Here is a 144179-nt window from a genome sequence, read left to right as displayed (position 1 = left end):
AAGTAGGTTAGGGGCACTTTTCCCTCATTTAGAGGTTTTTTCCCCTAACCACAGTTAGTTCACTAACTACGATTAGTGAAGGATAAGGTTTTGTCACTTAGACAAAACCCATCCCACTTCTTGTATTAGTCACTTCTTCTATTGTAAGTACTACGTTCAGCTCTCTTGCTTCCTGCTCTCTCACTCTCTCGTTTCTAACAAGATCTGTAGAAGTTTCTATAAGGAACACACTTGAGGATTCTAGATTAACCCCAAAACACTAGCAATCTTGCTGTTCGTGTACCCCACCAACTCCAAGACCAAAGTTGCCAATGATTTTCATAATCTGAGCAAAAGATGATGGATAATAGGCACAGTTATGTTGTGGAAGTATTTTTCTCATGGGTTTGGTGAAAATTTGAGGCTGTTTGATAGAAGAATCATCTACAAAGTGTATTGATATTATGGGTGGAATGGAAAGCAACAAGCGACTGTTTGCATATGTCAAATTTTATGGATAAGTCAAGACCCATCTCTTTGCATACAAGATTGTGACAGCAGCACCTAAAAGAGCAGGATGTAGATGCACTAACCATTGAGCCAATAGTAAATGTAGAAGAACCCTCAAGGGTGGACGGACACGTCCTGAGGCGTCTGAGGATGATGCTGATATGGCTCTACTGGGAGAGCGATTGCGGGGTGATCTTTTCTCCATAATCATAACTATGGCATTGGCTAAGTGGCAAACTAACCATTAACTACGGTATGACCTACTTCAAGTCGAATGGTCTAGACAATAGAATCCAGCCACAGAACTTGAGGATGAGAAAAATCGTACGCCAGTAGTAGCACAAGGATTGGAACCCATAGTTGAGGAACTAGCAGAGCATTTGACTAGGAAAAACAGTTCAGCAAGACCCATAGTATCCCATGATATCTGAATCTAGCAGCACCTCAAGGGGTAGCCGCTCCCATCACACTCCAGAAAATGCTAGAATGGGCTTACCAGAGGCGTAGGGAAGAGAACCACAATTTCAAACATATTCATTACCTAAGGATTTAACAGGACCAAGCACACAATTGAACCCATTTTGAGAATTCCGTTTTGCACAACCAAACACAGCAATTTCATTGAATCCAGAAAATCAAAGAGATTTAGTCAGACAATTAATCCAACAACATACTTAAATCTGATAAATCCAAAAAAATTGTAAATCAACTAAATTCGATGGCCCCCTAGAATACAGTAAGCCAATCGAATTCTAACACACAATTTAATTCAACAAGTCAGTCAAATTTGTTAATGCAATCAACTCCAAATGGAGTAGTGAATCCAGCAGGCCCAAAATGCCAAGTTCCACAAGTGACACCAATGTCGGAAGTGCCACCAATGCCACTAGTATCACATGTTCCATCTTCCAGAGACTAGGTCTTGGATTGTATCAAAGACTTTTTTGAAATCAATGAAGCAACAAAATAGGCCTTCACCTTGTAGTTGCATTTATGCCCACATGTTGATTCTTTCCTCCATAACAGTTCCAAATAGTTTAGCCATAGTGAAGCTCACCATTATCGTGCTGTAGTTACTAAGTGTCACGGGGATGTGGTAATGATGGTGAAGTGTCTAAACTAACTGTCACTGAATTTAGCATAGGGTACCAGGCTAGGGACCTTACTTAATGCCCAAAAGGTACCTATGATTTCATGTGCAATAAGTGCAACTCCTAGCGCCATTAGAGTGGTTTCAATTTCTATGGTCATTGGTATGGTTCAATGGGGTACTTTTTTAAAAACTGACCCCCTAGAGATCCTACAAACTAGGGTCATTGGTTCCCAAACATTAAGATCATGGTGTGCCATCTAACCCCCTACGGACATTAAAATCCCATGCCTCATTTTGTACATGTGTCTCCATGTGGGCTTCTCTGCTTGCCTTGTGGCACCTAGGTGTCAGCCCTGGAAGTCCCTGGAAGGCCCTGGAGCCCTTCCTTTCCCTTCCTTGCTGATTTGAGACTTCTCCCCTACTAGGGCAGCTTCATTCTCAACATGGCGGATTTCTGCAGCTCTCCTCTTGCTGGCTGAAGTGGATTTTCGAGCTTTCTTCGCGATAGTTCTCCTCCCCTTGGTGCTCTCTGCTGTTGGCGTGCTTCCTAGACCTAGACGCCTTCATTCTAGGCCACTTTTGGAGCTTTTCTTGACTTTCTTCGCGATAGAAGTTCTTCTTTCCTACATGTGAGGTCATATTCTTGGACATCTTACTCCTAGCCTTTGTCACTCAGTTCTGAGGTGTTTGTGGGCTGATAGGGGACGCATTTATGGCAGATTTGCTACAGCTTGTTGGACGCTCTCTTTTCTGATCTTTTCTGGTACTCGAAGACACTCATAGGCAGCTCCCTCCTACCAGAGTTTGTTGTCCGCTATTCAACCTACTTCTCGAGCTGTTTCAGGCTGAAACAAGCTCTTTCTGTTGGCTGAATTCTCATCTTCTCTTTCTACTCTATGCTACTGCCACTCCTACCGAGTTCCTGCTAGGTTGGATGCCCTGTCGTTGGCTCGAGAGAGGATTGGGGCACTGGTTGTGATACTCTCTTCCTGGGGGTGCAATGGCTAGCCTTGGGCTCGGTAATGGCTTGGTTATGGGTGAATGCATTGCTTGACATGCTGTCAGATTGGTCTACTTGTGATTATGCATGACTACTGAAAGGAACCAAAGGAATAGCACTGGAGTTGGACACTAGCACAGCCACGGGTTGGCGTTGTACTGGGTTGCACCTGCCGGTGAGCTCTTAAAGGGAGTCCCTTTGTATTTTTGAGCTAACCAGTAATTAAATAAATACCGCAAGGGGCGCCAAGTGTTGGGGCCAATAGGTGTCACTCTTCACGCTTCTGTGTAGGGACATTCTAGCCTCCCTTGTCTTAATTGGTTCAATGATGCTATATAGTGAAGTTTTATGCTCTGAGATTTGTTTGTGGACAATGGCAATGTTTTGAGTTGGCTGTATTTTCAGTTTTGTGAGATAGTAGAGACAGTTACACTGCCCTTTGTGATCAAAGGCCAATTACAGTGGTTCCGTAGCCGAGACCCTCATCAAATCATCCAGAGGAGTCCCTCGGCAGCTTGGGTAGAGAGAGCAGTTGCTGATTTTGGTACAGCTATCTATTGCTTTTGGATATGGAGCATATAAGGCTTGGTTATGATGCAGACTCAGAGTCTGAACCAGAGCCACAGATAAGGGGAGCACACCCCGGAATAAGAGTGCAAGATGCAACCCATGAAGGGTAGAATGTTCAGGTTGATGCATTGGGGAAGCCAGCTCCGCAAGCGCAAAATCCTGTGGGTACAGTTGCATTGGGTGTTGACCCAAGTGTACAAGCAATGCTATGGCAGTAATGCAAACATAGATGGCTTCTGTGTTGCAAGTTTTGACTCAGCTCACTCAGAGCTTTGCTGAGATTGTGCATAAACTAGCTTTGATGCCGAGGGCAGAGGCACAACCCATTCAGGGTCCACAGATGCATGTGGGACAGCCACTACCAGAGCCACCGACACCAATGGTACAGCCACTTGCAATGCCACAGAGGCAGGGACCAAATGGGAATGAGCATGGTAGCAATGCTCAGAATGTGCAGCAAGGGCAGCAAGCCCAACCACAGTATGTGGTTCAGCCTACACACTTTGGAGGAGGATCCATATTTCAAGCCATGACCTCACAGCCAGCCCCAAATTCTTTGTATGCTAATGTGGGGATACAGTCTAGACTGCAGGGAGGCAGTCCCATGATGTCACACAATCAGCCAGTACCACCTGTGCCTCCAAACCCAACTGTGGGGGGTGTTCTTCAAGATCCAGAAGGACCCCAAAGACAGCAGCCTCTTTATTTGCAGCCCCCTCGCTATGATCAGTTGGAGCCCAGGCTCAAGATGAAGGATTACAAGGAAGGGGGGGCAGCAGTGAAGTTTGAGACCTTCAATGGTCATACAAATAGGATGAAGGCTCTTACTTTCTTGCAGCAATTTGACTTGGCTTTTGCTGGTGGGTACTTCAGAGAGTCCTCGAAAATCAGGAAGGCAGCCACATTCCTTAAGGGTAATGCCATGCAATGGTGGTCTAACCTTCTCCTTCAAGGCCAAACACTTGCTACATGGGTTGAATTTAAAAAGGCATTCTTAGCCGCATGGCTTAGCACTACTTTTGAAGTGGATGTCATGACTCAATGGCATAACTTGAATGCTAGGGAATGCAAGAATCTAGAAGATTACAACAAGAAGTTTTGGGACACGCTTCTACCTATGAGCTCTTACAAAACAGTCCCCATTTCAGAGCAGGCTGAAAAGTATTGTTGTAGTCTTCCCAAAGAGTTGAGGGACTATAGCACCAAGACACACATTTCCAGCATGTCACAATTGATCGAGAATGCCAACACATCTTACTCACTCATGCAGGGCAAAGTCTCAGGTTTCAAAAGCAACTTCAAGGAGGAGCCAAAGAAACCACAGCAAGCTGGAAAAGTCCCTCTTAAATCGAAGTTTGTGGCACGACAAAGGAGAAAACAGCAGCCCTCTTCTCTCACTCCTAAAAAGAGGAACAAGTTGTTGGCTGAAGGGAGGTGTTTTCTTTGCAAAGAGACGGGTCATAGGGCAGCAGATTGTCCTAACAAGAAGAGGAAAGAACCTGCAGCAACTCGAGCTGATTCTATTCAAGGCACTAGAGAGGACCCCAGAGGCAAGAAACCCAGGCCAAGTGCTGGCCACATACCTGACATCATTGGGGGTGAGCATGATGAGAAGAAGACAGAGATGTGCAGAGCATGGGGCAAGCTACAGGATCAGCATTGTCTGTACTTCTTTGATTCAGGAGCTAAAGAAAATTTTTTTACTCTTGAACTTGCAGCTCAGTTGGGTCTTCAACCAGAGGAGATTGGTCCACTTTGTGAGGTCGACATGGCTGATCCGGAGCTTAGTACCCCTGTCACTCCTATCATACAGAAGCTACGAATTCACATTCAAGGATATGTGGACTATGAGGATTTCTATGTGATGCCTTTACCTGAGTGTGATGTTTTGCGGGGATGCCTTGGATGTACCGTGTGCATGCTATCATAGATACACATGATAAGAAGCTTACCTTGACTTATAGGGGTAAAACCCAAGTCATAGATGTAAACTCGAAGGGAGAATCGGTCCCAGTTGTATCCGCTTCGGCGATTTCTTCTGTAATGAAAAAGCACCTTTCAGCGTATTTGACTTTTTGTCAAAGAAAAAGATGGAAAAACGGCAAACTGAGTTTTTATTTCAGTTTCAAGATTGTTTTTCAAATGAACTCCCAGAGGAGTTACCTCCTGAAAGGCCAAAAGATCGTACCATTGACATCATTCCTGGCAGTTCTCCACCTAACCAAGCACCATACAGGGTGAGTGCGGCACAGCAGGAGGAGATCATGTGTCAGGTGAATGAATTGTTACAGAAGGGGCTGATTCAGCCAAGCTCTTTTCCATATTGTTCTCCCGTCCTACTTGTGCAGAAGAAGGATGGATCTTGGAGAATGTGTAGTGACTACAGGGCTTTGAATAAGATCTCAATCAAGAATCAATTTCCTATTCCACGCATCGATGGCATCTTGGATCGATTAGAGGGATCAGCCATTTCAGTCGCATTGACTTGAAGAGTGGTTACCATCAAATACGAATTAGGCCTGAAGATGTACATAAGACTGCCTTCAGGACCACTTTTGGGCTTTATGAGTTTCTTGTCATGCCATTTGGTTTGACTAATGCTCCTGCTACCTTCAATTGCATGATGGATCGCATTTTCAGAGAGCACAGGAAGTTTGTGGGTACACTCTTTGATGACATAATTGTGCACTCGAAAGATGAAGAGGAGCATAAGCAACACTTGGCAATTGTATTTGCAGAACTCAGGAAACACAAGTTGCTAGTCAACACAAAGAAGAGTGAGTTCCTCATGAGAGATACATTTATTGGGACACATCATCTCACGAGATGGAGTGAGGATGGACCCTGCCAAGATAGAGGCAATCAAGAATTGGCCTCCATTGAAGAACCTACATGAAATCCGTAGTTTTCTTGGCTTGTGTTCATACTACAGGCGCTTCATTCACTATTTTGCTGAGATAGCTTCACCCTTACATGCTTTGCAGAAGAAGGCAGTTCTTTTCCATTGGGGGAAGAAAGAAATTGCAGCATTTAATGAGCTGAAAGAAAAGCTATGCTCTAATCTTGTCATCATTTTGCCAGACTTGCGAAAGCCTTTTGTTCTTCAATGTGATAGCTTCACCCTTACATGCTTTGCAGAAGAAGGCAGTGCTTTTCAGTTGGGGGAAGAAAGAAATTGCAGCATTTAATGAGCCGAAAGAAAAGCTATGCTCTGATCCTGTCATCATTTTGCTAGACTTGCGAAAGCCTTTTGTTCTTCAATGTTATGCAAGCGGCAATAGTGTTGTTGGCAGATTCACCACAGGTTTTACAGCTCTACCTTGAAGCATTTGGCCTCGAGCCTACTACGGTAGCAACTCTTGCCGGTTCAACAGAGCACATGTCTGGGGCATTACCGGATGCTCATTGGGGGGGGGAAGCACCTCCACGCCCACAGTGCAGACAGGCTCACAGGATATATAGAGGCCACTTGGTGACACTGCGGTTTCACCCCAGGCACTAATGCTGACAGTGTTTCTACCGTGAGACTTCTATGATGAGTGATCATGACAATCCAATTGGTTGATACACTGCCATCCGGATGGATCTGCAATCCTGTTGTATGTACATTGTATTTTTGGTACTTATATGCGACGTTGTACTATTGATTATGGGCTGTTTATGCTTATTGTGACACCCTTTTCTATTTGTTGTAATTTTGGGACAGCAAACAAGATAGTTTGCTGTTTGAAGAGGGGGGGTATGTCACGGGGACATGGGTGATGGTGAAGTGTCTAAACTAACTATCACTGAATTTAGCCTAGGGTACCAAGCTAGGGACCTTAGTTAATGCCCAAAACGTACCTATGATTTCATGTGCAATAAGTGCAACTCTTAGTGCTATTAGAGTAGTTTCAATTTCTAAGGTCATTGGTTTGGTTCGATGGGGTCATTCTTTAAAAACTGACCCCCTAGAGATCCTACAAACTAGGGTCATTGGTTCCCAAACATTAGGGTCATGGTGTGCCATATGACCCCCTACAGGCATTAAAATCCAACGCCTCATTTTGTACATGTGTCTGCATGTGGCTTCTCTGCTTGCCTTGTGGCACCGAGGTGTCACCCCTGGAAGTCCCTGGAGCCCTTCCTTTCCCTTCCTTGCTGATTTGAGACTTCTCCCCTACCAGGGCAGCTTCATTCTCAACATGGCGGATTTCTGCAGCTCTCCTCTTGCTGGCTGAAGTGGATTTTCGAGCTTTCTTCGCGACAGTTCTCCTCCCCTTGGTGCTCTCTGCTGCTGGCATGCTTCTTGGACCTCGATGCCTTCATTCTGGGCCACTTTTGCAGCTTTTCTTAACTTTCTTCACGACAGAAGTTCTTCTTTCCTACATCTGAGGCCATATTCTTGGACGCCTTACACCTGGCCTCTGTCTGGTGCAAGGCACACTGAGTTATGAGGTGTTTGTGGGCTGAAAACTCCATTCTAGAGGACGCATTTATGGCGGATTTGCTACAGCTTGCTGGACACTCTCTTTTCTTATCTTTTCTGGTACTCGAAGACACTCATAGGCAGCTCCCTCCTACCAGAGTTTGTTGTCCGCTATTCAACCTACTTGTCGAGCTGTTTCAGGCTGAAACAAGCTCTTTCTGTTGGCTGAATTCTCATCTTCTCTTTCTACTCTATGCTACTGCCACTCCTACCGAGTTCCTGCTAGGTTGGATGCCCTGTCGTTGGCCTGGAATACCTAGAACGCAAGGGAATCAAAGCTTGCAAAGCGAAAATTTAGCAGCAAAAATACGGAACCCCCTCTTGCACATGTCGACCCTTCTCCCTCTCAAAAAATTTGGGAGAGGCGGCCTACGGGACCATGCACATCTTGGATATAATTAAAATTTGTTTTTTGGAATTGCCAAGGATACCCATGGCAGGAAGGAGCAGGCCTTGAACCAAGGGTTGGAGATTTAGAATTGCCAAGGATACCCATGGCAGGAAGGAGCCAAGGATACCCATGGCAGGAAGGAGCAGGCCTTGAACCAAGGGTTGGAATTGCCAAGGATACCCATGGCAGGAAGGAGCAGGCCTTGAACCAAGGGTTGGAGATTTAGACATTATTTAAGAGAGAGAGAGAGAGAGAGAGAGATGGCTGTGGACACTAGCTTTGTTGCTTTCTGTTGGGGCTTGGCAATGGCCAGTAATACACCCCTGTACATATGTTCTTCCTGATTGAAGAGGGCTTGTCTTGGTCCCACTGCAAGGCTAAGGTGAGGCTGTGAAGCTATCCATGGCCTAGGCTATGACAAGGCTATGCTGACGAAACTATGGCTGATCTGTCCACATTGGAGGATGGATCCTGTAGAGGCTACAAGGGCTGCTGCTGGAAAGGCTGCTACATCTGCTGTTGCTCGAAGACTGTTGGCTATTGCTATAGCTGAGATCTGCTGAAGTTGATGCTGTGTTGCTGCTCTTGAGAGTGGTACAGGTACTGCTGGGGCTGCTGATGGCCTGAGGCATGCTTCTGGAGGTAAAGCCAACACTGGAGGCTCTTGCTGAAGGAGGGAATCTTGGAGAGCTTCTGCTTCACTGGGAGGCTGCTGACAGGCCGATCTAGTCTGTGGCCTTCCAGATGCCAGACTGACCCAACCTGCTCTGAACAATGCCGACTTGCTGATGTGGACTGCCAACCTGCTGATTTGGCTGCTAAACTGCTTTTGTTGACTCGACCTTCCACCTGACAGCCTGTGATTAGTCCTGGTGTCTGCGCCTGTCTGCAGACAGCTGCCTGCTGTCCTGTACTGTTGTACTGCTGCAGCTTGGGCTGCAGATGCACATGAGACAAATAGACATATTTTTGCAAGATGCTGCCCCAAACAAGACCAAGCAAAGAGTGTCCAATGATGCAAACCATGTCCTCCCCATCAAAGTTTATAGCCTTCACATATCCTGAAAGAAAGGATGAGGTGTGGATGAAATAGGAAGGGTTGTATTGTATCCCTCAAACTATAGTTGTTTTCTATACAAACTGACCAGCAGTTTGACCTGGGGGACAGGGAAGATCTGGGACAGATCCCCTACTACATTGCAACCTGGCATGTGATTACTTCTCGTCCAACCAGGGCCAATCACCCTGGGCCGAGCACAGGTTGGGAAGGAGCCTACTTACAACCAGCTTTCAGATGACACTCACCTGACATCTGTTACCTGCATCAAATAAATGATGATGACATTTCATGCTCCTAGGACTGTCACAACAGAAGAGCCAATCACCCTGGGCCGAGCAGAGGTTGGGAAGGAGAGCTACAGATTACCTTGAAACAACAGCAGAGATATTGGACCTGTTTTGCCAGCAAATATCCTCTACAGAGCCTCTCATGGAGAGGTTGATGAGATTGATTTTGGAAAAAGGCAACCTTGTGACGCCTAAGGAGCAACACACGGAACTGGAGGCCTACTTCGACACACACATAAAGGAGTTGAACAGGTCCAACATGAAGCCAGGGAAGCAGGACCAAGATTGCAACTGATTGGAGAGCAGTTCTGGCCAGGGAAAAGGCCTGCGCTGGAATCAGGCCGGATGAGTCTGGGCCAGTGGCAGGCTGCCATGTGACCAGACTGGGCAGTAAACTGCAGCAGACCCAGTCAGATCTACAGACTGGTGGGTCAGCTTTTACAGTTGGCTGCTTTTAGGGCTGGGACTCCAGCCTATAAACGGGAGCTATTCCATGACTCAAACCATCCATTTGATGAGCAAATTTTGGGAGCATTCCAGCCTGCTTCAATGTGCCCTCCCGGAGGATACAGAGACCGCAAGGGAAGTGGCTGAGTGCAACATACAAGGAGCTCATAAGTCTTCACCATTGGCCCTCACAGCAGCAAGGAAGATGGGATCACAGAGGGAACTTGTGATTCTGCGAAGGCTGCATTCAGAGCAGCAGCGAGATCAAGGAAACATAACAAGCACTACCTTGGAATTGGCTGTTCATAAGAGCAGCAAGGAGGGGTGATTGCAGGGCACACATACGAGGCCCACTCAAGCTCTAGAAGAGCCCTAGTGTTTTAGAAGTGCCAAGGGTAGGAGAACAGCCTTGTATGAACAGGGCTACACGTCTAGTCAGCATCCACTAATACAAGGTGGTATACTGGGCATTGTGTCCACATTGGACAGGCATATACTTTGCTGGTTCTACATCTCTCTTTTGAGCGCTGTCTATTTACTGTCTGCATATCTATTGAAGTACACACTAAGGACAAGAAGTTTGGATTTGAATATACCACTGTGTCAGTTCCTCGGATCAAAAACTCTCTCTCTTGGGTTAGCTTCCACTGCACATACCCTCTCTTGTATTCTCTAACACCACTTAAGCCTTATATATCCAGTTCGTCGTTGTAACCGTATTTGCATATGGGACTAATCTTAAGTTCCCCAAGTTCATAGATCTAGTAACACTTTCATAAGATTGCCTCCTTTTGTCCCTGGAAGGGACTAAGCATTCATGCTGGCTTTTTTGCTGTCACATGCACCCCTGCACTTGGGTGCAAAGTGACACACTGGCTATATTGACAAGTGCGTAATAGTTCTCTAATAGGAGTTTTTGTCGTATGCTGTGATCCCTTGTCCACGGACAGTCAAGCACAAGCTACGTAAGTCAGTCTCTCAGCCTTAGGTCAAGTCAAAACATCAGTCCTTGTTCACTAGTACCCACTAGCGAACCGTAGGGTAGTGTTTCCATCTCAGGTTTAGGGATAGGATTAGGTCCAGCCTAGGATAGGACCCCTTCTAGGGCCCCTCAGGGCTGGAACAAGTGAAGAGAATGGCAAGGGAAGGGCTGCCTTAGTAGGCTACCCTGCACCCCTCCTTAGGCTGACATTTATGGGGCCTAGGGCTGCCTTTATGGGGCCTTGGGCTGGCATTTTTGGGGCCTAGGGCTGGCATTTATGGGACCTAGGGCTGCCTTTATGGGGCCAAGGGACCAGCCAACCAGCCCCAAAAGCCCTATAAATAGGGGGCCTCCAGGCCCTCTTTCCTCATTCAGTTCTCCCAGCACTTCAGCCTCCTACAGCTCCTCCTCAGCCCCTCTGAAAAGCTTGACACTCACCCCCAGTGGCCTTCTGACCAGCCTCAGCCTTTGGCATCAGTTCAGCCCTCTGGGAAGGTGCTCACGCAGCACATCAAACGGGGAGTCGGGACAGCGAACAGAGTAAGGTTTGGGGTCTGTTTCAGCAGCTCTTTTAAGTTATCTTTTACAGTTTTGCACAGCTCATTATCAGCTCTTTATTTCAGTCATCTCTCAACTCTCTTATAGGATCTATCACTCCTAGCTTTCACTCTCTCACTCACGCAGTAACCCTGCATTCCAATGGACAGCACAAGCCTCTCCATTGCCTTGTAGAAGCATCCTACAACGTTAGTGTGGACAGCATCAAGGTCTCGGTATTGGTCGGCATTGCCTCTCACGTCTTTGGGTGTGCACAATGAGCTCTTCAGAAGTGTGTTTCCGTGCTCTCTCGAAGAGTGTTCTTTGTATTTCTCAATTCTCCAAGTATAAAGCAAATTCTTCCCTGGTTGGGGGAGGGGACCCTCAGTGGTTACAGGGACCCAATCGGTTGTCGACTCTACTCTCTCTCTAACCTCATCTCCTTTCTCTTTGTATGGTAAACAATGCTAATTCCTCGCTAACGGTTTAAAGAAGGTCTTGTTGTGAATTACACGATCAGATTACAGTTGAATGTTACATTGGTATCAGAGCTTCGGTCTGTATCCAGCTTGACTACCGCAAGTGTATGGTTGTGTTGAGATCCGGAAAGGACACACAATCAAGCGCCATGGAAGGGTCAGAAAAAGGACTTAACCTTGAAGACTTTGAAGAGGAGAAAGACTACCAACAAGATACACTTCTGCCGAGTGCTCAAGAAGTGATGGCGAACCTTCTAGAGCAGAATCCAATCCTCCTACAGCAACTCGAAGAACATTCATCCCAACTAGAAGAAAGCAGAAGACAGCTGGACCCGACAAAACAACGTCTGGAGGAAAAAGAAGTAGAAAAGCCGCTAGAAGAAAGCGGAACCACAAATTTCAAAAAAATGCTCTTGTTGATGCGTGAGGAACGCAAAAGTGAGGAGACACTGCAACGCACAGAGCTCGCTCAAGCAGAGAGGCAACAAAAGCTAGACCAAGAGACGATGCTTCTCCAACACAAACAGATGTTAGCCACTATGCAAGCAAGTTTGAGCGCAGCAGCCATCACCGTCCCAGCTTTGTCATCGACAAAGGTAACGCCACTCACTCGGTCACTCCCAATTTTATTAAGTATGATGGTAAGTGTGACCATTCTTCAATTTTGCAATTTATTCATCAGTTTGGAGCTCATTTTCCGTTAGCGCGGATTCAAGATGAGCAAGATAAAGTCCACCTCGCAACCCCCTCATCTTATAGGTGAGGCGATGACCTGGTGGCGACATTGGGCTAATAAGCATACTGACCCAACAACGTTTAAACATTTGTGACCAACCTCAAAGCCCGTTTTCTCCCATCCCAATATATGCTTAGCTTGGAGGATGAGTTCTCTCGTCTCTCCCAGTATGGTTTTTTTGTGTTGACATACAATAACAAGGTCATCATGCTGACGCAGCAGTTGGGTGTGACGGAGAGCACCAAGATTAAGCAATTCATTCGAGGATTGGACACGAGCATCCGTTATACCATTCGGAACTTCGACCGACCAGATTACGAGCAAGCGCTGACTCTCACGCAGAATCAAGAGATGATGCTGAACAGGGGAAAGCCCAAGCAGATCCAGAAAGATTCCAAAGCCCCGCAGCGGACTCCGGATGAGAAGGCTAAAGCGGGCATTACGGGAGGCTATCTACATCTCGACGAGCAGAAGCGGTACCACCAAGAACATCGCTGCTTTCATTGCCACCACATCGCTGAGCATGGCAAGAAGGATTGTCCGAAGTGGCTTGCCGAGAAGGCTGCGAAAGCGCCTACTTCATCAGTCGCCAAGATTCTATATAACACTGACCTTTTGCATGCATTCTTCGAATGTGATATGCATCCCCTGGTCGCCTTTGGAAGTGCTCTTAGATGCTCAAGGTATGGCACACGAGATCCGTGGTGAGTACGAAAGAGGGCCCTTTCTCCTTGTCTTCTTGCCTTTGCATCCTGATATCTTGTCACCCATCTTTTCATCACATCACTATTAAGCATGCAATAGAGGTTTAGATTATTAAGCCACTCCATGTCCATTACTTTGCTCCGTCCTTTCCCTTGAGGCACAATAGAGGTCATAGATATGTCTTCATCATATCTCCATAGTCGTGGGAAAGAGCTATCCACATCAACAAGAAACTCAGAAATATATACAAGTGACTCTTGTACCAACCAACCCTCGTCCATGCTACCTTCCGGCCTAGCATTTTTTCTCACAAAATCCTTCAAGGTCTTCAAGAAATTAATTGGCACTTCTAGCCCCGCCTCCATCCTCATCTACAAATGCCGTCTTCCTTGCTTTGAACGTCGTTCCCACGGTGGTCTTTCAAGGTAAGAAGGAGGGCGATTTCTCAAATCAAAAGAAGGCGCTCATTCGAGCGTATGGCACAGCTAACGGGCATCAATTTATTGTCCTATTCGATATGGGGAGTTCAGAAGATGCAAGACTGTGGGGTGCACCTTAGTACCTCACGAGCTTGCAGTGGACAGGTTCACGCCCGACTTCCGCACACACATCACGCATAAGGCCATCCATTTCACTTTTTCAGTTTAGAAGGCTATGTTTACGCCGGACTTTATTTTGACTCCTTTGATGAGGTGCGACATGATCCTCAGGATTCAGTGGTTCCGTGAGCATGTACCGACACCTGGTTGGCGACAGGATGCCTTCACTATTGTGAATGGTTGACCTGAGCCCGCCGTAATACGCGAGGATCGAAGCATACAAGATCGTTGATCTCGCATATTCAAGCAAGTCGCGCCGCCCGCAAGGGTGCCGTGTGTGCACTTATCTACGTCCAGTGCCAAATCACTTCAGTTCAAGCCGCTCCTCCAATGGGGCGAGCAATGGTAGATCTACTCCAAGAGTTCCAAGACATCATGCTCCGGGATGATCTGCCACCCCAGCTTCCTCCCAACCGACCGGAAGACCATCGCATTGATCAACTTCCAAACTCGACACCTCCAAGTAAGTTATTGCATCGACTTTCCAAGTCTATGGAGAGGGAGTTAGCAGCAATTGTCTCAATTACTGCGCGCAAGGCTTATTAGACGTTCTTCTTCGCCTTTTGCTGCACCCATTCTATTTGTAAATCTGCACGACTATGTGTCGACTACAGAGCACTCAACAAGCTTACAGTAAGCAACAAGTTTCCTATGCGCCGCATCGAGTACATCTTCAACGACTCAATGGTGTAAAATTCTTCTCAAAGATTGACCTCAAGAGTGGCTACCATCAAGTCCAGATTTTTGAAGCTGACATCCCAAAGACGCTTTCCGAACAAAGCAAGCTCATTATGAGTTCGTCGTCATGCCCTTTGGTCTAAAGAATGCACCACCAACATTCAACAAGATAATGTCACAGGTATTTGCAGAGTATATTGGGAAGTGCCTGTTCATCTTTCTCGATAATATTCTTATCTTTTCCGCTACATCCGAGCAGCCTATTAAGGATGTGCGATGTGCCCTACAGTTATTACGTGATAACCAGCTATACCTCAACGCAAAGAAAAGTGAATTCGGCTTGCTAAAAATTCAGTATTTGGGCTACATCATTAGTACTCAAGGGATTCGATTGGACCCAGAGAAGATTCAGGCTGTCACAAGTTGGGCTGTTCCCAGACGCTTGCTTCAAGCCATTACTCATTAGAGGATCGTTGGCTTTTCTAAAGAAAAGATTATGTGTACTCAAAGACAAACGGCAGTTGCTTCTTCATGATGCCCATGATGCCCTTATCGATGGTCCCAGAAAGAAAGAAAGAAAGTTTATTAAAGTCTTCGGAAGACCGATGGGTCTATGAGACTGTGAAAAACCTAATACAATGAGCTGTGGTAGTGGAGCTACTAAACGAGCATCCACACCAATGCAAAATCCAAAAAAATGCAAAATGGTAGTATTAAGTCGTAAGTATAACATAGTCATATTTTGACTATATATATCAATCTCAGCATCACCGTCAACATCATCATAACCATCATCATCATCAGCAGTAGCAACAAGGACATCAGGATGGATGAGGCTGTGGAAGTGGAGGCATGAGGTCAACAATACAGCGATGTCGCCCCTTCAAGGGTGCAGTCCTGGTACGTCTCCTGGTTGTAGCTCTGCATCTAACCAGGGCCACTGTGACCCCCATCGGTCGCGCTTCCACCCTAAATAAGGAGGGTATGTCCCCAAGTATGATATGTGAGTCAACCCTCCGTATGAGCTGTCGAGTCACAGGCTCCGAGTCACGATCATGTCGAGGTCTCGCCTCGTGGGGGTCTATGTGATCTGGCTGAAAGAACTCCGTGATAGAGCTCTGAGAGGTATCAGTCGAGGGAGGAGTCCGCTCCTGTCTCCGTGCTCGGAGTATCCTATCGCGGTGTCTGAGCACCTCATGAATGAAACCACAGTTACGCTGAAACGCATTTCAGAGCCCAGCAAGCCTGAAACGCCGTTTCAGAGAAGCCCCGTTTCCTGAAACGCGTTTCCTGACGCGTTTCAGGGTCTGAAACGTTTCAGGACCCTGAAACGGCTGGCTGAAACATTTCAGCCAGTCTGAAACGCGTTTCAGAGCCTTGAAACGGGCCGTTTCAGACAACACAAGCTGCTAGGTCTCCAAAATGACGCAAAATCCGCCGCCAGCCCCATTTTTTGGTCTTTTTGCTTTCGATTTTGGCCTCCTTCCACTCCTTCAGCCTCATACTCTCTCCATCCTCAAGGTTTTCCAGCCCTCCTTGAGCCCCATTCACTCCTTTCCTCTCCTTTCTCTCCTGCAAGCTGCTTTAGCCCTCCATCATCATCTACTCCCCTCCAGGCCCCTCCTTCAACCCCCTCTTTCAGCCCTCTCTTTCAGCCTTCTGTTCCCTCCTCTTTCAGGCCCCACTTTCAAGTTTCAGCCCTCTCTTTCAACCCTTGGCTCTCTTTCAAGCTGTAGGCTATAGCATTCTAAATGTGTGTATTCTCATCTCAAAACCCCCTTTTCTAAACCCCCCCTTGCTGACATGGCATTTCCCCATTTCAGCCCTCCCAGGAATCCCGAAACGTTTCCGTTTCCGTTTCCGTTTCCGTTTCCATTTCCGTTCCCCATTTCCCCGTTTCTATTTCCCCTAACTGTGAATGAAACCAGCCAAACATCGCTGGTCTGGGTAGGAGAGGAAACAGGCCAAAACCCCATAACTATCTCTGAAGAGACAATAGAAACGCCCTCGGATCTCATAGTAAACAAGACACCTGAAGATGAGATGCTCCTTTGTCTCAACATCCTGCCAAAAGGTTATGCCAAAAGCCTATGTTCAGAATTATCAGATATGCCAAAAGGTCAAGGCTTCCCACAAGAAAGCGGTAGGCTTACTTATGCCATTGCCAATCCCCGACGGTCCTTTTTAGGAGATAGGTATGGATTTCAAGGGGCCACTTCTTGCATCCGCAAGCGTAATACTCAATGTCTTACTATTATTTGTCGCTTTAGTAAATATTGTATGCTTATTCCCTGCAAACAAACGGCCAACGCTAAAGATGTAGCTCGTTTGTTTATCAAGTATTGGTATCCCATTGGAGGGTTGCCAAAGACCATCACATCCGACAAGGACTCCAAGTTTACGTCTAACTTTTGGCGATCCTTGTTTAATAATTTTGGTACTAAGCTGCAAATGTCCAGCGCTGTCCATCCGCAATCGAATGGCGAAGACGAAAAAGTATAATGGTATGGCATTTGATATTTTGTCATGATGCTCAGGGAAAGTGGGAGCAGTTTCTTGGGACCGTTCATTGATTTCTTGGTGTAGAAGGGTAGCAAGAATCAGCTAAGATCTTCGAGAGAAGTAATCTTTGAAGGTTCTAAAGAGATTCAGGACAGACGTCTATACAGAAGCTGTGGCCCTGATAAAGGTTGAGCTGTGACCCAGAGGCATAGTTACTAGGGAACGGCAACTTTTTGGGATGGGCGAGCGTGGAAGGTGTCAGATGACATGCCATCAAATCACATGCGAATATACCAAGACATGAAAACAAAGCCCCTTTAACAGTAAACTTTCCATCTCAGCTTTAAACTTTTTAAAAAACACAAATCGCTGAGAGGAAGGGGCAGAGAATAGAGACTGAGAGAAGGGGGCTGAGAAGAGAAGGAGGCTGAGAGGAGTGGGCTGAGAGGAGTAAGGGGCCAGGGTGCTGAGATGATTGCAAGGTAGATAGCAGGTCAAGAGCGCAGGAGCGACAAGAAACAGTGCCAAACGGCACTACTTCGGCATGTTTGGCAGGTTCTGCAGGCACCAGGCAGGTACAGAGGCTGGGGCATTTCTTGAAGTTCCGGGACCAGTAAATGTTCCAGGCATTCCAGGTTGGCTTCCAGACTAGAAAAAGGTGTTCCACCCATTTCAGAAGGGGGAACAGCATTCCCTGGAAGCTATGGCCAGTAGGCCAAGCTGAGCAACAAGGATACATCTCGATCGGTTGACCAAAGGCACCTGCATTTAGTAGTACTTTGACCTACTTGACCAATACCCAACCTAAGATCAGTTTTGCAGTTGGATTGCTGTGACAAAGTGAGTCACTGAAATGCGGGCATGACGTACTCAGGTACATCCGGGTATGGGATTACTTATTAGACTAGTACCACCTTGGGTGGGTAAGCTGATTCAAACTTGACTAACGATTGTTGTTCTATACGGTCTACTACAAAACCTTGTTTCTTTTGGGGTCAAACACCATCTCGTGGCTGACCCAGAAGCCTCCAACAGTAGAGACATGCTCATCACCCAGTGAGTCTGTATTGCTCAGCTGATTCTGGAGGACACAGATGCCCTTCAAGAGGGTGTGAAGGTAAGATAGTAAATGACAACTAGAGTTCCAATGCAATTGCCAAGGACCTGGCGTTTCATTCCCAGGCGATTCTCATTGAGATACAGGTCATTTCATCAAGGAGCGCTAATCCAGAACGAAGCAGTTGGTCCACTTTTCTACTCACACCTCTTACATCTTGGCAAAGGCTCTACTAGAAAGCAGATTGGGCACTTCACCAAATGGATGGGCTAGAAAACTCAACATGTGACCCTCATATGCAGACTATGAGCTGTAGGACTAAGGCAGCAAGAGGGATCACATGCCCGCAAGGGGCTGTGAATATATGCCAAAGAGATGGATTGTCTTGTGGCTGGCATAGACCAGCTTATATAGCCCTGGAACGAGCTTGCAATGGTGCCGAATTTGAGCTACCTATGCAACAGATTCACAATACTGTATTGTTCATGCCCAAAAGAATAGGTCACTTCATGGACACGTTAAAAATATTTACTCACTAGAATATGGTAGCATCTATAGGAGCCTAGGACTTGCCCACAAGGAGGAAATCTGTAACGTTAGATCTGGAGTCATCAATGCGATTTCTTAGAACTGCTAACATGATTTTGGCTCAGAATCTAAACCTGCTTCTCTTACAGCGACACTGAGGATAACCTGCGTGTATTTATCAGCCTGGCAGCCTCTTTCCTCCATTTCTGACAGCACTCGATACATCTCAGCCTTCTTGTCAGCCCTTCTATATGCATCTAAAGCAGCATTGAAAATGGCAGTGTCCGGTTCTATGCCTGAATTCCGCATTTGCCGCAGGACCTTTTCTACTTTCCACAAAACTCCATTCTTTCCAAAGGCATCTATTAAAGAGCACAAGGTATGAGTGTCTTCCTTCACTCCCATAGATCGCATCTCACGATAAGCAGCTCTCATGCGGTCCAGTAGGCCTGCTTTACCATAAGCGTCGATGAGAATATTATACGTTATGGTATCTCCCCTATAGTAGTATTTACGCATGAAATCAAGTACAGTCTCCATCTTCTCATATTGACACTCCTTTGCGTATGCTTGTATAAGGGTATTGAATGTGATAACATCAGGTCGATATCCAAATCTTTGCAGCTTCATGTACCATTGCTCCATTGCTCTAATATTTCCTGCCCTTGAAAAATTTCGTAGGATAGCATTCTGGGTCCAACAATCGGGCTTAAATTCCTCAGCTTCCATCATGACCATGAGCACATCTTGCATCTTTCTGAACATGCCCGCCTTACCATATGCATCTATTAGGATATTGTACGTCACGATATTTGGTGTCAACCCGACCATTCTCATCTCTGACAGAAGTGTGTCAACACGATCAAAAAGCAAGGCCTCACTACAAGCTTTAATCATTTCACTGTAGGTGTAAACATCAGGTTCACAACCAGGTACCTGCTTCATTTGTTCCATAATGCGAAATGCGTCCTCTAGACAATTGCTTCTAGTGTACGCTGTTAGAAGAGCTGTAAAGGCTTCAACACAAGGCTTGCACTTTTCTTGCAGCATCATGCGAAATATGTGATATGCAGCGTCAGCCTGTTTGCACTTTCCCAGCATACTCAATAGCCTTACGTAGGTGGCAATGTCTGGTTCGTACCACTCTTGTTCTCTCAGCAACTCGAAAACCTGCCAGAGTCAAGGCGTTGTTGGGGCTCCAAAAAAATCCATGAAAATTCGGAAAAGGCCAAACGTGGATTGATGTTCTGCACACTAGGCTCTGCCTGGTGCAGTTGAAGTTACCTTCAAGGCCGCTTTCCATTTCCGACGGCGAATACGGTCATCTAAGGCCTCCAGGAGAGTGGTAGCGACGAGGCGCCGGGCCTTACGGAGGTCGGGAACTTCGTGGTCATCCTTGGAACGCTCTACTAAATGAACGACACCGAGAGTCTTCCTCCCGGCGCGACTGAGAGAAGGGTCATGAGGGATCTTAAAACAGAGGACACGAAAAAGCCGTCTAGGTGTGGAAGATGTGGTGATGGGAATGCTAGTTTTGAAACGAGGGCAATGGAAAGGGGTGGAGGGGGAGTAGAGTGCAGTCCAAGAGGGACAAGGAGGCATGGCACTCGTCGCTCACCGATCACCACCATGCCTCAAGAGCTCATCTCGAGAGACAAGTTTCTAATATTCAAGAAGGGATCAAGAATACAAAGCCAGACGTGAGAATGCACTGAAGATTAGAATATGAGGGCTCCCTCAAGACTAGTACAAATAAGAGGATTCTTAGACTCTAGACCATGTCAAAGTAGCCATGCGGGATATTGAATGGAAGGTTGACGACAATGAGGATGATATCAGACACTCTAAGGGACATGCTATAATTATTCTTAGCTCACTTGATTTGTGGATCAAAGTTCTCCAACATTCTGCTAAGCTGAAAGGGACCAAGGTATGGATAGCCGAGGAACATCCATGAGCCCAATTGAAGAATAAGGCAACAAAATCAGCCAGGGTCGAGGTTACAAGGAAAGAAGGACAATGGTAGTATACCGTGAAAGTATAGCACTTATCAAAGAGTTTATATCAAAACCAATAGACTCCCAGTCTCAAACTAATGTATGGCGATTATGTTTTCAAATATTATGCAGGTACTCTAAATAATTGAGTTTCGCACTCTTTGGGAGTTGCTATGGGCCCTCCCTAAGCAAACGTACTAGATGGTTTTTTGTTGTCCATAGACCTGTTGGTCTCCTGTGCATATTAATAGACTCTACGCACATGCATGCATGCTTGCGTGCGTGTGTGTGTCTGTGTGTGTGTGCATGCGCGCACGTGTGTGTTTTCTCTATCCCTCGACTATATACCACAACCCTACAATTCCCCACCACCCTCATCCACCCATGTCAACCACCATCCCCATGTATGTGTGTGTTGGTGTAGGCATTCATATGTGATGCAGGTATGCCTAAGCATGTGCACTAGAAAACAAAACGAAAACACTTAATATCCCTCTCTCACACCCTCTCTCACATACAATTATGTCTATTTTGCTATCTATTATTGAAAAACAAACAAAAAAAGAACTTAACTCTCTCTCTCTCTCTCTCTCTCTCTCTCTCTCTCTCTCTCTCTCTCTCTCACATGTTTTGACATATTATCTTATCCATCATTATGCATACAAACACGTAATATGCTTCCACATGAGAGCTCAATTTCTCCACAGAGAGGAGAACATTATCAATTCACGATGTTGTGCATAATTATAGACATTATAGTATAAGCTTGCTAAAATAACCCTTGTTGGTACGTTAATTCAAGGACTGTTGAGTAAATTCTAGAGTAGGATAGGAAAATTTCATGTGCCATACGCCTTATGATATAGCTTTGATTGTGCACCATGGCATTATACACAAGGTAGCTTGTACGTAACAGCCCAAAATTTATAGCCTAATTAATAATCCAACAGTTGCTAACCAGTCAATTTATAACTTGGTAGGTGTAATGTCAGGAACCTTGAGCTCCCTCCCTATTTCATGCCTAACTCCCTCATCACAAATCACTTTTCCATCCTCCTCCACCACGACGCTATCTCCCACTTCTTCACCAAGGAGAAACCCTCCTTCCTTCTAATTATGTCCTAGCTTCTCCCCTTAGTCTTGCTCACTATATAGTAGGGCATCCTGTATTCGAGCTCTCTGCAACCCGCGTAATAAGCAGCTTGAACTTGCAAACACCTTTCCCCCCGTCGGTGTCCTATGTTGATTAGTTGTTCTCTTCCCCTCATTTTCCTCCCAATCCCTAGCATCGAGACCCGCGACTTAACCTTCTAGAGAGGTCGCATTGCTGAAACATTTTTTGCTTGTTAGTAGCTACCAATAAAGATGTAGCGATACAAGCCCATCTGCAAGTATACATGGAAGCTACTCTGTACGCCCCTAATGAGGAGTCCTCACCTAATAAGTGTACTTTAGAGAAACCAAAATGCTTAAAAAATGTGCATTTAAATCATGAAATACTCTCCACTATAAGTAGTAAAAAAATAGCATCCATTCTCAACTCTTACATTGGATAACCCTCATGAGCTATAGGAGATCTACCTCCCGTATCCTTGCTCATGTATATAGGTCATAAGAATGAAAGAAGGATGGGGAAATTGCACGTCTGCTACAACAGAGGGGACGATTTCATGCTAGGCTAGCTTATCCATGTACCCATGTAAGCCTCAAGTAAACTTGCTATAGTAATGCTACTCTACATACCAAAAGGATGAGATCCAGGCAGAGCACATTTTGTCACTAGGGAAGACAAGGTTATGGGAAATAGATGCTACTGCACACTACTCCTTCATATATCTGGTTTAATGAGATTGCAAGCACCGAAAAAAACTTATACATTCACATTATTTACTTATTAGCATGAGCTAGCAAGTCCTCAGACTCAAGCGTCCTCGCTCATGGCGATACAGATACCATTAGCCAATTGAGTTCCTTGATCAAAGGACTCACTGAGAAAGGGAAATTATGAAGAACATCTTTTATTTGTAATGCCCCGTTCCTGTGCAATAGATGGGATAGTAAAAGACAATAGACTCATTCTAAGAAATAGTAAAACTACGCTGTTAACATCTAAAAAGTCTAGCGAGCTAACACTTTCAGACATCCTAGCTCAAGACTACTAGTCACTTGTCATAACCTATCTTAGTGTGTTCCACTGCCCCAGCTCATCAAAGGACAACAAGAGGACAATAGTAAGTAGAGGAAAAAACAAAATATCACAGGTGAATGTATTTATGAGTTATTGGGCGTATACAAAACAACATTGTTGCTATACATCCCTATTAATTTGCTCATGTAGCCCTCTGGTTATGATAATTGTGGTATGAGAAGGGTTTCAGGATTTCTCTCATGAAGTATGGCAATTCGTGTTGGTCCTTATCTAAGCTATGAACTACTAATAGGGATGCCTCACTCTCTAACCACCTTAACAGCTGATAGTTGCTTTAAATTAGTTATGGTTCAAAAGGATCTGGCTTACATTCTTGTTGTTGTTGATTGTAATCCTTCTTGCTTGAAGTCGGTAAAAAAACTCCTTTGTAGCCTAGTTTCATGTTTTACATACTGCACAATCGTATAAAGTTACTATCTTGTGCAAAGGGTCAAGCTCTCTTAACACAGTGCCTTGAAGGCAAGTGATAGCCTAGTGTTCATTTTCCTCCCAATCCTAGCATCGAGACCCGACTTAACCTTCTAGAGAGGTCGCAATGCTGAAACATTTTTTGCTTATTAGTAGCTGCCAATAAAGATGTAGCGATACAAGCCCATCTGCAAATATACATGGAAGCTACTCTGTACGCTCCTAGTGAGGAGTCCTCACCTAATAAGTGTACTTTAGAGAAACCAAAATGCTTTAAAAATGTGCATTTAAATCATGAAATACTCTCCCACTATAAGTAGTAAAAAAATAGCATCCATTCTCAACTCTTACATTGGATAACCCTCATGAGCTATAGGAGATCTACCTCCCGTATCCTTGCTCATGTATATAGGTCATAAGAATGAAAGAAGGATGGGGAAATTGCACGTCTGCTACAACAGAGGGGACGATTTCACGCTAGGCTAGCTTATCCACGTACCCATGTAAGCCTCAAGTAAACTTGCTATAGTAATGCTACTCTACATACCAAAAGGATGAGATCCAGGCAGAGCACATTTTGTCACTAGGGAAGACAAGGTTATGGGACATAGATGCTACTGCACACTACTTCATATATCTGGTTTAATGAGATTGCAAGCACCAAAAAAAACTTATACATTCATGTTATTTACTTATTAGCATGAGCTAGCAAGTCCTCAGACTCAAGCGTCCTCGCTCATGGTGATACAGATACCATTAGCCAATTGAGTCCCTTGATCAAAGGACTCACTGAGAAAGGGAAATTATGAAGCACATCTTTTATTTGTAATGCCCCGTTCCTGTGCAACAAATGGGATAGTAAAAGACAATAGACTTATTCTAAGAAATAGTAAAACTACGCTGTTAACATCTAAAAAGTCTAGCGAGCTAACACTTTCAGACATCCTAGCTCAAGACTACTAGTCACTTGCCATAACCTATCTTAGTGTGTTCCACTGCCCCAGTTCATCAAAGGACAACAAGAGGACAATAGTAAGTAGAGGAAAAAACAAAATATCATAGGTGAATGTATTTATGAGTTATTGGGCGTATACAAAACAACATTGTTGCTATACATCCCTATTAATTTGCTCATGTAGCCCTCTGGTTATGATAATTGTGGTATGAAAAGGGTTTCAGGATTTCTCTCATGAAGTATGGCAATTCGTGTTGGTCCTTATCTAAGCTATGAACTACTAATAGGGATGCCTCACTCTCTAACCACCTTAACAGCTGATAGTTGCTTTAAATTAGTTATGGTTCAAAAGGATCTGGCTTACATTCTCCTTACATTCTTGTTGTTGTTGATCATAATCCTTCTTGCTTGAAGTCGGTAAATAAACTCCTTTGTAGCCTAGTTTCATGTTTTACATACTGCACAATCGTATAAAGTTACTATCTCGTGCAAAGGGTCAAGCTCTCTTAACACAGTGCCTTGAAGGCAAGTGATAGCCTAGTGTTCATGCAACATACCAGTTGTCCTTCCCATCTCCTTTTTTCTTTAGAATATGAGTGGTTTGGATCTATTTTGGTATGCTTCTTGGTATAATATTGACTGCAATGACATGCTATCAGGATTTATGACACCTGTAGTCCTGCATTAGGAGATACGTATGTTCTAACATTGCCTCTTGTGTGGATGGATGCAGGTAACACATCCTAACATTGGATTGTACTTGGATGGATACCAATAAGATCTTCAAAACTTCTTACATTCATTTTTGTCTCATCCCTTGTTGATGTATCTATTTTCTTAATAGCAATTTCTTGGAAATGGAAAGTCTTTCTTCAAAGAAATTTATTGCAAAACCATTGTGTTGTCCTTCTGGAAACTAGGTGCAATGTCACTACCTGCGTGCAGGGCACATGTTCTAGGACTTGAAACACACACAGACACACACACACACACACACACACACACACACACACACACACACACACACACACACACACATAACCATTGTGTTGTACTTTTGGAAACTAGGTGCAATGGCACTACTTGTGTGCAGGGTGTATGTTCTAGGACTTGAAACACACACACACACACATACACACACACACACACACACACACATTTTAAAACCAATCAAAAGAGCACTCAATTTCTCACAACTAGTATTCTAGAAAACTCTCACACATGTTTTAAAACCAATCAAAGGAGCACTCCGTTTTTCTCAACCACAAGATGGGTTTAGGGCATTGCCCATTGACACAATCACATACACACACACACACCACACACACACACACACACACATACTAGTTTTTGAGGATGAGGTTGAAGGTTGCTATAGCTTGAGGAAGATGGGTTTAGGGCATTGTCCTCCATTATGTATACACACACACAACATGGTTGCTATCTCCTCTCATCATATTCATTGAAGGTTGCTCTCTCCTCTCATCATATTCATTGCTTACCCCCCACACCCCTTTTTGGCTTTTATGCCCCTAGATTCTCCTCATCATCATCTCCTTTCTCTACTACACCCCCACCCCACCCCCCACCCCCAAAAAATGTCTTATGACTTCTCCCAACCCATATCCATGCTTCCAAGGCCTTTCCATGCTACATGTTGCCCGCTGCTCGCATGCATGTGCACACACACACAAATGTGCGTGCGCACGTACATTTTAAAACCAATCAAAAGAGCATTCAATTTCTCACAACCATTATTCTAGAAAACTCTTACACATGTTTTAAAACCAATCAAAGGAGCATTCCATTTTTCTCAACCACAATTCTAGAAAAGTAAAATATTTTTAATAGAACTCTAAGAAAACTAAACCATGTTTAATGGATTGGTATATATATTCAATGCGTTTCCTCTATTCTAAGAATGAAGATCAAATGAACACTTAAGAAATTATGTTTGCTAAATACCAACAAGTAGCTTGAATGGGACGAGGCAACAGACATGCATGGCCAACATGGCATTTATTCAATGTAAATCTGATATTCTAAGGATAAGTCTCAAAACAAAACATGTACGAAAAAAAACCTTTAGCTAAAAATTGATAGCCTCAACCGAGACAATAGTAGTGGATGCGCAAGGCCGACATGGCATTTTATCTTCCGAGATGGTGCTTACTAGATCTCTTATCTAATCAGCAGTAGATGACAGTGTTATCGACAACAGGCGACATTAGAGCATAAGCCAAGTATGTGACAATACATCATTTATGAAAAACAACACACACTGTCCCAATTTTGCCTCTTAAAAAATGAGGTCATCATTCCAAGCACTCGAGAGTCAAGCCTTTTCACAACCCTAAAGCTCTTGAATGTGTGTGAGACATGTCACCAAAAAATCAAACTACAGAAAGTTGTCAATAGTGTATTAGGCCTAGTTACCACTACGGACTTTCAGTTGCCCATATGATCCTCCTTCCATTCCCAACCAAGTATTCACACTCGTCCCTAATTTTGGTTATTGCTATCACAAAAGGTCATAAGATGTGATAATAAGACAGGTAGAGCTGTATATATAGCCTTGAATCCACCAACTAGAAGCAATTAGTTTGGCATAGGAAAGCAATGTCATCCTAGGAATGATCTTTAGTATATATAGCTTTTATGACTTATGTCTGACTAGGTCGGTTAGTTGGCTACTGTTGTTGCCCGACCTTACAGATTCCCATGCATATTTCACACTATTAGGGTGTCGCATAAGTACCATTTGTTAAGCTAATTCATGCTCCTTTTAATTGTGATAATATGCATTCTTGAATTGGTTTTACACGGGCCTATTCAATGTCCATGGTTATGTACGTTTGAAAACAACAAGTAAAAATGGCCAAGCATGATTATCTACACCTCGTACAACCATGGATTTTGTAGATTTATAATTGTCTTCATGATTGTCAAGTGCTAGTTGAACCTAAGGATGTTTACATGTCTTCTCCTTTATCGAAAGAAACCACAAATTTACAATACCAGCACTCTGGTGGAACTACAAGGGTTTAGGCAAAATATATTATCATAAAAAACATATAGGCTCATGGCAATCCAATATTATCATTGGAGTTACCTCATGAGTCATGCTGGCATTGTCAAGGTACATTGGCCTTTGATTAACATTATTGTATGTACAAGGATACTATGATTGTACCCTTTGTCATTACTTAAGCAAGCCAAGTTTCTTACGATGTCATCTTATGGTGAGCATAAGGTCCACGGGAGCTAGAAGGGAGCGAAGAGGATCGTCAAAAGGCAGAACAAGAGGCACGTAAGTCACTGAGCAAGTTAAGAGGTCAAGAGACGAAGTCGAGAGAAAAGGAGGTGAGTTATAACAAAGACAAACCAAGAAAACAGTTCAATGTCACATGCATGGTAGTGCTCATGTAGGAGTTAAAAGCAAGTTTGTAGGGAGCAAGCTTGTAGACCACTACTTCCTGAGTTGCACATGGCATGATGTGCCACTCTTCCAGCACTATCAATACAAGACTTGTCCCAAATAGGTGAAAGATGTAGAGACAACTGTTCGAGACTATGAACACGAAGTTTGATGGTGAATGAAGTAATGTGAGGTAGTTTTAATTGAATATTCTTGAGATCTCACCACTAAATTTTAGAAAAGGAAGGATATCTAGTGAGCTACAGATGATCGTTGATTAGTCAACCCATGATCCTCACAACGCTAGCAAGATGGTGTGCTACCAATGCTACTACATTCAAGTCAAACTATACCTATTTGAAGAGCAATGTAGCTAGAATCTTTGGAGGTTATTTGAAATCCTCTTGGTGCTCTTGTAGACATTTGCTATTGTGCTCCATAAATTGCATTTGACATGAAAGCTTGTGAGATTTGAAAGAAAATGGCTAGTGCCTCCACTAATCATAAAACAAGACTATGTGAGAGAATGGAAAGCTAAGAAACACACATCTTGCACTTGTTTGCTCATCTTTGAGGGACATTACATTTGATGACACACAACGGTTTTTAGACTTTAGATTGCATTTGTGAGCACTGCCTCAGTATAGCAGCAATCAATTTTTATTAAAAATTGCTGAATCTGCATGACACTATTTAAAGATTGTTTTTACTTATTTTTCATATGATTCCTGGCAACTTACAAAGATAAAACTTATTATTGGATAAATAATAAATCCATGCAGATGAGCAATCATTCAATGAATACCAAAGGAAAATTTCTTGGCAACATACAAAAGAGAGGAAGAGCGAGAGAAATACTTGAAGAGGAAAGAGAAGAGAGGAAAGAGAGGAAAAAAGAAAGATAGCAAGAGAGGAAGGGAGGAAAGAGAAAAGAAAGAAAGAGAGGAAAAAGAGAAAAGAGTGAAAGAGAGGAAGGGAGGAAAGAGAGAAAAGACAGAAAGAGAGGAAGGAGAGAAAAGAGAGAAAGGGAGAAAGAGGAAGAGAGGAAGAGGAAAAGAGAGGAACAGCCAAAGAAAAAGAGGAAGAGAGGAAGAGTGAGAGAGAAAGAGAGGAAGAGGAAAGATAGGAAAACAGAAAACAGAGGAAGAGAGAAAGAGAGAGAGAGGAAGAAGCAAAGAGAGGAAGAGTGAGAGAGAAACAGAGGGAGAGAGGAAATAGAGGAAGAGAGGTAGAAAGAAAAGAGAGGAAGAGAGAAAGGAAGAAAGAGAAGAAAGAAGGAAGAGAGAAATAGAGGAAAGAGAGAAAGAGATGAAGTGAAGAGAGATAGAGAGAAAGAGAGGAAGAGAGAAATAGAGGAAAGAGAGAAAAGAGAGAAAGGGATGAAGAGAAGAGAGATAGAGAGAAAGAGAGGAAGAGAGAAAAGAGAGGAAGAGAGGTAGAGAGAAAAGAGAGGAAGAGAGAGAAAAAGAGAGAGAGAAAGAGAGGGAGGGAGAAAGAGAGGAAAGAGAGGAAGATGAAGAGAGAGAGAGAAACAGAGGAAAGAGAGAGGGAGAGAGAGAGAGAGAGAGAGAGAGAGAGAGAGAGAGAGAGAGGAAGAGGAAAGAGAGGAAGAGAGAAAAGAGAGGAAGAGAGAAAAGAGAGGAAGAGAGAGAAAGAGGAAGAGAGAAAAGAGAGGAAGAGAGAGAAAGGAAAAGAGACGAAGAGCAAGAGAAAGAGAGAAAGAGGAAGAGAGAAAAAGAGAAAACTTCTTAATCCATGCAAGCTAGCAATCATTCAATGGATACAAAAGGGGAATTGCTACAATGTCTATACCTGGGGGAGGTCACTCAAAATTATGTAAGGTAGCACATGAGTTGAAGGGGTTTTTTAAATTTGTGGAGTTAGATAAAAATAACAATAGTCCTAACCATGATATATAGGCCCCTCCTAGCAAAATGCATCACAAAAAACTATTTGTAGCTCATCGATTTTTATGCTACCCATATGAGTGAATCCATTTTGTACATGAAATGATCACATGAGTAAAATGTTTAAACTATAGAGCTAATAAATTATTGATCACCTTATGACCATGATGATAACTAATTATGGATCACCTTCATATGACTATACAATGCTGGGATGGAGGGAGGAAACCAAGGACCCACAAACTCTATATGAGAAAAATTCATGGTCATAAGAAAATATAGAGTGTGATAAGGTCTATAGCTCTAATGAAACAAACATAAGTACACAACTTTCTAAAATATGTATAATTTTGACACGGTAACATGACAAATGGCTCCATTCATATCATTCCAATCATTTTGACTACAACAATGACCATATTTGAAGTCTTATCGCTCAAGTTATGATTAAAATAAAATTGGCAGAAGGAACCTCCCAGGAGGCCACGATATCGTGGCCTCCTCGAGGGCTCTTCCTCCTAATATTTTTTGCCTTGAAAATGGCAATGGAAGAAGAAAATTTTCTCTTGCAATACCTTGAGTCCTTTGTTCCACCCCTCCTTAACTCTTGAAAAAGCATTGCCAAACTTACTTTTTGAAATTGTTGTTTGTATGTAAGACAACTGATTACTCACAATTTTTTGGATAGGACAACCACCATAAAAGTAAGTAGTGCATGCTACTTTTGACCATAAACCATTATACTAGAATGTAAAATTTTACCAAATTCCTCACTCGAACCATCGCCTTGCTCTAATGCAGTCACTCAAATTCTGGTAATCCTTCATAGCTTGTAGTGGTGCCGATGTGCTGCTACTTGACATGGTTGTCTTTAAGTTGTTTACTTGCTCCAATCTTGTGCAGCCAATGATGTGTTGTTGCCTTTGTGTGATGCAGTTAGATTGCTCGAGTGTATCAGTAGTTGGGTTTTCTAGCGTGTGAATCTTTATTGCCAAGTCTGCCCATGTAGAGTAGTCTATCGCTTTTAGTACGGCTTCTGAGTTGTGGAGTATCTTACAACGTGAAAAAAATTTGAAATCCTCTCTCTTAAAATAGGACAAGACTTCCTTTAGTCTCCTCAAATTATCAAAGATATCTATCTCATATCTCTCAATCTAAATGTAAAGTCTCTCTTAGAATTATAATATAGGAAAAGTGAAACCCCTCTCTCATAAACTCAATGAATCTTTCTCACGCTCTCAAGAGAAACTCAATGGATGTGAATGGACATCACTCACAATCACTGAAAAACTATCAATATCAATCTAAAACCAATCTAGGATTAGCTAAACCTACTTTGATACCATGTCAAGAATGTGAGATCCTGTTAAGCGTAGTACACACAAAAAGAATGTATGAATCTAAGGGGGATCAAGCCACATAAGAAACTACATGAGAGAGAAACATGGTAGAAAACAATCAATCTATATGTCCTTTGTTAGTCATACAATGGGAGGCTTCATATATAGATAGCCTTAAGATCCACTTTACATATGATCATGGCACTTGTCTTCCTAATCTCCCCTCATCCTTACCTATCAACAACTAATCCTTATCTTCTAGATTGTTCTCATCTCACTAGACTTTTGTTCACATGCTCTTGTAGGCACCACGAATCTCAACAACCACTAAGCTATAAAGTACCTTAATATGCCATACAGTGGGCTGTGTGTTGGTAGAAGTTGTAGGGGGGTCATGGGATCATCGCATCCCATCATGGTGTCCTGGCATAGTGCATGGTGGCTAACCATTGATCTGAACTTTTTAAACCACACATCATTATTTTCAAACAATCAAATTGAATAAGTAGAAGATGTTCTAACCTCTAACACATGTGCTTCTTGAAATAGCCTCAAGATGGAGATGAAGCCTTAGAAGATTCCCTGAAGCGACTAGAGGGGAAGATGGTGATGACAAGAAAGGGGGTTTTGACAATGATGATGAGGAAAATGAAGATGATATAGGCCATTGTATACACCATGAAGTAGTGATGAGTGTGCTAGTTTACTAGAGGCCTAAGGCCAATGATGTGAGTGGGAAATTATTTGACAAGGGCTTTAGGGGGATGCTTTGTGCAAAAAGTGCATTATGCAGCCAAGGGCTTCTTCGAAGTTATTATGACAAATGAGCAGTGGAAGAAAATCCTACTAGAGCTTTCTCCATTGTATTATGGGCAATATAAGCAAATGCTACTATAGGATGTCATCGAGGCTAAAAATACCTATCAATACTGATAGAATTATCTCATGTTGAGGCTACTTGTTGGGTCACACTACACATTTCATACGATGTAATGATCATAGGAAGCTTGAGAAGTAGGAAACTAGGGCTAAACAAAGGGCTTTCACTAATATGGCTACTCTAAGGAGTTTTTCAAAGGCTTGCATTATAAGAGGCAAAGTGAAAATGTTTGTGAGGTTAAAAATGTGGACGGTAACTCGACTATCCAAAGGCACATCTTTCTTGGTCATGTGTTAGTCACTTTGCTAACCAATTTGGGAACGTGGTTGCACCATCACATTCTATGATGTTTTCAAGAGAGGAACTTCTTAAATATGTCAATAGGTCATACAAATTGATGTTCCTTTTATTGATAGAGAATTGAAGGATGCCATCAGATCATGTGGCAAATCAAAATCTCCTAGTTGGGATGGCCTTACATTGGAATTCTTTCCACAACATTGGGATGTCCTTTCACATGCACTATTATCTATGGTTAGTCATGCTTGGGAAATCCAACAAAATTTGGATGAAAGGTTTGATTAAATTATTCCCCACTTTTTGCATGACGGTCTACACCCTGCCTAGTATGGGAAAGAAAGGCATGGTTTGACAAGAATCTTAAAGCCAAAGACATCAAGGAAGGTGACCTAGTCTTATTATACAATGCCAAAGTACACAAGGGAAAACTCAAGTATCTAGGTCAAGGACCCTATCGAGTAAGAAAAATGAATACCATTGGAGATATGCTACTAGAAACATTGGATGGAGTCCAATTCAACACAACCATAAATGGGAGCCGATTGAAGCGCTACTACTTCAACACACAAGCCATCCCCCAAAAATGAAGATTTGGGAAACCCAAGTCTTCCTTAGTTAGTATTAGATTGTATCATCACGAGGACTCACTTGCATATGTACATCTTCCCACATATAGGTAGCATCAACTGATTTCAACCTAGGGCTCAGAAGTAATGCGTGAGTCCTAGCTACCCTATGAAATCTCGGCAACAAAAAAAAAAATCATATTATTAGTCCCTACCTAGTTACTAGGTCACGTGCACTCACACCATTAGGAAAATTTTGGACTCAAAAAGGGCCTCTTGGATTAGTCACTTAAGATTTGTGATTAGTAAACCAACCAATGGGAAGGCTTGGGCATTAAAAGAATGGAGGATTCCATATTGGCCTCTCATTGGTGGAGAGACGTCCCTTGGTCTGCCCACTAGGCTCCCACTTGCCTCCTCTTTCCCCCACCACCTCCTAGGGCATTTACTCCCCCCCTTGACTTTTTCATAGTCCCCCTACCCTCCTCCCTCACTCTGTGGGCCCCCAAAATCATGAGTTTTTTCCCCTCCAAAAAGATCAAAAATTTCCAAAAGTGTCCCCAACCCCCCAAACACCTCCCAAGAGGCCCCCCAAACTATCCCCATTGACTCCCGACCTTCCTCCTAGTCTCTTTCTCCTCTTAGTCTCCTCCTTTTCCTCTCAACCTCCTCTTAGCCTCCTCCTCCTCCTCTCAACCTCTCCTTAATCTCCTCCTCTCAACCTCTTCCTCCTCCTCTCAGCTTCCTCCTCTCAACCTCCTCCCCCTCTCAGTATCCTTAGCCTCCTCTCAACAACCTCTTCTTGCTCTTAGCTCATCCTCTCAATCTATTCCTCTTTTCTTTCTCCCATTCTTTCCATATTTATGAAGTGCTTCACTTTCCCTAGATGAGATGTAAGACACATTTTGAAGGAGTACTTCATTTTGGGATTGCTCAAAAGGGGCTGCTATGGGAGCAAGGGTAAGAGGACTATGCTGTGAAGAGAGAGAGAGAGATATGGATTCCCATGCATTGTGTGTGTGTGTGTGTGTGTTTTCACTTAAAAACATGTGTGTGTGTGTGTGTGTGTGTGAGAGAGAGAGAGAGAGAGAGAGAGAGGGAGAGATGGATTCCCATGCTGTGTGTGTGTGCGTGAGTGAGTGAGTGAGAGAGAGAGAGAGAGAGAGCGAGAGAGAGAGAGAGAGAGAGAGAGAGAGAGAAGGAAATGGATTCCTATGGATCATGATGTAGTGGACATAATAAAGATTTGATTTGATTCCTAGGCTTTGTTTGATTTGAAGTTACTTTGTAGATATTCAGATTTCTATTACTAAGTTAATGATTTTAAAGAAATACTAATGATTTACTTCTTGCAATTGTCAAGATGCATCAAAATTGATCATTTAGGGACGTGCCAAGCATCACTACTACAATTTAGGGACGTGCCAAGCACCACTACTACAATATCTATGAGAAGTGAATTCACAACCACAATGGGACATGCCTTATAATGATTATTATTTTCTTTTATAGATAAAAAAGTTAAAGATCAAGAAGTTATTGGAACGGCAAATGGATGTAATACTATCTTTCATTGAATGGAAACATTCATGTACATTGGCTAAAAATGATTTGATTGAATATACCAAGAATTTTTTCATACCACATTGGATATCTATATTTTGTTCTGTAAATTATCATATTAATTCTTTAGAATGTATTACTTTAGGTTAATTGTTGTATTTAGTTAGCCAGGACAACTTTGAATTACTGCATGAATCAGTGATGAAGAACAATAGGTTGTGCATGGATGAGAGTAGCTAGGTTGTTTGTGGGATCTTGTTGATGATGTGTAGATGTAAGTCTTGAAAACAACTGATGGGGCATGGATTCCTTTAGAATGAATTCCTTTATTAGGTAGTAGGTTGTCTTTGGGATCTTGTGGATGAGGTGTAGATGTACGTGTTGTGTTTGGGATTTTAAATCAACGGGTATATGGTCTTTGAAAATGTACTACTTTTAAAGATTATGTAGGTTCAGTTAGATATGAGTCTTTATTTACTTTTAATGAATCTTAATGGTGCCAAAATACACCACCTCGTGCATGGATGAGACAAATTAATATGTATTATGTTGTGTATATGAAATATGTATGTAGCTATTTGAAAGTTATATTTACTTCTTGGACATTACATCACATTTGAAAACATTCAGACATAATTGCATGTGATCACTTGTATTTATTATTTACATAGAATGGGAGTTGGTAACTTGAACCCCCAAGTAATACATGCTTTGATGGAATACTCCAAGTAACATTTTGGGAAGGTTCTACTCCTAGGTATTGCTTATATTTAGAGCTAGATTGATTTTTAAATTCAATTAATAACTTTGACTCATGAATAATATAAGTTAGAGGGGATATTATAATTGAATATGTATTAAAAGACTTTGCTTTTATAAAATTTATCAATTATATAACATTTTTTAAAGATCTTCAAATGTACCAAAAAATTGAATGTAATAAACACAATGCATCATTTTTAAATTTAAATTATGTGGAAATCAAGCATGCAAAGATTCAGTAAGAAGACAGGACATGACAAGGGTGGGAAAAAAATGTTCAATTTTCTTTATTAAAAGAAGTCGAAAGCTTTTGACGGCTCAAAGTCAACATATCCATCAAGACTCGATGAATGATATCCATATCATATCCTAATGTTTGGCATCCAAAAGTAAAAGTATTTGAGCATCTAAAAGAAGCAACACCTGAAGATCAATTGTACCATCAACATAGAACATGTCCATGCATATCCATGCTATTGGATTAAGGTATAATGAGATTATTAGGGACATAAATATGTATAATATCGATGATTCTTGTATAAGGTAACAATTATCTATAATGACAAATTGTCTCTAAAAGTTTAAGAGTGACATTTGTTCTTATTAGCTTTAGTGTAAACACTAAAACAATAACTAGAGAAGGACATAATACATAAGAAATAAATATGATTGAATTTATGTAATAGATCAATCTTGGAGTATAATCTGCATATGCATGCAAAAGTGAAAGGGATGCGCATGGGACATATATAAACCATGAATAGAATTTGTAGATCAACCTTGTAGAGTATAATATGTGTACCTTTTGTGAGTACCCATTGTGAGGCCATAGGTCATTGCACTGTATTTTTGCTTCCATGATTTGTTTTCATAATTTCATCACATATTGAGTGGGCACTTTGGAAAGGCAAATATGTATGAGAAGATGATTGATTTTGGGAAAAGTCTATAAGAGAGAGTTGTAGATTTTACACCAAGCTACAACTTTGATACTTCGTGGTTTACATGGTTCAACATTCAGATGGGCAAATACTGGCCCGAAGATGTAAAAAAGGCACTCTAAAGCGTTTTCTTGGCTTAGATTTGCGTGCCCAATTCTAAATGCAAATTTGAAGCCTTGGATGGCGAGTTTGGGCAGAAAGAGATGATGATAAAACTTGTAGAGAATCAAAAGATTGTTAAAAGTTATACTATGAATTATTTTCATATTTTGCACCATTTAGAAGATATGGACCTCCAAACAAGGCTGTTTTTTCCCAGTGTTATAAAAAAAACAAAAAGAGAACTTGCTAGATCAAATCAATTGCACCTACATGTAGGCATAATATTTGGTTGCGGACTTGGCTGGAACTAGGGAGTCAAGATTGCCTAATATTTTTCCAAATAAAATTTTTTCTCTTTTATTTGTTGGGGATGAGTTTTTGAGCCATGGAGAGACATTCCCCCAAATTTTTTTTGAAAAAAAATGGCTAGATGGCCCCAGGTGTGAGCAGGCACAACTTTGGGCCAGACGGGGATCAAATACTATTGGGGACTAGTATTTGGGGCATGGAGAGACATTCCCCAAAAAAAAAAAGGTCAGATGGCCACGAGTTTGGGCCAGATGCCGTCTTGCCCAAAGTCGCGCCTGCTCACACCTGGGGCCATCTGACCATTTTTTTAAAAAAATTTTGGGAAGGGGATGTCACTTCATGCCCCAAATACTAGTTCCCAACAAATCAAGGATGCCTAATAGTTTTTTTTTTGGTGGTCAAGATTGCCTAATATTTTTCAAAATCATCTTTTTTCTCTTTTATTTGTTGGGAACCACTATTCGGGGCTCAATCTTGTTGAAGCCTAGTTCAAGTGGTTGCCTTTTTTTGTTTACACAATACTTGTTCTTCTTGGCTCAATTGATTTTTTGTATAGATGTGTGGCTAATGGGCTGTAGTGATGGGTATAGTGATAAATGCTAAAGAATGACCACTTCGATCACGTTGAAGAAGATTCTTCCCTCTACCTTTGATTGCCTCAATGTTTTATCCATCCATGCTTAAGTTCCTTGAAATCCAATCGAGATTACTTTCACATATTTGAAGAGATTTGAATAATGTTTATCCAATAGGCTATAGGGAGAAGGTAGTTCATAATCCCTAGATGTAGCCCTCATGCACCATGTAGCTTGCACCCTTTGATTGATTGCTTGCTCCATCGCAACCTGCCAAGAACACATTTTTTCACATGCGCTTGTAACTTAGGGAAAACTTCTACTTCTTGTTGGTAACATTGAAATGGAACAATGAGAGATGTGAGAAAATAGATTTGAGTTACCGAGTGAAAGTAATTTAAAAGATTAGATTACAAAATAGCTTTGCTGTTACACTATCAACTACCAAGTACCACATTGTAGGAGAATCTTGCAACAATGGAGCCATGAGAGGATTAGAAAAGCGACAAAAAATAATTATGGTAAGAAGAAAAAGGATTCAGGAGTTAGAAAGTGATTACGTGAGAAGAAGAAGGATTGAGACATTGGAAAGTGACTGTGGTGAGTGGAAGAAGGATTCAAGGGTTGGAAAGGGATTTGCATGGTTTGGGGGAAGGTTTGGAAGGGTTTCGGGTCATTTTTGGCACTTTTGAAAAATTTTAAATTTTTGGGGGGAGTAGTACCCGCGAGATACTTTTTAGGAGCAGGGACCCACTTTGGGATATAAAGAGGGTGGACTTCTTACACATGGTGGGGATCCTCCAAGTGGGAGAGGGAGGTGTACTTTTTGGGACCACCAGAGCCTAGAGAGGTGTACCTTTTTGGACTCATATGGGCCCTTTATAGACCTTATTAGTTCTTAATCCATTTTGCTAATCCACTCCTTATGAGGCCCTTTTTGAGTCCAAAATTCCCCTAATAGCTTTCTCTTAGACACATAGTTGATTGCATGAATAATTGTGCCACACACTTTCATTCCACACTCTCAAAGCATGTGTAAAAATAAGATCTCTCATAATACACACATAAATGTCATACCTGCATACCAACTAATCTAATGATCAATGGTACACCATATGAACATGGATGCAGGTTCAGAAACAATGCCGCCACTGAAGAGGATGTGAAGAGAGAACACACCGCCTCAGCCACGAGACCCTCTCCAGAGTTCACAACCATCTACCTCCTCTCAACCACAGTGACCACAAGCATTTGTGGTTCAGAGTGATAGCTCTAAGGAGGATTCTGTGCATGACATGGAAACCCAAGAAGAACGAATGCCACCCCAATCACCACTGGCATATACAACCATTGATGGGGCCCAATGCTTGGAACTTGTGTGGCCATCTACATTGACTTATGTTCTTTCCAATGCAACAACTTATGTTTGTATGAGAGCCTAAAATCCTTGGAGCAAAGTCCTATAATGACCACATACGTAAGGTACTTTCTCCATTCTTACCACTCCAGTGATGCACAGGTTGGCAAATACGGCACCATCACTATACATCAGAGCCCACTCAACATTATCCTCGACAGTACAGTCATTCAAAGGATCTTCTCACTCCCAACACAAGGTGTAAAATACCCTACAAGCCTACCGATGCTAAATTTCTTGAAGTAAGAAATCCTAGGTATCACGTGCATTCAAGGGGTATTAAAAAAACCCTCAACTAAATTTCCCCCTCCCAATAAAACTACACCTCTTTACTTATGAACTAACGGATTTTTTTCTAAAGTTGAATTAAAATCCCCCTCTTGTTATTATAAATCTGTTAAAAATTTCCCAAAAGTGGAATTAAAATACTCCTCTTTTTGAATGCACGTGGTACATTAAAAGTTTGGGAGGTGAACACCCCGAGAAGTATAGCCTCTCCTCACCAAGGGCACAAAGTTCCATAGGGATGGGATATTACTTCACACCATCATTAACCCTCGGCTCAAGGAAGCATCATAATTCCTATCCATAATCCTGGGGATTAAGTGCGGAAAGAATCGACCCTTCCACTTCGCACATTTGTTTTGCTGAGTAGGAAGCTAAAGCAAGACTGGATCTAGCACTCAGCCATCTTCTTCACAAAAAAACCAGATGGTTCATTAGGCCAAAAATGAAAAATTCCACACTTCTTGGCAGTAATCATCAATAAAGAGCTACAAGAATGAGAAATCACTCTACCCCAGTCACTGAAACCTATTGTGGAGTTGGACATTCCCTTCTCACCAAGCATGGGAGCCGTCACCAACTTCTCCTAGTATCACATTAGAAAATGCGGATACCTCCAAAGAAATACCTATAACCTCTCTTTGTACCTCTATTCTTCTAGTACCAAACAACCTGATAGGAACTTAACTTGACAAAACCCACACAAGGGCACTACTCTATCTTACATCCATGGAACTTGGGACATGAAGCACTAAAGTACATCGACTTTCATTCTATATAAGCACCCCCCCTAAGACCATCAAATCTTGAGTGGAGGCCAAAATTGAGGAATTGCCCCACGAGATGCTATAGCTCGGTGCACAACTACAACCAATATATATCCAACAGTAGCAGCAGCTAGAGTCATCGGCACCAGAGAGCCTAAGGCTACATCGACACCAACATTACCCATCAATGCCATGCCAGTCCATGAGTCACAAGGGGAGCTAGTGCCAGATCAACAATATGACTACTGTACCCAAGTGATTGAAATACCATTGGAACAACCCCCAACAAGTATTACAGAATCATCAGGATGGCTACATGAGTGTCAATTGTATCAGCAATATCACCAGTCCTCATCACTGTTTGTCATTCTCCATCATCAAGCTAGCCAAATGCTCCAAATGTCAGAACTATTCACTAGCTTGGCCAAGGAGGAACATGCATGAGAATTGGAAAGACAGATTGCAGCAGTAATCAAAGACCAATTATAAGGGATCGCTATACAGGTCAGGGCACTTCGGGTGCAAATAGATGAGAAAGAGGTTAAAGAAGTGCGCATGAACCAAGCTCTCAAAGCTCAAAAGAAGGCAGTGAGGGATGCCATTTGCCTCCACTCAGTTTCAATCCCAATAAACGGATCGATGCTTGGATTACAAGACGACTCTATCAAAGAGTCATCTTCATTTTTGTATGGTGCCAAGTCTTTACAACATGATCGACTGGCACGATGCAAGTTCCACAACCACTGGATTACACGCATGGCATCCGCACTCCGTGATCATAATAAGCCATAACCCGAGGACGGGTAATAAAATGGATCCGGGAGTATGCTGTCTCTGTGCCAACATAGACTTAGGTAGCACAAAATGTGTGTGTAGAGTAGCGACAAAGCTCCACTTCTTGTACTTGCATAAGACTAAGACTAATCTCTCTTAGGAATCCTCAACATGCAAGTTCTACTTGCAACTGCTATATGCATGTTCAACATGCAACTCCTACATGATGCAACATGCAACTACTACATGCAACTTCTATATGCAAGTTCTACATGTAGAGAGAGAATGTCTTACAATTCCTACATGCAGAGAGAGAAGCTCTCCAACTTGTATAAATACCCCATAATGGAATGAAGCCCACACTCTTTGGGGCATTGTATTGAGTTCTACTTTGGTATTCCAAGCAATTGTCTCCAAGTATCCATGTTTCCTTGCACTCCACATCCAAAAGCATGCGCTAATCTTGCAACTTCTCCTCCAACCTTGCAACCCATCCTCTCTCTCTCCTTCTCCCTCCTCCTCCCTCCTCTCCCTCTCCTCCTTATCTCCCCCCTTCTCCCTTCTTCTCCTCCCACCTCCTCCCTTCTTCTCCTTCCTCCTCCTTCCTTCTTCTCTCTCTCCTTCCCCCCATGCTATTGCACCTTCTTCCTCTCCCACTCTTATGCTCCCCCTAAACCCTTAGTCCCTCAACCCTTGACCTCCATGATCTATGAGGAAGATGAGTTCCCCACCATGTACTCTACCTTGAACCTTGGATCCTCCTTCTGAACCCTGAAACTCTTCTAAACTCTGGAACTCCTAAACCTTGGAACCTCCTTCTAAACCCTGAAATCCTTCACTACCCCAATCATGCTCATCCCTTTCACACATGCATGCACTATGTTTGCTTACCACACTTAAGCTTACGTCTCTCACCGGAATACGAGCCGAGATCCTAAGCTACACTTATACTACAAATGACCACACCGATATATCTGTAGATGACAAAAAGCCTTCGAACCCTGTATACTGAGAATACCTTGCTCTTCTACGGAAGCTGTGGGAAAGAGCCAATAACAACAGACCGTTAACTACTTGTATATCTATTATTTCCTACTTCCACAATTTCTGCCCCTGTACCATATGATTAAAATTAGCTCTTTCTATCTCTTTCTACTTCCATAGACCCTCAAAATTTATCTTCTCTTCTCTCTTTCTCTTTCTTTGCAAGTCTCCCTCTCTCTCTCTCTCTCTCTCTCTCTCTCTCTCTCCCTCCTCCTTCCCTCTCTCCTTTAATTAAAGCTCTCACAAAACAAACAAAAAATTATTTTGAAAAACACAGAATACTCCTCTCTCTCTCTGTCTGTCTTCCAAGGTATCCCTCACACAAAAAAAACATTAAATTATTTTAAAATACTTAGTTTAAGATATGCTTTTTTCTGCTTTATTTCTCCACAAACAAAGAAAACATTATCAATATCATATCACTCTCTCTCTCCCTCCCAAAACTCTTTGATTAGGATCTCTTTTTCTTCCTTCTTTCTCAAATACTTCTAAAACCTAGCAGCTTGAAATACAATCTCTGTCTCTCTCCCTCAATCATCCCCTCAATAGAATAAAACAAAGCAGTTTGAAATATAATCTCTCTCTCTTTTCCCTTTCTCTATCTATCCCTCCTATACTAGCAAAGAAACAAACGACTATTTTCTGTCTCTCTTCCTTACTCATCCCCTCAAACAAATAAAAAAACATAGCAGTTTCAACTCATCCCCTCAAATTGAAAAAAACATAGCAATTCGAAATAATCTATGTCTGTCTGTCTGTTTGTCTGTCTCTCTTTCCCTTCCTCTATCTATCCCTCCTAGACCAGTGAAGAAAAAAATGTCGAAAATCATCTTGTAGTTTTAAATATCATCTACCTAAATCTCTCCCTCTTCTCTATCTTTTGTAGCAAATACACAAACAAAGTGTAATACAAAAACGTATCTACTTAATCAGACAAAACTTTCAAGGCAAATCACTTCATTACCTAGAAAGTATGTGTTCCTTCTTCTGGAGTTGACTCTTTATACGCCAAAAAGGTAGAGAAAGAGCCGAAACTGATAGAACACCTATTTTTCTCACTCCTTCCAAGCAAATTTAGATTGCAACTTCAAGAGTTGACTCTCTATACTCCAAAAAGGTAGAGAAAGAACTGAAAATGAGAGCACACTTGTTTTTCTCACTCCTTCCAAGCAGATTTAGGCTGCAACTTTGGTTTCTAAGAGAGAGTGAAATAAGTAGAGAATAAATGGAAGAGAAGAGGGATGAACAGAGCTTGGGCAGAAGTTTCTCTGAGAGATTTTCGAATGTGGAAGAAAAATGTGAGCAAAGAGGAGAGAGAATGACTAATCAAGAGTGGAATGAAGATATTTTGAAACCAGCTGCTAGAAAGTGGTGGGAATGAATGTTTGAAATGTTTTGGAACAGAGAGAATAGGGAGAGAGCTGGTTAGGAAGTCAAAGTTTGGATCAAGTCATTCAGGGGTAAAGTGACTTTGTCCACTGTTGCTGCCGCAGTCCGCACATCCTTGGCCAATCCATTGATGAAATACTCATTCAACACCTCAACTGTTGATCACTGAATAACTAGAACCCGTTGCAAAAGTTGTTGGTACTGAGCTGCATAGTCCTCCACATCATCTTGATCACCCGGCTTCAAGATCCGCAATCCTTCCAACGTCTGCGGAATTGTCTTTTCCTTATGCAACCGCCTCATGCAGGCGACCTTGCTTTCATCGTAATTCTGGAAGTGGTCTAAGGCATACTCCGCCAACCATCGTGATGCTTTGGCCTCCAACGTGGACTCGAATAGTGCTTCCCTCTGTACCAGATCCACCACACCGGACACATTTAGTACATAAATTTTATCAAATTGGCAAACGTGTGCATCTGGGTCATCTCGAACCTTCCCCTGAAACTTGGTGTACTTCACATTTGCCGTTGCCATCGCAGCTAGATTGCCCGGAGCAACTGAATAATCGATACCTATGGCACTGGCATCAGAGATATTGTAGTGAAGAACATACCTCGTACCACCAATGAGACGTGTCTCGTTGTTGTTGAAGGTGGCTCACTCAACACGTGTCGACCCTGTGGAAAGGGATGCACCATAGCATCCGCACTCAAATGTCGGCTAGCACTAAATAGGGCACTCGCACATTCTCCTGTGGGGTGCTCTAGTTCAAACTAGGCCCACCATGTCTTATAATGCCCATGCCATCATCTTGCGAAGTCCGTTAAACATCACGCTCCATGCCCAATTCTCCATCGACGAAGAGAGACTGCCTAGGCTGATGGGGCAGCCTCGTTGTCAGAACTTACGACCTCGTTCACATTCATGCCGCTTATTAGTTCCGCAATTTGATGGGTCAGACTATCAACTCCGACATTAAGTAACCAAATCTAACAAACTAATTTACTCGCGAAATGGCGATCACCAAATCAGGCATGTTGTGGTCGTGTATTCACCGCAAAGAGTTCCTCGAGCACAGTGCTGAGCTGTTGTCACTTCCGGATTACGCGAACTTGTAAGTCAGCCACACTGAACCCTCAGGTCGTGGTCACATCACATGCCATCCCTCCCGACAATGCTGACACGAATGGTGCACCATAGAGCTCGAGTATGAAACTTTTTATTTAATTGTGGTCACCAATGTGTAACGCCGTAAGCTGTAGGTGCTACAAAAAGATGATCAACACGCATACTCACGCACACCCGACGCACAGTATGCAAGATAAAAATGAAAGACACTGTACCATTTGAATACGTGAATCTACATACTGATCAAGAGACACTTGGTCTCATGGATATACGTCGTGTGGTTGCAACCACTGATTGAAGGGTTGCGAGAACTTGCACCCCTAGGAATATATGCTAACCCCGCAATAACCTCGTAGACTGTTAATGCCTTAACATGACCAATAGTTCATCCCCAAAATTAAGCATTCGACTGCGGCTGGACTGGCGGAACCGGCACACAACCCTTTCCGCTTGCAGGTCCAACATGCCATGTCAGCCGCCCGCTATGGCAGCCACGTGTGCGCAAAATTGCGGCATCGGAAACGATCCGTGCTCCATTCGTTCTTAGCATCAAATTGTGCCCTCCCAATTATGCTTGTACTTGTAAGTGTGCCGGCTTCTACGGATCATCTACGTGCTGAACGATCATGAGTGCAGGAGTATCTATCACGATATGTATAATTCTGCTTTCACAGCAATCTCGATTCGGGGCTTAAGACTACCACTTATATAGATCGGTTCTTGGAAAAGAAAGCATCCAGTATGATTAGTGTGGACAGAATTTACAGTGGCAGTCATTCCTTAGGGGCAGACACAGCTGAATATGCCGTCCACACGAGGTTGCCTGAGGGTAAAGTAATTCGTGTTCCTACGGTGGATTATTTAAACGAGCTTCCACTGACAAAGGCAAACGATTTGATGCATATGTATGTCAAGCGGGGCAATATGGTGGATGCTCGCCATGTGTTTGATAACATGCCAAAGCGTGACGTCGTTTCATGGAACATTTTAATGCTAGGGTATGCCAAGAAGGAAGAGGGTGCGCTCGCTTTGGAGTTATATATACGGATGCACCAGGAATCTTTCCGACCAAGTGCTCGAACCTTTGTTTGCACATTGAAGGCTTGCAGTAGCCTGGCAGCACTGGAAGAGGGCAACCATGTAAATGGGAAATGTCTGAATTTAGGATGCTTAGAAAAAGGTAGAGGCATACACAACCAAGTAGTGAAGGCTGGCTTCGAGTTGGATGTATTTGTGGGAAACACCTTGGTGGATATGTATGCAAAGTATGGGAGAATGGAGGATGCGTGGTGTGTTTTTCATGAACTGCCGCATCGTGATGTGGTTTCCTGGAACGCCATGATTCTGGCTTATAGCAAGCAGGAAGAGGGTGCTTTGGCTTTGGATTTGTATGCACAGATGCAAGAGGAAGGTGTCCACCTGAGTTCTCGAACATACATAGGTGCATTGAAGGCTTGCACTAGCCTGGCGGCAATACAAGAGGGGAACCAGGATGAAGGGAAGTTTGCAATAATAGGATGCCTTGACGTAGGTAGAGCGATCCACATCCAGGTGGTAAACAGTGGTTTTGAGTCGGATGCATTCGTGGGAACCACCTTGGTAGATATGTACACAAAATGTGGGAGCATGGACGATGCTCAAGAGGTCTTTGAAAAATTACCCTACCATGACGTCACTTCCTGGAATGCTATGATCCTGGGTTATATTAACCAGGAAGAGGGCGCACTGGCTTTAAAATTTTATGCAAGGATGCAAGAGGGCGGTGTCCAACCAACTGCTGGAACATTTGTAGGTGCATTGAAAGCATGTGGTAACACATCAGCCTTAGTGCTTGGAAGGGAATTCCATTCTCGAATTAGCAGGCTTGGACTTGAGACCCTTCCAATTGTGGCAAACAGTGTTATCGACATGTATGCTAAATGTGGGAACATGTTTGATGCCCAACAGTTCTTTGATGCATTGCTCACAAGGGATGTTGGGTTATGGAGCACATTGATTGCAGGATATGCCCGCCATGGAGAGAGTGACCTTGTGTTCCATATGTTTCAAAGAATGAGGCGGGAAGGTTTACGGCCTGATGGGGTCACATTTCTGAGTGTCCTCACAGTATGCAGTCATGTAGGTCTAGTGGACAAGGGCCAGAATTACTTTGAATGTATGACCAAACAGTATTGCATTGTCCCAACTGTTGAGCACTATACTTGCATGGTTGATCTCCTCGCCCGTGCAGGCCAATTGGACAAGGCCTTGGCAATGGTGGAGAAGGTGCCTTTCCAACCTGATGTTGTTGTATGGTTGACCTTGCTGGGTGCTTGCCAAAAGTGGAAGAATGTGGATGTTGGAAGGCATGCATTTGAAAATGTGTTGCAATTAGACAATAAACATCCTGCAGCGTATGTTTTGATGGCAAACATATATAGTGATGCTCATATGTGGGAGGACAGGGATAGAATCCAGGTAATGGGAAAGAATGCTCAAGCATGGAAGAAGCAAGGACAGAGTTGGTAGACTTGGCTGATTGATGTATAGAGTTCTGGTGGGGAATAAGAAACATTCCTAAAGTGAAGAATATAAATGCAAAGCGGAGAGTTTGTTTCTTTCAAAGAGGGTGTGGAAAGTGCTTGTTCATTACAGGAAATATGTGGTAATGAAAGGACAGATGCAATGTGTGGGCAATGGGAGAAGGTGGCCACCATAAATGCACATGAAGTTTCACTTCCACGTCATAAATTATGTGCAGCTTTGTAATGACTGTCACAATGCCTCTGCTCCTATGTCGGCTCGCAGTGATGCAAGCTGCATACATATTTACAAGGATGGAAAGTGTTGGTGAGATCCCTGCATCAAGAGTGTTGATCCTCCTCTCTAGGATCTGTCCCGAAGTAAAGTCATTTGGAGAAGAGATCTGCACTCCGTGTTTTTTTCCAGATGATCTGCGCTCGGTGTTTTTTTCCAGATGAATGTTGCTTGCATGCGATGCTGGTGATTCAGTTGATTCTGGAAAGTTACCTCACAGTATCTGTAGAGATCTGAGGTCCCACATGCCAGAGGAGAGGATATTGACAAACCTCAGAACATGTCTAGTCTCCAAAATTTTTCCTCAGTGTGCTCGGTGACCTTGGTTAAGGGTTGGGTTTGAGGCTTCTGATGGAAGCAGCAGAACACCAAGTGGTATTGTACTTGCTTTCTCAAATGAGGCTGTTTAATCCCCTCGTTGAAGCATAGCATTGCACTGCATTTAAGATTTAACTTGTGCATGCATGCATATCGGGATAGCTATATGATGTGCTGTTATGCATGCATTAGTGTTATATCACTGTTTGATCATGAAGTAAAGTTTGGGCTTGATGAAGGAGGGTGTGACTGTGATTTTGAGGGTGCAAAAATCGACTTGTTCAAGGAAGGGCTGCAAGCATCTGGCAGGCAGTGGGTATATGGGGAAGAGTTGAGCTAACAGAATCTGCTGATTTTATTGTCAAGGAGGATAATAACCTTTCTTTGGTGAGTACGAACTGTTCAGTGTAGCTGATGAATGACAGAAGTACAAAGTTTCAAGGGGTCAGTTATGTTGGTAATTCAGATTCCGAATCAAAACATTAAACCGGTGGCAATCCCTTTTTCAAAAGAGATTTTTCATGTCGAAAGTGTTGAGATCAGACGAATAAACTGGCGGCGTGGAAGACCAGTAGTCTGGAGAACCGTCTGCTGAAGCAGATTGCTGTTGATGTCACAATGGATCGCAGTTGGTCTTACAAAGAATTTTGGACGTCATACATAATCCCTTGTTGATAGTGAAGAATGTTGCAATAGTGTGAGCTTCGGGTGGAACTGGCATGGCAGCTGGGAATTGGACTGAAAGTAATGTTGATGAAACAGTATTTATCCGAGTTTGTAGTTGGAATTGATGAAACAGTATTTATCTGAGTTGTATCGTAAAGGAACTGAGGTTCTGTATATGTACTTAACAAGTCTTAATAGCTTTATTATGTTGGTGTCTTGTTTTTATACTGATCTGTCAAGAGTCAATCCATATTTCAGCTGTGATTTAGTAAGGAACAGGTTATAGATTGTACTAAGTGGCTTCTCCCTGGCATTTTAGTGTTTGAACGGTTTCTGTTCCTAGAGATTAATGTGTTCTCTTTTCAAGACTTTTGGAGTGGCATATGGCTTTGCATATTGCATGTTATTTAATAGTGGCTGTCGCACCGCTTTTTGCTAAGCTCAAGTTTTTAAATCATTCCTGGCAAAATATGGCTTCTCTGACTAGTGAAGAATCGATTCATTTCTTTTGGATAACAATGTAAGAGCAAGCACTGGATTTGTTAGAAATTACCCAACAAAGGGTACGCACAGCGGAAGACTAATGCCCAGGAGCTCACACAGTGTGCGTGTGGGATGTGGAATCACAAACTTCTTAACTTATGTGCATAAAATAGATGTGCAGACTCATCAATAGACAGTGAACCAGCCAGATAGAGAAACCACCAAAATAATATATTTCCGTCCAAAACTATGGACACAATACAAAAGAGATAGATCTAGAGTTCCACCAATGGCGTGGTCCTCTGATCTTCCACAAGGTACTTCTCCTATCTACTGGCTATCTCTAGACTCGAGCCCGCGTGCTCCACCTCGAGCATCTGTAGACTTTCCGTCCAGAAAGATCCTCTCCACCTTGCTGTCTGGAAACCAGCCTAGGTGGGCTACCACTCAAGCTCAGTCTACAACTCCTTCAGGGTCACCTTCACCTCCTGTGGATAGGCCCAAGGCTTGCCTTCTTGTTGCTCCTGTCTGCTGTCAAAGGGCTGCTCCAGAGAATATGATGATCACAACACCTTGCTGCCCTAGAAGACAGCCAAGGTCCAGCCTCTAGGGAACTCAGTCTGCAGCTCACCTTCCACTCTCCTTACCCCCAGTGTGAGGCCCAAGGGAGTGGCTTCTGGCTGTTCCTGTCTGCTCCTGAACTTGCTGGATAGTTGGATGTAAAATGAGGCCCAGGGCCTCTCCTTTTATAGGGGTCAAGGCCCCCTTATCCAGCCCTATTTAGGGCCCTTTGCTGGCCCTTTGTTCCATGCAGGGCCCAGCCCCTTTGGACTGCCTACCCCACCACCTGCCAGCCCTGCTTGCAGGCCATAGACCTGCCCAATACCTGCTGCAACAGTGCGACTCCATGCTGCTACTGTTCCGCCTCTGTACAGCCCTTGTCCGGACCCTGGCGCACCCTGCACACCTTCCGTGCACTGCCCTGCAGCAGCCCGTACCGATCCGTACAGTGGCTGTCCCCTTTCTCTGGGTATACCTTGCCCTAATGCTCCCTCCCCCATGCTCTCCTCATTTGGGGGCTTACAGATGGGGAGGTGACCTTTCCAATAGGATCTTGGTTTTTTGGGGAACTTAATTTGGGACAGCGATGTCGGAGCAAGCAATGGATTTGGGGCTGTCTGGAAATTAGTGCCTCTCCAAGCAGAGTCGTAGCTGGACATCATCACGGGAACAAAATCAGGCAAATGCTACAAGCATGACATTGGCCATTTGACTCGCTAGAATATCCAGTAACCTTCCTTCCACGACCACCTCTGCCAGGCCCTATTTTGCTGTCGCACCTCTCTCTGATACTTCTCCAGATCCCGCATCGGAGGGTTCTTCCTTCCGTGGTTTGTTTTTGCAAACAGCCCTTCAAGGGCTCTCTACTTGTCACGTGGTTTGCTGCTGCTAGCTCATCTACACTGCTTTTCATTTCCTGTCGCCATATTTCCCTCCTAGCTGATGGCCTGTGTGTGTGTGGGGGAAAACCTCTGAATTCGATCTCTGTAATCAATGCTTTTCCTCAGCTTCTTCCTCTCTTCATATGCCCTTTCTTCCTGCTATAAAGCCCACTGTTATTTGTGTGTTTTTTGTACAAATTCTCTCTTACAGTTCGGTCTGACAGAGACCTCTTTTACAGTCCCTTTGGAGCCGGGTTTTCCTACTGTTATTTGTGTGTGGCTTACCTAGTTCTTCTGCTACTAGTCTCTGATGTTAACACTTCCTTCTAACTTTTTTTATTTAAAAAAACACTTCCTTCTACTTTGCAGTCCCTAGGCTGTCTGTACATTGCCTTTGCATAGATAGCACTTTTTCAGGGCCCCAAGGTTGGCTTTAAAACTGACCTTGGGTAGCACCTCTCTAGGGAGTGCCACAAGCATGCCTTGGTGGAGGATAGCCAAGTAATTCCAAGACTAACCTTGGAAGCACCTCTCCTTCTTGTGAAGCATCCCTTTTGTAAAGATGGACCTATAAACCTACTTATGGCATAAGACTAAAAGCAAAAAAATTGACCTATAAAGAATTAACATGCATATAGTGTAAAAAATTAACCTACGAAGATGCAATTACTAATCTACTAACATTCATATAATTTGAAAAAACTAATGCGTTAAAATGCAAAAATCAAACTACTAGTTTGCATATAATAAAAAAAACTCAACCTGCTTGCATGCATATAATTGCTCTTGAAGCTTTAGCGGAGAGTTCCAGCGTCATCACCTTTGAGAGCCCATAGTTCTGTGGGTTCCTTTGGAAAAAGAATCAGTCCTCTTTTTATCGGACTGAATACCGTTCATCAGCACCATTCATCGGAGCTTGGTTCCTTTGTTTGAGCTCTACAGTATTCATCAGCACCATTCATCGGTGCTTGGTTCCTTTGTTTGAGCTCTATCCTGAGCAGACCCAATTGGGTCGCTCTTCTGAGTAATCTGTCTGCTTCTGCGTTTCTGACTTGCATGGTTCTTGTAGGGAGGACTATGTAAATCGGCGTGATACTAGGGAGCACCCGCTCGAAAAAGCTTGTGGAAATTGGAATTCTCTCTCCTCAAAACTGGTGGGAGACAGGATTTGACGTAGTCGTTGCCATGAATTATGGAGCTCCTACTTATGCGAGTATCCATGCTCCTAGTACCAGAAACGGGATTACACGCCTTTCATTGTTACCGTACTAGCAACCAGGTTCAATGTGGTTGAACATTGAGAGAGCACTCTTTATATGATTGATTAGAGACCTTTGATTTTGCATGATTGAACATAGACTCTGCATGATTGAACATAGACTCTCGGTACAAGACACGGGCCTCTTTTAGAAGTTGTCTACTCATGCTTCGCGTGTGCAAGTACGATTGGTAGGCAAGAGAGGTTTCGGTGTAGACGTCAAAATAGTAGTCGGTATGGTAGTTGGTATATATGTCGGTATAGGGGTATATCGACATATATATCGATTGCTACCAACCCTTGCACCGACACTTTTTTCGATGCTTTCACCTACTTCTGGGTATAATTTTCCATACTGACGTTTTTACAGAACGTCATTTCCAAGGGTCCCAAAATAATTTTAGCCCACAAGTTTGATCATTTGAAAGATAAAAAATATAAGAGCATGTACACTAAAATTGAGATCAAAACACTCATGTATCGATATTGAACTTAACATACAAATTAATGTACAAAATGTCGCTATAAAAATATAGGGGACGAATTACACATAAAAAGTCTCGCCGATGTCAAAACTATGAATCAGTAGCATTTACATTGACGGCTTCATCTTGAGCTAAGTCTTGCATGCCAAATATGTCTATGTCAAGGTTTACATACAATTGGTCACCTACACCATCATGAGATCATCATCTTCTATTGTATGTCTACCTAAGACTTAATCTTCTAGTTCACCGACCTCTAGTTCTCCCTCTTCTTTTCCAAAGTCGTGATCTCCACCTTCCTCCGTTACAGTCACCTTCTTCATGGCCCATATCGTCATCTTCATCCTCTTCGTGGCCCATATCGTCATCATCATCCTCTTTCCTAAATCTATCGGCATCATTATTTGGATCTTTTGCCGGCATCTCCGTATCCACATTCCTATTTTCAAAAATATGTTTGCTTCGAGGAGCAACTTGGACCACGTACCACCATCTTGGATCCAAACGATTTGGATAAAAGACCCTCGAGGAAAGACCACCTACGTTGAAGATACAAATTAGGTGCTAATAATTATATTCATTTATGCTCAAGTATAAAAATATATACATATGAACATCTACCAACATTTGTTTGAAAACAAAGATATTAGCTTTTAATCAATTCATTAGTGTGTACCTGTTCACAATGCTATGGAAGAATAAAAGTATCACTTTCATTGGTTTAGGGTTTGGTGGAGTCAATGGAAAAGAAACCACAGCTATCTCTCCTAATTGTAGCATTGGGACCATTGTAGATAGTTCTAAACAAGGATTGCATATTCACGTAATCACGTGAATTTTCTTGTGATTACGTGTTGTGATGACGTATTTCACGCATTCACAATTACAATCACGGCTTTATGCTATCAAGTGGCCTTGACCTAGAAACTGGATACATACCGGCGGTAACAGGAACACTACCGGCAGTATCTTGGTACCGGCAGTAGTTCGTATACGACCGTCGGTAGTGTGACACATTATTACCGGCAGTAGTAGTAACCATACTGCAGGAAATTTTACTACCGCCGGTAGTTTAAGTATAACCACCGATAGTATTAACACAATCGACTGTATTGTGCTTCTTACCACCGGTGGTACGACTGCTATTGGTGGTAACCCTTAAACTATCGGTGGTAACCCTTAAACTATCGGTGGTAGTACTACCGCCCCAAAATATATGCCAACTGTCAGTTTCATTTTCCACTAACAGAGGATTGAGAAGAGGTAAAAATCCTCCTCTCTCCAAGCCTTGGCCGAGGGGCCTGCTCCAGGAAGCGGTTCCTGGTCCCGCGACTTGAATAGGATGGGGGGGCTAGTTGGAACCACGAGCTGGAGCTAGGTTTCCTTGGCCCTCCACATAAAGGGGGAGGGGGCTTTTAATCAAAAATTTTAAGAAATTATATTGCAATGCATTGAAAGAATCATTTGTTGCATGTGTGCATTGAAAGAATCATTTGTTGCGTGTGTGCAGTGACAGAATCATTTGTTGCATGCGTGCTGTGAAAGAATCATTTGTTGCATGCGTGCTGTGGAAGAATCATTTGCATTTCATGTAATTAAAAAAAATAAGAATGCATAGGGGGGGAGTTATTGTTAGATGCGTGCCTACTCACTATTGTGTGGCAACTACAGCTGTTTGCTAGTGTCAAGCGAGAAAGCTTTCCGCACACACATGAAAAGATCTAATCGCAAGCATGGCCTCAACCGTCGACACTAAGCAAAAAGTAGGGGAAGAGCTAAGTAAGGGCGAGCGCAAGAGAGTGCATTCGGGATGCCTTTTTATTAGGGTGTGCAACATGGAGGAGAGTGAAATGGAATCAACCCTATTTAGTTTAGAGAGAGTTAGCACTATGAAGAGGAGGATTCTTGATGATGCTAAGACCAGTTTGCAATGGGAGAGATGCCATGCTTTGGGTTGATAGTTTTATTGGGAATGTAGAGACCTACTTCAACAAAGCATGCAATGTAGACCCTATTCTTGTGCTTGTGCTTGGCCCATACACTTGTCGATTGTGTTAATTTGAAGACATCAAACTCTTGTGCAAGAGTAAGGTCATTGCATCAGATCGTCATTCATAGTGACTAAGAGTTGGGAAAAGAAGGCTGCAACAACTTATGGGCAAGCTATGTCCTTGGATGCAGGTGAAGAGCAGCCAGCCTCTATACCCTCTCAACCATTGAGAGGTGATGAGGTTCAAAGGGCACAACACGTGGCTATAGTAACATAGATAGAGTGTCAATCTTGGCCTATGTCACAAAGAGGGAGATCCAAGTTGGCGAGAAAATCAGCTTAGGATCCTATGGAATTGTTTTTAAAGTGCGGTTGGTAGGAGCTGTAGGGTTGCCATATCACGTGGAATATGCCAGAAAGAAGTATAAGGGCAATATTGGAACGCGTACATGAGAAGAAAGGAGAGAACAACTCATGCACATTTTACACCCAGTCCTTGTACGTGTGATCGCAGCAACCCGAGAAGAGCCATTGTGGACCATCACACCATACTTTAATGGTGGTAGCTTGTTGCAGTTCCTTCAAATTCTGCCAATGAACTAGGGCAGGTTCACACGCGACTTCCACTAGTTCTAAGAGGAGGAGCAGATCTGATGGTCACAAAAAGCGGGGAAGTCCAAGCTACATTGGAGAAGGAAGATATTGCTCGAATCAATGTCTTTTGTGAGAATCTCCTCCATATCATCCATGCACTTGTGGATGGTTTGGGAAGGCTACACGTAGGAAGGTGGATCCACACAGACCTGCACCCAGACAACATCTTATTGGATTTTGTTGGAATGTCTAGATGTCGAGTAGGCATCATAGATTGGGGGATGGCCATAGACTTCTCAGAGAGTCAAAAGGCATTCAAGCATCTGAAGAAGCAGTATTTGGAGACAGATGCTGACTTTGCTGGGAGAGTTTGCAGGAAAGAGGACATGCCATGTAGATACCTATGCACTGAGATGGATCGTTGTTGAGATGATTCAATTTTTTGAAGATGCCTGGGGTTATCTTGAGAATGATCGAAAAATGCCTCCCTCTCATGTTATTAATGCCATTAAGCATCATGTGCATGAACAAATGATGCATCGCATTGCCGATCAGAGAAAGCCACCCGTAGAGACCAGTGATATCTTGGAGAGAGTAGAATGTGAGGGAGAATTGGCTATGAGGCTTGTGGAAGAGATGACTCTTGCCCTTAGGCTTGCAACATAAGCCACATTTTTTGCCTTGTACTATTTTTGGGACACCATGTGTCTGTCAAACTTATCGTAATAAACTTCTTTTTCAAAAACAGAATTATTGGGCTTGAAAGCATTTATAATTTGAAAAGATGCCATTTACATTGTGGATGTACGGCCATTTATATTATGTAAAGATTGCAACATTTGAAAGCATTTCTCCAAGATTGCAACATGTACATTTTGCATAGCATATGTAACATCTTCATCTTTCATCGAGCATATTGCACGTGACATTTGCACCTTGTGTCCTATCTCGCACAAGATGAACTCACAAATGTTGAATTTGATGCATGTAGACTTTGCATACTGCACTCTGAGCATTTATCTATATTGTGCTATCCGAACTACACTATCCTCACTACACTATCTGAAAATGTCACAAGGAGAGGATACTCCTCCTCCGCACAAGCAAGCAAGCATCCATTGATGCAAGCGGAGGCTTAACGTGCCAAGCATCAATGGTTGTTTGAGTGGCTATGCAGGGTTGCCAGCGCAACGCCTGAGCATGTGCCAAAGACTATTGCACGTACGTCCGTGTACGCTCAACCTAGAGGTCTGTATGTTTAATAATTCAAATTTTGTTTGACGATATTGTCAATAAGTATCTAACTAGCAATCAACACCATGGCCATTGATTTTGCAGGCATGCAATGGAAAGAAGTAAACAAGCTGGTCTCCAAACAAGAGCTCCAAGCAATTTGGCCCTTAGAGGCAGATGAAGAGGTAGCCTCAGGCAGTCACGCGAGGAGACACAGAAGAACAGAGGGAGATGGAAGCACCCCAACCCAAGCTTTAGACTAGCACAAGATGTGGAAGATAGCCAATTGCTAAGACGAACGGATTCGGCAAAATGCTAGGCAAATCTACATCGAGGTATATGGAAAGCCCCCACACCATCATGAAGTGGTGATGTACTTCACTAAATTCTTGTATGCGCACTTCATTAAGGGTATATAGGTGGACTTCTCCTCTTACAAGGACAAGAGTATGCATGGTCATACAGAAGTGACGATCACCCAATCACAATTGTCCAGGGCATTGGAGGTTGCATGTGGCCCATTGGAGCAACAAGTGGCACAACTTCGCAAAGAGAACGTGGCTTGGTTTGAGCAAGACCAATGCCTAGAAACTAAAAGACTGTGAACCAAGCCAGAGTTGTAGAACAAGATTATTGCTCTATGTGCCCAATTGAAGAGTTTGGAGGACCTCAACATGCGGTTGCAGCAAGAGGCCCATGAAGCACGTGCAACACTAATCAAAGATGCAAGCGTGGAGGTGCGGCTAGCTATTTGTCGCCATCCATCCTCACAACCATATGCCATGGAACCCCTTCCCTCCGATAGCCCAGACAATTGCTTGTGCCCAATATGCCAGTGCTTGTTGATAATTGTACTGGCTATTACTCTTTGCCTTGCGGCCATAAATTTCATCTTTATTGTCTAGTAGATTACTTGCCAACTAGATCAATTTGTCCACTTTGTAATGCCCAACTATCAATGGCATTGTACATGGTGTTGGGATTAGGACAATTGTATCGAGGACCATGACATTGAATGAAGTTATACATTCTCTTTATGATGGAAATATATGTAAACATTCTCTTTATGATGGAAATATATGCATTTGTTTTAAGTTCATTGAAGTTCTATGATGGTGTACTATATGATCTAGTGGAGTTCATTTATTTAAATGCTTAGGGATTAATTTATATGCATCCAATGTTCATAGTCAATTTTCACTATGCAATCCCTAAATCCATCACATGCAATCCTAAAGTCACATGCCTCCATCACATGCAATCTTGAAGTCATCAATTAATAGATTATTTCATAATAAATAATTTAAGGAAGGCTATGGTCAATTGACACTTAACATAATTGCATCCATCCTAATACTTAAAACCTAAACCCATGCATCCATGATCCTTCCTATTACTTAAAACCTTAACCCATGTATCAATTGGAATTTGGAATTTAAAACACTATGCAATCCCTAAATCCATCACATTAAATTCTAAAGTCATTAAAAAAGAATGTTACCAAAGACAAACTATATAAAGTAAACTTTAATCATGATAAACGATATAAAGAAAACTTTAAAAACATTTTCTATTTGCCATTGAAATATTATTATATGCACTTTCATCACAAGCTCTCTCTCTCTCTCTCTCTCACACACACACACACACACACACACACACACACACACACACACACACACACACACACACACACACAAACACACACACACACACACACACACACACACACACATTAAAACTTATCTCTAAAGTCATTAAAGAAAAATGTTACCAAAGACAAGAACTTAAACTTTGCACATGCTTCTTCTGCACGTCGTCGCATAGGATTCTATTGCATATGAGACAGAGTGGTATGCTAGTTGCTATGCTCTTGATTAATTGAACTTGGTCAAGAGCACAACAATTGGCATTACCACCTAAAAGCCTCTGCGATGGCGACACGAAAGAAACAAAACCCAAACCCTAAACACAAGATATTTACAATGCACAACAAGACAATTCTTATCCAACCCTAAACTGCAATAAAAAAATAAGAACACATTTAGAATACAATGAGACATTCAAAACCCTCTTGCCATCATTGCCACAACTCACGAGTCACTATCCTCATCATGTTTGTCATCAATATCCTTATCTACAGACCCATGTGGCAGGCGAATATTATTTCCTTCATCTTCATCAGATTCATCCTCCTCATCGCTATCCTCCTCAGATGTTGCACCATCAGTTCCAGTTTCATCTCTTCTTGGGGTTTTGGAATCTGGAACGATGGGACTGCTGCTTCAGGTTGTATAGCATCAGGCAGGATATCGTAGGTCCATTTTGGAACTTTCTCCTCATATCCCACATCTCCTAATGTTTCCAAGATTTTGATGATTGGCATAGATGTACACTGACTTCTTAGCTTATCCTCTAGAAGTCTATTTCGTAAAGTACTATGAATGTACTTCCAATGACTCTAGTTTCTTTCTGAGCCTGAGTTTGAGCGTGTCTCAAAAAGAACCCTCATTGCAATTGGGCGTAGAAGCTCACACGTGCCACCATTCATCATCCACCATTTCCAAGCATATGTAGTTTTCGCCAATGCTTGAACATCGCTCAATGAAAACAACCCCTCCTTGCATCGATACTTGGCTAACTCGTTACAACACTTTGAAAACTCATGGTTGTGGGGATAATACTGTCGCACCACCTTATGAAAGTCATGCATAACAATTGGGATCTCTTCGGGCCTCATATTCCACCACTTGGGGTCTAAAAGGTACCCAACACTATGCAATGGATTATGAGCTTGCTCCCATCACGGCCTAAACAATTGCCGCAATTCCTTGCATTTTGTAGCATTAAATGGTCTTCTCTCATTCTCTTGGCCTGGGCGAGCAGGGGGATTCCTCAATAAGAGCTTGCTCAATACTCCAAAAGTGCATCCATGCTTTTCTGATTGTTGGAAACTTTGAGTCCAAAGCCCTAAGCGCATATAAAATAGGTTTCATAGCATTATCAACATCCTCAAACCGTTTCCCAATGTTTCTTTGAGGTCATGCATTTTCTCCTTTGTTGCCCTATCGGTCAACTCTAACATCCATCGTTCAAATGCATCACGATGAAATGTCTCTATAAGAACTCCTATTTTTCACTAGAGATTGCAAAGTGTAGAAGTACGTAGCAAATCTTGTGGTTGTTGGCAATTGCAACATGGTAGAACCATCATGACACATAAAGATTGCTTCGAGACATTGCTTCAATCATATTGACTTGATGATGTCTCGAGCCTCAGAAAAAAATTGTTTGAACCATGGCACTTGTTTATACAAATCTTTCAATGCAAGATTTAAAGTATGCGTACAACATGCAGATGCATATAAATTGGTATACTCCCTTTGCAATATTCTACCTGCCTTTTTACAGCTCTTTGCATTATCCATGACAACCTGAACAACCTTTTCAGGGCCTAACTCTCTTATAACCTTTTGAGAGTGCTCTCAACGGAAGCAAGAACAGAAGAAGGAGAGAGAGAGAGATAGAGAGCCACACAAGTTTTGGTGGGTGCAGAACCACCCTAATCTTCTTTTTTTCATTCATTTATATATGTGTTTGAGTATTGTACATAACCGGGGTTAAGGCACAGTGACCTTTAACCCCCACAACCTCCCACTTAAAGGACAATGTGCCTTTAAGGGAGAATAACTAGTGAGCATACTATCCAATGCCCATCAATACACGACAATACTCAAACCGCTGACTAGGTAGACTCTTCGTCAGCATATCTGCAGGGTTATCATCTGTATGAACCTTGACAAGCTCTATGCGCTTGTCCTCAAGTACCTCCCTGATGAAATGGTACCTGACCTCAATGTGTTTGGTCTTTGCATGAAAGACCGGATTCCGTGCTAGCTGAATAGCACTCATGGAATCACTATGCAATGTCGGTACACCTGTATGAATCCCCAAATCTCCCACTAGCCGATCAAGCCATATAGCCTCCTTGCAACCCTCTGTGGCTGCAACATACTCAGCCTCTGTGGTAGACAAAGCAACGCACTTCTGTACGCGAGACATCCACGACACTGCACCACCTGGAAAGGTGAACACATAACCAGAAGTGGATCTCCTACTATCCACATGCCCTGCATAGTCTGAGTCTGTGTACCCAAGTACACGCATGTCTCCTTTACCAAAGCAGATGCACATCTCCTTGGTACCCTTCATGTACCTCATGATGCACTTAACTGCCTCCCAATGCCTCTTTCCTGGATTAGCCATATACCGGCTAACAACTCCCACTGCAAATGCAATGTCTGGTCTAGTAGCTATCATAGCATACATAAGACTCCCAACTGCTGATGCATAAGGAACCTTGGCCATCATGGCCCTCTCCACTTCTGATTTGGGACTATCTGTATGACTCAGTTTCACATATGGATGCAATGGAGTACTCACTGCCTTCCCCCCCTCCATATTGAAACGCTGCAATACTTTTGTAACATACTCTTTTTGTGAAAGCCAAAGGAGTTTCCTACTCCGATCACGCGTGATGCGCATACCAAGAATATGACCTGCAAATCCCAAATCCTTCATATCAAAGGCCTCATGCAACTTGGCCTTTAAGGCATCTAGCTCATAAGTATTCTTGCTAGCCAATAGCATATCATCCACATATAGTGCCAGGATTATCAGGCTATTATCCTTAGCCCTTTTAGTGTAGAGGCAGTGATCAATTTCACTCCTTCTAAAACCCTGCGACCGAATGAAAGCATCAAACTTTTGATACCATTCTCTAGGTGCTTGCTTAAGACCATAGAGACTCTTCTTCAGCTTGCAAACTAAATGCTCTTTGCCCTTTTCTTCAAAGCCTTCCGGCTGCACCATGTAAATTTCCTCATGCAAATCCCCATGCAAGAAAGCTGTCTTGACATCCATCTGCATAAGCTCCATATCCTCTGATGCCACTAGTCCAAGCATGCATCTAAGTGTGGTCATCTTCACAACCGGAGAGAATATCTCATCAAAGTCCACACCCTTCTCTTGCTTGAACCCTTTAGCAACCAAACGGGCCTTGTACCTAGGCACATCATCACCTGTGACCTTCATTTTGTAGACCCATTTACATGGCAATGCTTTCTTTCCATGTGGCAAAGAAACCAAGTCCCAAGTCTTATTCTTCATAAGTGAACTCATCTCTGATTGCATAGCATACTCCCACTTGCATTGATCCTCATGCATCATAGCCTCTTTGTAGCAAGAAGGCTCCCCGCAATCACTAAGCATCACATAGTCTACCCCTGGAACAAACCTATCAGGCGGTCTAGACACTCTAGATGATCTTCTCAAGGGCATTTCAGCTTGCTGTCCCACTTGCATATCAGCCACATTTGGCTCATCATTTCCACCAATAGATGATCCATCATCTACCCTTGATTGTATATTTGTGGGAGTACTTGGTGGTACCATTTCTTGCACATTTGGTGCATGGACAGCTTGCTGTCTATCAACATATGCAGGTGGATTCACATCCTGGAAAGTGATTCTCCTCATTTCCACATCCCTCATGGGTGCCTTATGCATCTTCTTCTCATTGAAGATCACATCATGGCTGCGTATGATCTTCTTTGCTTTTGGATCCCAGAGACGATAGCCCATCTCTCCACTTTCACCATAACCCAGAAAGATGCATTTCCTAGACTTAGGATCTAGCTTCTTTCGAAGCTCTTTTGGCACATGTGCATATGCCTCACACCCAAATATACGCAAATGAGAGTAAGAGGGCTTCTTGCCACTCCGTGCCTCTTCAGGAATACCACCATCCAAACTCTTACTAGGTGATCTATTGATCACATGCACTGCAGTCTTCATTGCCTCAGCCCAAAAACCACCAGAAAGACTTGCGTTGGAAAGCATGCATTGCAACCTTTCTTGAATGGTACGGTTCATCTTTTCTGCAACTGGATTTTGCTCTGGAGTATGAGGGGATGTGAGCTCCCTCTTAATCCCACGTGTATCACAGAAATGCTGAAAGTCATGAGAGAAATATTCTCCACCATTGTCAATCCGTAGGCATTTAAGCGTTCTACCTGACTGATTCTCAACCAAGGCCAGCCATTTCTGAAACACCTGGAACACATCACTCTTCCGAGCTATAGCATAAGCCCACACTTTCCTAGTTGCATCATCAATGAATGTCACATAGTATTCAGCCCCGCCTAATGACCGTGTAGGCATGGGACCACATACGTCTGAATGCACCAAATCAAACATTTCAAACTCTTTCTTTCCTTTTCTTTTATGGGCTGATTTAGTCTGCTTCCCATAGAGACAATGCTCACAAAATTCAAAATCAGAGAAACTCAAATGCGGTACATAACCCAAACGACATAAGAGTTTCATTCCATTCTGGCTCATGTGCCCCAACCTGCAATGCCACAAAGAAGTGCTCGGCTGCTCAGTTATTGCAACAACATGATCAAATACCCCTGATACATGTAAGGGATACAAAGTTCCACACTTGGCACCCCTAGCCAAAAGCATAGAGCACTTCTGAATTTTCCAACTTTGAAAGCCAAAAGTGGTGTGAAAACCAGCATCATCTAGCTGACCCACTGAAATAAGACTCTTGGTCAACTTAGGCACATGTCTCACATGTTTTAAAACAAATGCAGGCCCATTTGCAAAAGAAAACTATATGTCACCTCCTCCCACTATACCACATGCATAGTTATTTCCAAGATGCACACAACCTGTCTTTCCACTATCATAAGTGGAGAACCATTCCCTATGGGGAGTAACATGGAATGAAGCACCAGAATCCAAAATCCAATCCTGGGAATATGCATCATCTGAAGTGGTAAGCAACTCTGCAGATAAACTAGACATGAAGAGAACATCATTGTCACTATCATGTGTGACTGCATTGATCTCCTCGATCTTCACTTTTCCTTTGTCCTCCCTTGGACTCTCTTCCTTTTGATTTGCACCCCAATTTGCATTCTTTTTCTTATCCTTTTGCTCTCTTTTCAGCTTGTAGCAATCCTTTTTCATATGGCCCTTCTTGCCACAATGGTAACACTCAATGTTTCGTGCCCTAGATTTGCTGCGAGACTTCCCTCTTTCTTGGGACTTCCCCCTGAACTGTGATCTGCCCCTTTGCACATTTAAGGCTGCATCCTGCTTGTTGCCATCCATAGACTTCCGTCTAATCTCCTCGGCCAACAAGCTACCCACAACATCATCAAATTTCAGTACTCCACCAGGTGTAGAGTTACTGACAGTTGTACGGAAGGTATCCCATGAGGATGGCAATGAACATAAGAGAAATATTGCCTTAGTCTCCGCATCAAAATTCATTTTCTGAGCCTGAAGCTGGCTGAAAATAATATTGAATTCATTCAAGTGAGAAGCAATGGAGACCCCTTCCTTCATCTGCAGCTCAAACAACCTCTTCATGAGGTAAACTTTATTAGAGGCAGTTTCCTTCTCATAAGTGGCACATAGTTTCTTCCACAAATCTTCCGTAGTCTGCTCATTTACTACTGTGAAATAAACTGACTCTGCAAGATGAAGTCTAATAGTAGACTTTGCTAATGCATCCAACTCATTCCAATCATCCTCAGACATATTTGCAGGCTTAGCTTCAATACCTGCCAAGGGTTTAATCTGCTTCTTTTGAATAAGCACATCCCTTATTTGTTCTTTCCACAAAGAAAAGTTTGTCCCATCAAACTTTTTAATGCTGAAAAACTCCTTTTCAGACATGGAAGAGGATGCCATGATGCGAATAAAGCAAAATCCCAAATGCTAGTCCCTGCAAGAGAGAATCACACCAAATACCAGGTGCACCCAAATGTGTATGCCACAATAGACTGAAATATCACCAAAAGCTCAAAGCTCAAAGCATCAAAAGATGCATCTGACTCATGTGCATATACTATGCATCCATATGAGCAAATCTGGCCCAAAGAAAATGCCAATAAGTGCCAAATGACTCAAGCATAAACACCGTCCACTGGCATATGCATCAATAATGTCTCATCCAAGAGAGCATAGCACTATCAGTGCATCACCTGCAATGTGTCAAAGCTGTCCCTCAGCTTAAAATAGCATCCATGTGCAAAGCGTCCATAAAAAATAGCATCCCACAAGGCAATTTGGGCCTATCAGCGCATCCAATAAGGACCGCAATGCATCCAAATGGCCTATAAATCATCCACTGCAACCCAATGCACACCACGAATGAGCGCACAACTGCAACCAGAGTGATTTACATAAGGTATGCTCAAGAAATCATAGTCCCACGGTAATGAGCGCTACTGAAATTAGAACCTGAGATGCCTCAAAACATGGGCGCCATTGCATAATCGGAATCAGCAAGAAAATCTGCAAATATCTCTCTTCTGCAAGAACTCCAAAATCCCAACCGATGAGTGAGGAATGGGAGTCAACACTTATCCACTGCCATGTGGCATAAATCTAAGGTTTCAAAACCTTAGAATGAAAAATGCTAACAGAGAGACGAAATCGAATACACAGAGATCTATAACTCTGAAAATCCTCCACCGAATCATGCAAGAACTGATAGGTAGGGGTTTTTGGGCGTCCGAAACGCAATGGGACAGACAGTTTTGGAAACCGTGGTCTCAATCACTGGGTCCAACACACGGGCTGAAAAACGTTTTTTGAAACAGAGCTGTTTGTAAACTCCACCGGAGTGCGAATGATGAGCAACATAGAAGTTTTAGGACCTCCTGAGTCCACCGGAACTGACAGATCTGCAAATGGTTGCTCCAAACTTGAGTTCCAACACCCGGGCAAAAAACGCAGAAACTGACACAGTGACTCAGAAATCCAATGAAATGATCCCAGATTCAGGAATGAAGGTGTTTCCAGGCTCCTGAAGTAATGTGGACACCAAAAGCAAGCAATAGTTGCTTCTACAAGTCAATACGGAGTCTCTGTCATCGAACGGAACAGGGAAAAGCTCAAAAAACGACTTTTTCTTTGAAAGCTCTTAACAGGCTCTCAAAACCACTTTGCAAAGCCAAAGTGACTTTTCAAAGGTTCCTCCAAGGTCTCTGCATACTCGGATGCAAGTAAAGTCACCCACAAAGCTTCCCACAGAGCTTCTCCTTCCTCCCACAGAGCTGCTGAGCTTCCAAGCATTCACGCACGCTCAGCTAGATCACCCGGGCTGTGATACCAGTTGAGAGTGCTCTCAACGGAAGCAAGAACAAAAGAAGGAGAGAGAGAGAGATAGAGAGCCACACAAGTTTTGGTGGGTGCAGAACCACCCTAATCTTCTTTTTTTCATTCATTTATATATGTGTTTGAGTATTGTACATAACCGGGGTTAAGGCACAGTGACCTTTAACCCCCACACCTTTGATAATATACTAGCCATATATGTCCCCGAATTCTTTACATGTGAGGCATCAATTGATGTGTGGAAGGCCTCCCCACATGGCGATATAACCACCACATTCAATAAAGCATGGAGTTTTATGCTTGTCCACCCATCTGAGATAATTGTGCATCCAGTGTTATGCAGTTGCTTGAAAATGCTACGATTTATGTGCTCTTTGTCTTTTGCATATGCCTTATCTAACAATGACATAGGCATTGTGTGGTAAGAAGGTGGCTTGAAGCCTAACCCGTAGTTAGCAATGTAATTCCATGCAGCTCTCATATCATCGTTATCAACCATACTCAGTGGGTGGATATGTTGATCGCAAGATTGATCTACCAAGTACATACGGTGCATTCTCTAAATTTGGAATCTAGATGCTCTCAACTATCATGGGTTGCCTTAAGTTAGGAGTAGCAGTTGCCAATCTAGCTTTATGAGCCATCGGTGGCGCTTGCATGCTAGTGTCCACGCAAGGAGTTCTGCCAACACTTGTACTTCTATCATCGTGTATGCTTACAGACTCTACTCCACTTATACCTTGACTTTCCCAAATTGATCTTCTTCATATTTTTCCAAAAGCTTGCAACTTCTCTATCAAGGTGCAAGTTGCTGCTGCAAAGCAGCTCCTGGGGCTGCACAACATTGAATGCTCTTTCTTGAGTCACCAAGCAAGCGGCCCCTTATGTGAGGTGCTCCCCTAGATTTTTGTATTCCACAATACTTGCATTTCCACTCAATGTAGTCATGAACATTAATAACAAAGTCTAGCTTTGGACCATGTGACTTATGTTTTCCCCCCTGTGCACGTGGAACAACTCTTTGAGAGGATTGTGACACCCACATAAATCCTCTCCCCGTATCTTGGTTAACAACCTCACAGAGTGGATCAAGCATTGGGGTAGTGCCTATTTCGGCAATGAGATCCTCTTTTGCAACTCTTTCAACCTCGGGAACATTTTTAGGCATATGAATACTTGCGTGGGCATGACTCAATGCATCCACAGTTTACCTAGTCATCACAAGTCATCTTGAACATTGTGGATGAGCATTTCTAATTTCAGGCATTTTTTATTGTGCATTCATAGTCGCAACACGTGCCCTATTTCTGCTCAAGTCATTGCACCTCGTCTTCCCCTTCTCTCCATATCTAAGGCCCTTAGCTTAAGAGTCAAGATTGCTCACTAACAATCGCATTCATCGGCACTCATGATCGTGGTCCGCAAGTTCCCCAAAATGCAAGTAGTCGGAGTATAGACCACCCTCAAGTAAACACAACAAACACCCGCATCCACTAGTCCTCGTGTTCGTGGTCTATAATTTCCCCAAGATGCAAGGAATCGGAGGAGAAAACCACACCCATAGGTATAATGAATGTTGACTCACTCTCCCCTACTTAGCGTTACAAATATTTATATCCAAATCGTGGTTCACTTTCTTTCCTGACTTACCAAAGGGTCTATTAGGATACGAACCACAACCGGATCGAATGATGAGCCTCTATCGCCATTTCCACCAATATATAGCCTTGGGCCCACAGCACCGCCGGCACACAAGACACAACTGGCGGTAGCACTCACATTACCGGTGGTAATATTAATTATATCGACGGTGTATATTACCGTCGGTATTTACATCGTCGAGATAATGAATATTACCATTGGTAATGTGAGTACTACCATCGGTAGTGTCTTGTGTACCGGTGGTACTTTTATCCGGTTTTCTAGTAAACTATGTGATCACATTGTTTTCACGCTACTTGGAAGAGTAATTAATGAATGCTAGTAACCCATTAAGGCAAACATGAAAACGTGAACGTAGTACTTGGTTCTAAACCATTTGACATCAAGAATGAAAATACTAAATCGTCTAAAATCAACTTCATGGTCCCACAATGACTAGTTGCAAGGAGAGAAGATGGGTATTAAAAGCACTTGCTCGGCTATCTTGTACAAAGTTAGCCATGACTCCACAGTCATATGTGAGTCTCCTTGAATCGATGCATTCCACACGAAAATGCTGTCAATGTGACCACAATGCACTATACTTTTTGTACTACAAAAGAACATAATTAAAACAATGAGGATGCATTTTGTGGTGATTGTGATCATAAATACCCAAATTAAGTAGAAAGGTTAAACCACTGACTTGCATTGTATCAAGCATGTGTATGATGTGCTTTTCAAACACCTTGCATCCCATCTACTTTTTACAGATGTCCTTTCTATTTGGAGAAACTCTCATATTTTTATGCCAAAACATTGTCACTCTAGTAATGACTTTTGCACTTAAGCTGTCCCTCCTTTTCTTGTGTTCTATTGAAGCCCACAGACTTCTCGGATCGGGATGATCATGTATTGCTTTTGCTCTGTGTTCTTCGCTTTGATGGTAATGGTTGAATGTGTGCATGTGCAGCTGCTTCCTGCTACTACTCTGCAAGGATTCTTCTTTCTTCTCATTGTTTCTCCCTTTGCAAACATTGCAAAAGTGTCTTTCATTGCCATTTCGATACCGTGCCATTGCTTTCCGAACTGACATGGCATACTTATCTGGTACTGTAGCTAGAATTTTGTATAAGCGTCCTTCCTTGACACCTTTTGCTACTAGTTGACATGTTCTGGATTTATATCTGATAGTGCATTCATCTCCATGGAAGATGACTCGGTAGTTGTGTTTCGTCATTTGACGTACTGACAAAAGGTTCTTGCTGAGTTTTGGAACATAGAGCACATCTTTCACCAATCCTTTTGTACCAATGAAATTGTTTATAGGGATAACACCTGTCCCTTGTACTAGATTCAGTGTATTGTCTGCTGTGTAGATGACATTTTTCTGACCTTCTAATGGTTTCATCTCTATGAACCATTCCTGATGATTTGTCATGTGAGATGATGCACCGCTATCGATATACGAAGGATCTTGTTCCACTTGGTCGACTTGATAGCTAAAATCCTCTTTGAGATTGTAATCAGTGTCTAGGTACACTGTCTAGGTACACTGTATCGGTCTGTTAATTTTCTCGTTTGCAAGAAACTATTCCCATGTCCATTTACAAAGTGATTGTGACTAGAATGTCCACCACAATGATTTCCTCTTCCACGGAAATTCCCTCGATTACTGCTGGATTGATTGCCTTGGTCGTACTACTTCTTGTGGCAATCTCTTTCATAGTGTTCAAACTTATGACAATAGTTGCACTGGATGTTTGACACATTGGTGGATGCATTCCCTCATCCTTGGAATCTTCCTCGATTGGAATGATTTCCTCTTTGCTGATAATGTTGCTGACTTTGCTAATTTTGTTGTTGATGATGACCACTTTTCTGGTATGATCTACCTCTGCCTCTGCCTCTGCCTCTGCTTCTGTCTAAAGCTGTGAATGCCTAATCATTAGAATGACCTTTTCGAACATGAATAGTATGAGTCCTAAGTTCTTCACCAAGTAGGAGATCGGAGTTCTTCTAGTGTCAGAATTTGCCATAGGATGGCAATACTTTGGACTAGATTCTCGTATCCCTCTCCTAGTCCATTCAAGATTACTTGAACCATTTTTGCGGGGTTCATGGTCTCTCCTGCTGCTGCAAGTTGATTGTTGTAGACTTTTATCCGGAGTACATAAGCATGACCGGTTTCACGACTGTTGCGAAAACTCTGATTGATCTGGTTTCTCAGTATGAGAATCCTAGATGTGTTCTTGGACTCGTAGAGAGATGCGAGCATATCCCATGCTTCTTTCGATGCCTTGACTATGTTGAGCTATCCTAGCATGACATCTTGCACATTCTGCTTGATCATATGATAGGCGTACTTATCTTTCTTATCCCATTCTGCCTAAGCGAGCAATCGCAGGATCTACTACAAGTGCAAAAACTATTTGTGTAGCTATAGATCTTGTTGTAGATCCCACTGTTAGTGTTGTGACAATAGGTGGAGTAGAGCTACTGGTGGCTGGATCGTCCAATGGTCTAGGTGTAGATCCATCGACATACTCCCATTTTTCCTGAAGTACTAGAATGGTCTCGATTCGATATTTCTATGTGCTGTAATTGGAGTTGTCTAACTTAGCAGATGCCTCCAGATTGAGGTTGCTAGTTGTAGACATGGTGCACGAAATGTACTCAAGGTCATGAAAATCAATGTATGAATCAACTACAAAACATTGCTTGTGCCAAGTGAAATCTGAACTGTCGGGTGAAGATAGAACTACAATATATAAAATCCGATCCGTGTTACAAGGCTTGTGGCAAATGATGACGAGAATAGCCAAGAGGCTTTACAAGGCTGAAATGATGTGCATAATGCCGTGAAATAGCCAAATAGGCTTTACAATGGTGGCATGTGTGTGTGAAATCAAATCATGTGCTATCTGCCCACTGCACAATCAGTAATGCCTCTGAACACTCTAAAGTCGGCTCATTGAACTGATGAATGTCAAGTTTCAGGTAATGTGATGATGTGAAACCGTATGTGAGTGTATGGACTCACTCTGAGTAGGTACTAGTTGAGAATTTCGGGCATGGCTTAGATTGGCAACTTGGGGAGATTCAAAGCGTCCCCTCTATGGCAATTCTACTCTGATCTAGATCTACACCAACCATCAATTGATGAAAGATCAGCAAATAATTCATTTTCTTTTGTTTTTTTTAAGTGCTGGGTCGGATGCATCGATGTAGAGATGGATGTGCATGTAGGAAGTGGATTTGTCGATGAAGCTCAAAAGTGAGTAATACTTGTGTCGTAATGTGTGCATGATGTGATGAGCATGTAGAGCACAAAAAATCAAGCGACTTTCCTTTTTAGAGCACCCTCAAATTCTTCCTGGATCAAGAGATATGACTTGATCTATGTGGAGGGGCAAAAGGAGTGCAATGGTGCTCAATGATGATGTGTCATGTAGTGATGATGTGGCACTATGCCTAGCAAGAGGCGTGCCTGTGGAGCAGTGTGCTGAGGTGGCACTTGGGTGCACATGTAAAATGCCAAGTGTGCCAAGCAGGAGGTCAGTGTGCTTGGCAGGGATAGCCATGTGTCAGTGATGATGTGGCAGTAGTTGACTGGATTAATGAGGTGGTAGATTAGTGATGTGGTAGATTAGTGATGTGGTAGTGATGATGTCAGTTGATGACATGGTAATTGAGGTGGACTGATGATGTGGCCTGTTGATGTGGACTACCATAGTGGTAGATGACATGGCACAAGTTACTGACTGGACCTACCTACGTGGTAGGTGATGATGTGGCACTTAGGCTAAAAGTGACTAGAGCTATAACCAAGGGTGAAGTGCACCCAACCTTGGTTAAAGCGTGCAACCTTACCACAAGGTGGACCAAACCCAAGGCCTGGCTTGACCATGGTTCAAGCCTATCTGCCACATGTTGTGACTGTGACCCAACCTGTCCTGATGTCGTTTGTGGATGGCCACGTGGCTTTATCTGCCACGTGGAGGTTTCTCTCTCAGAGAGAGAGGTCTGAGGAGCACTGTGCGGAGCAGCCCGTGGGCATAGAAGCCGTGGAGCAGCCCGTTCGATCGCAGGCATGGAAGGCCTTTGGCAATGGAGAGGTGTCGTGCAGGTGTTAGAGCTATGGAGCTCGTTGCTTTGCAAGGAAGAGCAAAGCTACTGTAGAGGCGGAGCCTCAATAAGGCTGTGTGGCATCGCGTGCAGGCATTAAGGAGCTTAGGTGCTCTAGAGAGGAGGCTTCCGTAGGGCGTTGAGCGTCGACTGTAGCTTTAGCCCTTGACATAGATGGAGCCTTTGTGCATGCACAGGCTGCTCTCAGTTGTAGCGTCTATGTTGGAGCCTTAGTATATCCATGGAGATGCATTGCCTCAAGCTTGGAAGCCTGGAGGTGCATTGCAGCCTTGAGGTCCGTCGATGGGACTAAGAGCCTTAGAGTTGTACAAATGGAGTCACCGAAAGAGCTTGCTGCAGTTGTAGCGTGGCGTAGAGCTATTGTAGCCGGTATGCTTGCACCTGGAGCTACTGCTTGTAGTCGAGGGAGCTTGGCAGTGGATGGAAACTTTCAAATGAATCGACAAAAATTCTCTCAACGGAAGTAAACGGAAGAAACTCACGATCACTCAAGAGAACTCTCAATCTCTCAATCTCTCTCACACTCTCAAGGATTGCAATGTCTTAGCAAAAAGCAAGGGAGCTTTGCTACCATGACAAAATATGAAAGGGGAGAGGAGAAGAGTGGAGAGAAGGCACAGCTAGAGAGCACACCACAAATGACTTACTGTACACGGGGAAAATATTTTGTGATTATGAAGAAACATTCAATCCGGTTGCAAGGATGGCAACTGTAAGAGCAGTCATTGCTATGGCTGCATCAAAGGGACGGTCTTTACATCAGATGGATGTAAAGAATGATTTCTTGCATGGTGATTTGCAAGAAGAGGTCTATATGGAGCAGCCACCAGGTTATGTTCATGCTGTTCATAAGCCTGGTATGGCTTGAAGTAAGCACCTAGAGCATGGTCTGATAGAGAAAGGCATTATGCTGCTTGTCATTTATGTTGATGATTTGATCATCACATGTGATAGTGATGAAGATATCCTTCATGTGAAAATGCTATAGAAGTTTGAGATGAAGGATTTGGGAGAGCTGCGTTACTTCTTGGGCATTGAGATGATTAGATCCACAAGTGGGATATGGCCCTTGCAGAGGCTGTATGGATTGAACATGCTATCCAAATATGGGATGACTGGCTATAAGCCTATTTCAATTCCTTTGGAGCAGAATGTGAAGTTGAGCACAGATGCAGGTGAGCTTCCGGAAGACCCTACTATGTACAGATGCATAGTAGGAAGTTTGATTTATATGACTATTTCCAGGCTGTATGCTATTGGGTTGGTAAGTCAGTTTATGCAGGCTCCAAGGAAACCGCATTTGGATGCGGCTAGATGCATACTAAGGTATGTGAAGTCCACATTTCAGTATGGACTATTTTATGAGACTGGGATTCAGATATAGTTGCATGGATACATTGATGCTGATTGGGTTGGTTGTATTTCTGATAGATGATCTACAAGTGGATATATGTTCTCTTTTGGGAGTGCTGCAGTCACTTGGAGTAGTAAGAAATAGCCTACAGTTGCCTTGTCGACCACAGAGGCTGAGTATAGGGGTGCAACAATGGTTGCATGTGAGGTAGCTTGGTTGCATAAGCTACTTAATGATATGCATCAGTCTATAGATGGGCCAGTTGTCATTTATTGTGACAACATGAGTAGTATACACTTGGCAAATAACCCAGTCTATCATGCTAGAACAAAGCACATTGAGGTGCATTATCACTATGTGCGAGAGACGGTTCTAGTAGGTTTTATTGATCTAGTTAATGTCAGCACAGAGGATCAGGTAGTTGACATATTCATGAAGGCATTGGGTGCAGAGAAACTGTGCAAGTTTAGAGACCTGCTTGGTGTGTACGAATTGGGATTGAGCTCGAGGGGGAGTGTTGAGATATCAAGCTCCACTTGTGATATGCCAGGGTGACCGTTGTGCATTTATGTCACCGACTTGTTAGCTACAGATGCAGTTGGTACACCACCCATGAATAATAGTTGGATGACAGCTATCTTTATGTACTCTAATTAGTGGCTCAGTTAGTATGCCACCTTAGTTAGCTGAGTTTGGTTTGAGACCCACATATAGGGTTCACCTATTCTTTTGTACTTAGAGTTCTTTTGGCTTTAACAACTAAGAAGAGGAAAACTGTTTTCAGCCTCCACTTTTGTGTATATTCCCCCATTGTGTATGTGAGAAAGCTGCAAGTGAGACTCCTTCCTTCTCTCCCACTCTCTTCACATGGCATCATAGAAGGTGCTCAATAGGGGCAGGGGAGCCCCTTGGCATATTTCATCAGATGCCCTTTTTGCCTCGCACCACGCAGTAGAGGCCTAATTGATAGACCTCATGGATGATGTCCAATTGGTTGCCATCCACAAGATCAGGTTCACTGTAACCATGAAGGATATACAATTCATCATATAATAGGGTCATTATAAATTGGCATTTGAGGAAAAAATAGAGGAACTCTCACCTAGTTTGTCAAAGGAGGAGCTAAAGGTAAAGACCCATCTAATTCCAAAAACGGTCAATAAAAGCCTTGCTAGCAAAATGTTGAAGGTATGGATGTTACAAACTTACATTAATTTGACCTTTATCTAGCTTCTTTTGCTGGTATTTCTTGATTATTTTTATAGAATAGAATTACTTTTATGTTTTCTTATATTGTCATGGTTCTTTCCATTATAAATCCTCAGCTAGGAAAGGATTGGTTCGATATATTATGGAGCCTTCCTTATGAGAGTTAGAATACAATTGTTTCTATGGAGAAGCTATAAGAGGTATCTGTTCAGCAAAGAGACAAGCTTCTATTTTATCATTGTTAGGAGTAGAATTTAATTTAAGGTCTTCATTTGGGTTGCCAAAGTAGATAAACCATTCATATCTTGGCTTGGTAAAGAAGTTTAGATGGATCAATTGCTAGTGGAGGGTGAGAAGCTTTTGCAGCAAGTGTGTGACCCCTTGCAGTAGCTAGGACAAAATCAGACACTCCTAAATATCCAACTCTTAGAGAGTACTTCACGGATACAATCTCTACACAAGGTTAATTTGTTTGAATCTATTTAGAAAGATATGATTGTGGATGCTAGTCCTTTAAAATAGATAGACATGAAGAATGCCACAAGGTGGCTTGTATTTAGGTTTTATACCTTACATCTTGGATGCATTGTTCTATGTTACACTACCATAATGTTATGATTTAGATACTTTCTTTGTTAAGGGATTTGTGCACATCTCCAATATGCAAGGCATGGACCATGCTTTTAACCTTGCTTATTTGTGAGTACTAATGTCAAGATTCTGTGATGCAGATACTTTCTTTTGCTCTCTTCTAAGAGGTCCATGAATATGCCTCCAATATGCAAGGCATGGACCGTGCCTACACCTATCCAATTCTGTATGTATGAGTTGCCATCTTTTAAGGATGCTGGAAAATTTAAAAAATTTAGAATGGGGGTGAAAAAAATGACCATGGCAGCTGGACATGAAAATAGGTTATTGTATAGAAGAGGTGAAAGATATGTATGCACGTCATTCAAAAGGGACATGGGAAGTCCATTATCTACTTCGCATAGGAATGATCATAGTATGTAGAGTAAAAGAAGATTGAAGAAGAGCAAAAATGAATACTTGAAGAGCAAGAAAAAGATAGGCAAAACATTATAGATGCAACAAGAGGAGGGTGGCCCAAAATACATCAAGATGTGGAGGTGAGTTGCAATATTTAGAAATAGTTATTGATTTAAACAATTCTTAAATTCTTCTTTGATATCATTCTGATTCCAATTTTTGCATGAAGAGGAAACAAGAGAATACTTCAAGAGGAGAAAGAGAGCTTGTATTCCAATATGAGCATACAACAGTACCAAAGTCAACTGTTTTGGCCTTTTATACAAGTGACCTTTTAAAGCAAGGGCCAACAATATGCTCTCTTCCTATACTTCTACACTTATACTGCTAGTTTTACAACCTTCTTGGGCCCATGTGCCTCGAAAATAGATGCCCCTTTCTCTCCACCATGAGCTCTCCACTCTTTCTCTTTCCTTCACCTCCCCCATGCCACCATGCTACTTCCCTCTTCTTTGTATAATACTCTCACTTTCCCCATGCCACGATGCTACTTCCATTTTCTATTGTATAATACTCTCACCTTCGCCACCCTCTTCTTCCCCTACATAATTGCTCTTTGGCTATGCATACTTCAGAATGTGGATAATGAGGCTCACTGTGTGCATGCATGTGCGTGTGTTTCAGAATGTGGGGACATGAGACTCACACTATGTGCGGTCCTACCACTTTTTCTAGGACTTGTTTAGTAAATATTAAGGGATGGTGGTAAGGTATTGTAGCAACATGAGTATCCTTGATTATGTCCTTAATGTTTGACACTACCACAATACCACAATAGAACATACCCATGTTTAGAGTTCAATCACTACCACAATAGTGTTCAATGCTTAAAATACGGCTAACTCTCGCTCCCTTATGCACGATTGTTTGATGCGACTAGGCTTTGTGTTGGAGTCCTCCTTTGAGGTGCTCCGTGAAACCAACAATCGCATTCACAGAGTGATGATTTATGTTCTTAATTTCTTATTTTTCTGACACTACCACAATACAACATACCCATGTATAGTGTTCAATCATGTATGTTGATCGACAAGCTATTTGCATCATTTTTTGTATGCCCTGTGTGGGTAGCCTAAACATCGTTTTGATGTGGGGAAATGGCAATTATTCGATGTTTCCTTGGGATTTTTGTGATTGGACCATGTGGTATCGTCTTATCCTTGGATAGCTCATTTGCATGGAGTTCAGCGGTGGAATTATCTTCTTCTTCTTTTGGATCGTTGCATTGCTGTATTGTGCGCTGGGGAGACCTCTATTGTATGGATTTTCTCGTGTGTTGAATGCAAGCATCATCTGCGGCGCGGTTTTATCTTCTTCCACTGCAGCATTTTGTTCGGCGCCGCTTCCTGCTGCCAGAGTGAAACATTCAAATTGTTTCCTCGGCGTCTCATCACAGATGCCTCACATCTTCTAAGTTTGTTATAAATTTCTAGGGCGGATACAATCGGTTGTATTGTTGTGCTCTGCTCTTTTGTGTTCTCATTTCATGCAACGGAAGGTTCCACTTAATACATGGGCACAGACAGCGGTGCTTTTGTCAAAGGCTTGCAGTTCTTCTGATTTCTCTATGTTTTCCTACGAAATCGTCTTTCATTACTTCTACTCCTTCATTAGTTCACTGTTTGTTTAGGTCAATGTGGGTTGTCCTGTGATTGTAGGACTTGCCAAGGTTTTCCCTGAGGCAATCGACTCTCTTGCCGCGAAACGTGCTGTTGAAGATTGCATGGAGAACGCTATCACTGCGAGCGCTGCAGCCAAAGGTATATGCATGCAATGCTTTTAAATAGTCTGTTGTCCCGTTTTTCGTAAAGCAATGAATTTGGCTATTTTGGTTGGGGGTGCTTACTAAGAGCTGAAGATTCATCCGGTATTTTCTTCCTGCTGCGCCCCTGCCTGTCTAAGGTCTTTTTGACAGCAACAGTTCGAGCTGCTTACCTTCTCGAGTCCAGTATTGCACACGTACTACCCTGATGCTTCCTTCTGTTCCTGCTCTGCCCCTGCCTTGCTTTCGTCTAAGTTCATTTTTGCGCAGCACTCGGAGCTGCTTACCTTCTCGACTCCTTTCTTCCACGCGTAGTACCTCTTAGGCTTCCTTTCCGTTGTCTTTTCCGTGCATTTCATTAGATATGACTGTCGTTGAAGACACTAAAACGTATCTGGTCGATTTTCATTAGAAACGCCCACTACATGCAAGACGTGCACTGTTCCGCTTCCCCCACTCACAACAGCTGAAAGTAATGAAAGTAGGAAAAAGCAGCATTTGCTGCCCAAGGCTAATAATTCAGGCTTCTTTTTCTCCACGTTTCAACTATCAAATTGCAACGTACAATGTGCATGCCTCATTCGTGATGACTGGTGCTGAATGGACATACTATTATTGAAACTTTGCATGTATTTCATTTTCCTTCCTTGGTTAGTTTTACTTCAGATAGATTTTATTTTTAAATTTTGTTTAGTTGTTCGGAGCCGAATAGAAGTTTTACTTCAGATAAATTTTATTTTTAAATTTTGTTTAGTTGTTTGGAGCAAAGTGGATATTCTTTGTGAAAAATAAGTAATGAAACTTTACAATTAGAATATATTGCAAGAAAACAATGTGTTGTAATGTCATGATAGTTTGAACAAACTTTACCTAAATAATTAATTTCATTGTTTTGGTATGACGTTTTCATTTGCAGCAAGCAAACAACTAATTTGCAAGGAAGAAAAAGATGAATGAAAATAACGTTCCATCCATAGCAATTACAACCCTTCCCATGACATTTGATATGCTCAACTTTTCAAAGTTTATGATCTCAGCGGCCTAATGCACATATGTGCAAAGAGAATGCTCGGGCAATAAATGAAGATTTTCTTTAAAAGGTTCTCCTCTAATGATACATGCACTCGCATCAACCAGTAGAGAAATCTTAAAGTTCCACCTTTGGTTGCCCCTCTCACTACAACACTAGCTCCTTCTATTCTATAGAACTCCCCAATTTGCAAGAAACTAACAAATTGGTGAATGTAAGTGGAAGAAATGAGCAATGTCACTGTGTGAGAGCAAAACCTATTAGTGAGGTATCCTTTCAAGAATGTAGGATACTTTGGATTTACTACTTTGTAAGTACCATGCTTGCAAAGTAATTTTCCCCCACAAACAAATCTTTGAGGGGTACAATTTGAAAGTGGAGTTATGGGAATGAATATCAAAGAATTTTCTCCCCCCACAAGTTTTCCTTCGACGAAATGATTGCTTTTGCTATGGATGGAACATTCGTAGGAAAATATTGTGGGGAAGAAATTCTTTAGTATCGATTCCCATAACTCAACTTTCAGATTGTACCCCTCAAAGATTTATTTTTTAGGAAAAATTACTTTGCAAGTATGGTACTTACAAAGTAGAAAAATCCAAAGTATCCTACATTCTTGAAGAAGATTGCATTGATAAGTTTTGCTCTCACACAATCACATTGCTCATTCATTTCACTTACATTCACCAATTTGTTAGTTTCTTGCAAATTGGGAAGTTCTATAGAATAGAAAAAGCTAGTGTTGTGGTGAGTAGGGCAACCGAAGGTGGAACTTTAATATTTTCTCTACTCGTTGATGGAAGTACATGTATCGTTAGAGGAGAACTTTTTAAAGGAAATCTTCATTTATTGCCCGAGCATTCTCTTTGCACATATGTGCATTAGGCCACTGAGAGAATGAGGAGGGAATCATGGACCAAATTATTATTCCAGATGAGGACTAGAGATGAAGATAGAGCTACAGTAAGATTAAGTCATGCTTACGTCCTTTAATTTGCCTAAAGAAACAGTAGTTATTTTGCTTATTCTCACATTGCGTTTGTTGTGTAGCTTTCATTTGTCAATGAAAGGAAACCGACATTGGTTGTTTGTCTCAGAATTTAACAAAGAAGATGTGGTTATGTACATCTCATTCTTAAAGACAAAGAATACAATTTGTATGTTAGACTTTACCAATTTGATGGAGGTTCCCGATGGTCCGATTCGAGATGACTAGAAATTATATTGCTCGAGCCAAGTTTCATGACTAAGCTATGGGAAAAAGGTACCTACTTTATTTGTAATTGTTCATGCTCTCTAGAAAAGGCATATGCTCACATAAAACCTCTATGAAATTGCAGGTATTCGGAATTTTGTACTTCACCAATGTGAACACTAACCTCATTGAGCACACTTGCAAGACCTGCGGAGGCTTTCGTGTGAGTAGAGACCTGCTTTGACAATTTTTCTACTCTTTCGAGACTCTTTCAAATGTTGTTCAGGTCACGAGTTTGACAGGAGACATAGTTCAATGCAATGGCGCGAGCAAGTTCCAATGCATATCAGGGATCCATATGTGGACATAGTACTATCTTTAGGTGTGGCTTTCCTTCAAATGTATGAAGATGACCTCATGATGGCTCATCGTAAGCTTAAAGATTGCAAGCCTTAAAGTGGAAGCTTCACCATTAATAGCTTCGGGTTTATCATTGCATTTGAACCAAATGTGTGAATATTTCTTTACTTTCGAAAGACAGTTTGTTGTTGCTACTACACATCTCCACTATGCAATTGCTTTTGAATGTACTTGTGAAATCATATATTTGTTGTTGTTAACTTTGTTGATAACAACTATGGACATAGAATAACTTCTGCAGAAAAAGTAGTTGGTGAGAAACTCAACTTTCATTGATTGTAATCCTATTAACACAAGTGGTTTCTTGTGCCTTCTACAATTCTTTTAATCACTAACTTATGAGCAATTATTAAGTACGTTATGTCAGAACATTGTTTCTGCTTGCAAGAGTTATCACACTCTATGGCACATCTTCACAACAATATCTAATGAATCAATGTTAACAACTAATACTGTACAAAACTTACTTGAAAATTCTTCAACATCGCCAACATTGATTGTCGACATTCTTGAGAGATTTAATTTGATCTTTGGGACACCATTCATTTTTTAAAGCTATGATGGAGTTAAACTTCAAAAGAAGGCAATAATAGGCTCAAGTAAACAAAGGACTATAAATGCTCTAGTGTTGGACCAATCAAATCCTATTTCTACAATCACTCCATTGGTTCAATTGCATGGCAAGCATGCCTACAAATTATGGAGTAAAGATCGCGAAACTCAACTATAACAACTAGTATTGCAAAACCCAAGTTTGCCAGCAAAAGAGATAGCTACTTTGTTTCTCAAGCATTCTTTCGACAATAATTATACAATGCAAGCCACTCTCAACAAAATATAAAAAATGAGAAGAGTTAGTCTTGCACCTGTTTGTATATTAGACATGGCAAACGCAGTAAAAAAAAAAAACAACTCTTACAACTTATTGTGCGCACAAGAGAAAAAGATATGATAATTTTTAACAACACCAATATATTAAAAAGATTTTGGACACTCCTGCTTTCCCATGCATTTGTTGTGGTTCACTAAAGTTCTTCTCGAAGTTGAAGAAGTTAAGAGAGCATATGGCAAACAATTTCTTATGTTCTCTTTGCTACAAAGACATAAAAAAAGGCAAAGTACCTTTGCTATTTAAGAAGAACCTAAAAATGGCCAAAAAGAAGATGTACACAAGCAAACTCAATGATACCAAGGCATGATTGGTCTCTATCACAATACCATTTGCACAAATTTGCAAACTTACGAAGGTCAATTTGGGCTACAATGGGAGTGTTGTGAATGTCTTCGTGGATGTTGACAGAGCTCAAAGTGTGTTGCCAAGGTTCATGGGACAAAATGACACGGTTGCCATTACAATTAAATGCAAGCTATCATATAAAACATAGCTACATGAGTGGTGTTGTACGGCCAACTTTGACTATGCTTGCTCTAAAAGAGTTGCTAGGAACTCCTATATACCAAAAAAACAGCTTCAAGATAAATCCACTTTGGGAAAATCATATAAGGAACATCTAACAAGAAGAGGAAGCACAACAAAACAATGTGTTCAACTACAATGAAACACAAGAAGAAGATTTTGTGATTGATACTTTGGTGCATGGAATATATGCAAGCCAAAAAGTTGTAGACTTTGAGGATCAAACAATTGTTGTTGCTCCCTCAGAAGAATTTTCTCCATTAAGCATTTTCAAAGACAAGATTTGTGAAGAATTAGCATACCCCAAACTATTATTTGGGTAGTAATGCAACTACGACATTCCTGAACGTAGACATTGCAACTTGGGAGCTCACAAATGTCAATTGTTGTTTTGTGCTATCAATAGATAACCTTTTCTTCAAAACAATGAAAATCGTGCGACAAGTCCTTTCATCCTCTTGGGTCCGCATGCGGAAAGCACAAACAAAGTTCAAAACTTTGCAAGTAAAGGATGCTCTCTTAGATACCAACATAGAAAAACTTCTGCAACCAAACATAGGATTTCGATACTTCACCCACCTAAGAACTTCCATTGACTATAAGTACCATCTAAATAAGAACCTATTTGCAATGTTGCGACAACTAGGGTCCCCATGCTTCTTCATAACATTATCTGCAGCAGAGAAACTTTGGCAACCACTCATGGATTGCCTCACAAAACTAAACCCAACTCAATCCTCTAATATTTTGAACCCAAATCTCGAAGCACGGAATTTGATTTGGTTAGACCCAGTGCCCACGGCACAATGTTATGTGAATAAATTCCAAGCATTAAAGACTTTGCTAAAGAAGGATCACACCATTCTTGGAAAAGTGCACGATTTTTTCTTTGTCACCGAATTTTAAAATCGAGGAAGCCAACATGACCACGGGTTGCTATGGGTTCAAAATGCTCCTACTTTTGGAATGTCATCAAACAATGAGATATAAGATTTTATTGATGCATACATCTCCACAGACATTTGCGAATTCCCTCTTGAAGGACAAGAAGTACAAACACACAAACGTCGAAAAACATGCTTCAAAGAAAAAAAAACTTGATTTGGTTTCCCACGTCTTCCTATGATAGCCACACGAATTTTGTTGCCATTGCCAAATGATTTCGAGAACAACATACCCAAGAAAAAAATGAAAGAAATTAACTCGCTCCTTTTGGAGGAGGAAATGCTCTCACTAGACTACATGCCATTTCTAAATGCATTGAGCACATCAAAAGAAGAATACATTCTTGCTGTACGATCCTCTATTTCACAACCCACATTACTTTTGAGGAGGCACCCAAAAGACATTTACACTAACAATTTTAATCCAACTATGTCCAAGTTATGGGGTGCAAATACAGATGTACAATTCAACCTAAATCCCCATGGAGCTGCAGCATATTGCACATCATACATAATGAAAATTGACAAAGAAACCATAGAGGCTGTAAAGGTTGCCCTCACACAAAGCATTGCTTCAAACACAACACCAAATGAACACATTCGCAGGGTCGGCAATGCTATTCTAAACACACAACATATTAGCTCCCAACAAGCAGTATACTTGGATTTATCCTTGCACCCTGAAAGTACGAACATCTTCTTTGACAACATTAGGGTTAAGCACTTAAAGTGTCCAAACCATCTCAACAAAATTTTCTTAGCCATATTCGCAAGTGAGTACACAACATCCCCATTAACCACCACAAAAAGGAAAAGAGCCAAAATAATCTGGTTCAATAACTATAGCGAGGCAAATGATCCTAAGAACTACTACAGAGAACTATGCATTCTATTTTTCCCATATCACATTGTTGAGCTTGCACTTGAACAAAGCACTTTCACGTGGCATGATATGCACAACAACAACCAAAATATCATAGAACCGAACAAAAGCAAATTTAACAAGCTCATTCCAAAATTCCCTACAACATCAAGTAATTCCTTTGTAACGTCGTCTTCATCTAATGGTTCCACATTTAAAAACATGGATAACTACGACATTGGGATTGACATGCGAAATCAACTAAAAACATCTCAAAATCCAAACAAGTCATTGTTGTTATACAAAATGATACCTAACAATGACTACTACATGACTTCAAGAAAGCTAAACAATGAGCAACGTTTCATCCTAGAAGACATCATGCTCAAAAAAAGAACCCAACCAACAATCTCAATTTACTTGTTCTTGACAAGAAATGCAGGTATAGGGAAAACATTCATACTACTACTCATGGTGCAAGCACTTTTGCGACATAATTCACACAAACAAACTGAGAGTGTGGAGTTGCTAAGAGTACTGCTCAAGTAGCATATAACATTGACGGCACAATGATACATTCTGCTCTATATTTTCCACTAATGGCGTCTCATTACACAAGTCTTTCTGCAGAGAAACTACAAGAGCTTTCACAATTGTACAAAGATCTTGAACTTGATGTATTTGACAAGATCTCTCTCATTGGACATAGTACACTCATCACAGCCGACATGCGGTCATGTGAAATCAAGCAAAACCATCTGAAACCATTCGGTGGACTTGATGTCATATTGTGTGGCGATCTATGTCAAGCTAGCCCTATGAAAGATTCATGGATATTCATGGAACATTCATCTAACTCAACAACAATCTCATCATTTTGGAAAGACAATGTTCTCTTATTTGAACTAACAACACCAACGCGTCAAACAAACAGTATATAGATAGACCTACTAAACTGAATAAGAACTAGGGAACACACTCAAGAAGACATCGCTTACCTTAATAGCAATTATCTTCGACAACTAACAACAAAAGAAAATGTTCCTCACTTATTCTACACAAACCCATCAAAAGAATCTCACAATGAAGAAGTTTTCAATTTGCTTCAACAAGATGCACACATCTTAAAACCAGTTGACAAAAGACACAAAACATGCAGCAAAACCATAACAATGCCAACAAATCCCAAAAACACCTCCGGCTTGCACCAAAACTATATTTGAAGCCTAGAATGATAGTTGAAATATGTTCATGCAATTTCAACATTCCAGACAGTTTGGTAAATGGTGCCAGCGGTATTTTTAAGGATTCTAACACAACCTTCGAGCCACACGTTGTTTGGGTTTTGTTTAACAATGAAGGCATTGGGAAAAGAGCATGCTACAATAACTCAAACCTCTACAAAACCCAATTGGATACCCATATTCCGAATCACAAGAGAATTCCAAATTGGAAAGAACTTCTTGAACACAGTCTGTGGACAACAATTCCCTATATAGCCAGTAGTGGCTAGAACAATCCATCGTTTGCAAGGCCTATCCATGGATTCACTCGCATTTGACCCCTCCTTCATCAAAGCACATGGTCTTACATACACAGCTCTTTCACATGTACACAACCCTGAGAGACTGTAATTTCTCAACCCCATCCAACCAAAACACATCAAAGTCGACACCAATGTTCTAGAAGAAATTCAACGTGTGAGAAGTCAATGACATTGGATTGTAGACCAAATGAACTTTTCTCTCCAAAAAAATAACCAACATTACAATCTCTTAACACAAGAACACTTGGTTCACATTATGAAGGCATACTTAATGACAAAAGTCTTCTTCATGCCCCAATAATATGCCTCCAAGAATTGCATTGCAAAACGACAATACGTTAGTAGGACAAAGTGTGAGTGCTTGCTCACAATATTCACAACCAATGTGCTTTCACAATTTTCAATCATTAATGTGTACAAGTTGCCCTCCTCACCACAATCAACACTTATCTCTCTATTGGATATACTACTCAACAAAATAGAACAAGAAATACCAACAACTATCATCGGGGACTTCAATATTCAATACAATAACTCAAACACCACTACAACACAACGTTGTACGTTCATGACACGAAAAAATTCCACCAACTAATCAATCAACCAACAACTACAGAAGGGTCCATAATTGATCACATATGGACAAACACAACAAATGAAAACACAATTTCCGGAACAAACTACATTTATTGGTCTGACCACTCCCTTACTTACACCACAATATGGCATCCATCCAGGGTAGGCCTTATGAATGTAATTCACCTTGTTTTAATGATGAATATAGAAATTTGTGTTATTGACTATGCAATCTCTCTCTCTCTCTCTCTCTCTCTCTCTCTCTCTTTGTGAATCCCACAATTTGTGGTGTTCTCTCTTTAATTTTTTATTGTTCTTATAAGATTCAAGAAGGCTCTAAGATCCCATGTTTGCACATTTATTCTTCGCACAGTCTAAAAATCCCATTTTTAGTACCATGTTTGCACATTCTTTACTCATTCTTCACATGTACAACAGCCCATCACCTCCCTTTTGCGCGTGCGCTACTAGGTCCCAAGACTCTCTATCTCTCTCTCTCTCATCATGAATTGTACAATCTGCTTTATTCTTGATTTGTTTCTTGATTGTTCATAGCCAAGGACTAGTTATGTTCTTTCTTCTTGTAAATCCCCCTACCTTCAAAATCAATTCAACTTTGTGTCCCAAATGAGATCATGTGTTTCATACCATTTTTGCACACTCTTTACCACTTGGTGATGGTTTAGGTGGCTTCTTTGCATGTAAGGCATTGGAAGCACTCCATCATTGTTGGAAATATGGGCCTATGGGGCCTTGGTGTGGCCCTAACCCCCCTCATGGTACCTTGGAATAGTGTGGAATTGAAGAGGCAAAAATGACCTTGGCGCGTTGATGACACCTTAAATGAGGGGAATAGAAATCCCATAGATAAAGGTGGAAAATATGGATCCTTGAATATATAGCAGTAGTGAAACCCTCTCCAAATGTCATGCTATTCTTTTGGACAATGGAGAGTCTCCTACATGGCTAGGAGGCGGGGGATTGGGACCCCTCGCCTTGAGTGCATTCCTTGGCTGCCAAATGGTAGCATCAGCAATTTTTGATGGCTTTTACCAACAATCATCATGGAATAGAAGTACTATTGTGAGAGGTCAATGCACATGTAATTGTTGGAAGCATCTTTGCACATGCTTGGTGACACTTTAAGTGGCTTCTTTGCATGTGAGGCAAAGGAAGCACTCAATCAACATTGATTTTCTAAGAATAGTAGTACCATTGTGAGAGGCCAATGCACATGCAATTGCTTGAGGCATCTTTCCAAATACCAACAGCAAGAGCAATTGAACATTATTGAAAAATGTTGAAGGGAACTTCATCATCCTGACCATTTATAGATTTAGTAAATGGTGATTTGTTTTGAACTTCCACATCAATTATGCAATAAAATTTTAAGTTCCTCATTTCCACATCTTACCTTTGTGGACTGTTAACAACAACACAACGTGTTTTGACTCTTTCAATCAAGAATCTTATTGCTTTCAAAAGAGCTTTGAGGTCATAATAAGAGTCCCATCACTAACTACATTTTGTGATGCATAGCTAGACCATGCTATACTTGTTGGCGTGTGGCCTCGTACGGGAAGGTCATAGTAACGAATCCACTCCTACGAATTGAAATTGCATAGTTGTTTTATTTAATTACCATTTTATTGCGTGCTATTGGGCCATTGGTTATTCGTGGAGATTTGGGCCAAGTGTGCATGTGAAGTGCTGTTGTGAATTGCAGTTTCTACTGCGTGGGGCAGTTAACTAACAGTCCATATTCATCAAGACCGAGTTAGAGTCCACGCACATCAATTTAATTCGAGAGAGATCCTTACATATCTTCAAAAGGGCAGGCCCATTGAAGAAATTCACCTTGTTTTTTATATTAAAAGAATCCATATTAGTTTCTAAAACAAGTTAATAAACAATAGTGGTAGTGGAAACAATAGCACTAGTGGAAACAACATTGTGGTGGTTGTGCCATACGCCACAATGGTGACATTGATGTGCAAAACAAGGTGCATGGCTGCATAAGCACACTACCCAAAGAGCATATCACTAATTGCAAATTTGAGAGAAAGTGGTGATGTAGCAAAAGCACATGCTAGGGGGATGAACATGCATGCGATGCTACCACCTTACATGCTCTTATAACTCCAATTAAGGCTTCCAGAGTGCTAGTTCTGGTAGCTTTCATGGTAGCAAGCCCGAATTCCAAGGGCTGGCATTCCTATGGTCTAGCGCACTTCTTACAAAGCTCCGAGATGACCGTAGTAGAGTCCGAATCTTTTACTAGGGTAAGCGTGGAGCCACGTGGAAGACACGCAAGCAGTGTCGTGGCGCAATGAAGAATTAGCACGTGGACTCCGATCCGATCAGGGCACCCAATCATTGAGGCGCTTCATAATTAGGGTTTAGGGAGTGCAGGATTGGCTGGCTGATGAATATTAGTATCAACAGAAACAGAAAGAGAATATTCGTGATCCGAGGTTCGCTTTCTCGGGAGCAGAGATCGAACGACTTTGCAATCTTCCATCAGTTTGCTCTGGAGATTCACGAGTCCAAAAGATTGGAATTGCCTCTCCGACTCCGACAATTTTCTGTCTGTAGGTTTTTTCCCCGGCATGTTTTTCCCGGCTCCTTGTTACCTGCTTGCGATTGCTCAAGTTCCTGCTTTTGTACTCAAAGGAATCCGCCAGACAGAAATTTCTTGTTTTGTTTGCAAATTTTCCGTTCTTTGAGGCCAGTTAGCTCATCGCATGTGCTCCGTGTTTTTTCTACATCCCGTTTTAGTTTTGCTGCTTGGAGATACATGTCAGCGGAGGTAATCCTTGCAGTCATATTCGCTACCGTGAAAGCTGTTTCTCGAGGGGACGTTCGGGGAGATAAGTTAGCCCTGTCTTCTTAACCAGAGGCAAGAGAGACGGGGGAATTGTCTTAAGGTTGAAGAATTTCTTGGCCGTAGCAGGCGGCGCAAGTTACAGACAAGAAGGTGTTTGGAAGCTTTATTCAGCACCGTCTTTCCCCGGCTAGTGATAAAACCCATGCCGTGGACGCCTGAAGCAAATTTCCACTCATATCTAGAATGAAGGACAGGAAAGCGCATCCTCTTACGCATTTCATCCTGAACACAGGAGCAAAAATTCCTGCGGTAGGCTTGGGAACATGGCAGACGGATGGGGATACCTGTAGAGCCGCAGTGCGAGCCGCATTAGAGGTTGGCTATCGTCACTTGGATTGCGCGCATCTCTATGGCAACGAGGTGGAGGTTGGCCAAGCCCTGGCAGAGGCACTAGGTGGAGGCTTGCCAGGTTTGCGACGGGAGGACTTGTTTGTGACTTCTAAGGTTCTGTGCACAACGAATGCGCCGAAGCGTGTGGAGGCTGCGGTCGAATTTTCTTTGAAAAATCTTGCACTCTCGTATCTGGATCTGTATCTGATACACTGGCCCGTCACGTCCTCTGTGGGTGACGCCACTGACCCGCCGCACAAGCAAGGGAAACCATCCCCTCGCATGAAGGAGACTTGGCGAGCTATGGAGCAATTGGTCGAGAAAGGTTTGGTGCGGGCTATAGGCGTCAGCAATTTCAGCGTGGCGCAGATCAAAGAGCTGCTTGGCTTTGCTAAAATTATACCCGCTGTTAATCAGGTGCGGAAATCCTTCAACCATCAAATGAAATGATCTTTACCTGGCACCTTTTGCGTGATCTTACATGCCCTGTTCCCCTTGTCTAGACCTTAAACGCATGGACACGCTTTCTAAACCATAGCAGTAGGTTTATTTGAAACAAATCTTGCACTCGAGTTTGGTTAGCTCTTGATACCTTGGTACCTCTGCTGGGAAGCCTATGCCTCCTACAGATGGCTTGCTCTTGAGAAAAGAAAATGACGCTGTCCAAAATGAAGCTATTTCAGATATTTTCCCCCACCCGCAAAGAAACGAACCTTCTACAGCCATTTTAGATACTTTTGCACGCTTCTTTCAGTCGGGGGGTTCGACATATAACGTCTCTTTGGATCTTATTCTGCAGGTGGAATTGCATCCTTTTTGGCGACAGGACGACTTGTTAAAGTTCTGCCATGATAAAGGTATCCATGTCTCAGCTCACACTCCCCTTGGAGTGCCCGGGAGCAGCCTCAGAAGTATGCATGATGATGACTTGAGCGGGGAGCATGAAAGTATCCCCATCGCGTTTATACGGTCACGTTCTGGACATTCACCTATGCTCAAGACATCTGTAATTAAAGCCATTGCGGAACGCCTTCACAAGACTTCTGCTCAGGTATGCTGTGCTAAAGCTGGAAAAAGGGAACTGCGTTGTTGCATCTGTGATTATCTAAGGCATGTATGCCAAACCTGCTGTAATTTTAACTCCTTTGAATTCCTTAGGGAGGAGGCTCTAGATGATTCTAGTTTGGAGGATGAGGTTGAGGAAGTTAGTACCAAATACCCAAATCTTTGAGGAACAGCTCTGTCAAGCTGACCGAACCAATGTAGGAAACGAGGGCCCCCTACTTCATGGTCGTCAAGAGCAAGAAATCAAGATGGAGAAAAAAGGTTAGCAGAGCAAGGAGGCAAGCTCTAGGCAGAGTCTAAGAGATTCCAATTTGGAAGCTAGGGAGAAAAGAAGGTTGTCAAGGGGTTTTGTCATCTTGCCTCCATAAACTGTGCAATTGAAGAAAAAGAGAAACAAAAGCACTCAGTGAAGATGTAGATTAACAGCAAGGATAATTTCTCCTTTTTAAGTGTTAATGAACAAGGACTGTCAAATGACCTTACACCAGCCAATTTAAAGAAATGGCTCAAGAAGTTGGACTTTTTAGCACTTGAAGATGTTCATGTCACCAGGCTGTAAATATTTTAAAGTCAAAGCATAAGTTGACCATTTATTGATCATAATTAATGAGTTCTTCTTTTATTTAATTATGTTCAAAGAGTTACCTTTATTTGGTCAAACTCTTGACTCCGGTCAAAGATTACTAACCCGGTTAAGTAAGCCTAACCTCGGTTAGGAAGATTTGGCTTCGGCCAAGATGGTTAACCATGGTTAACCAAGCAATCAAAGTGCTGACTTCGGTCAGAGAGTGTTGACTTCGGTCAACGAGACTTGGCTCACGCCAAGAGGGTTAACCTCGTTAACCAAGGTGCGCCAACTTCGGTTGGAGAGACTTGGCCATAATTAAGGCGCTCCGACTGATGGTCAAGCCCCTTAATTACGACCAAGAGGGTTGACTTCGGTCGACTAAGAATTGTGTTCTATGTTTTGTTCACATGTTTGCTTGGTGGGGATGCCCACACTGACTAGGATTAGTCCAGAGTTTATTATTTGCATGCGAAGCGCTAACAATTAATGGGTGCCATGGTTATGCGCTTTATTTAATTGTTGCAGGTATAAGGAAGGTTCGAGACTTGGACATTGCGGAGCCTCACAAGCGATTAGGAGCTATTTGCGTGACTAAGTGCAAAGAAGACCCCAAAAAGAAGACCTTACCCATGGACATGGGATTAGAACTAGGCTAGAAATTAGACAAGTGGCAACTTGCCAAATGAATGCGCTTTGTAAATTCATTCATGTTTTTGATTCTTTGTAACATAGCTCTACGATGAAGTAATAAAATACCTTCGGGTGGGTCTCGAACCCTTTTGACGACGTATTTCAAAATCAAAATCTTGCATTAACTCTACCCATCTAGCCTTTCTTCCTCTCAATTCAGAGCCGTGACACACATACTTGATTGACTGATGATCGGTCAATACAAGAAACTTCGAACCATACAAGTAGTGTCTCCAAACCTTTAGAGCATACACAACTGCATAGAGTTCTTTCTCTAGGTTGGGCCAACGATATTGCATGTCATCTAGCTTCTTACTCTGAAAAGCTACAGGTCTGCCCTCTTGGAATAAAGCTGCCCCAATCGCAAAATCACTCGCATCGGCCTCAAACATAAGGCCGGGTAGGATCGGGTAATGCAAGAACGGGTGCTTCCTTGATAGTTAACTTCAAGGTTTTTAAAGCCTTGTTCAATGCATCATTCCAAGAGATCGACTGAGTAGACCATGCGTCCACGACCTTTCAATATGTTGGTCAAAGGTGCCATGATATTAGAATAATCATGCATAGACTTCCGTAGAAAAACCGTGAATCCTAGGAAAGAACGAAGTTGTTTCACAGTTTGAGGGATAGGCCATTCCAAAACCTTGTAGATACGATTTAGATCAATGCTAATACCTTCAGAAGAAATCTTGTGTCCTAAGTAAATGATCTCCTTCTTGGCATGTCTTAGAATAACTAAGACAATCCGGAAGTGTCCAATGTGATACTCTAGCGTTCGGCTGTATACCAAAATGTCATCTAAGAACACGACAACAAATTTATCCAAAAAATCTCAGAATAAATCGTTCATTATTTGCTGGAAGGTAGCAGGAGCATTGGTTAAATCAAAAGGTAATACGAGAAACTCATAATGGCCATACCTAGTTTGGAATGCGGTTCTATCTATGTGTTTAGCATAGATACGGATTTGGTGATAACCCGTACGCAAATCAATCTTAGTGAAATACTTCGCTCCGGCCAAACGGTCTATCAAATCATCGGAACGAGGAAGGGGGTATCGATTCTTAATTGTCACTTTATTCAATCGTTTATAATCTATACACATTCTCCACGAACTATCTTTCTTCTTTCTTAAGAGGACAGGTGCTTCCCAAAGTGATTTACTTGGGCGAATATAGCCCATATTCAGGTAATCTTGTAGCTGTGAAGCTAACTCATCCTCCTCAAGCTGGCTCATCCTATAAAGTGGAACACTAATAGGTTGAGCCCTAGGTACTAAATCTATGCGATGGTCTACTGCCTGTTTTGGAGGTAAACCTTCCGGCAGTTGAGCAGGGAATACATCCATGAAATCATTTAACAACGTTCTCAATTCACGGTGTTCAAACACGCTTAAATCATTTTTGTTATTAACAGAGACAACAAATGAAGAAAGCGGAATCAAAACACATTGATACACATTATAATGAGAAGTGTTTATTATATTCCGAAGCTGCATCCCAGATACAATAGGTCCCTGAGAAGAGGGAATATTATCACAATGAATACAAAATTGGGTGTCCTTATCCAAAAAAGAGAGTGTATGCTCTTTCCATCCAATCCGAAATATCGTGGGTTTTAAACCACTGTATTCCGATTTACAAGTCCACATGTTCCAAGTGCATGACATAGCACGTAGGAGCAGCTGTGTAGTCTTGAATCCGGATAGAAAGTGCTTCATTTTTCGTACCCTTGCCACTCAACCCGAGAATCAAGCTTGCCTAGCCCTAAGCCTCCCTAGGCTACCTGAGCTAGTCTTGTGTACCCAGTACACGTCAGATACCAATCCGTGCACATGACAAGCAAACAACAGTAAATTTACTTTTTTCTTGTTCTTCATAAAATGCTGGCAGCTCGTATTACGACTTTGATGGTCTATTGTTGAATGTTTGGGCCTGAAACCCACTTGAGAAGGTGCTCTTTTTCTTTTTTTCTGCTCATTTGCTCATTTTTTATTCAAGTATAGTACCATATAGTTTTGCCATATGCCATTAAACTACTTACCATGATTGTCCTGTAAGTGCTTGCTGCCTATTGTCTCCTCTTTTGTGCAACAGTACAATTCTATTGAGCTGCCTCTCCGTGCTTCCAAAGCTTTATTTGTTATCATGTTAGCATCTCTTTGGTTTCATCTCCTCCCCCTATTAGCATCTTTGCTATTAAGCCTTGAGACTATTTCTTCAAACTCCTCCACGTCTTTTTCTGTGATGATACCATTTGTGGCTTTGAGTCGAGAGATTTTTTTCAACTATGTCTCTCTTGTGCAAGGCATCCCTTTGCTTCTTCCTTTGCTCTTTTTCCCTTTCCCCGATATAGTCAACATTTCTCTGGTTCAAGTATGACAATTAGTGCTGACCTTACTGAATCACACTAGGCTCTCCATCCTCAAATGGGGGGATGTTGTAGATTTCTGTTTTCTACAGCTAATTGAGTTCCTTGAAGCCATGGCATTGTGGTCAGACTCCAATGTCTCATAATCAATCCTGAGGTATTTCACGATGTGCCTTGTGGGTGGAGTTATAGTCATGTAGTCAACTGATGCTTGACTCTTGTGGGGTTTTGTACATGTGCAGCCTCCCGTATCCTTGAAAAAGTGGAAGCCATTTGCATATCTGAAGTTCGAAGCACCCACATAAGGTGAGCAATTGCTTTCCCATGACAGTGACTTCTATGCGTCTTTTGATATCCTCTTCCACCCTCCTCTTCCTTCACTATCCTCTTCCACTTCCCCCATCCAAAAGGGTCTTACTGAACCAAAAGGGTGAAGAGCTAGGTCAAACTAGACATGTGGTTTTTAGCAAAGACACATGAAATACATTGTGGATTTTAGAGGTGCTTGGTAGCTCCAATTGATTCGCTACTTCTCCAATCTTGCGGATGATTCTATAAGGGCATAGTACCGATAGCAAGCTTTGTGTTGGTACTACCTTTCAATGAAGAATATGATTTTGTGGAGACGTGAACGCACATAATCCCCTTCCTTGAAAACCAAGTATCTCCTATGTTCATCCGCATGTTTCTTCTGCTTTGCTTGGGCATCTTGCATATTTTTTTAAGCGAACTGTAGAAGAGCTTCCATCATGTGGAAGTCATTTCATGCTTGCTGATTTTTCACAGCTACGTCTGCAATTAAGGAAGGCATTTTCACTTTGATTGCCTCAAATGGGCTCATGCCAATAGAGAGATGCTTAGTGTTGTTGGCTCTGTAGCTCCGTGTTGCCTCTTCCCGCCGATTCACTATGTCCTCATGTTGGCTAGCTCCTCCTCCACCCCGCTTTGTCCTGGTGCAAACTCAAATGTGAAGAAGTCAGTGACATGTCTCAAATGCGTAGGACTGGATTTTGGTGGTAAACTCCTAGTCCCCCCCCCGGCTTGTCCGCAGTTTGTCCGCAGTGTATAGAGCTAAAATGATCGAATCGTATGATACAGTTGGTCTTGTCTTGTGGGATTAGGGGGTCCGATGCGTCCAAGCTTTACTGAAAGGGCGGGAGTTGTTCCATCTGAATACCTTGATTGGCGAACATATTGATACCTATGCATACCATGCCTTGCTAACCCTCCTATCTGCTAGTCTCTTGGATTACTCTAGTGCCAACCTTGGTAATCTCCAGCTAGACAAAATCTAGACCCTATGAAGGAATGTTACTCTTTGGAAGATTGCAATAAATTTGAAGTGGTGTCATGGCAAGGGCTTACTCCGAATCATCTAGGAACCCATAATCACGTGTAATCTCTCAAATCTCCTCTAGTCAATCGTTGAGAGGTCACTCTCCCAAAAGGGTGCTGCATACACATGGTTACCAGCCTCACTAGTGTGTAAAATAGCCGTCCTTTCTCGGAGTATGCCTGAAAGAACTGTTGCTCTAACATCAATCTGAAGTGGTGTCATGGCGAACTCTGCCTGTACTATCTAATGGGAGACTGAGGGCTTACTCTGAATCATCTAGGAACCCATAATCACCTGTAGTCTCTTAAATCTCCTCTAGTCAGTTGCTGAAGTGCAAAAGGGTGCTGCATACACATGGTTGTCGGCCTCACTAGTGTGTCAAATAGCCATCCTTTCATCGGAGAGTCCTGAAAGTATGCCTGAAAGAACTGTCGCTGTAGCTGAGCTAGAGGTTGTTAAGTCGAGCCTTGGTTGCATGAATCATCTCGTGAAAACCAGTCCCGTGAAGATTGCCCCTAAATAAGTGTAGGACTGCACGATCTCCACCAGCTCCTCTTGGTGAGTGAAACTGTGTTGATGAAGCACTGCCTGTGAGATGTTGAAATCATGACCTCAGTCTTGCCCAAGTTGAGTGTCAAATCCCTCTCCCTGCAGAACACCTCATCATCATACCATGGGTTCTGTAGCATCTTCTGCACTGGGGGGTGTGATGCAGGTCAGGTTATAGGGAATGACATGGCTGCGACCTCCCATTGAAACAAGCACGTCTGAGGCATGGTTGAGATCTGCCTTATCTCCAAGAGAGGTCAGTAGCTCATGAGACAAGTGACTTAGATATACGGCATCAAGGGCATGATCAAAGTGTATCTGGACACGGCTGGGGGCCAGAGGGTCTGTCTTGCAACTAATGTGGTAATTGAGGTGCTGAATGCCAAGTAGGAGTGGTCGGCACCAAGTGGGGGAGGAGCATCCCGGGAATTCATACAGGGGTGCTAGTTTACTTGTTACTTATTTGTGTACTTAACATACATGTGCAGTAAGTACAATGAGCAATGCACAAGAGAGATGTAGAACCAATATTTCTGTCCACAGCGGACACAATAAAAAGTGTACGCTCAATGTCTCACCACCTAGTAGCAGAGTGCTACCTATGACCCGCTGTGCACAACCAACGGCTGTTCTACCTCCGTGGTGCTCTCAAAGCACTCGGCCTATGTGCTCCCTATGAGCCTCGTTGCTCTGCCCTACAAACACAGCTCGAAGCTATCCCTGCTGGACAGACACAACACAAGGCAGTGAATGCTGTGAACTATTGACCTTCTTGCTGCCCTGATGTGCAGCCAATGGTGAGGCCCAAGGTTCTTCTGACTGCCACTCTCTTTGCTGTCCTGGATGACAGCAAAGAATGTAGTCCTCTGTGCTCTTTGATCCCTGCAGTAGCCACTTCCCTTGCTGCACCTTAGGGGCTAATAGCCCCCCAAAATGGCCAACTGGCGTTCTATTTGAACTGACCCAGACAACCACACTACCAGTCTGTAAAACTGACCGGAGGTCTGTGAAATCTGCCCCCTTTGCAGCTCTACCTGGCCACGTGCAGGCAGCCACTGGCCCAGGTGGATCTGCCCTGTCCCCGGGCTTCTCCAGGCCTTTTCCATGACCTAAACCTGCTCGAAAACAGGTGCAGTCCTGCTTCTGTTTCTCTGCCAACCTTCTGGACCTGTTCCAGCCTTTTACCTTTTACCATCAGTTCAAGCCCTGTTCTGACACCTGCAGCCACCCGTGCAATTCTGTACAGGTTGCCCCACATGGTTTTCTCTTGCTCCACCTGCTCCAAATACCTGTGCAGCTGTCAGGAACCTCTAGGGTCTGATCCTAACCTCGAACCAGGCTGTGTACATGCTGAATATGCTCCAGATTGTGCCACGTGTCATTTGGCAGGGTCCCATACTCTGGCTGCCCCGACTCTTCTCAAAATCCAGGTACCTCTGTTGATTGTGCTGCCTATGTTGAAGCCTATCATGCTTCTCTGAGTTTGTATGCTGCCCACACGGCAGCCTATGTGCTGTCCGTGTGGCAGCCACATAAACCCTCCCCCATGCTCTCCACGTATAGGGGCTCACATATGGGGAGGTGACTTTTCCAACATTAAGCCCTCAATTGCTTCAATATAATATTGCCCTTTCTAAAATTTTTTTCTTTCTCACACTCACTTGGCACAGGTATGCAATTTCATGATTGAAAGGATTATTTATTGCTCTGAAGTTGTCAGATTTTAAGTAGAGCCTAAATAGAGTAACTGGTGTGGTTTACTGACTCTTGTTCCTTTTCTTCACAGGTTGTGTTTTTGTGAAAGGGGGTGTGGGTATGTGTGTGCGTGCATGTGGGTGGGGGAACACTGGAAAATCCAAAAATTAGCTTTAGTGGCTGATTAAAAGAGAGTTTTTTTCCTCCAGGTTATCTTGAGGTGGGCAATACAGCGAGGCACCAGTGTACTGCCTAGAAGCCTCCATCCAGACCGCATTAGATCTAATTTTGATATCTTGGATTGGTCAATTTCAGATGATGAATGGAATGAAATAAATTCAATGGAACCACAGATCGCCCTTATTGACAGTCAAACTCCTTGTCTTTCCGAGAATGGACCATTGCAGGCAGTTGAAGAAATTGAGGATAACGAGGCCAATGATTGATGTACTACATGTCTCTGCCACTTCAGCATTCTTGTTGTAAATCAAGTGAGGAGTTTGATATCTCCCCATGATTGTATGACTACATAGAATACTGCTGAATTGATTGATTGTATTTGATATTATTCACACTTGAACAGTACCATATCTCAGTTCTTAAAATGATATTTCATTAAAGAAAATGAGAGCATGCTACGATTGTGACATTTAGTATGATCTATTTTGTCCCATGTGGACACATATATAGGAAAGGAGAGAGATGTATTTTAAACGCTGGTGCTAGGACTGCGTCTGATTTTGCTCCATAGATCAGTTGATTTTTTATGGGCTTTAAGAAAAAAAATTCTTCTTTGTAGGCATCAGAGTTACCCCTAGGACATGATCATGTAGGAGACGAGTCCTTGCATGTCAAAGGTTAGATAATCCCCCCCCCCCTCCCCAAAAAAAATAAAAAAAAAGAGAACCACCACAAGATGATATTGAGATGGCATCCTCAACACCCTTCCTCAGGAGGACAATGTTGGGGCTCAACGATAACTTACCATAACTGCTCCATGAAGTGTTTGGAAATTTAGTTTTGATTGGTTTTTTGCCAAATTAGGTGTATGATATGATTCCTCTACGTTTACATTTTCAGTTGGAGCGAGATAGTAGTTAGGCTTTACCACTTTTTGAAGTTGCATCCGCATTGACATGTGAAGCTTACGAAGATCTTTCATATATGTAAGCTTGTATGTAAAATTATCTAAAACTCTCATATTTTTACAACAGAAGAGCATTTAAGACCTTCAAAGCCTTGCTCGTAAATCTTTTCCATCTATTGAAGCCCATTTCTAATAATTTCCTTATGGACTAAATTGGCACTGATATAGAGAAACAAATAGGAAGCTACCTGGTTTATCGTTACTTGACATGATTGTAATTCATGTATTGATATATATATGCATAGTTGTGAGCCGAAATGGAAACGGAAGAAACGGAAATGGGAAAACCTGGTGAAAAGGCGCCAAAACAGAAATGGAAGAAACGGCAATATGGTACAATTTATGTATAATTTATATATATATATATATAATACAATCATCACTAGAGTGCAAATTATATATAATACAATTATCTATACTTGAAGCATCATGCATGCTTCTATGATTCTAAATTCCTATGATGACTGATTTATCTAGTATCATCTATTGTCCAAGAATGATGCTTTAACAATCAACATGTTTCTGAATTAAGTTCCAAGTTCAAACTTCTAACAAGTCTGAAGTTACAACAGTCTGAATTTTAGAAGTTTGAAGTATACAAGTTGAAACTTGAATAAAGCATCCATAGATGATCATGATCCACAAATTCCATGATCATGACTCATGAGTCATGCCAAAATGAAAGTACCCATGGATGATATAAAAAAAGCAGCCAATTGCCACCGTCGGTTGGTCCAAAGTATACTCAGTATGTATCATTAAAAAAGAAACAACATAGTGTAGGATGCATCATGCATGATGCATTTGAAGTGTCATGACTAGGAGTAGGCTAGCACTATACAGTTGTAGTCAAGGACCAAGGTACAATACTACTGATCATCTGCATCATCCATGGACTTATCATCGTCATCCTCTACCTCCTCAGATGAGCTTGAGGCATTGGTGTCACTGTCTACTGAAGAAGAATCATTAGCGTCAAGATCCGGTGCAATTGAAGTACTAGCACCATCTCCAGATGGCTGAGCCTACGATCATGTGCGCTGTGTTGGTACTGACAGCTCCTTATATAACATGGAGTATATGTCCAGCTCCTCCTGTGGGATGTTTGGTATGGCCTTCATCTTCTCCACGTCCACCTTGTCTACATTCACTTGGTGAGGTTTGGGGCAGCCGGTGGCAAACTCAAGGAGATGGAGGTTGTAATGACAAAACACCAACTGCTCCAATTGAGCCGTGCTTAATCTGTTCCTCTTCTTTGTGTGAAAGAGGGCCCAAGTGCTCTAGTTCTTCTCACAAGGACCCGAATTGCAGTCCTGTGAGAGAACACGTATAGCAAGGCATTTCTGCCATAAGCCATTTAAGTAGAGATAGGTCTTAGTAACTTATTATAATGTTAAACTTATTTGTAGTATATAAAGCTTCAAATTGCTTAACTACTAACTAGTGACGTAACTTGTCTCTTAACAAAGTACGAGTACGGTTGCCATATTTCTCCCACTAGGAGACAGGCGGCAACTGTGTGATACTTCCTTTCTAAGACATATGATTATGTCATCTATGTCTTTCTCCTCATCATCATGAGGAAGGCATCCCTCCCCTGATGCATAAGATTTTCTTATTGCATGCCTCAAATTCTTGCTCTCTGACTTCCGCATAGGGGTCCGCTCCATTGCGTTGTTGCTGGCAACCTTTTGTTGCTTCATTGAGCTCATTTGATTGTGATCATGTCCTTAAACATGGAAACAAGTACCGGTGCTAGTGGAGATTCATTACATTTGTGTATGACCTTTGCAATAATTTCTTATTTTCAATTACTCTCCATGTCTTGCACTTTCCTTGTAAGGTCTTTGATTTCTTGCTACAAAGTAATAGATTTTCTCTTGGGTCACCAGAGAATAAAACCACTTGGTCGGTCCCTCATGTGCTCTGTCTGTGATCGTATGAGTTGATCTTTGTGTCTTGGGACATCAAGAAGGAGTAGATAGATAGATAGATAGATAGAAAGAAAGAAAGAAAGAAAGAAAGAAAGAAAGATAGAGATAGAAAGAGAGAGAGAGAGAGAGAGAGAGAGAGAGAGAGAGAGAGAGAGAGAGAGAGAGAGAGAGAGAGAGAGAGAGAGATTTATTAACATCCATGCAAGGCCAAGGAGGCCTCTGAGACACAAATCAAACTATATCATGTGGAAAATGTTTGATGTAGTTGTTTGGTAGTCACATCCACACTAAAAGCTTTATCTAGAATCAAAATATATAATGTGGAAAATGTCTCAGGTAGTTCTTTGGTACACCCTTTAGAGTCACGTCGACACTAAAAGCTTAAACTAGAATCTTTGTTGACTGAAACTAGAATAAGCTAGGGGGGGGGGGGATTGAAACTAGAATACAAGACTACACAGCAATTGTTGATAGTTATTTGTGTTCTATGCATAATTTGAGCTTTTTGTAGAACCGATTGGGGTCTTGTTTGGGAATCCTAGTAGTATGATGCCTCGAAAACAGCCATGTTGACACCCCTTGGTATTGCCAGTGTGTAAACCCATATGCTGTCAATGGAGTCTTCAATAATCCTCTCCATCAAGAGCTGCCCATGTGGCATTTTCTTCTCGTGCCGCCCATATGACAGCTTCCTTGTCTCCCTATCCTATGTAGGTATCATTTCACAGTGCTCTCCTTGGGGGCTTAGAGGTGGGATAGAACCATTCACTCCAACGCTCCTTGTTTGGTGTGCACTATCGTAAGGTCTTGAAGGCCTTTCAATGTCCACAAAGTAGCATTATACTCTATCTTTAGCCTCGAATACCTTTCATTAAGTATTGAGATAATAGATCCCATGAGGCTCCTAAATAAGGCCAAACAAGGGAACATAAAGATTATGCCTGGCTAATCAGTACAACACGAAAATAATAAAGCTATTACCTATGGAAGAATGATGTAACCTGGAGTTGTAGAATTGAAATGCTTTGGAAAGCACCTTTTGTTAATGAACTAAGGTCAAGACCATGTGGGGGTTAAAGGTCACTGTGCCTTTACCCCAGTTATGTACAATACTCAAACACACATATAAATGAATGAAAAAGAAGATTAGGGTGGTTCTGCACCCACCAAAACTTGTGTGGCTCTGTGTCTCTCTCTCTCTCCTTCTTCCGTTCTTGCTTCTGTTGAGAGCACTCTCAACTGCTATCAGAGGTTTGATGCTTTCATTCGCTCCCAGGGTTTTAGAAGGAGTGAAATTGATCACTGCCTCTACACTAAAAGGGCTAAGGATAATAACCTGCAGTGCATGTGATCAATAGATCACCTAGTAAGAGTTTGGATGGTGGTATTCCTGAAGAGGCATGGAGTGGCAAGAAGCCCTCTTACTCTCATTTGCGTATATTTAGGTGTGAGGCATATGCATATGTGCCAAAAGAGCTCCGAAAGAAGCTAGATCCTAAGTCTAGGAAATGCATCTTTCTGGGTTATGGTGAAAGTGGAGAGATGGGCTATCGTCTCTGGGATCTAGAAGCAAAGAAGATCATACGCAGCCATGATGTAGTCTTTAATGAGAAGAAGATGCATAAGGCACCCATGAGGGATGTGGAAATGAGGAGAATCACTTTCCAGGATGTGAATCCACCTGCATATGTTGATAGACAGCAAGCTGTCCATGCACCAAATGTGCAAGAAATGGTACCACCAAGTACTCCCACAGGTATACAATCAAGGGTAGATGATGGATCATCTATTGGTGGAAATGATGAGCCAAATGTGGTTGATATGCAAGTGGGACAGCAAGCTGAAATGCCTTTGAGAAGATCATCTAGAGTGTCTAGACCGCCTGATAGGTTTGTTCCAGGGGTAGACTATGTGATGCTTACTGATTGCGGGGAGCCTTCTTGCTACAGAGAGGCTATGATGCACAAGGATCAACGCAAGTGGGAGTATGCTATGCAATCAAAGATGAGTTCACTTATGAAGAATAAGACTTGGGACTTGGTTTCTTTGCCACATGGAAAGAAAGCATTGCCATGTAAATGGGTCTTCAAAATGAAGGTCACAGGTGATGATGTGCCTAGGTATAAGGCCCGTTTGGTTGCTAAAGGGTTCAAGCAAGAGAAGGGTGTGGACTTTGATGAGATATTCTCTCCGGTTGTGAAGATGACCACACTTAGATGCATGCTTGGACTAGTGGCAGTAGAGGATATGGAGCTTATGCAGATGGATATCAAGACAGCTTTCTTGCATGGGGATTTGCATGAGGAAATTTACATGGTGCAGCCGGAAGGCTTTGAAGAAAAGGGCAAAGAGCATTTAGTTTGCAAGCTGAAGAAGAGTCGCTATGGTCTTAAGCAAGTGCCTAGAGAATGGTATCAGAAGTTTGATGCTTTCATTCGGTCCTAGGGTTTTAGAAGGAGTGAAATTGATCATTGCCTCTACACTAAAAGGGCTAAGGATAATAGCCTGATAATCTTGGCACTATATGTAGATGATATGCTATTGGCTAGCAAGAATACTTATGAGCTAGATGCATTAAAGGCCAAGTTGCATGAGGCCTTTGATATGAAGGATTTGGGACTTGCAGGTCATATTCTTGGTATGCGCATCACGCATGATCGAAGTAGGAAACTCCTTTGGCTTTCACAAAAAGAGTATGTTACAAAAGTATTACAGCATTTCAATATGGAGGGGGGGAAGGCAGTGAGTACTCCATTGCCTCCATATGTAAAACTGAGTCATATAGATAGTCCCAAATCAGATGAGGAAAGGGCCATGATGGCCAAGGTTCCTTATGCATCAGCAGTTGGGAGTCTTATGTATGCTATGATAGCTACTAGACCAGACATTGCATTTGCAATGGGAGTTGTTAGCCGGTATATGGCTAATCCAGGAAAGAGGCATTGGGAGGCAGTTAAGTGCATCATGAGGTATATGAAGGGTACCAAGGAGATGTGCATCTGCTTTGGTAAAGGAGACATGCGTGTATTTGGGTACACAGATTCAGACTATGCAGGGCATGTGGATAGTAGGAGATCACTTCTAGTTATGTGTTCACCTTTGCAGGTGGTGCAGTGTCGTGGATGTCTCACGCACAGAATTGCATTGCATTGTCTACCACAGAGGCTGAGTATGTTGCAGCCACAGAGGGTTGCAATGAGGCTATATGGCTTGATCGGCTAATGGGAGATTTGGGGATTCATACAGGTGTACCGACATTGCATAGTGATTCCATGAGTGCTATTCAGCTAGCACGGAATCCGGTCTTTCATGCAAAGACCAAACACATTGAGGTCAGGTACCATTTCATCAGGGAGGTACTTGAGGACAAGCGCATAGAGCTTGTCAAGGTTCATATAGATGATAACCCTACAGATATGCTGACGAAGAGTCTACCTAGTCAGCGGTTTGAGTACTGCCGTGTATTGATGGGCATTGGATAGTATGCTCACTGGTTGTTCTCCCTTAAAGGCACATTATCCTTTAAGTGGGACCTTTAAGTGGGAGGTTGTGGCAGTTAAAGGTCACTGTGCCTTTACCCCAATTATGTACAATACTCAAACACATATATAAATGAATGAAAAAGAAGATTAGGGTGGTTTTGCACCCACCAAAACTTGTGTGGCTCTCTGTCTCTCTCTCTCTCCTTCTTTCGTTCTTGCTTCCGTTGAGAGCACTCTCAGACCATGGAAAATATCATAAACTCACCTTGATGTATGCATGGTTAGCTAACCTAGAACATAGGGATGAGTTATACAAGTACATGTCATTTTAGATTCGTCATTTCTTGAATAGAAATAGAAAATAACATTTATTGTGTTTGGACCATGATGAGCCAATAAAACTTTAATATCTTCTTGTACCATTTCTTTGGAATCAATAGGAACTTCGATCAAGTTAAATCACATAAGAGTGCCTAGCAGTAGTCACAGTGGTGCATGCAAATATATACCAAGGGTGTAAAGACTTCATTGGACATGCTATGCATAGAGGAATGATACTTGCAAGGTTAACTTCATCTCGTGGCGAATATAGTTTGATGAGTTCCTTGAGGGTGAAGCAACCATATCCAATGTAAAGCAACCTCATCTAAAACTTGCCTAGCCCATTGCCCTCATGCTTGTATTTAACCGATTCATTGATGTGTAACTATAGTGTTCGACCAACACCACCCCTTCCCATGAGGTTGAGCGAACTTAACCATTGATTTCCACGATCTGGTCTAGCCATCCAAACACCAAATCCTTAAGGTGATGGATGTCCTTTAGTCTATCTACTTTATGAAAACATCTCTTACCAAGGCGAGGATTCAAACAAATTAACTCATTCAGTCTAGATGTGTGGATTTATTTCCAACACGCACTAGTCTAGTGCTATTGTAGTAGCATAGAGCCTTGTATTTCATGCCTACATGAAACACATTGAGATACATTATCACTATGTCAAAGAGAGATTGCATGAAGGAGAGATCAAATTGATCTACTATCCTAGACATTAGAATTTGTGGATCTTTTCATGAAGGCTTTACCTAGATAAAATTTGTTTAGGCTTACTTCCACTTGGTGACTGATCTATCAGCTTATACATGCTCACACTTTATTATGTGTGAGGGAACATAACCAAGTGTGTGTACTTACACTTTTTGCAATGTGAATTTGACATTTTGGTTCACTCTAGTTCACTCCACTCTCTATTCTCTATTCTTTTTGCAAGTGCCTTATGCTCACCAATAACAATTAATGCATTCCATATGTGTTAACACTAATGCAAATCAAATGGATGACACAAATTTTTGAGGTGGAACCGGGACCATAATTGTTGAAGATGGTAGAATGAGGGATAGGGAGATGAAGAGAGTAGAGTGGGGGGGAGGACTTTGTAACACTTTTTGAATACTCTATGCACATAGTGCAATTCACATAGTCTCAACAAAACCTTTCTAATTTGAAACTGAACTTACATAATTTTTGTTTTGATTCTTTGTATACAACATAAAAATTTGGTCAAATAAGAAAATGGAAAATTTGCTTCTATAAGACACATGTCTTTAAAAAATAGCCAATTTACTATTAAGGAGAAATGAAAAAGTGCTATCAGTGGAGCACTTTTAGCACTATGGCTTTGAACGATTGTTGATGGTGGAGACTCGAGCATCTAAGAAACATTTGTTGCATTGAGCATGACTAGCTCAAGTTTACTAATGAAATCATCAAGTTGAAAGTTTTTGATAGAATTTTTGTATAATAACACATGAGACATGATGTCATTAATGTGTCCAACTTCAATCCTCAATGCTTTGCCTTTGTTGTCTAAGTTGCTATGAGATATAGTGAAAAACATTGACCAAATCTCATTTTGATAGTCCACTATTATGTTCTTAGAAAAATGCCTAATTGCAGACACATAGGTCTTTATGGACTCTACCAAGGAAGGGATCAATGTAGATTTTGCCACAATAGTGAGAGTCACTATGGGTGTAATGCCATGGAACACATAGGATTATCTAAAATTTATGGTTTTTGGGCTAAACTACACAGTAAAGAATTGTTAAAGTCCAAATTAGAATTGATTGGAAGATATAATTAACATCTATGCCATGTTTCAATTTCATATCCAACTACTCAACAAATCCTGTCACAAGAATTTCATATATGAGAGTAATTGATTTTAAATCTTGCTGATGAATATTAGATCATGATAATTTGTTAAAGCAAGGTTCTATGCCCTATGTGTTGGAGTAGTATGAAGGTACTAGGACCTATGTTAGGATTCATGTAGCATATCCATATGTTTTTATGCTGGAGAAATTGTTGGAGCTATATGCACAAGTGTGAACACTACATGGTTCTATCATGAGATGAAGAATCTTTGATTGATGCTAACTATAATTGATGTCAAAGATTGATGTATTACATCATAGATGTTCAGTGCATTGGATGCACTATGCATGTTGTAACTTTTTTAAAATTGTTGAATCCTTGTAGATTATTTGCTTGGAATGCCTCATGTTGAGGAATTAATTGCATAGTAAAATCTAAAACAAGTTAAATATCATTTGTCTACTTTGTTTGTGAAAAATAGTTGAAAGTGTCGAAAAATAGGACCTAAGATTGTGCTGGACTAAAATCTTCTCTCCCTTCTATTATCACATGCAGCTTACATGAACTTATTTCACACACAAAGTTCAAGGAGGAATCAATACGGTAGACCAAAAATGCTATTGTATTAAAGAAAAATAGAGAGACAAAGTTGACTGTAATATCATGGACATGCCACACTACTACTTGGATTGTTTGTTGCCAATTACAAAAAAACTCTAATTCTATGAACTACTCAGCTAAGCTAGTATGACATGACCTCCTACATCAAACTACTAGTAGACCAATTGAGCAAGCCTAGCTCACAAGGAAGAGCCATAGTGGACTCGAATGTGCGATCGAAGGTTGTGTAGCTGCTCTCACTCTATAAGCTGATCAAAAACTAGCTTGGCTCTTGAAATAAACAAACCTTTGAGAAGCATCATCGTGCACATGCAATGCAACCAATGCATATAGTGATACCATGTCAATGTTTCCATTGTGGCTCCATGAGCCTTTTAGAACTCCCACATGCACTTGCCATGATGATGGCATTCGGCAGCCATATGCTTAGGCAGCCGTATAGATTCTCCAATCAAAATGTCTTTTTGTGAACTATTAATTACTACTAGGTTCTTCATGTCAACTAGACAAATTGAATTAGAATATAGGATTCAAGCACCACTCACAAACCTTAATGAAGGGAAGCCCCCCCCATTCCCCCTAGAAGTTGAATGGGGGAGAAAAAATGAAGTGTAAAGTTCAACACGAAAACTTTGCCTACTAAAATGAAAATTGTTGAACCACCAGAACACAAAACAAGTGCTAGGAAGGAGAATACCCTATGGAGCCAGATCTTTAAAAATGGAAACCATAAGCCCACTCTTCACAGGTGCTAGTAAAGAGAATACTCTATAGAGCCAAATCTTAAAAAATGAAAACCATAAGCCAATATAGTTGCAAACTCACTATGTTCCTTCACAGGTTGAATCTTCCACAATGCAAGCCTTTTTTATTTCTCATCTCTTTGTCTTTTCCAATAGTGTTTCTCTACATGGCCTGATACTCACAAGCTTGCTTATCCTTCTTTGAGATTTTCTACTCTTCTATTGCATAAGCTGGCTCACCATTTGTCTCTAAGGATTCTTCTCCGCTTTTTTCACTCCGTAACAATGACACATCATCCCAAAAATCCAAGTCATCATCCATCCTTAAAATTCTAATAGTCTTAAAATATCAAGAAGGCAAACTTGCAAGAAGTATTGCTCTAGAATAATCTAGATCTATTCTTGTACCTATTACACTTAATTTTTTCAGTATTGCTTTTATTGAATTCAAGAAAGTACCTAGACTCTCATTTTCTTTCATTTGTAGACTGAAAAGTTCTTATTTTAGGTAGCATTTGAATGTTTCATTCTAACACCAAATACAGCTTCAAGCATTACCCAGTTATTTACCATTGACTTTGAAATGTGGAGGTGATGGAAATAGTGTCGTCCAAGCATGCATCTCAACATGCCTATCACTTTCTCATCTTGTCACCAAAACTTGTCAGCTTCGTTATCCTTACATTTCTTGTCTACTCAATGCATCTAGTGATACCACATTGGTGTTCCACCATGTCTCCAAGAGCCTTTGAAAATTCCCATGTGCTCTTGCCATGCAAATGATGTTTGGTAGTCATGTTTAGTCAGCCGTATAGATCCTCCAATCAAAATGCCTTCATATGAGCCACCAATCACTGTCAAGTTCTTCATAGCTAATAAAAGTATAGGATTCAAGCACTACTCATGAAGATTAATCAAAAGAAGAGCCTTCCATGAAGGGTTTTGTCCAACAATAATTTTTGCTACCTTTATCAGTGTAGATGTCAGGCATATGGATGCACTTTTGTGTGACAATGTGCTTTAATATGACCTTTGAAGTAGGATTAGTATTGTAATAATTCCTACCACATTGTTGACAAGTATCGGTTGCTAGGGCCTCTTAGTCAACATTTGATTTTGAAGTGGTTGTGTTTACTTAAACATGCATAGCATGTTTAACTCCTTGTGAAGGAAGCTTGCATTAGTCTTTAGAGCGTACATCCTTATATAACTTCGTGTGAAGTTTCATTGACAAGGACTAAATTCTCCATGGCTTCAATTATGTAGAAGCTATTTTTGTCTTTAAGAGTTAACACATTATCCCTTAATTCATCAATGTGGACAACCTTGCATCCTCTGGCTAGGATTTCCTACATATGACCGGGTTTGGTTGTCTGATTGAATTGGATTTTAGTCAAGGTGTTAATTTTTTGAATAAGGTGATTACCAAATTGACAACATTGCATATGATTGTTCACAAGAATTTAAGGACTTATTATCTACCAACTAATGGACAAGTATAAAGTTATAGCAAAATTTTACTCTAAACTTTGAAGAAGACAATTTTAGAGAATAAAACAAATTGGGATCAAGAGTTTTGTTCAGCATTAGGGCATTTGAAATAGCATTCAAGGTGACCTTAGGCATGACAAAATATGAAGAGGGGAGAGGAGAAGAGTGGAGATGAGGAGCGAGGGCATAGCTAGAGAGCACACCACAAATGACTAACTGTACACTAGATTTAGTTGAAAATGTAGAACATATACAAACCCATTTAGGATTAGGGTTAGGGCATCTAACCCTTTCCTTCATAGCAGTCTATTGGGTTAGTGCTATGCACATATGATCCAATGATGGTGCTATGCACACATGATCACACGATGTTGAGCGTGAAATCTCAACACCTTCTCTCAAGATCAACATCATGAAGTAGGCGTTCCCTCAAGATGGTGATTCTAGGGAATCGAAGAAGGACTGAGCATTACATTCCATCACACCCCTTTAATGGGAATGTCCTTCCTCTTATCAAACCAAGAGCTAGTCGATGTTTCTCGAAAAGCTCTTTACCGAGTGGTTTGGTAAAGATGTCTGCAACATTCTCTTTGCTATCACAATGCTATAGTGTGATGTCACCACGTAACACTCTTTCTCTGATGAAGTGCTCTCTGACATCAATGTGCTTTGTCCTAGAGTGATATACTGGATTCTTTTTGAGCCGATTGGTTATCATAGTATATTGTTGTTGGCTTTGACTCATCAAAGTAATCTGTTTTTGACAATAGTCTTTTGAGCCATATAGCCTCACATGCACCTATAGTGAGTGCCCTATATTTTGCTTTAGTCGAAGACAAAGAGAAAGTTGGATGTTTGTTTTGACAACCATGATATAGCACCTTGACCAAGGAAAAATGCATATCCCCGTGTCGATCTCCTAGTCTCATGATCTCCAGCATAGTCACTATCATAGTATCCATGCAACCGTGGATGACTTCGCCTGTATTCTATTCAAAACTTTCGTGTACCTCTGATGTATCTCAAGACTCTTTTGACTACATTCCAGTGAGACTGTTTTGGATTTGCCATAAACTGTGCTAGTGAGCTTACTGTGTAACAAATATCTGGCCGTGTGATAGTTAGATATATAAGAGATCCAATGAGCTGCTTGTAGTACCTGTCATTGACTGTAGGCTTTTTTAAATCTTTAGTAAGTTTCAAACTCCGTTCCATGGGAGTGGCTGCAATCTTGCAATCTGCGTTATGAAACTTCTTCAGGAGACTATTAACATACTTGAGTTGACTCATGAATGTGTTATCTGAATCTCTCCAGATCTCAATTCCAAGACAATAGTGCATAAGTCCAAGATCTTTCATGTCGAACTCTGTAGATAAGTCTTGTTTTAGCTTTCTGATGAAGCTATCCTTGCTTCTGGTCACAATCAGATCATCTACGTACAAAAGTGCAATAGTAATGTCTTCCCCTTGAACTTTGTAGTAGAGAGTATGATCTGCATTGGACTTCATATATCCCAGATCAGCAAAATACTTGTTGATTCTGCTGTACCAACTTCTAGGTGCTTGCTTTAAGCCATAGAGACTTTTTTGAGATGACAAACCTTATTCTCCTTTCCTCGTTCAACATAACCTACTGGTTGTTACATGTAGACTTTCTCGTCTAGGTAACCATTGAGAAATGCATTCTTGACATCGAGATGATACACATTCCATCTACTGAGTGTCGCTAGTGATATCAAGATTTGTATGGAATCCATCTTTGCTACTGGAGCATAAGTCTCATCATAATCTTGACCATATTGCTATGCAAATCCCTTTGCAACTAGTTTGCTTTGTATCTTTGAATACTTCCATCTGGATTGTACTTCACTTTGAATACCCATTTGTTTGCTATGGCCTTCTTTCCTAGTGGAAGGTTGCATGATTCCCAAGTATTATTCTTATACAAAGCATCCATTTCTTCATTCATAGTAGCAGTTTGCCATTCTGGCTTTTCTATTGCATCTTCAAAGTACACTGGCTCTTCTGTAGCCATGATGGTAGTTATAAGAGCATAGTTGGTGGTTTCAACCTAAATTGCTTTGCCTTTCTGCGCATATGTCAATTTGGTTGGTGGTCTGCTTTCCCTAGTAGACCGTCTAAGCTACTGTGGCTCTGCTTGTAGTGTTTCTGGCAATTCTTGCTCTTCTTCATCAACCTGTTCTATAGATGACTATGAAGTCGGTGCTTCTATCTCCTGTGTATTTGAGGTTTTCCATTCTAATTCCTCATCAAAGATTACATCTCTGGAGATAATGACCTTGCGGGAGCCTTGTGGTTGATGGGATCATACAACTTGTATGCTTTTCTTTCTTCGATTCATTTGCACGACTTCACATCTAATTTCTTGCGATGATCATCATGTATGTGGGCATATGCTATGCAACCAAATATGCAGAGATGCCGAATGTGTGGTTTATGTCCAGTGAATTCTTCATAAGGTGTCATACCTTGCTTTAGCATTGTCTTGCTAAAGTCCCATTCTTCCTTTTAGCTCTTGCATTCTGCTAAGGAGTATCTGCACATGTGAACTATCTTCGAATGCTGTGATTGTTGCAAAAGTTCATGAATGCTGAAGACATGTATTCACCTCCTCTATCTGATCTCATGACTTTGATCTTTCTGCCTGTCTAGTTTTCTACCATGGCTTTGAATTCTTGAAATTTGGAAAACACTTCAAATTTCTCTTTCAAAAAGTAGGCCCAACAATATCTGCTGTAGTCGTGCTGTAGTCGTCGATGAAAGTCAAGTAGTAAAGTGAAGCATTGATGTTGTGGGTCTGGGCATAACCCTATACATTTGTATGTATCAAATCAAGAATACGTCGTGCATGAGACGTACTTCTATCGAAATTGGTTTGCTTTTGTTTGTCGAAGCAGCATGCTTCACAAAATTTTCCAAGAAACTGTAGCTTTGGAATCTTGATTGCCATATTTTGATTCCTGAGATCTAACAAGTACTTGAAATTGACATGACCATATCTCTTGTGCCATTTTGCAGATAGTGGCATCTGTTGCAGTTGAGCTCACAAGGCATGCTTTTTTGGTACTGTAGCTAGCATTCTGTACAAGTGTCCCTCCTTGACACCTTTTGCTACTAGCTGACATCTTCTAGATTTATCTCTGATAGTGCATTCATCTCCATCGAAGATGACTCGGTAGTTGTGTTCCGTCATTGGACCTATTGATGACAAAAGGTTCTTGCTGAGTTTCGGAACATAGATCACATCTTTCACCAATCCTTTCGTACCAGTGAAATTGTTCATAGGGATAACATATGTCCCTTGAACTGGATTCGGTGTATTGTCTGCTGTGTAGATGACAGTTTTCTAACCTTCTAATGGTTTCATCTCTGTAAACCATTCCCGAAGTACTAGAATGGTCTCCATTCGATATTTCCATGTGCCGTAATTGGAGTTGTCTAGCTTAGCAAATGCCTCTAGATTGAGGTTGCTAGTCGTAGACATGGTGCAAGAAATGTACTCAAAGTGTCGTGAAAATCTCTGTATGAATCAACTGCAAAAAACATTGACTATGCCAAGTGAAATATGAACTATCGGTTAGATAGAACTATAATATATAAAATCCGATCTATTACAAGGCTTGTGGCAAATGATGTTAGGAATAGCCAAGAGGCTTTACATGGCTGAAATGATGTGCATGATGCCGTGAAATAGCCGAATAGGCTTTACAATGATGGCATGTGTGTGTGAAATTAAATCATGTGCCATCTGCCCACTGAACAATTAGTAATGCCACTGAACACTCCGAAGTCTGCTCACTGAACTAATGAACACTAGGTTTCAGGTAATGTGATGATGTGAAACTGTCTGTGACCATATGGACTGTAGGTACTAGTTGGGAATTTTGGACATGGCTTAGATTGGTAACTTGGGGAGATTCAAAGCGTCCCCTCTATGGCGATCTAGTCTACTTTAATCTAGATCTATACCAACCGTCAATCGAGGAAAGAAAATTCAAATAATTTCTTTTCTTTTGTTCTTTTTAATTGCTGGGTCAGATGCATCGATGTAGAGGCTGATGTGCATGTAGGAAGTGGTTTTGTGTTGGTGAGGCTCAAAACTAAGTAATACTTGCACCAAAATGTGTGCATGATGTGATGAGCATGTAGAGCATGAAAAATTGATCGTTTTTTCTTTTTGGAGCGCCCTCAAATTCTTCTTAAATCAAGAGATCCGACTTGATCTAGGTGGAGGGGCAAAAAAGGGTGCAAAGTGCTCAATGATTATGTGGCACTCAGGGGGTCACGTGCAGTGACTGTGCCTATGGAGCAGTGATGAGGTGGTAGCTATGTGTCACATGAATTGCCTATGGAGAGGTAAGTGTGCTTGGCTGGCACTGTGTGCGCCATGTGGCTGTTGACTAGTCAAAGGTGACATGGCACTTTGACTTTGACTATTGAGGTGTCAGAGGTGACATGACAGTGAAGATAAGGGTGCCACATGTTAGCTGAGGTGGTAGGTGAGATGATGTGGCACTTGACCAACTGGATGATGATGTGGCCGTTTGCTGACATGGCAAGTGCATAGTAGTTGATGGTGACATGGCTTATGGCTAAGGTATGCCACCTGAGCAATGATGTGGCATTGTGTGCGATCCTGTTGATGTGGCAGCTAGAGCCTACGTGGCAAATAAGGTACCACATGGCCAAACCCTGACCAGGTTGTGGTGACGTGACCTAGAGTGGTGAACAATGCGCCACATGTCAGGTCTTGGGCTACCGAAATCTTTTTAAAGATTCGCCAAAATCTTTATAGATTCCATTGGCACTGAGACGTCATTGTTGATAGAGAGGTTGCGAGCCATCAGAGATGGAGTCCTTGTGAGCTCCATAGGCGGTGCTATGGATGGCTCATCATGTACATTGTAGGTGCGTCATTACAGACGAGCTGGTGCCGTGGGAGTCCATGGGAACCGCTGTTGCCTGGAGCTGGCTATGGCTCTCTAGAGCAAAAGTGGAGAAAACTAATGCTGCATGCACTGACGGGTGCGTGGGTCATTTAGAGCACTAGCATTGAGCAGCCTCTGGTGCTCTAAGGCGGCTGTTGATGCTGGCCGGTCGAGACTATGCAGAGTGTGGGCATCGTTTATGCTAGGCAGGTCAATGGAGAGCTCTGCTACAAGCCGACGCTTGCTTTGCGATGCTGGAGTTTGCTCGTATGGAGCCACACCTCAGCCCATTAGCTTGTTGAGAGTGTTTTATGGAGGGGTGACTATTGGGTTGTAGTTGTAAGAGGCAGATGTTGTGAGCCAGAAGCCGTCTTGGAGGAGCGACTTGTGGATAGAATGGCTCAGGAAAGGGTCATCGGGAGTGTCTCCTCTATGGATAACACAGCTACAGTCGAGGTTGCTCGTGGAGGCATTGCATTTGGAGACGTAGTGAGACTTGGAGCGTGGCTTGAAACTTGTGGCTATAGGCGCTACAGTTGAAGCCTTTGTTACAGTGACGTCCGTGGTCATTGCAGAGTGGCAGAGTAGCAGTCCACCGTTGTTGAAAGTCGTTGTAGAGGATAGAGCAGTCTGTTGTTGTTGAAAGTTTGCCATTGTAGAGGATAGTTGCGCCTTAGGAGATAGGTTGCTACTATTGGAGCTGTTTAGATAGGCTACTGCAGCCTTGGTCATTGAGTTGAGATTGTTTAGTTGCAGGCATGGAGGAGCCAAAAGCTTTTGTTGATGAAGCTTGCTATGCCTTTCTTCGACAACTTTAGAATGAGAGGCTCCTTCACTCTCTATCTCAAGAACTCTCACTCTTTCTTTTCTAAAAAATACTCATATAGAGTCTCTCAATGAACTGAATCGGTTCTTCCACGGAAATAAAGAACTCTCGCTCTCTCTCGTGGAATAAGCTGAAAAAAATCTCTCTCTTTCTCTCCCTAAGAAGAAGAGATGAACGAAAATCTCTCATGAATAGAAATTTCTTTCAAAGAAAACAAAAGTTCTGTCAACAGAAGAGAACACTCAAGAACTCTCAATCACTCTCTCACACTCTCGCATATGGATCACAATGCCTCAACGAAAGGCAAGGGAGCTCTGGTACCATGACAAAATATGAAGGGGGGAGAGAAGAGTGGAGATGAGGAGAGAGGGCACAGCTAGAGAGCACACCACAAATGACTAACTGTACACTAGATTTAGTTGAAAATGTAGAATATATACAAACCCATTTAGGGTTAGGGTTAGGGCTAGGGCATCTAACCCTTTCCTTTATAGCACTCTATTGGGTTAACTAGTGCTATATGCACATATGATCACATTATGGTGCTATGCACACATGATCACATGATGTTGAGCATGAACTCTCAACAAGGCATGCCACCATTCATGTTGGTATATGGGCTTGAAGCTCTAGTACCTATGGCCAAATAGCAAGACTAAGACTCCTTGTTTCTACACAATATAAATTATCCCCTATAAAGTCCTTGAATGATAGATTGGGGAAAATTCTACAACTGAGTAGGATAGAGTCCATATTTATTTGATTTTTGATAGATGCCGATAGGCATGGGTAGAAACAAGCACCATGTTGAAGTTATTCAAAAAAGGTGATTTTGTAATGATGTACAATTTAAAGTTGGGTCTCCGTCTAGGTAAAATGAAACATAGGTATGATTTCCATTTCAAATCATTAATGCTTTGGGGGGGAGGAGCATTCATAGTTTTTGCTTTGCATGACAATGTATTCGATAAGCCTATGGATGGTTTTCGTCTTAAATCATATGTGAGACCTAAGCCAACTGACAATTTTAGTAATTTGGGTTGGGAAGTTCCATCCAATTTCTTATTTCTTTTGAGATAATGGCCAAGGTTGACAAAGTCTTGTTACTTTGGAATCTTGGTTAACGCTCATTTTCTTTGACCTTGTCAGCTCTGCATCAGGCCATTGTGATTAACTTCCCCCTAAAGTTGAAATAAAATGAATGAAACATGGATGGTTTTCTTGTTGCTCACCCTTCCTCAAATTATATTTGCACATTAGGGCATTTGAAATAGCATTCAAGGTGACATGCCGCCATTCATGTGAGTATATGGGCTTGAAGCTCTAGTACCTATGGAGATAGTAAGACTAAGACTTCCTATGGCTATGCAATACAAATTAACCCCTATAAAGTCCTTGAATGATAGATAGGAGAAAATTCTACAACTTGAGAAGGATAGAGTCCATATTTCTTTGATTTTCGATATAATCTAGAGGTGCGAACAGGCATGGGTAAACAAAAACACCATGTTGAAGTTATTCAAAAAAGGTGATTTTGTAATGATGTACAATTCAAAGTTGGGTCTCCGTCTAGGTAAAATGAAACTGAGGTATGACGTTCCATTTCAAATCACTGATGCTTTGGGGGGGAGGAACATTCATAGTTTTTGCTTTGCATGACAATGTATTTAATAAGCCTATGGATGGTTTTTGTCTTAAACCATATGTGGGACCTAAGCCAGCTGAAAATTTTAGTCATTTGGGTTGGAAGTTCCATCCAATTGCTTATTTCATTTGAGATGATGGACAAGGTTGGCAAATTCTTATTGCTTTGAAATCTTAGTTAATGCTTATTTTCTTTAACCTTGTCATCAGCTTTGCATCATGCCATCGTGATTGACTTCTCCCTAAAGTTGAAATAAAATGAATGAAACATGGATAGTTTTGTTGTTGCTCACCCTTCCTCAAATTATATTTGCACTAATCTAATTAAACATAGTGTTGAATACATGGAAACATCTTATAGAGTGATTTCTTGTTGCTAGTTCTTGTTGTGCACTCCTCTCCAAACTATATTCATAAAAAAGTAAAGATAATATGAAGTACATAGTTTATAGAATTAAGTTAGTCCACTAATTATTTTTGGCATTAAACACAAAGGTTTCTCAATAGGAAGGCCCAAAATGTTGGACATAGTGTCTATCGTGCAAAAAAGAAGCAATATTGCTTACATCATCCTTACTACATTTTCTCATGTCTTTAATGGATCATGTGTTGATCTTTGTAGGGTCCCTTCATTTGTCGTAGTGATGGTATCCTAGAGCTTATGTTGTGTAACCTTACTCTTGAGGTCTTTTTTTGAAGAGGACATAATGTAAAGCCCAATGGGTTGAGTTTGTCTTTCAAATTTGCTTTTATAGAGTTTGCTTGTCCTATGGTCAACCATGGACATTTTTCTCTTTACACCAATGGCTTACCTCTTCCCATGCATGCACATTGTTTGAGTGAAGACAAAGCAATTTGACTTGTGAGCATGACACCAATATTCCCTTTTTGGCAGAGTCGTAAGTGACTAGTATAAGTGGCTTGATGCTGGAATTGCAAGGGCGCTTGGCATGAAAATTTGAGCCAAACCCCACACCTATCCTAACCTTCCCCCTTTGCCCCTCCCTTGAGTGCTTGACCCTCAATGCTAGGGAGCAAGATTAGGACCCTCAAAAACTTAACGTTTGGCCATTTCCCTTGCCTATGGATAGACTAGATAGCAGGCCCTTTCAAGAGGGTTTAATAATCTAATGTACTTATTTTTTACCCTTATGGATGTGCTTGGATTATGCAAAGATACCACCTACATGTAAGGAAAGGGGGTCATTTTAATAAGGATGTACGGTATTCAAGGGGGCCATGCTTTATTTTCAAGCAAATGTTTGTATAATGTACACTATACTAAAAGGGTATACTTTTGAAATGGGCACCCCAATACAAGGGAGAGGGATGAGGCTATTGATGTTGCTTCACTCATATGATGCGAATAAGGTGCACATGTCATCACAAGGTCATGCTTGAACCATGCTCCGATGATTGGGAGGTCAAAGGATCTGGCAATGTGAGTATAGTTTCTCATAGCATAGTTGCCTAAGTTAATGTGAAAAAGTGTAAAATGGGATAAGGGGTGAGGGGAGAAGATGAGGTGTGAGATGAAATTCGATACTGAGCTGGATGCATATGGAGTTGTGGTGGAGAGACAGAAAGGCGAGGGAGTGAGTTGGAGGTGTGTTGGAACTTGGGGGGTGAAAGCCTCATTTGTAGGAGAAGGTGTCGAGGGGAGGGGGGGGGGGGGGGGAGGGGGGAGTATAATAGTGATTATGTATTGGGAACAAGGATAATTAAGGGTGATTAAAGTTAATGAATCAAAGGTTGACGATTGATTAACCTGCTAGACGGCTTTCCCCCTCCCTTCTCTTCTTCTTCTTCTTCTTCTTCTTCTTCTTCCTCATCCTTGCTTTGCTTCTTTTCACACAGCTTCTTCTTCATCATCTTCTCTCCCATCGACCTCCTTCAGCCTCTCATGCCTCACTTCCGGAGCGATTTCGCATCGTTTCCTGCTTCCCTTCGATCATTCCAGTCGCAATTTATGTCCTCATTGGGACGAACCAGCGCACATGATGCTTTCTGCAGGCAAGCTCCCCGCCTGACGCAGTATACACACAGTTCATATATTGCTCCGATTTATGCATGCCTTATGCTCCCCCTTAATTTGTGATTCGTCTCCCTTAGCATCTCCTGATTGGATGCTGCCTGCATTTGTTACGATTTCTGGCTGGCTCCAATTATGCGTCTTTCTTTCCCTTAGCATTTCCTGATCGGAAGGAAACTCGATGCAGGCTGCAATTGTTACCATTCCCTTCTCGGAAACAAAATTCACGTACAAGCTTGCCGGAGGTGAAGCTGCGTCAAAATAGACACTGAGATCGACAACGGTCCTCCCGAAGTTGCTACAATCTTGGTTGCTTGCTGGACCGGAAATTTGATCATACGGTAGCAATCAGGCATGCATTCTGCAATTCAGTTCGACAAGGCAACAGTAATGTCCATCGTAGGATTCGCAGTCAGCGCTGCCGTCCTAGCCGTCGTGAACAATCTCGCACTAGCCGTTTTCCCTTTCCTTGGCATCGTCACTGGTCTGCAATGTATCTCCTCTTCTCTGCTTGCATTCAAATTAGGCCGATTGAAGATCAGTCGTCGCGATCCTGCAAATTTCAAGGCTGCGAAGAAGCTCCTTCCTGCTGTGGCTTTGGGAAGCCTTTCCGTCTTCGCCAACAAGGAGCTGCAAAAGAACGCAAATTCAGAGGTTGGCATCATGAACGGGTTATCACACATAATTTTTCTTACAATTTCAGGGGCGTCCTTTTGCAGTCGCACTCATCATAGTGAGCTTGGAAACCGTTTTCACAGACCATGTTTGTTCTCCACTCCTGTACGACTATGGTGGTGGCAATAGGAGAGGCGGTATGTACGAAAGGACCGAGGCCTTCCAAAGAAGCGTTTGCTTCATTGCTCATCCTTATTGGGGGTGCCGTTTCTTACGTTCTGAACGACGCGCGTTTCCTCCTTAACAGTTGTTCCTGGGCTCTAACTTTTTTGCTTTCCAAAGCCGTGGAGGTTTATCTTATTCTCAACGTCTTCTTTGAGTTTGCCTTCATCAGTTTCTCTGGACTTCCACTCCTTTTACACTGTTGCGGACCTATAATTTATCCCTGCGTGCAGATGATGTATATGAAGCATTTGATTATGACATTGGACCTGAAGACCTGGAATATTGTTCTTTATCGCAACCTTCTCTCTCTGGTAAAATCCTATATCCCTTTCATCAAGATCTGTTGTCCCAATTCCCTGTTCCTCAAGTAATCCTCTGTAGCCAGATCCGGGTGTTCAAATTATAGATAGAAGCGACGATGATTCTTGAAGCTTTAATACCAAGAGTCGTACTCGATGCACCGGCATTTCAGAAGCGCTGAAGCCATTCGACACTGATCAGTTGCGTTAGTTTGCAGAATGATGGTGATGCATTTGTTGATTGGCAAAGGTGGATACTTCTTTGCAGGGATGTGCTCCAGCATTTGTAGTCTTTAACGGAGAAATAATTGCAGCCAATGTGCTGCTCTCTCATCTTCCAAAAGTGGCGATAATATTGACAGCCTCGTGCCTTTTCAATGCGGCAGACTGCTTCTACAGATACGAATGTCTGAAGGCGGCTTCAGCAACCGCTTGTATCATTATAGATGTGCTCTGTCAACTGCCTTTTACCTTCGCTCAGGCAATCTTGATGGAGCGGAATGCTTCTCGTAGCGGTATTGTGTCTCTATTAGTTTGCATTCTAGGAGCGGTAATGTACTTTCAATTTCAATCCAACGATGATGCTTATGCCTTATCGCTCTCGGATGAGTTCGAGTTCTCATCAGAAGAAATTATTATCCATTACAAGAACCGAGATGACACAGACAACTTCGACTAATGAACTGCTTCAATGCTTCCTACGGAGAATGGGATCGTATGCCAGACCAATCCACTCTTGTGCTGCTCACAGCCCTTCACCATAACACTTGCAAAGGGATATGGGGAATCAGGAATGCACGACCTGAAAGTTAAGGAATTCGTGTATCCATTTCTCTTCTTCAAGACTAGAATTTGAGATCTGAGGACTGTAACAGAGCTAAAGAAGGCATTCTGCTGGTTCCCAAACCGCATGTACAGGAAATGACGTTCCTCAACTAATTGCATAATATGAAAGGGAGAACCTACTCAAGAGAGATACAGAATGTCATATTCCTCTGAGTGGAACCGCCTCAAGTGGTAACAAAGAAACGATGTGAGAAATCTCACGTTAAATAGAACAAGCAATACCCCAGGTAATAACCTTATTATCATGTCCTTACTATCAAAATAACAATAAGGTCCTTGTTATCATGTCCATACTATTAACAAGGTGAATGATATTCAATCATTCATAAGGCTTGCCCAAGATCAAAAAAGTAAACAAAAAGGAATCCACTGAAAATGGTGTGGAGGAAGACTCCAGGAGATAAAAGAGAGAGAGAGAGAAGGGAGGGTGTGGGAGAAAAGGTGGAGATCCTCTCTTAAGAGAGAGAGAGAGAGAGGTGAGAGAGAGAGAAAGTCAACCACTTTAAAGTTTGCATTGAAGTCCACTGAAAGAGAGCCGATAGGAAAAATGCACTTCCAAAAAATTCAAGAAATGCCTAATTTTTGCTTTCCCAAAATTGCATCGTTGCTAAGGCTACACAGAGGGCAGGCCAAAAACAAGACTCATGTTATAGAACTTGCCATGCATGTTTTTGTGCACGTGCAAGTATGTATATGCAAGGACACAAATAATCTAACCTTACCTAGTATGAAGTACATGTTCTACATAAGATCCATAAGCCCTTTGCCCATTGGAATCTTAACCAAGTAATCAAGGATACCAGCTCTCACTTAATTCCTTTGTTCATTCGTACTAAGGGGCTTAGCACATGGGAAGAAATAGGATGGGAATGGGAAAAGGTGGTCCCATACATATTTCTATCCTATTCCCATCCCACCATGTGCTAATAAAAAAAGAACTAGGGGTGGGTTTAGGTGGAAGAGGATACATGGCATCATTTCATGTGTTTAGGAGGTGGAGACCACCTGAGGAGCGGGACACATGTCATCCTTCAATATTTTTGAATCGAGAATCCATTTTGTTTACCGGGTCTAGAGGCCATGGTCCAGGATGGGAGAAAAAGTGGCTACTCCCATTCTAATAAATCCATCCAAGACCACTTGGTTGGTCTAGGATGGGAGAAATAAATTCCCATCCTAAACCCATCCTCCATGTGCTAAGGCCTTAAGTCTATACTTCCCATGTACACATTCTAATGGCCCTTAATCTCAACAAATCATTCCCTAAGTAAAGTAACCTAAGAAAAGTGCCTTTATTTTTTAATTGTGAAATTTAATTGATTTCTTCGGTGAAAAGGTGGAAGCTAAGGTCTAAGGGATGGCTTCAAAATTTCATGCAAAGGGGGGAGTTGAAATCAAGGCATCCATTAACAAAGATATTGTAAGAGAGATAGAGTATAATTCTCACCTTGAGAAATAAGAGGTGAGGGGCATCTCCCCTCACATATACAAGGAACTCTTCATTAATCACTCTTATCTTTACCCCTCCTTTCCTCCTTTTTCCACTAATTAATGCATTTATGTATACAATAACTTCTCAATTGGGGGGATACATTGATGATGTAAGGCACCATTCATGAGCATCTTGGTTTTTCCTACAATTTGCAACCCTTGAAATGGATACGATAATTGAAGGTTCATCCATAAAGATGCTTAAAGGAGCTCATTCTCATAGATGCTTCAATAAAGTCTTCTGTAGAAAACAAGGCGACAATTGAGATCACAATCCAAATGCAATAGCTCTAAATATCATTTGCACAACTTAATTTTATTCCTATTTGTTTTGGCCCATGGAGGCTAATTAACCTATGTTTGTGCATGGCTCGAGGGTTTCACAGGGGGAAACTTATGATATCACGTGAGTGTATATTAGGGGGTTTTTTTTAAATGAGGCATAAGCTTATACATTAGGGGTGAGGGGCCTTTGTATTTTTTCCCAATATTGAATTTAAGTTAGGGGGCATGCCATATTAAGAGGAGGGACATAGTATAGGCTACATTGGGTAACTAGTCCAAACAAGTTTGGTTTTGTGTATGGTTTTAAATAGTCATAGGGAAAGTAATATAAATTTGCTTATTGTGTAATCTAAATGCTTGAGAAAGAATGTAGGTTTAAGGAAAGGTGGGGGACATAATAGAATTTTGGTGGTATCTTATAAGCTTAAATAGGGGTGTTTTATTATCCTACGTGGATCTTAAATAGGGGGTTTTCTTGAAGTTCATACACGTAGGTTATGTCTCCCTTTAATGAAGAGTGAATCCCCTGGGGTGCATGGACAAAGTAACTAATATGTAATTGATGTGTTTAGTTGGGAGACGGATTTTTCTTTTTATTTAGAGATCCATAGTTTGATGAATGCTTCTACCATGACAAAAAAACTATTGCATATTCATGTGATCATGAACCTCACCTTTTTCTTTTTCTTGAGGGCCTGCATGGTTTCATACACTTTACACCTAACATACTATAATATTGACATCAGCAAACATATATATCTCCAATACACAAAACTAATACCACATATATAGATCATGTAAATAATAAATAAAATGACCTTGCCTTAGAAAAACATAGTAAGACACTTAACTTAGTAAATTACTTAGAACAACACATAATACAATTAAATATCCTAAGCATAGCTAAAATATTTCATGTTAAATAAATCAAATTTTAAAACAAAGTATGAATATCAATAACATTAGCACATATACATTGTAAAGTGATAGAAAAAAAAACTAATATCACATACAAAGATATCACACAAACAATAAATAAGTAACTTGCATTTAGCAAATTTAGAGGCAAACTCGACTTTGTAAATCATGAATAAACAACACAAATCACATTTGAATACTACAAACATTGTTAAACTATCAAATATAAAATAAATCCCAAACTTCTGAATGATAGTTCTTGATTCTTAATGGCCCCTCTTGTACTTCAGGAGGTTGAAGTTGATGGTTCTTGCTCCGAAACAAATTACATTCTCCCAAACATCTTCAAATCTATTTCAAACAATCTTTTAGAAAACTATACATAGTAAGAGTGTTGTGACTTCTCTTTCTTGTAAGAAAGCCTCTATAAGCTCACTTTTCATGAAGTTTCTTTTAAAACAAACAAATCTTTCAAGATTTTCAAACAATGTAGTAAAGAAAACAACACAACTACTCAAAATGAAGTATAAACTAATTATTTCTTCAAAGTTGCATCATTTCCACTATCTTGCATTGTTCCAAAGGATATCTCACCTCGACGTCCATGAAAGCTGCTTGGATAGATCCCAAAACTTCACAAGCTCTTTGAAATCATGTTCTCTTTAAACAATGTTCAGACATGGACAAAAGATTTATGCATAGCCAAGTGTAACACCTTGAAAATCAATCTTCTTTCAACCTTTCTCAAAGAATCTCACCTAGTAGCTCCTTCTAAGCTCGAAACACCTTACATCATTCATTGTCCATAACATTAATTGCCTCGAGTTTATGCACAAGAATGATTTGAGATCACAAGAGAATCTAAGATCAGAGAAGAAGTGGTGGGATTTGAAAGAAAAGCACCCAAGATAGAGCAAGAAGAACGCGGAGTGAATCTTGTTTAAAAATCTTGAAAGTTTTAAAAGAATGAGAGCGAAATGGGAGGGAAATGCACGTAAAGAAGGGAAATGATGAGATTTTGGCATGAGATTCCATCCCATGATAGGGAGAATAGAGAGAGAATCTTTATGCTTAAAAGAAAAAGAGACTTGAAAATAAGGTTGGAGCAAGAAAAGTTCGGAATGGAGCTCAGAAATGAGAGAGAGGGAAGAGAAATGAGGGAATGAAAGGAGTGTGGTAGTTGGATGGCAGTGTGACGCCAAAAATTAATATTTTTTATTTGGCATTGGTATTGTTTATTTCTATGTTTGATAAGAGTTTGAGTATCAAGTGATTAGTGGCTCTCACTTATGATGGGACACATGGCAAGAGTAGCCAAAAAGGACATGGATGGTGACATACGGGCTTATGTGTAATCTACAGGCAGCAATTGTAAATGGGTGAAGGAGGGTGACAAAATCTCTATAAAAGGAGCCCTCCTCTCCCTTGTTCATTATCTCTTCCACCATTAGGCCTCATGTTACTGTAGCTCTAGAATCCTCAAGCCTCTTTCATGAGTCTTCTCTCAGATATTCTCTTATGTAGACTCTTGAGTCGATCTCTCTCTAGTTTATTCTCTCTATGAGTAGTCTTGGAGCTTCCGCTCCCTCTTGTACGTATGAAACCTCTTCTTCTCCCTTGTATATGTAGTATTTTGAGTTGCATTGGAGTGGAGTCTCACTCTATTGGTAATGAAGGTTACTTTAGGCTCTCTCTCTTGAGTCTCTCTTCGCTTTTTCCATTGCTTTCTCTTCCAAAGTGCTCAAAAGTGTTGTCTATTCGGCCGCTCATTGTGCATACATGGTTTATCTATTTCCCAAGCCACAAAGGGAGCTCTTCCTTCCCTCCTAAATGACATATATGGGATTTGGATCATTGATGAAGTCTAAGCATGGAGGTAGTATTCTCCCAAGTCGGCACCAGTTGAAGGAGTAGGTGTTTTTCATGACAGTTTGACCCCCCGTCAGTATATTGCTCATAGCTTTTTGCTCGATCGTCCGATTTGGAAGAAACTTATATCAACGTGAAGCTCTCTTCAAGGAGCATCACTCTTGTTTTCAGTTATTGTATTAGATTTTAGATCAAAAATCTATGACTCTCTGTGTGTGACTATTTCTTTTTTAGACAGTTTTTACCCCCATCTAGTAAACTGCCCATATCTTTCCGACCGCTTCTCTGTTTCTTATGAAACTTATATCAAAGCGAAGCCCATTTCAAGTGTATCTAGATATGTGTTTGAATATTTTATATCATGTCTGCTGAAAGTTATGGGTCTCTGTGTCTTATGACAGTTTGGAGAGTATTTTGAGCTAAGTATAAAGGTGTCTATGAAGGAGGTGCAATGTTTCCTCGAAACCTACCCATCCGACCCAATCAGCCCCTTCAAACTCATCGATAAATATCAGTTCATGTCATGTTGAGCCACAAGATCTTCTTTCAACAACGTATTGCTCATTTCTTTGGCGCAGACTGGCTTGCTGAGATTATGACCTCCATTGGTCCTTTCCTTCTCCCTATGCTTGAGTACAACATCACTTGGGATGTTACCATCTTCATTCTCATATAAGGGAGGATAGTATGGTGTGGTCTCTTGGTATAAAAGCTTCTTTTTAATGTCCCTTTCCTAGTGATGAATATCTCTATTACTCAGTTTGAAATCAGCAGGAAGTGAAGAGGTGCGTGAAGTTTATTACCCCCAACTTCATGTCACAGTTGGATTTAGTTTCACTTGAGACAAATGGTGCAAGTTTGGTTACAGTTCAAAAACATGATGGGAGAGTGTGGTAGCAAGTGGGACCTCTACATCAAACTTTGGTCCATTTGAATAAATAAATAAGAGAGTCAAGCCTTTTCCAATATCCCATTGTCCTCCACTAGCCGATATTAAACTCAATTTTATTCACCGTATCCTTCATGTCACACTCTCTTACAGGGCCCTATTTTGAGTCCAAATTTTTTGTAATGATAAACTTACAACAAATTTGTAACATGTTCAACACAACAAAATATGGGAAGGGAGAGATACAAGTTATTGGCTTCGGTAGTTTCAGCAACAAAACTACCCTACAAGCAAAGATAAGTGCTTCACACAGTTGTTGTCCAACACCCATATATAGCAAAAAACTAGCTCATACCTCTTTTAAAAAATAATTATAGGCTAAATTTGTGATCTCCCTTAATTGCCTGGCTGCCCAAAAGTTGATTGAAGTAAGAAATATATTAATCCTCTCTCTTTTCCATGAAAAGCCTCAATAAAAGGCAAGTCGGGGCTATAGCATGGCTATTGATGGTAGATAAGATAGTGGTCAAATCTGCAAGAAGGCAAGCCTTTGAAGTTTAGCCATAATGGCCTTGAAACCATGTCCTTTTAAACTAGAACTTTAATCTCCCTTTTATATCAAATTTTAGTACATACTTGTAGAGTAGTCCATTTAGCATGCAATATGACCCATATGGAAAGAAAGATATGCCAGAGAAAAATAAGTTCTTCGCCATAATCAATTTGGTAGATGCAATATCTTTCATATGGCTTTCAAACATGATTGAAACAAATGCATTCCTTTTTTTCAACCCTTTCTAGACTTGACAATCAAGTGAAAGACTTAGTGTTCTATGAGGAAAAGCCTTTGTTTCATACTCAACATGAGATTACTAGTATGCTTGATGCTTGTTTGTATCTCTCCTATCTATAGATTTCAAAGTTTTTTGTACACCTGCATGAAAGGAAAATTATTGTCACACCTAAAAAATCGTCAGTCAATAAAGTTTTCTCACGTGCAAAATTCATCAAAGCCCCTTATCTCAAAACTCTTCTCCAAGCTTCGAGCTCTCTTGAAGGATTAAAAGTTGATTGAAATGAAGAGTAGTTGTTCAACTACACATTTAACACAAAAACTAAATAAAACATTGGAATTGATGTACAAAAAAGGAGGGGGAAATGAAATTGTGGACCAAGATCAGGGCACTAGCATTGAGAAGGGCAATTCTTATTTGTGTAAGTACTGATACAAATAATGATGTTGTGTACCTTACAAACACTAGTACTTTAACTAATGTAATGCTTCCTTTCTTTCATGGATTGAGTGACCCACAATAGTTGTTTTACAAGGGATTGAGGTCATGCATAAGTGATGTCCACCTACAAGTAGTAGCATCAAAGGCTAGATGACAAGCCATCTCAAAAGCCATAATCCAAAAGACTAAGGGGGGCAAAGAGAGAGACACACAGAGAGAGAGAGAGAGAGAGAGAGAGAGAGAGAGAGACAGCTATTGGGTCTTGAAGGAACGTTCAAAATCAAGGCTAGGAATGAAAGTTTTGAGTCACTTTGGTAATATTTGTTTGAAATTTACTCTGTAGACATAGCAAAATGGATGATTTATACAATCAAAGAAATTCTACATAGATGTATGAAATTTACATTCTTTGCAGGTTGTAATGGCCTCTTTCATGATGACTTAGAACTGGCAGTGACTCTCTCCAAAGGATGGTACAACAAGCAGCAAGAAGATTGAGATCTTTGCCTCCAAATAACCTTCTTCCTTCTAGAATGAATGCACATAGAACAAATATGGTTTCTCGGCACATTGTGCACTCCTCTATTATTCATCACGCTTTGCAAAACAAAAACAAAAACTCTCCAAGTCTTCTCCAAAGATTCCAAGACGGACTACATGTGATGCTATTTGCAAGCTACATTGTTGGAGGGAATGAGCAATATTACATCAGGATAAAGCTTGTGAGACAGAGATAGATGGCACGATGCTTCTCATGGAGATGGATTTCCATTACCATGGCAAGAACAATAGCGATTGAGATTTATTTCACAGCACCTATAGGACCTTAGCATTCACACACAAATCCATGTGGAAGCTTGAGAGTGGCAAACAAGAAGGATAAAGAAAGGCAAAGCAGAGCAAACATGAGTTTTGAAAGATGAACCCTAAGGGTCGTTCCGACTACGAAACATACTCTAGGGGTAGTTTCGTTGATGAAACATAGTTCGAGATCAATGTAGTTTACAATGAAAGTGTCTTATCTACAGATAATGTTTTGTGTGTGTGTGTGTGTGTGTGTGTGTGTGTGTGAAAGAGAGAGAGAGAGAGTCCTTTGCCTTGAGGGATGTATCTTGAATGCTTTTTTAAAGGGGGTTCTTTTCACACATGCAAACACGTGCTCCGGTTTTGCTTCAGGCGCTAACTCCCCCGATAGCAGTGCCAAAATGTTATCGCTGTTTCTCCCAAGTGCAAGTTGCGAGGGTATTGGTCACCTACAGTCGTGTCATTGCTCATCGTAGCATAGGTGTTCACAAGTGTAGCATAGGTCCTCGGGTCCCCGGGGGATTCACAACAGGAAACTTATGATATCACGTGAGTGTACAATAGGGGTTTTTTTTTTAATGAGGCATAAGCTTATACATTAGGGGTGGGGGGCCTTTTATTTTTTCCCAATATTAAATTTAAGTTAGGGGGGCCATGCCATATTTAAGAGGGGGGGACATAGTATAGGCTACCTTGGGTGACTAGTCCAAACAAGTTTGGTTTTGTGTATGGTTTTAAATCGTCATAGGGAAAGTAATCTAAATTTGCTTATTGTGTGATATAAATGCTTGAGAAAGAATGTAGATTTAAGGAAAGGGGGGACATAATAGAATTTTGGTGGTATCTTATAAGCTTAAATAGGGGTGTTTTATCATCCTCTATGGATCTTAAATAGGGGGTTTTCTTGAAGGTCATGCACGCAGGTGACGTCCCCCTTTCATGAAGAGTGAATCCCCTGGGCTCGGGTCGTGTTTTGGTGAGAGGTGTAGGCTAAAGCATGGAAAGCAGATCTTGTGCACACATGAATGAGAAAGAGAGCTTGAAATGATTGATGGAGGCTCTCGCCTCCACAAGAGTTCAATGGTTTAGAAGGGGATTTCAGGGTTCGAAATGGGGACAAGGTTGAGAGAGCTAACTAGGAGTTCCAGGGGTCAGAAGGGATTGTGGGGTTTAGGAGGAGTCCAAGGTTGAGGAGTGGAGAGCTAGTCTCCTTCGCGGATTTGAGGGGTAAGGGTTAAGGAGGAGGGACAAGGAAGGAGGAGGAAGAGAGAGGAGAGTGGAGGAGGAGAGAGGAGGAGGACGAGGATGGAGGACGAGGAGGAGGAGGAGGAGGAGGATGGAGGAGGGAGGAGGAGGAGGAGGAGGGAGGGAGGAGGAGGAGGGAGGATGAGAAGGAGGAGGGAAGAGGAGAAGGAGGAGGGAGGAGGAGGAGAAGGGAGTACAAAAGTAGAGAGTGCAAGGGTAAGGGCATGCTAGAACATAGAGATGGAGGAGGAGGAGGAGGGAGTACAAGGGTAGAGAGTGCAAGGGTAAGGGCATGCTAGAACACGATAGTGTAAGAGAGCATGGACACAATGGAGATCAATCGCATGAACACAATAGTGAGCTTGAAGACTGAACCCCAAAGGGTGGGATCTTCATTCCATTGAGAGATATTTATACATGTTTGTCTCTACACAATGCATAGGAGGTACCTTTGTGGTGGGACCTCTTTTGTAGGAGACCTTTTGGACAAGAGTCCCTCCAGTTTTGGGGGGGACCTTTTGGGTCTGTACCACAAAGTGGGGGGACCTTTTGGGTCTCTACACAAAGTGAGGGGGCCTTTTGGGTCTCTACACAAAGTGGGGGGACCTCAGAAAGTGTAGGCTTTTAGTTTTCTCTCTCTCGAATTAGTATTTCTCTCTCTAGATCTTGATTTTGCAAGTATGATCGGATATTTTCTAGAGAGGATTTTGGCTATACCCATCCTTTAATATTCATCATACCATCTTTGAATCTCAAGATATTACAAGCGGAGCTTTGCCGCTACTCTACACTCACAATGCTCTGATAGTTGTTGTCCTAGACTGCACTTTTGGCCCTTGTTGCCACAGGGTCAACATGCAATGTAGAATTCTTCATCTAAGTATTCATTGAGGAAATCATTTTGGCATCTACTTGGTATAGATTCCATATGATAAGTTTGTTGAGAGACATCAAAAATATTATGGAGTCCATCTTCAATATTGGTTCATAAGTCTCATCATAATCCTATTTATCCTATTGTGCAAAATATTTTCAAATTATCTTGCTTTGTATCTTTCAATGTTACCATCTAGATTGCAATTTTCTTTTTAAACCCACTTTTTGTGTTGCCTTCTTTCTTGGTGGCAAGTTGTGTAAATCCCCAACGTTGTTTTTGTGAAAAAAAAGTACCTTATTCACAGTAGTTTACCATTCTAGCTTTCAACTACATCCTCAAAGGACATTGGATCTTTTGTAGCCATGATGGTAGTCATAAGAGCATAATTCGTGCTTTCAATTTGAATTTCTTGGCCTTTGTAACATATGCCAGCCTGGGTGGTGGCATCTATTCTCTTCTAGACTATTTGCTGAATTCTTTCACTTTTGGGGCAATGCTTTCTCTTCTTCTCCTCTTCTTCATCTTTTAGTTGATGGGACTTGGGGCAATGCTTTCTCTTCTTCATATATTGGTTGATGGGATCATACAACTTGTATGCTTTATCTTTGTCACTACAGGAAGCAATGTTGCATTTACATGACTTTACCTCTGACTTTCTATGATGATTGTTATGTATGTTATCATATGCCATGCATCTAAATATGTGTAGATGCCCAATGCATGGTTTATATCTAGTGAATGCCTCATAGCATCTCATACCTTGAGTTGATTTTGGTCAAAATCCAATTCAACGTGCATTTCTTCTACTCTAGATTGATTCGGAAGCTGCTTCTCATCGAGCATTGCTCTAGCAGCACTATCTGCTAAAGTGTTGTTCTTCCCTTCAACTGCATGTAAATTTTCATTGGATCCCATGAATGTAAAATTTGAGATAAAGCTAGAGGAAATTAGATTACTTGGAAAAGAAATAAAAGAAGGATACTTAGTCTAAATGCTAGCTTCAATGCCAAAAATACATGCAATGTAGCTGACTATCAACAACTAATGCAACTTTTTGCAATATAGCACAAGAGATATGAGATTTCAATTTCAAAATTCTAATTCAATTGAGAAATCGGAATATGGTCAACAGTATCTTAAAACTCCAATTTCATGGAAAAGGTTACAAAGCATGTTGTTTTGGTAATAAAGAGCCATTTTCAAAAAATGCATGTTTTGGGAAAGAGATACTTGTGATTTCATTGTCATAAATGTTTGGGGCTATGCACAAAGACACAATCAGTATATTACCCTTCTTTTATTGATGACTAAGTATAGATATTATTGGGTATATTTTATCAAGGAGAAATTTCAAGTTTTACCAAATTTCAAGAGTCCAAAGTATTAGTAGAGAACCAGATAGGTGGAAAGATCAAACTTATAGATAATGGAATTGAATACATGTCTTCCACATTCATGGAGTTTTGCAAGATAGATGACTCTATAATTTTGTTCTATTATTTGTCCAACTAAGAGAATATCCTTATTGAGTTTAGGATCATAGAGTATAATGTTCATCCATCCTTTCTTTCCAGTTAAATTATTCGTAGGAATTGCATTCCCTTGAATAGGATCTGGTGTGTTATACATAGTGTAGATACCCTTCTTGGATTATTCTTAAGTTTTCATCTTTGAAAAGAATTCTTGATGTATTGCCAAATGCTTTATGTAGCATTATCAATGTACTATGGATCCTAATTGTTAATAGATTGGTTAACAATATGCCACCACTGGTTAAGTGATGTGATTCGATGGACAATGGCAAGTCCATAGAGCCAGGATTGTGTCTTGGAGCTAGATGGGCTCAAGAGGATGGTAAAAGAATGAGAAGGGAGAGTGGTATAAATAGATTAGGGTTGGCCCTCCCTTCAAAAGGTGACTTGTATAAAAGGCCAAATGGTTGACTTTGGTCTTCAGTGTTGTTAGCACTAAGGTAAATACAAGCTCCCTCTTCTCTTCCAAGAGAGTGTTTTGGGTGTTCTCTTCTTTCCTCACAGTGCCTTTGTGGTTGTCACTCTATCCTACTTCACTCCCTTATCCTCTTCCCTTCCTCCTCCGTCCTTGTCCCCTCCTTGTCCCTCTCCCCTCCCCTCTTCCTCTTCCCTCTTCCTCACCTAAAACCACACTGCAACAACAATCTGGAGGCCACGTGAGTGACACTTGCAAACATCTCATGCTATGCATTGCAGTAGCCGAGAGTGGAGACTTCGTCGGCATATCTTTAACTACCCCATGACACGTGAGTCACCGCTGAGACCCACTACATTTTTGGCACTACTGTCAGGAATGAAGGTATGCTTTTACATTGCACTTGTCTTCCGTCGATATCTACCCATTGCACAAGCCTTCAAGCTTAACTTGGAGCTTGTTAGTGGAGTTGTAGGAAAGAAGAGAGATGGAAAGTGAGAGTGTGGACAAAAAAGTAGGAAAACTATTTTTTCTTGTAGGAATGCCATTTGTGAGCATGGGAAGCTTGTCTTTGATGCTTTTTGGTATTTCAAGTTGATAGGAACTTAGTAGGCTTGATTGCTAAGGTGTGTGTGAGGTCTAATCACCTCAAAAAACCACAAACATAAGGATTTTTATCAAGTTCTGAAGTAGTTTTGTGTCTTAGAACTCCCCTTTTCTGAGTTTTTGCATTTTAGCTTTCTAAAAGTGTTTGTTTTCAATTTTTTTCTCATTGAATAGGTAGACTAGATAGTGTGGCATCCCCCCATTACAAAAAATCATGAACAGAAGCTGCAAAATCCTCAGAATTCATCAAATCTTAGTCAGAGAAACTATGGGTGACTATCTCGCCAAGTCGACACTCTAGCTGTATTGCACCGACCAGATTCCCCACCGATCGACGTGTTAGCCATATCCCATGGGTCAACCTTCATTGACCCGGTGCCGTAGCACTTCCCCGTTGACCTAACCTCTAACTACGGTTTACCCCACCACCTGGAGTTAATGCATGTCAAAGTTACTTCCGCACCAATCTGATAGCCCATTGACTGACACTGTAGTGTTACCCCGCTGATCGTTGCTATCCTACTATCCTGTCGACCGACGCGTTAGTAAGATCTTGTTGGCCGACACCATAACCGTATCTTGTCGATCAAACTTGCGTTGACTCAATGCCAAACCGTATCCCACTGGTCAAACTTGTGTTGACGCGATGCCAAATTGGATCCTGTCGGTCAAACTTGCATTGGCCAAGTGCCATAGCATTATCCATTGACTTGCTATCCTGTTGGCCGTTGCCTTAACTCTATCCCACTGACCGTCGCTTTAACTCCATCTCGCCAACTTGCTATCCCGTCGATCAAACTTGCATTGACCCAGTGCCATAAGGCTATCCCGCCGGTCATTTTTATAGACCTATCCCCACGGGTCATCACCATAGATCAATCCCATTGATCATTCACCATAGCTCTATCCCGCCGACCATAGGGATAGCTTTGGGAAGCCACAAGGGGCTACTGCCCCTTGACCCCATATCGAGGTAAACTTAACCTAGAATTGGGGCATCAACTGCACATACTAACACATGCACTTGAGATCAAGAAGAGTCCTACAAGCTCACCTTGAGCCTAAAGATAATGCCTCAAATACCATCTTATCCACCTCCATACCTACCTTAGCATCCTCATGGTCAGTAAGCTCAAAAGTTAGCTCTCACTCATTGTAAGAACCACCACTAGCTGAATTATCCAGCTCAGAAGAGTCCATAAGTCAGGATAGGGACATGGATGAACCCTCTAATGTTAGAGCCTTAGTAGATCTGGACTCCATCCCCACTAATCTCCACTCTCCAACCCCATCTACAATAGCAGCTACATTAAGGGAAACCTTTTCCAATATCATGGGAAGGTTTGGATTAACAGACCCAATAGAGTGGCTAAACCCATTTGCTGGACAACAGACTAGGGCAACGTCAGAGGCTCAAATGCCGGCCCAACCACCAATGACAAATACAATACCCAAGGAGCCAAGTCCCACCATACTAATGGCAATCAACCCCCATCATACCAATTCTTTGATGATAGACAATCCTATGGGGAGGGATTTGGACCCACATTCTCACCAGGGGCCCAAAATCTAGAGCAAAGGGGGCAAAGGAGTAACCTTGAAGGCTCACAATTAGGGCCCTCCACCTTAGAATCCCCTATGATGCCTCCTTGCTAACAAAGCATAGGAGATATTCCCTACCCAGCAAGTAGCCCTTATAGGCCTATGCATGCAGGGAACATACCACTCCCTAGAGGACCTCCTGTCCAACCTGTTAGGCCCAACCTGACCCGAGTCACAATTCTAATGCCTAGTGGGCCTATATCCTCCCACCCCAACCTCATGTCATCAAATCCATGGAGCCCTTCATCAAGACCACCAATGTATGGGACATCACCCACCATTCCCCAATCTCCCACTATATATCACAAACAATCCTTACAGAGACGAAGCTATGAGAATCCTAGTGCAAGCACTAGGAAGGGGGGCTACTGCTCCACCACTAATGTTTCCAAGATGGGATATCAACCCCTCAAGTAACAAGCCTATTACAATCTCTAAGCTAATCACCAAGTTTGTAGGAGAAGGAGACCCAGTCTCTCATGTTGAGAGATTTGAGCAAATCTGTGACACCTTTGGTGATATCGGGGATCTAGACAAGGTCAATACTTTTAGCTTGAGTCTTGATGGCAAGGCTAGACAATGGTTTAAAGCCTTAAACTCGGTGGAGAAAATAAATTGGGACACTTTGCGTAAATCCTTCATTGTGGGGTTTGCCCACAGTGGTCCCAAGTGGAGCCCGCTTAACCAACTTTATAACGTGAAGCAAAAGGACACTAAGTCCTTAAGAGACTACATCACCAAGATTAAACATATAAACTCACGATGTGAACCCCACGAGAGGATGAGTGATATGCACCTTCTACATGCTTCCTCATAGGGCTACGAGATGCTAAGTTGCATGATCATTTGTTTGCTATGAATCCCACATCGTTTAAGCTATGCAACAAGATGGCGATATGCCTAGGGGATAACATGAGGGAGACGCCCCAAAAGGAAAAGTCCTTAGCTTCCTCTGATATGTCCCAAATAGCATAGGCTTCAACCTCAAAAGCAACTAGGGATGCAAGCATGATGCCCGAAGTGCTCAACATAGAAGAGTTGGCCACAGATCTATTAAACAAGTTGAGCCAACAATGGAATATAGAAGCACCAAAAGATGCTCCTAGAAACACCCATCTCTTTCCACAAAGAGAACATATGGTGTCGGGTATGCACTGCAAATCATCCCACTAAGCAATTCCCTTGTCTTAGAGCTAGGCCAACACTCTACTATGCCCATTGTGTTCATTGGGGAGATCATGACACATCCCAATGTCATTATCCTAGGGTGATTCCTCAACCCATATGTCAAAAAAGGCTACCTCTACCATTGCGTGCACTACCCAATAAACCCAAGCAAACACAATTAGCAATAGAAGGAGCCACATCAACCAATCAAGGGCAATTTAGGACTCAAAATACTCCATTACCCTGCCAGTACTGGGACGTCAACTACCACCTCCACGAATTACTCCCCTGAATCAAGTATTAGTGGAAGATCTACCTAGTGATTGGGGAGACCCCAAACCTACCTACAATGGACACAACTATCCCCAAAATGGTGACAATGCAAATCAGTCTAACATTATGAGTCACTACATTATACAAGGTGACCAACATATTTTGGTCTACCAGACGACATCGATTCCTCAAAAAATGGGAGATAGGAACAACTTGACCAAGGCACAACCCATTCAATGCCATATGTGTCAAGGGCCACACCCTGCCAATGAGTGTCCATATAAGGGGCAATCTAAGCAGCCAATCACATGTGCACCAGTGTCTAATACGCCATCGCCATTGTGCACTGGGTGTGGTGTGGACCATCTTTTCAAGGATTGCTCGATGAGAAGGCCATCTGAGTTCACAAGCCTTAACTTGTTAAGCATTGACAGAGGCCAAGTGTCATCAATACCCTTGAATGTAATCATGAGGTTGCAAGCTAAAGCCCTTAATAAAGAGCTTCACAAACAAGCCAAAAGGGATAAAGCTAGCACGTCACAGCTTAGAGATGCAACTAAATCAGCACAAGTAAGCACCAAGGGTGCAATGAATATTGGGAAGGAAAAAAATAAGGTCATCATCCAAGATGGGTCGAATGAAGACACAGCGTCCTACCAACATCTTCCTCTGATGATACTCTCTCAAACGGTGCCAACAATAACCACTTCATGAGGCAACTGAGGCACCGATAATGGCTTCAACCCATAGCCAAACTACAACACCTAAGGGTCACGGTGAATATTCTGACCCATGGGTGGGGAAACAAGCTCTCACTGAGGTGCATAAATTGGTACACAAGTGCCAAGAGGAATGTCTGCAGAGTCTCAAGGCAAGCAAGAGTACTGATACAATTTATCCTAGACATGAGATAAACACTCGAGCCTCAAAAGCCTTGCAAATACCTGAAAGGTTAGAGGAAGAAGGTGTGTCATGCCCTTCAATAGAGGGATCCACCCTAATGCAACGGATGTTTGAAGATGACCCCGCCTTGCAACAACTAAAGGAGGATGACAACATGTCCTTTTATGGCTTAGAAGAGTCTAAATCAATAGGCATGGAATCTATCACTGGTCCTCGAGACATTGTAGGATTAGCCGCATTCCTGTCCATTGAGATCAAGATGCCCATCGTGACAATATTACAGGGTAATCATACTCTATGGAGAGACCTCTCAGATTGGATGAGTGGGCAAATAGTGACACCCCAACCCACAAATCTTGATAATGGTGAGTCTCCCAATCATGATCAAGACCTTCCAAGGGTGCCAATCAACAATTTGGGCCAATATTTTGAGAGTGATGACACAAATGTAGTGATACCCATCTCCTTCCATGATAAGAAAGCTATGGCAATCTTAGATGGAGGAGTAGGTGTTAGCATCATCACATGAAATAATGCTGGGAAAAGTGGGGAAGTCCCGATCGAGAAAGTACTCCCTTGGTAGTTAAATTAGCTGATGCACGGCTCATCCCAATGGATTACTCAAGGACATGAAAATCAAAACATGCGGTCTCACATATCGGGTGTGCCTTGTTATAATGGATTTCCAAAACAACCCTAGGTATGAGGCTATTCTATGAAGACCTTTCTTGCATATGGCATGATTGATCCATGATTAGTGCTCCAACAATATTTATCTAAGGAAAGATTAGCAAGTCGTGAGGGTTGATCTCTGAACATGGAAGGCTCACACTATGTTTGCAAATCTATTTGCAGCTAAGTCCGATACCACTGATAGGTCTATGCCAACAGTAAAGCTGATTTAAAAATATGAGAAAGAGGATAGTGAGAAGAGTCTTGATGAACCGTTGTGTGCCCCTTTATCAGAACTAGAAGATGCATGTGATTGGATGCATACACTAGCAGTAATAGATCCACCAACTACTGATGGCACTCAGACGATGTACCTTGATGATGAACAACTTAGCTCCATTACACCTTTTTACACCATAAGAGCGGTACTACCAAGTTAAATTGAATTAGGAATTGACAATGCCCTTGATCCTAATGAGATAGATATGACTTCATCTCAAATTTGGGTAGAGCTAACATCAGTAGGTGCAACATGCCAAATACAAGCCAGAGTAGATGGGCAAGTAGGCCACAACCTCATCTCCTAGGAAACATTAAAGCATCTTGGCCAGGAACACCTTCAAGTATGTGATTCTAAAATTCAATCCATAAAGGGTACCTCTATTAAGGTTATTGGTTCTTTAATGTTGAATGTTTCCTTGGATAATTACATTGTGCCTTGCAAGTTTTTTGTAGCTCCTACAGGTACCTTAGCAGAAGCCACCATTATTGGTAAAAGCTGGATCCAAGACACTTACAAAGGGTTATTTGGTAATGAATCATCCCATCACGATGCACCAACATCAGCAACTACTTCCACCTCCCCACCTTGACAAGGATGCCACCAAGGAAGAAGACGAAGACAAAAGGAAACCAAGCAAATATGGGTTCGAAAGGATCTATTGAAGGCTCAAGGATACTTTGAGGGTGAATCGTATTTCTGGATTCCAAAGAAATCTCAACATATGAAGCCACCCCCTCCTCTAAACATCAAGCCTCACCATTGCCAACCACCCCCTCATGTAAACAACAAACCTCAACATCAAAGAAGAAGACGACTCCATCCAACAAGGAGGGTACATTACCGATGGGTTCCCACAAGACTACTCGAGGCCCAGGGATATTACCTTGGCAACTCCTATATATGGGTACCCAAGCCTTGCTACAGTAATCAACAACCCATCTATGCTTGCACTAAGCTTAAATGTACACCGTCTCCATCACAAAAGAAGAACGGAGCCCAAAATGTATCAATACAAGAGCATCAATGAGTGCAGATGCACCAGTAGTAGTCACACAAGAACCTACTCTGCAAAGATGCAAGAACAATGAGAACCTGCTTGCAAGGACAAGGAAAAAGTGCCAATGCAGGAGGATCATACGCAAAGGAATTTGTCTACCTCCTCTTAAGTAATTACACAAGAACCTGTATCAAAAAGGGAGATAGTAACACAAGAACCTGCTCAATCGCAAGTCTATCAAAAGGGATGTCAATTTATTGCATCATCTTCAAGGCAACTGGCATTAACACAAGAACCTGTCTTGAAAAAAGAGACAATTACATAAGAACCTGCCAAGACAAAAGCTAAATCCACATTGGGAGCCACACAAGAACCTTCCTTACTAAGAAATTTGGAATCTATCATCAGGGAAGCTACGCAAGAGTTGGCCACACAAGTAATTCCGAACACAATGGAAGCCACACAAGAACCTTCCAATGTGAACAATGGAGTATCTTCATCCTTGACAACTTTCTCAGCTGAAACTTGGGCTCAACAAAAGCAAAAGATGTCTAAGACATTGTGATCCTACTCACACTTGATACATCGAATGTATCTCACTTTATTAAAATGAGTATCATAGAAGTGGTACATGTGGGAGATCGCAATGTTCAATGGTGCAATACTGACAACAAGAGACATGCCAATAGTAGATCCATAAGAACCTACTCCTAAAAATGGAGTAGCTCCACAAGAACCTACTGTTGCACTCGAGGATCTCAAAGAACTTCAAGCAACATTGCTACCAATGGGTTGACAACTACTCGCCAACAAAGATCTCTAGTAATGTCGTAGAAACTCTCCTTCGAAGTGATTATTAGACTTACTCTAGGATTCTACACAATGATGTTCTTATGAGGTCTTATTCAATATGTTACTGCACTCACCTTTTGATGTAATCATAGGTACTAAGGCCATTTAGGTGAATAGGAACTCAGTTCCAAGTGCTAGGTCTAGGTGTGTCCATAAAGAGCAACAAAGTTATAATATGTGGAAGTCCTACCACTCTGCTCACATGTGGGAGTCCTAAGTGAAAATAGGACTAGGTGAAAATAGGCGTTCAGTCCTCTTCAGGTTCTTAGCACGACACACTCAGCAAATCACAAGTATGTCAGCCCAACGGCCCCTTGGTCGGGAAGGTACGTGACAAACACAAGGGAACATCAATACACCAATCAGCATCAACAAAAAATCCCATCAACAATGCCAAAATAGAACAGGGCACAAACTTATGCCTAAGTCATCACGGTCTTGAATTTGAGTTCACACATGGAATGATAAGTGGTCTCCCACAAGTAGCTCTCAAGGATGCATTCAACTCCAGGGTGAATGTGATTACACCAATATGGGTTTGGATGAGTTTCTTGTGACCCTCAAAGCTTTTTTTTCACATTCCATTACTAACATCACCATCAACTATCCAACTTCTACTCATCCTCTTTTCTTTCAATTGTAGCTTAGAAGCCTTTTTTATAATTCCCCTTCTATAATGCTCTTTAGCTATAGTCCTCATTTTAGGAGTTTGTATGGTGTATTATCAGATCCTCTCGATTTGATGACTCAGACATATAAATTTCTAGATGGTGCCACAACCTTATTGGGCTCAAATACTTCCAAGCAAAGCCCTCAAGGAAATGCAATCCATAAAATGGATTTTAAAGGAACTTCAATGCAGAGAAGCAAGACAAAATGTCATGCACAACTCTGGACCGATCAAACATGGCATATCAAAGACTTAGTCTAATGAGAATCCATTAGAAGTCCCACTCAAGTCAAATATGGGACTTAAGAGGAGCATGAGAATGCACTTTACTTACTCTGCTAACACTAACACCACTAGGATCTTACATTAGTCCCTACTAACACCTTCTTCCTACTAACTTACCCCTTAGATTTCTCTTTTTCTTTTTCTTATTCCTTCTTTGAATGGTCACAAGTACTCAACTCGGCTCACACAAACCCTGAGGTGCTAGTTCTAGACAAATCATGCATTCATAATTCTAACAAGCATTCCATAACAGGGAGCCATGACATCTCTCTACTGCAATGGACCAAAAGAAGATTCAGCCCAGTGCACACGAACAACTAATACTCCAACAACCATGAGTGCTACATGATCCAGAGGACTGGATAGAGATCAGCAAGGGGGGCATGTTAATAGATTGGTTAACAATACGCCACCGCTAGTTAAGTGATGCAATTTGATGGGACAATGGCAAGTCCATAGAGCCAAGATTGTGTCTTGGAGCTAGATGGGCCCAAGAGGATGGTAAAAGAATGAGAAGGGAGAGTGGTATAAAGAGATAAGGGTTGGCCCTCCCTTCAAAAGGTGACTTGTATAAAAGGCCAAATGGTTGACTTTGGTCTTCATTGTTGTTTGCACCAAGTTGAATACAAGTTCCCTCTTCTCTTCCAAGAGAGTGTTTTGGGTGTTCTCTTCTTTCCTCATAGTGCCTTTGTGGTTGTCACTCTATCCCCCTTCACTCCCTTCTCCTCTTCCCTTCCTCTGCCCTCCTTCTCCCCTCATTCTCCCTCTCCCCTCCCCTCTTCCTTTTCCCTCTTCCTCATGTGAAACCACACTGCAACAATTCAGAGGCCACTTGAGTGATACTTGCGGACTGCTCGTGCTATGCTCCCACAAGGAGTAGCCGAGAGTGGAGACTCCGTTAGCATATCTTCAACTACCCCATAACACGTGAGTCACTACTGAGACCCACTACACTAATCTACATAGTAAACATGATAACTACATTTGGATTTGGAATCTTTTACATACCCTCAATCAAAGTGTACATGTGGTGAGCTTGATTGACTTAATGACTATGACTTTGTTTTCCTCTATGATGGTTTCCTCTTCCACAAAAAGTTTGTGTATTACTATTGGATCAACCTCCTTAATCATATTACTTTTATGGCAATCTCTTCATAATGTTTAAGCCTATGGAGGAGAAATACTCACCAATTTAATGTACAATTACTAGTAAAAGAACAATGAGAAGTCATTATGATATGGTGATCATCCATTCATCTCTACAAAATTATTTTTGCATGACACCACATGTCCTCATTGGTGAAATATTGGGTCTTCCACCTCCCATGCCAATCATTGTAAGAGGTAAACAAGGTTCCACATCTACCTTGGTCACCTCTTTGGGCACATCATTCCACTTCAAGCCCATTATCTCTATCCACCTACTATTTTGCTTTATAGCTTCCATTGCTTTCATATGAAACTCATATAAAGAAGAACTATAGATGTTTGAGAGTGTCTTATATGCCTTTCAAGCTTGTGTGACTCTATAATACTCCTCACAAACTTCCTCTTCACTTAGACGGAGGCTTTATAGCCCTTCTTGGGTGTTCAACCTCCTCATGCTCTCCATTACTACTTGAACTAAAAGTCTATGCCATAAGGAAAAATATATTTTTTCTCTTTGGAGAAGCAAAATACCACTTTGATATAAAAAGAAACACTATATAATATATTCAAATCATAAGCACATATGTTTTCTAAATCTCCACCTTATATAACCCCCTCCTAATGCATATCAGTATTCAACCATACACATACATATTAAAAATTTTCCAATCATCTACTTAAAATGCATTGCATATATGGCCAATATGTACAATGAAAACATATATTTAACATCCAATGGATGTATGAGTGATGAAAAATAGAAAATATATATTCAAAATAAATATGTGGTACGAGAGTTGGATGATGATTTCATTATTAGGAAAACACGTTCAACTCCATCTCTACCATGGGGTCTCGTTGCAACTTCCCCCTTTACCCAAGCCAACTCAAGCATTCAACTGTGTCAAAAGGTGTTTTTATTTAGCAAGACTTGGTATCATCATAAGATAGCTTCATGGTGGTCAATTGCACTATGATTTCTCTTTAAAAGTTTGGAACTATCAGTGCAACTGTTGGGACTCCTAGTGCATCCACTACAAACTTAAGGGCGCTCTTTGAAAACCTAACCAAGAGCTTACACATTGAAATCACTTGAGTAGGGAGATGGCATTGATGGATCTAGGAGCTCGATGCAAGCCACTTGTAAGGTTGGAAATTTATTTTAGCTATATTGACATGAATGTTAAAGGGAACCAGCACCCTTTTTATAGACTTTGGAATGCTAACATAGAAAACTATTTTAGCATACTGTAGTAATGTAGAACTTTAGAATTGCAAAGGAACAGTGAAAAATGCCACTGCAAAGAAGTAAAACCATATGATAGGAACAACAACTTTCTTGAAAAGCTATCAAGCAATCAGCATCTTGGGATTATTTCCCTTTCGATAGTTTTAGAACCTAACTCCACATATTTTGGGTATTCATATTTAAGAATTATGTATTTTAGATGCAGGGCTAACACTTGGCATACCTTGTGGGGGTAGGACTTAGCAAATCCTAACTAAAACCCATGATTGCACCTTGGGATTAAAATAACTCTGAAGCCAACTCTGAGCACCCAACGAGCACCCAACAAAGGGCAAAAGGAGATCCCGAGCATAGGGCAAAGTGGCTAGATGACACTCTTACCTGACAATATCTTGGAGCGAGTGGACAAAGGAATGGGTGAGGCCACAAGCACCACAAACCTACTGGTTCAATTAGTCCTTTGAGTGACATTAAAGACAATGATGTCAATAAAAAAAGGGATGATGGTGGTAGGCAAAAGTCAAAATGGACAAAATGTGATGGCAGGTTGTTAGGAGCAAAGTAAAGAGTCAAACCACTAAATTCAAGTTTGTCGTAAATGAGCAAATATCAAGGTGTAACATCCCATGCTAAACTCCTATAAAGGTAGTGGGTAGTACCTACCACCTTTGTCAGATTAATGTCACATCCACACCATGTATAAAAGGTCCCAAGGTCAGAGTTAGGATGGGTCATTTTGGGAGAATATCTATGTCGGTGTGTGTGTGTGTGTGTGTGTGTGTGTGTGTGGTGTAGCACAAACTACTAAAATGCACCTTTGCAATATTTTTTGGCACTTGTTGTGCATTTGAATCTCTCTCTCACTTGTTTCAATTGTTCTGTTATGGAAATTGTATTTCTGATATTATATCTTGCTTAGGAAATTATTGTTTTAGTCAAGTGGACTATGACAAAGTACTCCATAGGAGCGCATCGGATGCAGTGGGGTCCTAGTGGATACTTTGTATGGTTAGTTGGGGACACCTGACTAGCTTGTGTTTTGCTATGCTAGATGGTCAGTATTGTGGGTGATTCCATGTTAATATTGATGTCGCTAGTGTTATTGGTGTTGTGCTTGATTATTGTGCTTTGAGCACGGTTATGTTGGGATCGGTTGATTTGGTGATTCGTTCAATCGATTGTTAATAACTAATGTAATTCGCAGCTTGAGTACAAGTGATGGAACTCATAGCAAGGATTGTAGTTAGTGTGAGGGTACCAATTGAGGTGTCGCACAGTGCATCATTTATGGCCATGGGCCAATTTTGTATTTCTTTATTATTGCAAGTTTGAGCAATATATTTTGGAGTGGACATGATCCAATTTTTGGGATCAAAGATGGCTATGTAAAGCAAATCCCTCATTTTGGAAGAAGGATAATTTTGGCTCGTGGTGCTTTTATGAAATATCATAAATACTCTAGATGAGGAAGCATGAGCCACTTATCTAGGGGGGGATATTGTACCCAATCTAGTGTCGTTTTTGTGGTGTGATTTGTGTTCTTCTTCTCCAATTGATTAAGTGGTGAATTTTGTGTGGAAATACCTTTTTTTGGCTTGAGTGGTGGTATCAAAGCAAGGCTATGCTCTAGGATTATTGGGGATGAAGACGAAATCCCAAAAAAAAAAAAGAGTCTTCAAAGCTTGCCTCAAACTCCAAGACATTAAGGTTGAGTTCAGTTCTCAAAAAGACACATGTTTTGAACTAGGGAGAGCCTTTACTAAAGCTTGGGACTAGTCACTATGGGCTTTTTTTTTTTTTTTTTTGAAAGAGGTATTCTCATATATTCCACAATATAGTATCTTACATACAGCTCAGACAATTTTTGACATATGGCTCAGACAAAAGATATCTCACTCAAAATACTCAGGAGGTGGACTCTAGTGCTCTCCTCAAGCCAATTGGCCACTAGCCATTTCACTTGGATCTTTACGTCGACTATTGCTTGTTTACAATTGAGAGAGAAGAAGATAACCGAACTACTATGGGCTTTTTAAAAAAAGAAAAGAGAGAGAACATTATCGAAGAAGAGTCTCGTGCACCAATATGAGTCTACGACTGTCGGGCCCTTCAAGACCTGGTACTCGACGCGCGCACCCATCTGCACCTCTGTGCGCCCGCACGGACAGTCTGCACCATTGATGAGTAGATTTCGTTGGCTGTGCTGCCATTCTTGTCCTCACATACAAGCAGCTGATCGGGGAGCCAGGACTATAGGAGTCTAGGGGCCATAGCCATGTTGCCCAAGTATTAAACAGCACCACCCGCTGCAGACTCTCCAGTAGTCTCTCCTCTATGAGACTGCGACTCTACCTTCTACTCAGCCTCCTGCATAGTACGCAATGCGCATCTGCCTTCGCTGCCATAGTTGCTGCTGCCAACCTTGCCCTCTGTGATTCCGGAGCAGCCTCTATCATCACGGACAGCAATCAGTAGTAGAGGCTGAGCAACCTCCTCTGAGAGAGTACCTGTAGTCAGTCTAAACGGTACCATTTTTCTCGGAGTTCACGACTTTGTTCTTACAATTTTATCAAGTCAAAGCTTCCTTTGACTAAATACAAATCAAGGGGCAAGGTTCAAAAAGGCTCTTTAAAGAAAATTATTATTTATTTTTTTTAAAGGGGAAATTCAACAAGCTACGGGGCCCAACAAGGCAAAGACGACAACCAAATCTGAATGCTTGAATCAAGAAGGTGATTTGGAACCACGAAATCACCGTGCAATTAATTGGAGAGCAGTTGAGCACAAGGACGACTACAAGCAACTTCATCGGTCACATATCTCCCACTCCAATCTTTTCTATGTCCGATCAAAGAGCGAGATAAGTGATTTCTTTTGCTTTATATTTCGTACACTTAGTATCATCCGCCATCTGTTTCTTACCATACATTCAAATTACACTTTTCGATCCGTATAAATTTTCTTACACTTAGTATCCTTATTTCCCTCCACTCTACTTTATTTGTATTTATCACATTATCATGGCGAATCAGCCACAACCACTCATGCTTCAAAAGCAGTTAGATGCACTTCAAGCACAATTGGCCAATGAGCGTGAGCATAGGGAGAGATTAAAAAAGAAAATCAATGGTAAGAAAAGGAAGAGGCATTCATCTGATGATGAGTCATCCGACAATGATTCTAAAGATGATCCTATTATCAAGACAGTCAAAGCCACACTGAGAGCACAGAATTCGAGAAAGGGGCGTAAAATAAGTAGAAAAGCTTTCTCATTTCAAAATTTCAATGGAAAGAAAGAAGCACGCACGTTTTGTCTTGGATCAATGAGCTACATGATTACTTTTCAGGGGAGAAATTCTCTGAAAAAGATAAGATTAAATGTGCTGCAAATTATTTAGTTGAGAGTGCTGCACTTTAATGAACATCACTAAGCATAGTAAAAGGTGACCAAAATCTTGGAAGTCTTTTCAAAAGCTCATCGAGAGAGATTTCCTTCCCTCACACTTCAAAGCAAAAACCAGACAATAGTGGAATACTTTCAAGCAATTCGATAAAGAAATGATCTCCACATACACTGATAGGTTTTGGGAAACGTTCATCCAATTACAGTCTTTAAAGAAAGTGAGTGAGCGAGATCAACGAAGAAAGTATGTGGTAAGTCTAAAATCTAAGTTGAGAGCCGAAATTAACATGTTTCATCCTCACTCATTGAACTCTATGATTTCTCTTGCAATGAATTGTGAGAGGAAGAATGGAATCCCAAAGGAAGGGAAAGATTTGGAAGGGCTTGTACCCTTCCATAAGAAGAGGAGGTTTGATAAAAAGTCCTTCTTTAAATCTAAATCTAGTTTTGTTCCACAAAAGACAGATGCTTCTTCGAAGCCGGACGGTGGAAATTTTTCGAAGAAAGAAATAAGGTGTTTCAGGTGCAACAAAGTGAGACATATAGCAACTGAATATCCCGAAAGAAAGAAGAACCCCGATGGCAAAAGTGCACATAATCGAGAACAATGCAGCTAAGCAAGAGGTAGGTAGTATAATTCTCATGCTCTTCTAAAAATGAAAGGTTTCATTAATGGTAAAGAGGTTGTTGTTCTACATGGCTATGGTAGTACACATGATTTCATTTCGAAAAGAGCCTTAGC

General features: G+C 41.7%; 4 protein-coding genes across 4 annotated transcripts; 3 read left to right on the top strand and 1 right to left on the bottom strand.

Moving 5' to 3' along the window:
* Nucleotides 1–18255: 18255 nt before the first annotated feature.
* LOC147902359 (pentatricopeptide repeat-containing protein At5g48730, chloroplastic-like) lies at nt 18256–20264 on the bottom strand. Its single transcript, XM_087373341.1, has 2 exons — nt 19893–20264; nt 18256–19778 (listed from the first exon to the last, which is right to left on the bottom strand). The coding sequence occupies exons 1-2, from the start codon at nt 20208–20210 to the stop codon at nt 18714–18716; spliced, it is 1383 nt and encodes a 460-aa protein (XP_087229467.1). The 5' UTR covers nt 20211–20264; the 3' UTR covers nt 18256–18713.
* Nucleotides 20265–43529: 23265 nt separating this feature from the next.
* On the top strand, nt 43530–86308 carry LOC147902358 (pentatricopeptide repeat-containing protein At1g06140, mitochondrial-like). Its single transcript, XM_087373202.1, has 7 exons — nt 43530–43630; nt 44319–46101; nt 47068–47145; nt 47302–47386; nt 75169–75270; nt 85858–85964; nt 86216–86308. Exons 1-7 carry the CDS (start codon nt 43530–43532, stop codon nt 86306–86308), a joined length of 2349 nt encoding a protein of 782 aa, XP_087229328.1.
* On the top strand, nt 86038–95399 carry LOC147902357 (aldo-keto reductase family 4 member C10-like). The gene is made up of 3 exons (XM_087374098.1): nt 86038–86896; nt 87279–87530; nt 94962–95399. Exons 1-3 carry the CDS (start codon nt 86333–86335, stop codon nt 95196–95198), a joined length of 1053 nt encoding a protein of 350 aa, XP_087230224.1. The 5' UTR covers nt 86038–86332; the 3' UTR covers nt 95199–95399.
* Nucleotides 95400–116132: 20733 nt separating this feature from the next.
* On the top strand, nt 116133–117596 carry LOC147902356 (GDP-fucose transporter 1-like). The gene is made up of 4 exons (XM_087373201.1): nt 116133–116432; nt 116537–116743; nt 116849–116929; nt 117186–117596. The coding sequence occupies exons 1-4, from the start codon at nt 116133–116135 to the stop codon at nt 117594–117596; spliced, it is 999 nt and encodes a 332-aa protein (XP_087229327.1).
* The last annotated feature ends 26583 nt before the right edge of the window (nt 117597–144179 follow it).

This window comes from Dipteris shenzhenensis, chromosome 4 (genome assembly GCF_047967505.1).
Source record: "Dipteris shenzhenensis isolate YYH24624 ecotype China chromosome 4, Dip_SZ_1.0, whole genome shotgun sequence".
NCBI lineage: Eukaryota > Viridiplantae > Streptophyta > Polypodiopsida > Gleicheniales > Dipteridaceae > Dipteris > Dipteris shenzhenensis.
This window is presented reverse-complemented; position numbering and strand designations above follow the sequence as displayed.

Coding starts and splice junctions, on each gene's coding strand:
- LOC147902359 (XM_087373341.1), bottom strand. CDS start 20,210: ATGCCTCCTTGTCCCTCTTGGACTGCACTCTACTCCCCCTCCACCCCT. Junction 19,779..19,892: donor AATGGAAAGCGGCCTTGAAG/GTAACTTCAACT, acceptor TGACTCTGGCAG/GTTTTCGAGTTGCTGAGAGA.
- LOC147902356 (XM_087373201.1), top strand. CDS start 116,133: ATGCATTCTGCAATTCAGTTCGACAAGGCAACAGTAATGTCCATCGTA. Junction 116,433..116,536: donor AAAAGAACGCAAATTCAGAG/GTTGGCATCATG, acceptor CCGTTTTCACAG/ACCATGTTTGTTCTCCACTC. Junction 116,744..116,848: donor TGCTTTCCAAAGCCGTGGAG/GTTTATCTTATT, acceptor CCCTGCGTGCAG/ATGATGTATATGAAGCATTT.
- LOC147902357 (XM_087374098.1), top strand. CDS start 86,333: ATGAAGGACAGGAAAGCGCATCCTCTTACGCATTTCATCCTGAACACA. Junction 86,897..87,278: donor TTATACCCGCTGTTAATCAG/GTGCGGAAATCC, acceptor CTTATTCTGCAG/GTGGAATTGCATCCTTTTTG. Junction 87,531..94,961: donor TTCACAAGACTTCTGCTCAG/GTATGCTGTGCT, acceptor TTTTTCCTCCAG/GTTATCTTGAGGTGGGCAAT.
- LOC147902358 (XM_087373202.1), top strand. CDS start 43,530: ATGGCGATCACCAAATCAGGCATGTTGTGGTCGTGTATTCACCGCAAA. Junction 43,631..44,318: donor CTTCCGGATTACGCGAACTT/GTAAGTCAGCCA, acceptor CTGCTTTCACAG/CAATCTCGATTCGGGGCTTA. Junction 85,965..86,215: donor AGACAGAAATTTCTTGTTTT/GTTTGCAAATTT, acceptor TGGCCGTAGCAG/GCGGCGCAAGTTACAGACAA.